The sequence below is a fragment of the Pipistrellus hanaki genome (assembly GCF_964339955.1).
Source record: "Pipistrellus hanaki genome assembly, chromosome: 15".
In the NCBI taxonomy this organism is placed as follows: domain Eukaryota; kingdom Metazoa; phylum Chordata; class Mammalia; order Chiroptera; family Vespertilionidae; genus Pipistrellus; species Pipistrellus hanaki.
Window position 1 is genome coordinate 21,936,714 of NC_140517.1, and position 144,179 is coordinate 22,080,892.

Genomic DNA, 144,179 nt, shown 5'->3' on the forward strand with positions numbered 1-144,179 from the left:
ACCAAGGAGGTAAAAAACTCATACTTGAAAAATTATAGGACATTAAAGAAAGTAATTGAGGAGGATACAAACAAGTGGGGGCATGTATGGTGTTCATCGAAGATTTAGCATCATTAAAATGTCCATACTATTCCAAGTAATCTATAAATTCAGTGCAATTCTTATTAAAATACCTGGGGCATATTTCACATATCTAGAACAAATATTCCAAAAATCTGTGTGGAATCAAAAAAGACCCCAAATAAACTCAGCAATCTGGAGAAAGAAGAACAAAATTGGAGGTATCACAATACCTGATATCAAACTATACTACAAGGCCATAGTAGTCAAAACAGCCTGGTATACTTTGATAGATCAATAAGGACAGGTATATAGATCAATGGAACAGAACAGAGAGCTCAGCAATCAATCCACACCTTTATGGTCAATTAATATTTGACAAAGGGTGCAAGAAAATACAATAGATAAAAGACAGTCTCTTCCATAAATGGTATTGGGAAAATTTGACATACAAAAAAATGAAACCAGACTACCAACTTACATTATACCTAAGAGTAAACTTAAAATGGATAAAAGACTTAAATAAAAATCATGAAACAATAAAAATTCTAAAAGAAAATAGGCAGTAAAGTCTCAGACATCTCTCTTATCAATATTTTTGCTGACATATCTCCAAGGGCAGTGGTCAACAAATTTCAGTTCGCAAGCAACATGTGGCTCTTTGGCCCCTTGAGTTTTTAGCAAAGGTCAGCTTAGGAGTATCCTAATTAAGTTAATAACAATGTACCTGCCTATATAGTTTAAGTTTAAAAAATTTGGCTCTCAAAAGAAATTTCAATCGTTGTATTCTTGATATTTGGCTCTGTTGACTAAGGAGTTTGCTGACCACTGTCCTAGGGCAAAGGAAACAAATAAACAAATGGACTACATCAAACTAAAAAGTTCTTCACAGCAAAAGAAACCACCAACAAAATGAAAAGGAAACCCACTATATGGGATTACATAATTGCCAATGATGCATCTAATAAGGGATTAACTTCAAAAATAGAAGAACTTACAGAACTCAACACTAGTAAGACAAACAATTCAATTTAAAAAAAATGGGCAAAAGCCGAAACCGGTTTGGCTCAGTGGTAGAGCATCGGTCTGAGGACTGAAAGGTCCCAGGTTCGATTCCAGTCAAGGGCATGTACATTGGTTGTGGGCACATCCCCGGTGGGGGGTGTGCAAGAGGCAGTTGGTTGATGTTTCTCTCTCATCAACGTTTCTAGCTCTCTATCTTTCTCCCTTCCTCTCTGTAAAATATCAATAAAATATATTTTTAAAAAAATGGGCAAAAGACCTGAATAGACACTTCTCCAAAGTGGACATATAGTTAATAGACATATGAAAAAATGTTCAATGTCACTAATCATCAGAGATATGCAAATTCAAACTACAATGAGATAATTGCCTCACACCCACCAGGATGGCTACCATCAATAAATCAATAAATAAATGTTGGCAAAGATATGGAGAAAAGGCAACCCTCATGCACAGTTGGGGGAGATGCAAAACTGGAAAAGAGAGATGGCTTCCAGGCTACAAGACATCTCTGCAATTTAGTTGAGTAAATACTAGTAAATATATTTAATTGAAAAACATGATGGTTACAGGGGATTTTATTCTGGCCACAAAGCAGAGAGAAAGAAGAATATTGTTTTTGGCAATAGACAGCCATATCCTGCCCAGGCAAAGGGGGCGTTGCCAACCATCTTTGGGGGGTTTTTGTTTCACTGGCAGGAGCATCCCCCATGGAGATGGTTGAGGGACATAGAGTCAGTTAACTTTAGCCCATTGGCAAGGTCATCTTTAGAGTGCATTGGCTGTATCAGACTATGTCATCGATATTCCTATAAATCTAATGCCTTTTGATTTTATTAAACTTTCAGACAAAATAATTTGCCTGCCCTTGTAAGTGGGCATCTATAAAAAAGATTGGATTAATTGGGAGAACTTTTTAAGGTTCCTATGGCAGTCTTTTATTATTATGCATGAATATGTTGACATTCCAGTTTTTAACAAGTCTCATGAGCTTTAGTAATTCCACATATGAGAGAAGGAAAGCTTCACTGATCTTTCTGTGCTTGAAAAATCAGCTTCCTGAGACACTAAGACAGAGAGGTCAGCCCTTGGAGGCCAGTAAACTCACCAAAGGAATGAATTCCACTTGTGAGGCCTTTTGAGATATACCTGTTTCTTGGTGGTTGATCTGCATCTGCATTTGGGAGCCTGTGCCAGTGTTTCTAGAAGTTTCCCCTGTTTGGAACATCTGATTTCCAACTACTGTTCCACCAGATTCTCTTGCTTGTGAGCTGATGCTCATTTGAGCATTTTAGATTTTAGTCTTCAGTATTTAGGCATGTAAGTACCACTTTTTGTAGATGTGCCTTTTATAGTTGGGAAAGCTATAAAATATTTAGACCTTAGGTCAACTATTTCCCAATGATCTGACCCAGTGATTCCCCTTGGCCCTTGACAAAGCTATATTTATATTTCAAAATTTCTTATCAAATGCAAGTCCACAGTAAAAAAAAGAAAGTCATCTATTAATTATAGTCTAAATTGGAAACTGTGTGATGAAGCTGCCATTTTTAATTAGCAATGTCCATGGGAAATATAGTTCCTGCTTCTATTTCTCTCACTTTCCCTTAAAACCAGCTCCATCCTGGGATTTCCTTTTACTTCACAATTAGGAAATTCTAGGATTTTTTTCTTGCTTTTTGTGTATTTCTTTCTTTTTAAAAAATATATTTTTATTGATTTCAGAGAGGAAGTAGAGGTAGAAAGAGATAGAAACATTAATGATGAGATTATTGATTGACTGCTCCTGCATGCCCCTCACTGGGGATTGAGCCCTCAACCCAGGCACGTGCCTTGACCCAGGGGTCTTCAAACTACGGCCCGCGAGCCACATGCAGCCCGCAGAGGAGTCTGATCCGGCCCGCCAGGTTTTTTGGGCAGTGAGCGCAGCCGAGGTGTTACAGTAGGAATTAGTAGTTCATATAGTCCGGCCCTCCAGCTCTCTGAGGGACCGTGATCTGGCCCCCACTTTAAAAAGTTTGAGGACCCCTGCCTAACCTGGAACCCTTCAGTCCATAGGCCAATAATCTATCCACTGAGCCAAACCAGCTAGGGCACTTTTTATGTATTTCAACTTAGTAAGCTGTGTTCAAAACACTTTGCCACATTATCAAGATGAGGAAAAGAGAGGGAGATAGTTAAAAGTACTACAATATTTGTGTGATGACCAGGAATTGAGCTGGTGACCTCTCGGTTCATGGGTTGATACTCAACCACTGAGCTACCCTGGCCAGGCAAGGCTCTATTTATTTGTTTGTTTGTTTGTTTATTTATTTATTTATTTATTTATTTATTTATTTTTATCAGCAGAGAGAAAGAAACTTCCCAGCAGGCTTCTCATATCTCATTTGGATCTTGCTTACATGTCCATACTGAGGACAATTGCTGGCAAAGAGGGAAGTAATTACCACAATGATTTAGAATCATCAACCTGAAGCTGAGAAGAGAGAGACCAGCTTAATGCCTTCCATTAGATGAAGAGATTTCTGCTATTTACCTCAATAAATAATATAATGTTACTAGATGGGTGGAAATGAAAATGTCTTCCACAAGTATATTTTGATTAATTATATGAAAGAACTTTCTAAAAATTATTCTTAAACAAGTAGGCGTAAATGTCAAAGAAATTCTTCATGGTGGGCAGAGAGACAGTGGAGGAGTTGGATGCTGGATAGGTAGTTGTCCCATTAAAAGTCCAGCATCAATTGACCTGCCTTTTGTTAGCCTGCATCTGGGTTATAGAATACACAGAAACATGAGCCTTCATGAGCCACACTGCATAATGTCACTTATCACAGGTGACTGCCCATTACCAACCTGATGTCCATCAGGCTTGAACAGCTCAGGAAAGTCACCGTCTATTATTCTCTGTTGTATTGTTGAGGCATGGACTACCATTTTCCAAAACACCCCATGCTTCCATCCAGATTGCCATCCGTGTGCACAAAAGCAATGCCCAGAGAGTGCCAGGCTGAAATAATTTCTGCAAAGTTAAAGTAGAGTATTAAGTGGCTAATGGAATTTGACAAAAAGGAGGAGCAATCGTATTTTCTATAAGAATTATAAAAATCACAGTTATTAGATAAGCCAAAAAAAAGAACAAAATTATATAGGTAGGAAGAAGACTGTCTATAGAGTGGTTGAAAAATTACAGGCCTCCCAGATGGGACAGGGTTACTCTGGAGACTTTGATGTTAGCGATAAAAGCAGAATAAAGGAGGAGATGAATGACTAACTTGCAAAAATTTGGTTCATTTGTTCTGTGGAAGTGCTTGACAATAATACCTCAGAGATGAAAAGCATCGCCCCCTCTCCACTTCCCCCCTGTTTCTCTGGCCTTCTCATCTGCTGCTCTCACCCTCATTCACTCCACAACAGCCACCCTGGCCTCCTTGGGATGTTTTTGTCTGTCTGCCCCATCTCCTGTTTCTAGGCAACTTCCTGAAGTCATACAGAGCACCAGCTAGTGAATTAGAAGCTATGGTCAGCAGGCCAAGCTTGGCATGGTCTCTGCCCCCCACAGCTCACACACTAGTCAGGAGAGAGTGGCATGCAAACAGTAGCAATCCAATGTGATAATTACTAAGAGGCGGTATAAACCCCAGGTGCTAAGGGAGCTTGGGAAAGGAGGGGACTTACCACCTGGTGACCCAACACATAAATGCTATTTCATTGTTTAGTTCCATTAAACTGTGTCTAGGTTTACACACAACTTTTCTGAGCACATGCATTCTAAATCCAATATGTTTTCCTGCTCCCAAATTGAGTTCTAACTCCTGGGCTGTTTAGTCCCCACATATTGATGTTTGCTAGTAGAAAATGTGCTGTTTCCTCCCCTGGGTGAAAGAGATGGAAAATATGAGAGGCCTGCTGCCTCTTGATAACAAGTAAAAGGTGCAGAGAGATGGGTTGGGTGCTTCTAACTTCGCTTTCCCCACATGCTGGAATGGCAGGAAACCTCTTTTGGTCTTGGCACTTGTTCTTCCCTGCACCAGGCTTTCTCCAGGGCTATTTAGATGGCCTCATTCTTGCCATTGTTCACATCATCCTAAAATTCTATATGGAAAGGAGCCATTTCTATCTTCTTTGCTGTTGTATCCCCAATATACACAGTAGATAATACATATTTATCAGATAAACAGATAGCATTGTGGAATTTTGAACTTCATAAGGTTAGAAGGAACCAACACTGCTCAGGAAAGGAAGCAGTGCAACTGACGCCACCCAGGAAGCCCTGTACCTTTCATGTCCAGAGCATTTATTCCCCCAAGGTTTATAAATTGTCTTTAAACCCATGTTCTTTCTCAGGAACCTTTCTCTCTGTTCCTCGTGGAATGGAATGCCCTTGCCATCTATGTAACAATGTAGACTAGAAACCTTGACTCTCTCTCCTCATCTCCTGCACACAAAAAGTCACAAAGTCCTATTCCCCTATTTCAGAAATATCTCCTGAATTGTTTATCTCTCTTCATTCTCATTGTGATCACCCCTGTTCAGTTTTATTTTTATTTTTGTCTCTACTAGCAGGAAAACATTGCTCTTCATGTTCTTTTAGCTGATGAATGGGCCCCAACTATCTGAGAAAGTTTCCTCTTTGGCTCAGCATACAACATAACTGGAAACACTGACAATAAAAACAATCCTGGTGACTGCTAACATTTTTAGAAGGTTAGTGTCTTTCAAGGCTTGTAAAGTCTTATAGCACTCCTGTGAAATGGGTCCTCTTGTCACCCCCCAGTTTTGGATGAGGAAAGTTAATTTTAAGGAGGTTTATTTAAGAAAGTTAGGTAACTGAGGTGCAACTGGATTGAACTGTGGTTGGAAACCAGAGTCTGTCTGCAGAGCTGACTACATAACCACTCTATTAGAGTTGCCAATGGTGCTTAATTGAAAGTTACAAGCTCATAATTAGTAAATTTTGCTTTTGTACACAATTGTGGCTTGGAATTTTATAGTAATGCAGCTGGGAATGAGGTGGATTTGACAGCTGCCTTCCTGGCCTTGTAGTCACTCTTGCACTTGGGAATACAGTGCCAATATTCAGGTTGCAGCCTCACAGAGCCAGCCTGGTTCCCATGGAAGACAATCATTGGTGAGAGTTATGAATCACAGGGAACCAGGTCAAGGAGTGTGGATGGGTCCCTGAAAACCTTCTCCACTTGCAGAAACCTGACTCCTACTGGAGGTGCTGCTGTTGATGGGGCCCTCATGCTCCCTTCACACGTGAAGATAGCCTTCATTATATGGCCAAAGAGGTGTGTCACCAGTCCTCTTCCACATGTTCCAAATGGGGCTCGAAGCAGTCAGTAAGCAACAGTAGTAGGTCCCTGGAGTCCAAGGGGAACATTCCCTTAGCATTTTCAGTTCTTACTGGGTTTCATAAAAGATCAAGAGATTTCATTCTCTTTAACTCAGACTTTCTAAATATATATTTTTGCCGGGACTGGTTTGGCTCAGTGGATAGAGCGTTGGCCTGCGGACTGAGAGGTCCCGGGTTTGATTCCGGTCAAGGGCATGTACCTTGGTTGCGGGCACATCCCCAGTGGGGGGTGTGCAAGAGGCAGCTGGTCGATGATTCTCTCTCATCGATGTTTCTAACTCTCTGTCCCTCTCAATTCCTCTCTGTGTAAAATCAATAAAATATATTTTAAATAAATATATATTTTTAATTGATTTTTTACAGAAAGGAAGAGAGAGAGATAGAGTTAGAAACATCGATGAGAGAGAATCATCGACCAGCTGCCTCTTGCACACCCCCCACTGGGGATGTGCCCGCAACCAAGGTACATGCCCTTGACCGGAATCGAACCCGGGACCTTTCAGTCTGCAGGCTGATGCTCTATCCACTGAGCCAAATCGGTTTCGGCAAACTCAGACTTTCTAGATCTAGGCCCTTGTATTTTAACCCACCAGGTATTAAAAACTAAGATGTATTGAGCAATCACAATGTCCCAGGCAGTAGGGTGAACACTTTATTGTCACAAACTTATTAAAAGTTTACAATAACCTTATGGTGGAATTACTTTTATGATACCCATTTTGCAGATCAAATTTCTGAGATCCAGAGTGGTTAGGTATCATGTCATAGGCTAGTGCTTCTTCTTTGATTTTAATGAGTTTATGAATCACTTGGGGGGGCTGGTTGAGATGAATTTTCTGATCTGGTAAGGCTAGGGTAAGGAATGAGATCCTGTATTTCTAATCAGCTTGCAGCAGCTGCTGCTGTTGGTTGGGGGACTGCACTGAGAGCTGAAATTCTTTTACACTCCTGGGCTTTCCCTCTTCATCACCATGTGCTACTGTTTCCTGTTATAGATCTGACAAGTCTAGGATATCCATGTGCCCTTGCTTCCTAATATGAAGACCCACAAGCACTCTTTTTTCTATCTGTGGCCCCTGGTCACTAGCCTACTTGTCATTCTGCTCACCTCCTGCCCTTGCTCTTCCCCAAACATCCACAAGGCTTGTCCTGCCATGTGCCTTCCTGGTCTTTTCTCCTCAGAGAGGATGCTATCTGAAAAAGCTCACCTTGTCCCTATAATCTGCCCCATTTCTTCTCTTATCCTCCTATAAGTGTCTTCATAGCATATAGTACTAACAGATAAAATAGTTCACATATATACAGTTTATTGTTAATTGTCTATCTTCTTCCCTACCATGTAAGTTCTATGAGGACAGAACTTTGTAAAATTTTTTCCACTATTTTATCTTTAGAATCCTGACCAGTGCCTGCAACAGTGAAGCTCAATAATTATTTTTGAAATAAATGAATGAGATTACGAATGAATGAGTGAATATGGTCTAACTTTGTAATATATTATAACAACAGAGGTACCTAACATTTTTTGACCACATATAGTACCATAAAATACGATCTCATTTCATTCTTATAAAAATGCTTAGAGCTGTTATCATTAGTTCATTTTTTTAGATGAGAAAACTGAGACTCAGAGACGTACACTAATTGCTCAAGCTCACACATGACAGAATTAGATTTTTCAACTAGATTTAATTTTAAAGTCACCAAAAAGGCACTGTACTGGGCATATGACCGTACCATTGTTTCCATGGCAAAGGTCACGTTGATAACGCTGTTGCAGATCAGCTGGATGAAGATTGAGTTTAGAGAGTGGGAGCCTATGTTGGAACCACAGATCTGTAAACAAGCCAGGGGGGAAAAATGGAACGACTGGCTTAGTAAATTAATTATTTTCTCCACTTTTCATTTTTATCCTGTAAGCAGCCTCCTGTTCAGGAATAATGATTCCACTTGATGCTTGCTTTTAATTTTACAAAAATGACCTCTGCTACATGAAAAAATATGTTTTGTCATCAAGAATATGCATATTTAACTCCAGTACCTGGGGTTCATGCTACTTGTCACAGCAGGGATGTTATCTCAGAATGGAAGGAGAGAGAATGGGGAGTTAGGATTGTATTTTGTACCTGGTGCTCTGAGCAATTTCTGATGCATTGTAATAGTTAAATAAGAATAACCTCTTCCTAATCTTGAAAGCAGGCTAGTGGGTTTATTTAATCACTCAAAAAAGACTATGTTTTCTAGACAGAAAGGAGAGCAGAGAGGGGCATATGATCAGCTAGAATGGCAGAGGCTCAGGGTTGAAGCTTTGGGCTTTTACATGGTTGACAATGATCCTGAAAGTCCTGCTCTAAAGGGGAGAGCAGGATCCCTTTAACTGCCAGTAATCAGTGACATACTCTTGCCCATGAATCTTTGTTCTCTGGCAGCTGGGTCAGTCCTGGGTCTCCAGAGTTCTACACTTGGCCCATGAAACGAGGGATCACCAAGGCTTTCCATTTATTGAAAATCTTTATTTATTGAAGGTCTCATTTATTGAATATCTTTAAATTCATTTCCTGGCCTAGTGCATTGGTCAGGGTCCCAGCAGGACAGTATATTAAAATTCATTTGAAGAGTGTTCAACAGATGGCTGATTTACTGAAAGTAAATGACAACCAGGATAAAGTCTAGGGTCCCAAGTGTCAGGCTCTGAGGTGCCATCAGTGATCCTAGTGTTCCTTAATAATGCACACAATAGCCATCAGAACATCCCCAGAATCCCAGTGACAAATCTCTGGATAGCTCTGTCATTACAGCAATAATTTGAATCAATAGTGTAGTAAAGCAGCCATACGTTTATTTCACCCAAGAGGTTAAGCAAACAATTATATAAATCATTCTGCAGAAAAAAACAAATGCTCCAGATGCAGAGGGAGACTGTGTGCTCATCTCTAACCAAATTCTCATCCTTTAATACATTTAATTTTTGCTGCATTATCATCAGACCATGAATTCCCACATTCATAAAAAATAAAATTGTAAATTTGCTGCATTTTCTCTCTAGTTGAAGAACTCAAAGCATGCGTGAGTATGTGTGTGTGTGTGTGTGTGTGTGTGTGTGTGTGTGTTTCTTAAACATCCCAGGATGTACAATGCCAACCTCACTACCATGTACATAGCAGAAGCTCACTATCAGTGGAGGTGGCCACATAGTTATTGTTTAAAATAATTACTATGAATGACTGTTGAGCACAATGTGGTTTGTCCTGATGATGAGGTTTCACTTCTTTCTGCCTTTCCTTTACAGTATATTGAACCACAAGCATCACCTTAATGTCTTTGAAACTTTCATTGTAATGGTTTTATTTTCACATTTGTCAGAGGGAGAGGTAGCCTGGAGCATCTCAAGCACTGGAGGCAGCATTAGCTTCCAGAGGCCAAATTTCTCCATGTTATACAGAGGGTTTTCTAATGTACATTCAGTAGTTTGAACTTGGCCATAATTATAGTCTTATTATCCTCACTAGCTTTACTTATCTCATTATTTCCTCCCTCCTGTGTTAGAGGTCAGTAGAACATTCCTTTCATTAGCTACTTATTCCTTCTCTCTATTAGTTTAACCCTAATTGATCCATTTACGACCCTTCTTTGTAGTTAATTTTGCTGACCTTTTTTTTTTTTTAGATTTCACCCTGGGGTTCTTTCATTGGGCACAAGCAGCCCAGTTCTAGATCAGAAGTTCATTATCATTAATTTTATTAGAAGGAGGTTGAGTTTGATCATTGCTCAATGAGCACTACTTTATTTTTATGCTCTCTTTCTCCCTACTTGTGTTGGAGTTTGGCTCTTCTATCTTTGCATACATTTTTTGTACTCTTCTTTCTAAAATGTTTGTAGCAGCTAGAAGGGCTAAGAATGACATATAAAAATGTGCACCTTCATAAGAAAGGACATGACCTCATGCCCAGGCATAGATAGATTGGCAGAGGCTTGTTAAAGTGAATGTGTGTGTGAGATGAGACACAGATTTGTGCTGTGAATGGTCCATTTTATTGATTCATTCAACAAATATTTATTGGGCATCTCTCCAGTGTTCACTGATAAAGGTACTAAATCATTCTAAACCATCATTTCCTGTTACTTTTAACCCTATATGACATTTCCCTGGAGAATATGCTCACATTTGTCTGTACTAACTTCTGTCCTGATGATATATTTACAGTATATATACCATTGGGGAAGAAACCCCATACTTTTCATTTTATCTATTTTATAATTTACAAAGATGCTTTTATAACATTTTGATAGTTCTCTCATATTTCTAACCACTGTTGGAAATCCCTTGTCTGGGAATGCCAGGATGGGGATGGGGAAGACAAGTGTTACTACCCTAAATTACATTTAGAGCTCAAGGGTTATTGCTGGCATCTTTTTAGCATAACCTGGTGTTGGTTGTTGAGGAGTGGTGGGGTGCAGGTGCACTGAGAGAAGTGGAAAGATTAAGATGTCTTTGAATGAACAATTAAATATTTTGGAATTATGGTCAAATATTGCCCTACTAAGAGGCATCCCTATCATTTACTCAAGCCCAGTCTACTCCAGTCCAGGCAGGGTTGGAAAAGGTGAGATTGCAATTTCTCCCAGCTCCCACTATTGTATCTAATAGGGTTAGTAGGGGAAGTGAATTTCTCCATGAAACCCCAGTTCCCCAGGCAATTGCAGTTGACTATCAGAGACATTCAACTGCAGAGGCTATTTTGGGATCTCAGGCCATGTGGTTCTTCATTTGGTCCTCTAACATTCTAGCATCTAATAACATCAGAATCCTCTGGGGGGAACATCAAAATACAGACTGCTGGGCCTTAGCCTCAGAGCTCCCGATTCATTGGATTTTGGGGCAGAATCTGAGATTTGCATTCCTAAATTCCCAGGTGCTGCTGGCCCTAGGACATTTATTTACTCTGTCCTCCTCGATATAACAACAGGAATATGCCTTTGGTTGGGGAAAGTTTTTTTTTTTTTTTTTTTTTTAATATTATTGTTTCAAACCTAAGAACCTTATAATGAAAACCTCTGTGCCACCTCCCGTATTTAACAAATGTTAGTATTTTGCTGTATCCATGTCAATAGCCATTGTTTATGTAAGTGACTTACATGGCACAGCTTATTTACTTCTAAACAACTGTATGAGAGTGATACTTTTATTGTGGTGCTTTTATTTTATATTATGGGAGAAGAGACTGAGGCCCCAATTGATTTAAAGTCACTTCCCCAAGGGCTCTCAGCTAGCAAGTAGGATTCCAGATTTGAGCTCAGAAAGCCTGGCTTCAGGGAACCTATATTCTTCACTACCATATTAAGCTGCTCCTTGAGATTTTAGCTCTTTTTTTCTTCTTTAAAAATTATTGGATTTATGGGGGTGACATTGGTTAATAATATTATATAGATTTCAGGTGTACAATTCTATAATGCATTATCTGTATATTGTATTGTGTGTTCACCACCTAAAGTCAAGTCTTCTCCCATCACTCTTTATCTCCCCCTTATCCTCTTCTCCATATCCTTACCCCCTTTTCCTCTGGTATTCACCATACTGTTGTCTCTGTCTATGCATTTGTATTTTTTTTTCTTAATCCCTTTACTTTTGCACCTAGCTTCTCAAACCCGCCCCTCTGGCAGTTATCAGTCTGTTCTCTGTATCTATGAGTTTATTTCTATTTTGTTTGTTAGTTTATTTTGTTCATTATTTGTTCATTATTTGTGTATAAAATCAATTCAATTCTACCTGGAGTAGCATTGATATTTTTATAGGTACTGCATTGAATCTATAGATTTGCTTTGTGTACATACTTCTATTTATTTGCATCTTCTTCAATTTTCTTTCTTTCGTTTTTTTTTTTTTTTTTTTTTTTTTTTTTTTTTTTTTTTTTTTTTTTTGGTGTTCTTATAATTTTCTTAAGTAGAGGTATTTTACCTTCTTGGTTAAATTTTTTATTCCTACGTATTTTTTTTAATGCAGTTATAAGTGGGATTGTTTTCTTAGTTTCCCTTTATGATAGCTATTATTGATGTATATAAATGCAATTGATTTCTGGATGTTTATTTTGTATCCTGTTATGGTACTGAATTCATTTATCAGTTTTAGTAGTTTTTTGTTAGACTCTTTAGGGTTTTCTATATATAGTATCTAGTCATCTGCAGCTTCTGACAGTTTTACTTCTTCCCTTTCCAATTTGGGTGCCATTTATTTCTTCTTCTTGTATGATTGCTGTGAGTAGGATTTCTAGTACTTTGTTGAATAAGAATGGTATCCCTGTTTTTTCTTAATATAAGAGAAACTCTTAATTTTTGTCCTTTGAGTTTGTTGGCTGTGGGTTTGTCATATATGGTCTTTTTTTTTTCCTTGAGGTATATTTCTTCTATTCCCACTTTTCTGAGAGTTTTTATCATAAGTAGGTGCTAGATTTTGTTGAATGCTTTTTCTGCATCTATTGAAATAATCATGTAAAACATCACAGATTCTGTCAAAGTCCTGTTTGTATCTTGTCTCTGACCTCATTTTTATTTATTATTTACTGTCCTGGAGATGGTTGAATTTTAGGCAGAAAATTTTTAGGGTATTCTAATTGTGGAACTGCCTTACGATTTCCTGCATGTTTGGTCATTTTTTCCCCTCTGGCTTAAAAATGGCCAGACTTTGTTTTTATTTTTTATTTTTCTTAAATATATGCTATTGATTTTTTACAGAAAGGAAGGGAGAGACATAGAGAGCTAGAAATGTCGATGAGATAGAAACATCGACCAGCTGCCTCTTGCACACCCCCTACTGGGGATGTGCCCGCAACCAAGGTACATGCCCTTGACCAGATTTGAACCCGGGACCTTTCAGTCTGCAGACCGATGCTCTACCACTGAGCCAACCTGGTTTTGGCAAAAAATGGCCAGACTTTGGTTTAATGGTCCATGCCTTTAACAGCTCCCTTCTCATATACTGAGGCTCCCTTCTCACCAGGTACTCATTCCTAGAGAATGTGGTAGTCCTTTTCCAAAGTCTTTGTTTCAGTTTCTCAGTTCCAATCATTCCCATCCTTTTCTTCTCACTGGCTGGCTCCATTTAATCATTCCAGTCCCAAAGTGCTGACCTCTGGCTCACCCTTGGATATGGCCTCTTTATTGGTTTCTTCCACTGGATGCCTCATTCATTCATTTATTCACTCATCCTACCTAATTAAAGAGTAATATGCAAATTAACCATCACCCCTCGACACCCAAAAGCCACAACTACCAGCCACACCCACCAACCAATCAGAGCAAGTATGCAAATAAACCGAACCAAGATGGCTACAGCCACAGAGAGCAGGAGGGAGGCTTGGGTTTCCTAGGCAATAGAGGAAGCCAAGCTTTCCACCTGCCCTTGCCGGGCCAATCCTCCACTCAAGGCTACAAAGTTTCAATTATAGAAGGTAAACAAATCCAAACAGAATGGCGGCAGCCACGGAGCTGGAAAGAGCGGGAGGATAGGGTTGCCTCTGGCAATGGAAGAAGCAAAGCTTTCCACACACTCTGGCCAGCCTAGGCCTCCACTCAAACTAGAAAGTTTCAATTATAGAAGATGCATAAGTCCCAAAAGAAATGGCTGCTGCCACCAAGTAAGCAGAAGGCTTGGCTCAGCTCTAGGCTACAAAGTTTCAATTGTAGAAGATAAATAAATTTCAGATACCAGGGCCTCTGCTTGGGTCACTAGGGGGCGTGGCTGGCCTGCAAACCACTACAGGCCTCTAGCTCAGGCCGCCCCACACCCCAAGAAAATCCCTACCCTGATCTGGGACTCCCTACAGGGCAAACCAGCTGGCACTCAGCAGTGCACCAGGCCTCTATTCTAACTAATAAAAGAGTAATATGCAGATTGACCATCACTCCAACACATAAGATGGCTGCCCCCATGTGTTGAAAGATCCTGCCTCTATGTGGACAAAAGATGACCAGCAGGGGAGGGCAGTTGTAAGGCACCAGGCCTGTAAGGGAGAGCAGTTGGAAGTGATCAACCCTGCAGGGGAGGGCAACTAGGGGTGACCAGGCCGGCAGAGGAGGGAAGTTGAGGGCAAACAAGCTGTCAGGGGAGCAGTGAGACATCAATCAGGCTGGTATGGAAGTGGTTAGGGGGTGATCAGGCTGGCAGGCAGAAGAGGTTAGGGGCAATCAGGAAGGCAGGCAGGCAAGCAGTTGAGAGCCAGCAGTCCTAGATTGTGAGCAGTCCAAGATTGTGCCTGGGCAGTTGGACATCCTTTGAGGGGTCCCAGATTGGAGAGGATGCAGACTGAGCTGAGGGTCGCCCACTCACCCCTGTGCACAAATTTTGTGCACTGGGCCTCTAGTTTATTAATAAAAATTCATTGAGCAGTTACTATATGCCAGGTAGTCTCCTAGGTCCTGGGGATGCAGCACTGAGTAAATATTACAGATAAAAATCCATGCCCTTATACTTATACTCCTGCACCCCTAGTTCTTTTATCCTGCTGTCTTCCAGATTTTTCCAACCCCTGTGCTCTTATAGTCTCACCAACAGCCTATTGTCCACCTACATCTAGACCTTGTTCTATGATCTCAGCCTCCATTTATTTCTCTCTGAGCATGAGCATCAGACATTATATAAACCTGAAGTTTTCAAATCAGATATCTGTTTAGAGGCAGTAGGAGGGAAGCAGATAAGAGAGGAGCTGCTGAGGCACAAGTGAGGTAGGAAGCTGGGAACCCCCACCCTAGCCTGGCCTATCATTTTCTATTTCTGGCAGGCAGAAGGTCTTGGGGGTAATCAATGTGATTCTCAAGGTTCTAGCACAGTAACCTGGGGTTCCATAGAACATAGTTAAACAACCACTCCAGCACAAGTCGTATGCTCACTGAATTGGAAAGTTTGGGTTTGGGGTCTGCCTACTGGAATCCAAAGGCTGGGAGGAAACTAGTGAATGCCACTCACTAGTTGCCTGGACCCAGGTCAGTTTCTGAGGCCGCTGTCTGAGCCTGCATTTAGTTATTTGTGTATTCCTCCCATTGACGGACTTCCTGGGCTGCTCATTTTGTCACTGTATTTTTGTTGTTAGTGTTGTTGTTAAGCTTGTCAAGACTTATTTTCTTGAAGCAAAAAAGCTCAACCCACATATTATGAGAAATTGGCCCTGACATATATTTCTATTCCTTTTCCAGAGAAGTTTCCCTATACATTTTCTCCAAGTGTCATTAAGCTCTAATAGGCTTTTTCCAATAACTCCCCCAACACTCAGTTCTGGCTAGCATTTTCTGAAAACAAGGTGACTCTTATTTACAGATTCTGAATGTATTCTAATTCTTGGCAGTCTTAAGCACACAGCTGAATGTGTGCTAAATCTAGCATGGATAATTACACCAGCTGTGACCTTTTAGAAACATGTATTTGGACTAAAGTGGTGTTTAGTCACTTTTGATTGACTTAGGCTTTACTCAGGTTATGTTTGGTAAACTTCAAATATTTGCTTCCACACAAGCTGGTTAAACTCCCAAAGACAATCGTCATGTGTGGCTTTCTATTTAGAAGAGCCATTCTGTGATGTCAGTGACAGAAGAGACTGTGTGTGCTTATGTACATGTGCAAGCACACATATGCACACACAGTCAGAGGCGTGTAGAGAGGCGAATGACACCTGGAAATAAAAGCAGCATGACATTGCCATGCATGGGGCATGAAGTCTGAAAGTGCATTGGCTGTTGGGAGACATACATGAGCTGTTATTGCTTTAAAGACATTTCCCTTGTAACTGCAGACATGGCAGGAGAGAGAGTTAAGAAATGAGCTACTCTCTGTTTGTGCTCTCCAGCCTACGGTGAGCCTTGGACAAGCCTCCTCAAAAAGCTTCTTAAGCTGAAACTGGTTTGGCTCAGTGGATAGAGCGTTGGCCTGCGGACTGAAAGGTCCCGGGTTCGATTCCGGTGAAGGGCATGTACCTTGGTTTCGGGCACATCCCCAGTAGGGGGTGTGCAAGAGGCAGCTGATCGATGATTCTCTCTCATCGATATTTCTAACTCTTTATCCTTCTCTCTTCCTCTCTGTAAAAAAATCAATAAAATATATTTGAAAAAAAAAAGCTTCTTAAAAGCCTCAAGCTCTCTAAGCCACAATGTTTTCCAACCTCAGAATGGGAGTGATGTGACCTTTCTCCCTCCCATTGACCATGCTGTTGAAGAATTAGGGATTCTGCATGTTAACTGTTGGCACAGTTGGAATGCAATAATGATGCAGTACATCCACATTTTGGTTTCTTAACATCTATTGTACTCACCCTCCTGAAAACTCTGAACTGGGCACTCCCCTTTGGTTGTATCCCCCACTCTTAATTGCTTGGTGTAGCCCAAGTTACCAGACCATGCTCACAAGCCCTTGTCCTTATCATCTCAGTGGAAGTTCTGATTTCCAACTGCCAGACCTACATCTTTTCCCCTGACCTCCCTTTTCAACAGAACTCACTCCATCAGACTGGCAGTTTTGAGAAATTAGCATCTTCCTCCTACCCCTCACCCCCCAGTGACTGAAAGAAATTGGTGTATACAGTCCAGCCCTCTCAGCCCCTCAGGTGAGGTGATGCTGAGGTACATATTCTGCACTGAATGCCAGTTTTCTAATGGAAAGAAAGAACTTCAGTAGCCTGAAGTGGTAGCTGGCATGAAAACATACTCTTTCTTGTATTCAAGTGTCTTCACAACATAGCAGCTGGCATTTCTGTAATCCAAGAGAGCATTGTCTTCTATGACCTATGTGCTCTCTGTGGCTGCTGTAACAAACACTTAGTGGCTTAAAACAACACAGATTTTTGTTTTGGTTCTATCTGTCAGAAGTCCCAAATCAGTTCCATTGGGCTAAAATCAAGGGGTCAGCAGAGCCATGTTCCCGCCAAAGAAGACTGTTTCCTTGACGTTTCCAGCTCCTAGAGGCCATCCTCATTCCTTGGCTCATGAATTTTTCTGTGGTCAAATCCTCTCTGCCTTTCTCTGATAAGAGCCCAAGTGGAAAATCCAGGATAATCTACCCATTTCCAGATCCTTAAATCCCATTTGTAAAGTCTCTTCTGTCTTTTAAGAAAACATTCACAGCCGGGACCAGTTTGGCTCAGTGGATGGAGCCTCAGCCTGTGGACTGAAAGGTCCCGGGTTCAATTCCAGTCAAGGGCATGTGCCTTGGTTGCAGGCGCGTCCCCAGTAGGGGGTGTGCAAGAGGCAACTGATGGATGATTCTCTCTCATTGATGTTTCTGACTCTCTATCCCTCTCTCTTCCTCTCTGTGAAAAATCAATAAAATATTAAATAAGGATGAATAAGATTTAATAAAATTCAACAATCATTCCTTACTTTAAAAAAGAAAACATTCACAGATTCTAGGGATTAAAATATGGACATTATTCAGCCAACCACAACCTGCCATCAGAGGTCACATACATGCTGTCATCTCCTCCACATTATCTTGAAATAAGGAGGTCCAACACACATTTGAAGGAGGGGAATTAGGTCCCCTTTTTTGAGGGAAGGACTACAGTCATATTTTAAAATGATCAAAAAGAGCAATCCCAACTAAGACACCTTGCTACTAGTATATATACATCCCCATTTCCAATCTTTTTTCTCCCCAAAAGCTTAGGCGTTAAGAGAGCTGGGGTCTCCCACTGGCCTTCCTGCTCTCTCTGGGCTCAGTGGGTTCTACTCTAACCCAAGACACAGTGCACCTGATTCTCAGCTGCCCTTCCTGGGCCAGAGTGTTTATAAGGACACCAAAGTAAAAATAACACATATAATTCTAAGCTCCACTATTTGTTGCCTCTTTTGCCTTATGTGTGTATATATAGGGGAAAAGGGGGAGGGTGATGTCATAATTCATATGCTTGAAAAATAAATTTCTAGAGGTAACAAGAGATAATAAGGACTAGAATTTTACATTATCTGCTACTCCATATTCTTGTGCTTTAATTAATTAGTATTTATAAGAGCATACTATATGCAAGGTCCTGGGGCAGCTAGGGCAGAGCAATGAGCATGTGGGCAAAGGGCCTTGCCCTCCAGTGACTTTTAATCATGCGTGGCCTCAGACAGGGACAAAACATTCCCTCAGATGTGTTGTGATCACAAATGCCCCCTTTACTCCCTTTTCTCTCCCATTCCTCCTCTTTTCTTCCTTTGTGTTCCAAAAGCATTGGAACTTTCAAAAGTATCCAGAAAGGGGGTCACTAGAATTCCCCTTTCTATTAGTACTATAAGTCCACCCCAATTTCAACAAGGCCTCCATAGCCCCAGATCTTGAATAGCAGAGAAATTGAGAAGCCTATCATAGATGAGGTGTAAAGCTGTATACACCTCATCTATGATAAAGTGTTTCTCCCTCCCTTAACTAATGCAACAGAGTGTATTTGGGCAGTTCCATTTAGCCACCACAGGAACTGACCTCCTCTGGTCTCAGAAGGAGAGCATGCAGCTGAACACCTTTGAGCCATTGACTTCAGTTATGCCAGATGCCTGCTATTAAGAGAAGCAAGGGGTGGCTGCCATCCTGGATAAGAATCTTTAAGTCTGCTGATATTTAATAGAAAGAGTTGTCCCAGACAAATTTTTGTGACATCCCCATTAGCTAGTGCTTGCCATTTTTCAGCCTGGAGCCTGGCTTGGGCATCTTATGCTAGTTCTGGTTATATTTATTAATTTTTGGTAACAGCTTTACTGGGATTTAATTCACATACCATATAATTTACTCATTTAAAGTATACACTTCAATGTTTCTTTTTGATTATTTATAGAGTTGTTCAATCATCCCCACAATTAATTTTAGAATATTTTCTTCACCCACCCACCCTACCACTTACTCATTCTCCCTAATACTCTCATCCCCACCCCTCTATCTCATCCCCCGCACTAGCAGCCTAATCCACTTTGTCTCTATATATTTGCCAATTTGGACATTTTATATAAATTGAATTATATGATACATGGATTTTTATGTTGTCTTCTTTACTTAGCATAATAAAAATTTCCTTGGTTCTCAAGTTCATCATATTGTAGCATTTATCGGTACTTCATTCATTTTTAAAAAGATGTATATTTTTATTGATTTCAGAGAGGAAAGGAGAGGGAGAGGAGAGAGAAAGAGAAACATCAATGATGAGAGAGAATCATTGATTGGCTGCCTCCTGCATGCCCTCTAGTGGGTATTGAGCCGCAACCCGGGTATGTGTCCTTGACTGGAATTGAACCTGGGACCTTTCAGACCCTAGGCTGATGCTCTATCCACTGAGCAAAACTGGTAGGGCTCATTCATTGTTATGACTGAATATTTCTCTATTTTATGGATATACCCAAATGTGAGTTATCCATTCATTGGTTGATGGACATTTGGGTTTTTTTCTACTCCTGTTTACTTGAATAATAATGCTATGAATACTTATGCATAAGTTTTTAAATGGGTATGTTTTCATTTCTCTTGGGTGTATATCTAGGAGTGCAATTGGTGGGTCATATGGTAACTTTATGTTTACCTTTCTGAAGAACTGATAGGCCTTTTTCCAAAGTGGCTGCACCATTTTACAATCCAATCAGAAATGTAAGTGAATTCCAGTTTCTTCACATCCTTACCAACACTTTTTGTTGTCTGTTGTTTGGTTATAGGCATCTTAGTGGTGTGGAGTAGTATTTCTCTGTGGCCTCCTTTGAGTCTAGTATTTCTCGAAGTTTGACTTTCCATGTGGGTGGGAGGGCCCATGTTTCCTTTGGCACCATCTCTGCACATCTCTCCTAGTGCCCTGCTCATGGTAAATTCTCACACACCACATGGGTTAGATGAAGGGGTGCTTTTCCATATTGCTTTATCCAATGATGCTCCATCTCTCCTCCTGCCCCACAAATAAGATTTTTCTTTTTCTCTCTCTGAACTCCTTTTACCATCTCAATACCCCCCTAATTTTTGGCTTTACATTTATGGTCCTCCCTTGAACTCTAAGCAAGCTCAGTTGCCTTGGAGGGAATCTGTGTACCACAAATGCCCAATAAAGTAGCTCATGTTAATTCCCCAGCCCACAGAAACACTTTTTATTCCTTCCTCTTGCCTTGTGTACTAGTTCCCTATTGTTGCTGTCACAAATTACCACAAATTTGGTGGCTTAAAAAATGCAGACTTCTTATGTAGGTCAGAAATTAAATATTGGGTTCCAGCCAATCAGAACTGGGCAAGACAGGCCTGAAAAGCCGAGGAGCCCTCCTGGGGTCCCTCCCCGGCCGGCCCCCATCAGCCATGATGGGGACTGGGCGAGATGGCCCCAATTGGCCCATTCACTGGCCAGGCCAAAGGACCCTACTTGTGTATGAATTCATGCACCAGGTCTCTACTTACATAATCATACTCTCTGTACTGCACACTGAGCAGAGCATGCTGATGTTGTCTGTGGTAGATGATTATCATTCCCTGCAGCCAACTCCTCTGGATTGTATCATACTGGTGGTGACTAGTACCCTGACTCTTACTATGGAAACTACAGAAAGGCAATTCTCTGGAAGTGGACAGTGAACATATGCCCTAGGCTTGGTCAGTCAGGATTAGGTGGGGCCAGATAAAGGGATAGGTAGAATTTATTGAGGGCAGCTACCACAGGTTCTGTAGCATGGCAGTAGCATCCTTGTCTAGCTGGTTTGGCAAAAGATGCTGTCCTCTGAGGTTGGCTTGGTTCATGCCCATTTTTCTAAGTTGGGTTTTCTATCTTCTTATCCATTGTATGAACCCTAATTGCCTTCTTTAAATTACTTCTCTGCTTAATGTAGCAAAATATGGTTCCTGTTGTCTACAACTCAGAACCCTGGTGTATAACACTGCTTATTAGCCTGGAGGAAATAAGCGTAGTGGCTGCTGATTAAAATACACAGGAATTTTGGGCTTAGGATACTTTGCCAGGAATGGTCTTCCTTTGTATCTTTGTGTGTGTTGCTCCTCCTGGACATTCAGGTCATTACTAAAAACTGCTGTCTCAGAGATGACTTTCATAACTAGCCTGCCCAAGTCAGCCACTTGGTCCTCTTTATCATGGAGGTTTGCCGCTCTGGCTATATATTATATTAACCTGGAAGTTTAAAAATACAAATGCTACCTACCATGGATTTTTATTTAATTGACCTGGTAATCAGCCTGGGCATTTGAATTTGAAAGACCAATCCAGGTGATTCTAGTGCACAAGGGAGAGACTCCCTAATCTGTCACATCACCCCATTTTAATTCTCTGCAAAGCATCTAACACCCTTTAATATATAGATTTTCTACTTTTACTGTCTTGAACTCTGGCTATTTTCCTGCACCAGAAGGTAAGATCAGTGAGTATGAACACTGTCTTATTCATGTGCTTATAGTAAATACTAATACAACAGATACTGAATGTATGAATGGAAAGTACAAACATTTTTTTTTTCTTTTCTCATCTGGTTGCCTTTCAGGATAGCAGATTTACTTTGGTTGGTACCTAAGCATCCTGTCTTCATCTTCCTTCTCTCTTGATTTTCTTCTCTATTTTTTTCCTTCCATCTCTGTTCTTTTCCCTGCTATTGCCCCTTGGATGTGGAGACATGGACCCTGAAGCTCATCTTGGGAGGCAACAGTAAGGCTTTAGATTTTTCAGGTAAAGAGGGATAGGGGAGAAGTTTATCTTTTTAGATTCTTCAGAGGATAATTAACAAAACAAGGCACTCTCTTTAGGAATTAAGGATGATTGTGTGTGTGTGTGTGTGTGTGTGTGTGTGTGTGTGTGTGTTCCTGGCCTGAGTAAAGGAGTTAATTGTGTGGTTCTATGAAAATGGCCTGGGTTTAAATTCTGGCTCTTGGTCAAGTTACCTCACCTTTCTGTGCCTCGTTTTCTTCATGGGTAAAATGGGGATGATAATAATAATGAAACTTTTCTCACAAGCTTGTTTGTATGAATTGAGTTTACTGTTTTTATAGCTTTTCTCTTAAAGGTTGTGGGTTATGCTAAAAGAGCCACCAGCTCTGAAGTTCAGAAGGAATGTAGGGGGAGAGAGGGTAAGACAATAAAGGTCATGTGGAGTAACTGTAAAGGTTAATTTACAGAGTGATCCCTAGAAGTAAGCATGATGCTAAATGTTCTTCGTGGATCCTCTTATTAAATGTTCACAGCTAGATATACTAGCCCTTTTATTACCTCCCACTCTGTAGACACATGAACTTGAATCCAAACCCCAGCAAGTGTCCCTGACTTTAGAGCCCATGGTGAGATATTGCTGCTAAAATCTGAACCAAAAGGCATCTATCATAGTAAACACATTTCCTCAACTTTGAGGGACTGAGCTGGAGGAAGGATTTGAGAAGTTGGGATAAAAGGAGAGTGGGCAGTCTTCTTGGAGAGGACATTGTGAATGGGGCCTTCAAGTAAGATTAGAAGCCTGAGAGAAGATTGCAGGCACTGCTAGTGACACCCAAATGAAGCAGAAGATGAAGCTATTGCATGAATAGCCCTGGACCATGATGGGAATGACCCTCATGCAGGCAGATTTTACACAGAACCTCCTCTGTGGATATTTACCTTTCTTCTTGACTTATTCTCTCCCTTCCTTCCTCACCTACTAATTCTCTAGTGTGATGATAGAGCAATCAATGTATTAATACACTTATTCAATAAATATTAAATATCTTGAGGGGCTGTTTTGGGCCAGGCAGTTGCCACAGATAAAATTGAGCATTCCACCATTTCAGTCCGTGCCATTCCCCCCGCCCACCCCCCCTCCCCCCGGGGTTGCAGATGCCTTGGTCACAGTGAGCTCTCAGACTCTCCCAGTCTGTGTGCTCACCTGGATGAGCCTTTTGTTCCACATCAGAAACCCAGCTGGGATCCAGGAAAATGCAAGAAGGAAAGCAATCACAAGCTGCAGATAGACCCGGGTCAGTTTTACTCCCAAGGCCCCCCTCAGACTCATTATTATATAATGCTATGGACCACAGGGTGCCCACATCTCTAAATGCTATCCAATTTCCTCAGAAGTGTGCTGGCAAACCAGGACTAGGTAGGTTGAACTACAGATCAGAAAATAATTGCTTCTCTTGCCTGAAAGCATCATCCCACAGTGTGGTTCTCCCAAGAGAAAGCTCTTGCTTTGCACCTTGAGTGTTTTGGGGCAGGCTGACTCTTTTTGGAAACCACCACTTTCCTTCATTTTCATTGTCATTTCCCCAATCAGCAAGACCACCTGCTAGCATGAATTTTTGCAATAACTTCCATCTGAAGGGCTCCTTCCCATATCCTATAGGTAGCCAGAAAGTTTCCAAAGTGGAAGTCTGCCCACAGAATCCCTGTCTCTACTCTGGCAAATGCTCCCCAAGGCTCCTAGAAGGAGCTAGGAGGTCAGCATCTTTCACCTGCAGGTGAACAGAAGGCTGCAGAGCCTTATGGTTGGCCTACTTTATACTTCCCTGTGCAACTGAAAATTGCTTTTTTCTTTCTCCTTCAGCCCAATATCAACTCCTCACTTCTGCAGTTAGAGTTCACCTCAATTGCCAAATCTCCTTATTACAGATTCATCTAACTTACCCAGCTGTGATTTCACCAGTATTGGTGTGGTTCTTTCATTAATATCTATGTGAATGCATGGAACTCCTGTCTCATTTTTTTTTCTCTTAGCAAAAACTCCTAGATTTTCATCTACTTTTCAATATTCATGAGTCCTTCCTACATTAACAACTGCACCCCAAATTCTCTCAGAGCAGCAATGTGCCCAGCTGAAAGACAACATTTCTTAATCTCTCTTGCAGTTAAATGGGTCCAGGGAGTTCTTGATATAAAGCATTGTCTTGCACACATGGGGAGGGTTTCTGATGGGATATGATACCACTAGAAGAGGCACTTTGATCTTCCCATTGCCTGGGATGTGGATATAATGGCTGGAGCTTGAAAAGCCATCATTAGATCATGAGGTGAACTGCAGATTGGTGGAGGAGTAGGATAAAAAGGAGGTTGCTTTTCTGATAACCACGGGAGTCTCCATGTTAACGCTGGACTACTTCACTTTATACTTTTTTCTTAGAAAGTTATTTTGTTGATCCCTTTTCATACAAAATTTATTCAAATTACATCTATTTGAAATGGTAAGATCGCAGCTAGGGAACAAGTCGACTTGTAAGAAATGTATTTATAAAACTGATCATAAAAGCTTTTATTCCTCTTTTTTTATTGTATTATGTACTTTCCTTTTTAAAGGAGCATACAACCGAAAGCTAAACTTACTCATACTTGGCCTACTCCCAGTTTTCTGAGAAATACATTCTTATGCAAAATTCTGTACCCCATAGGGAAAAAAATTCTCACATCCTGACAACTAATCCCTCACTCTCTCTAAAGCATTTTCCTTCACATTTCTCCTCTCATATAGCTTAGTTGTCATGCACACATTTAGTTCTTGTTTTCTTTTGCCAAGGCAAAGCTTTAACTACTGCAACTTTATGTACTGAAATAAAAACAAGAGCCACAACAAAATATGGAAATAAAATACACTCTCAGAAATCATAAACCAGCCAGAAAATATTCTGGTAGTGTTTAAAAATTAATTGTTATTTTTGTAAAAAAATTTTAGATGCTGAAAATATGAGTAGACTATACACCAATGTAAATAAACCCATCTCTCTATAGGGTCTGTACAGATAAACTCACACCTGACACTGTTGGACAGCTCACATTTTACATTTATTTGCATGGTTGATGTTTTCAAGGTTGCTCTGTCATAATTTCCAGCCTGTAACATTTAACCTTTTTGTGTGTGAGCTGTAATAGTAGCAACACAATCATATAGGAAACTTTAAAGCAACACAAATGCTAAACTACTGACTCACTTTGTATTTATTTATCCAAATAATAGGATAAAAATAAAAAAAATACATGCAAGTAGAATACAGAATGTAGTATCTAATTAAGGGACATTTGTTAAGCCATTTACTAGAGAAATCTTATGTATGTAGGGACTTTTAAGATGTATTAGGATTTCTTTCAGTTTTAAAACTATAATGTGGTATTTCTTTACCAAAAGATTTATGTAAGAAAATAAAAAGCAAAGCACCTGGCAGCTTAGCAAGGTGAACTTATTCATTAGAATTTGGAGAAAGCCTGTTTATGTAGAATCATTAGCAGTTAATCATCATTAACTAGATGAGGTCAGAATGGGAAATGGGGAAAAGCTTGTCAAAGATGCTTCCTATATAGGAAAAAAACCCATAGTGCATTTCCAGAAGGCTCTTCAAACAAAGCTCCCACTCCACCTCACTCCTCAATGCTTCATCTTGGAGGACCACATCAGTATTGGGTATCAAGCCCAGTGTGTGCAAGAGGAGGAGGATGGGATGGAGACTGATGAACAAAAAGGAAGATAATCTGCAATTTATCTTTCTTCCCAAACATCTGCTTGAGGATACCTGCACAATTTAAAACACTGATGTCAGTTTGCTTCTAGTGGAAACAGATCTGTAGCAAATGGATAGGGTTCCTTTTGAGCATCTTCTCTTCCCCCTCCCCTTTCTTCCCCCCCCCCAGTCTTCCTACTCCTCCTCCTCCTCCTCCTCTTCCTCCTCCTCCTCCTCCTCCTCCTACTCCTCCTCCTCCTTCTCCTTCTCCTCCTCCTCCTCCTCCTTCTCCTCCTCCTCCTCCTCCTCCTCCTCCTCCTCCTCCTCCTCCTCCTCCTCTTTCTCCTCCTCCTTCTCCTCTTTCTCCTCCTCCTCCTCCTTCTCCTCCTCTTCCTCCTTCTCCTCCTCCTCCTCCTCTTTCTCCTCCTCCTCCTCCTCTTTCTCCTCCTCCTCCTCCTCCTTCTCCTCCTCCTCCTCCTCCTCCTCCTCCTCCTCCTCCTCCTCCTCCTCCCCCCTTCTCATTCCCACAGTCTTTAGAATCCAGGAAATGGATTCTGAGATAGTATGAAGCCAAACCAGGGACATTCCCAGTGATTGGCAGAATAGCCATCTCCACCTCCCAATGGAAAAGTCATTTTTGGATATTACCTGCAGGATGGCAGTTAGCACAAAGCTTCAAAGTTGAAATGCCTTCCTAAAGAGTAAATTTGGAGATACCCTGGCATGACATCACTTCATTTTCTAGGCACTGACTTCCCTTGGCCCAACAGACTGCACAGATGAAGAGGAAAGTGCTCTAGCCTGGTCTATTGCAGCATCTAACTAGTCAAAGGCCTTCTCCCTAGCAGTTTCTCATCTGCCTCCATCCTGGGAATTGGTCCCCAGAGAGCAATATAACATAATCTTTCCCCCCAGGCACAGGTGACTGAGAAGTTCAAGGATGGGGGGTCCATACCTGATGTTGGGACTGTTACCTCACCTGGCTTGGTTATCATTCTCAATGGGCTGCCTTGGTCAGTGAGTTCTAAGCTGTCCCTCCAGAGAAAGGACCGAAATGGGACAAAGGATCTTGTAAAGGTGGATAAAACTTAGATCACACTGGGTGCGATATTCTGATTAATAGAGGCTTTCTCAACCTTACCATTCACTAACCTCTGCTTAACTACTTTGAACTACCGTAGCAAAACTCTGCAAATAAATTAAAATGGTGAAGGGTATCATAAGAATGCTTACATGAAAGCTATAAAAATGAATGAGGAAGAAAGAAAGAAAGAAAGAAAGAAAGAAAGAAAGAAAGAAAGAAAGAAAGAAAGAAAGAAAGAAAGAAAGAAAGAGAGGGAGGGAGGGAGGGAGGGAGGGAGGGAGGGAGGGAGGGAGGGAGGGAGGGAGGAAGGAAAGAAAGAAAGAAAGAAAGAAAGAAAGAAAGAAAGAAAGAAAGAAAGAAAGAAAGAAAGAGAGGGAGGAAGGAAGGAAGAAAGAGGGAAGAAGGAAGGGAGGGAGGGAGGGTGGAAGGAAGGAAGGAAGAAAGGAAGGAAGGAAGGAAGGAAGGAAGGAAGGAAGGAAGGAAGGAAGGAAGGAAGGAAGGAAATAAAGATGCTTAAATAATTCACAAAGAATTCCTAAGTAGGCATTTGTTTCAAATATACTATAAACCTAGAAATTCATTGGGATCAGGGAGTAGGACGGTTTATGGAGTAAAAAAATCCACAACAGGTTACAGTGATAGAACTCTACATTATTTTCTGGTTTTGCAACAAATATTTTAAAACAGTTCATTCATACAAAGGTCTTTGGGGATTCTTGTGATCTCCTAATGTGACAGACAGTACAGAGCTTAAACTAAATAACGTAACTGAAAGTAACAATACTGTAGAGTCAGTCCTCATAATTCATGAATTCGTATTGCTAATCTGCCTACTTGGTGAAATTTATTTGTAATTCCTCAAATCAGTACTTTTGACACTTTGTGGTTATTTACTGCATGGGCAAAGAAGTGGAAAATTTAAGTCACTTACATGTTTCTAGCTGAGGTGGAACATGAGGACTCTGCCTTCTTGTTTCAGCTCTCATAGTACAAACAACTGTGCTTTTTGCAATCTATTTAATACTAGGTTTTAGCATTTTTGTGCTTTCTGTTGGTGATTTTGCTATTTTAAATGGCCCATCAGTGCTAAAGTGCGGTCCAGTGTTCCTAAGTGCAGGAAGGCACTTTTTCTGCCTTGTACAGAAAATATATGTGTTAGATTACCTTCCTTCAGGTTAAGTTATAGGGCTCTTGTCCATGCATTCAATGCCAATGAATCAACTATATACTAAATAAGGTGTCATTCAATAGAAACACACAAAAACAAGGCTATGAATAGATCTGTTGATTATATTGTTGTGACCAGAGACTTACAGGAACCTAACTCTCTATTTCCCCTGGAGCAGTATTTCAGTATTCAAGTAATTTAGTATTTGTTATAGAACATAAGTACTGTGGATAATGAAAATTGACTGTAATTCCTAACAAGAGTTAAAAAATATATGTTATGTTTTTGCTCCAAATTTATGTTTCCTGAAGTCCCATTCTATATTAGCAGACCACAAAGACATACTTTCTGTGTGGCAATTGGAAAGATTGGTGTCATTCTACAGCCTGACTGTCAGACATAGCAAGGCAGCCCAGGATGAAGGGGAAGGACATGTGTGAGACATGTGATTGTTTCTTTCTTCCTTTCTGAAATATCTATAAGATCTTAGAACCTGGGCAAAGTAAGGCTTTCCAGAGGAAACCTGCAACTGAGCATTTAGATAATTCTTTTTAAAGAAAACATTTATTAAAAGTCTTCTTTGTTTTCAACTATGTAGTTTATGATAATGTTTTGGAGGAAGAAGGGACAGCATTGCATTACAGGTGTTCTGCTTCCATAATTCAAAAAATTATCCTATCTAATAAAGATGGAATATGCTAATTGATCCTCACACCATCACAAAAGATGACGGCACCCACAGCCAATAAAGAGGGGATATGTTAACTGACTGCCACACCCTAAAAAATGGTGGCACCCACAGCCACAAGATGACAATGCCCAGCCTCCTCAGCCCTGCAGGGCTGGCCCTAGGTTCAGGCAAGCCTTGGATGGCAGCTGCCCAGCCGCCCTAGCTGCTCAAGGCTCAGGTAACCAGGGCCAGCCAAGGCTTGCACTGCAGACAGTGGCAGCAGCAGAGGTGTGATGGGGCATCGCCTTCCCCTGATCACTGGTCACCTCCCATCTCTGAAGACTTCAGGACTGTGAGAGGGGGCAGGCCAGGCTTAGGGACCTCCCCTCCAATGCATGAATTTTCATGCACCGGGCCTCTAGTCAGTTTATAAGGATGATTTACACCAAGCATAATCAAGTTTACACCAAGTCTTTCACCAATCAGAGCAATTCTGGATAATAAACATCACATCTCAGGAACATGGATGCTCTTTGTTTTCCACAAACCATTGAAAGGATCTAAATTAGAAAAGAGCTGGATCAGAGAACAAAGCCTTCATTCAGAGATGGTAAAAATGTTCCATCGGTGGTTCATTGATTTGGAGTGAGTATACAGAAAGTATGCTTAGGCTCAGCTTTGTGTCATGACATGATTTATTAGTGACATCTGCTGTAAGTGAGGATGGAGATAGCACACATGCTGTGTATTTGCTTGTGTAAGTTAAAGCAGTAGAGCCTCAGCATAGGAATCCTTCTCACACTAGATCATAATGGAATGATGTCTGGTTTGGTGATCTCTCTTAATGCTGTGCTTAGCATGTTTCCTTGTGTAGAGTAGAAGCTCAATGAACAGTTTCTAAATGTAGGTATATACTGATTGACCAGTAAACGTACAGGGATAGGGAGGGTGGGAAGGAAAGTTTTTTTATGCCTCTCAAGTAGAGTGGGGGCAGCAGTCCAAGGCCACACAGTCTTTCTATTTGATTTGAAATCCTGCCTTAGGTCAAGGCAGCCTCTCTCGTCTAACCTAAGGCCATTTAAGGGTATAAAATGTTGCAGGTATCACCAGCATCAACCTTGAAGAGCAGGCTGTGCTACTGGAGGCCACAGAGACTCAGCAGACCAAGCTTGGGAATGGATTTTCTTTATTTTTTTTGAGTACTTAAAACTATAGCTACCAGCCCTAGCTGGTTTGTCTCAGTGGACAGAGCATCAGCCTGCAGACTAAAGGGTCCCAGGTTTGATTCTGGTCAAGAATATGTACCTTGATTGCAGGCACATCCCCAAAAGGGATTGTGCAGGAGGCAGCTGAACAATGTTTCTCTCTCATTGATGTTTCCAATGCTCTATCCCTCTCCCTTCTTCACTGTAAAAAAAAAAAAAAATCAATAAAGTATATTTTTTTAAAAAAACTAACAAAAACTATAGCTATTCATGTGGCATTACATAAAAAGACTCACCACATAAAGACTTCTGTCATTGATTTGTGTCCTTTCAGAGTCTTGTTTATCAACATAACTTACTTGTCTCCTAGGGAGTACATTAAGCCTAACCAGAGCCAGCCCATCCATTTCTACCTAGGTGCCCTGTAGGGCAGAGGGTCACATACTTAGCTTCTCCTCACATATGCTCAGGAGCCACACAGAAGGTATACATCTGAACAGAAAGGATACAGGTTCCTGAAGGGTATCTGTGGAACACAGCAGGACATAATGGCAGATAGTAAGAGGGAGGCCCTTTTCTCTAATCCTTGAATGGAATCCAAGCAATAGCTTCTAATCTGGTGCATAAGTAATTAATAGAATTTTATTTTAAATTATTTTTTAAAAATTTCATTTTTAAAATGTTGTATGTGTGTTTTATAACATGCATGATATATTACCCTAGCAGTAAAGTGAATACACACACATGTACACTGCATATTCATATATATTTGGGGACCATTTCTACTTACTCCTCTCACTCACTAAGTTTATCACAAACCTCAGAACATTATCCATAACAGAAACATAATAAGATTCTGAAAGGTGAAGAGAAAGAGTAGACTATCGAGGGATCTTGAGCCTGAAGACTCAATGATGTGTTTTTTGGGTTTTCTTTTTTGCCTCATAAATCCTGGACTGGGTTCTAGAGAAGCCAGCAAACCTAGCAATGCTAATAGGTTCAGACAAAAAAAATTCCTAAGAAAAGCATGCTCTGTCTAGTTAAAGGACCAAGAAAGGGGCAGTATAGAAAGACAGGTCATTCAGATACCACACACAAAATATACGACCCCACTCCAACCCTCAAAGATCAAGCAATGAGCCTAGATTTCCATCCTCATCACAGGGGGAGCAGTAAGGAGGTAAGGTGTCCCTCACTAACCAGCCATAGTGGGACCAGTCGAGTCTTAATGAGGAGCCTGGAGCTTCACCCTCCGGCAGGAATAAGGCATCCTTCCACTCCAAATGAGGCTAAGTAGGGAACTTGGACTTTCATCCCCACCTGGCAATAATGAGATGGCATGGATTCAGAGAAGGCCTGCTAAACAAGAAGATTTAAATAAGAAAGAGAGTTTTATAATATAATAGAAAAATGTTCAGAATATAAGTAAAACTCACTTATTTTACCAAAAATTGGGAAAATCTCAACATGAATGAGAACAGACAATTGACAGATGCTGACATCTATATGGCACAGATGTTGGAATCATCCTAACAAGGATTTTAAAGCAGACAACATGAAAATGCTGCAGTGAGCAATTATGAACATGCTTGAAATAAATGAAAAATGGAAATTCTCAGCAAAAAAATTATAAACACGAACCAAGTAGAAATTTCAGCACTGACACATACAATAACCAAACTTAAAAAACAACTCACAATGGATAGACTCAACAGCAGAATGGAGAGAATAGGGTCAAGAATCAGTGAACTTGAAGACAGAATAAAAATTACTTTTATCTGAAAAAAAAGAGACTTTAAAAAATAAACAAAGTCTCAGAGATCTGTTGGTCTATTATATAATAGAATATCATGTTACAGCCACAGAAGACAGGTGAAAAAGGGTGTAGCTGAAAAAGTCTTTGAAAAAATAATAGCTAAAAATCTCTCAAATTTGGCAAAAGACACAAACCTCTGATTTAAGAAGCTGAGAAAGTCCCAAATAATATAATCCCAAGAAATCCATGTTAAAACACGATAGCCAAACTCTGAAAACTAAAGACAAAGAAACATTCTTGAAGAAAGCCAGAGAGAAATCATACTTTACCCACAGGGGGAAACAATTTAGATGACAGCATATTTCTTCTCAGGAACCATGGAGGACAAAAAGAAATGGCATACTATTTTTCAAATGCTGAAAGGAAAGATCTGTCAACCCAGAAAATTTATAACCAGTGAAACTATTTTTCAGGAAATAAGGAGCAATCAAGCCATTTTAAGATGAAAGAAAACTAAGAAATCTTGTTATCAGGAGACCTACCCTGAAAGAATAATTACAGGAAATTCTCTAAAGGGAAGCAATGATATAAGAAGGAATTGGGGAACTTTAGAAAGAAAAAGTGAAAAGACTAAAAATGTGAGTAAATAAAATGGACTTCTACTATTGAGTTTTTTAAGTTATGTCTAATGATTGATGCAAAAATTATAATGCTGTTGTGGTTTTTAAGGTATATAGAAGAAATATTTAATACTATAAGTGAGGGAGGTAAATACCTTAAGAGTAGGAAAGTTTTTTACATGTCATGTGAACAGGGATATGTGGTAAGTTTTATATATATATATATATATATATATATATATATATATATATATATAGTAATATTTAGAGCAACTAGTAAACATTTTATATGAAGGGATACACTCAAAAACACCCTGGATCAAGCATAATGAAATTCAAAAGAAATGTTCAGGTAACCCAGATGAAAGCAGGAAAAAGGAAACAGAAATGAAAAACAGAAGGAATAAACAAAAACAAACAAACAAAAAAAGGCAGACTGAAGCCCTAACACATAAATTAATACGTTTAATTTAACTATCTAATGCACCAATTAAAACACAGAGATTGATAGTAGATAAAAAATATGATAAAACTACATGCCATCTATAAAAAAAAACTTACTTCAACGGTAACATTATAGTAAGAAAAATAAAGGATAAAAGTATAAGGATGGAACCAATTATATATCAATAATCAAAGGAAAGCAGGACAGAAGTGGCTATATTAAGATCAGAAAAAAAAGAGACTTTAGAACAAAGAAAATTTCCAGGGATAGAAAGGGATCTTACATGATAAAAGGGTCAATCTACCAAAAAGACATAGCAATTCTAAATGTCTATGCACCTAACAGCAGAGCTGCAAACTATGCAAAACAAAAACTGATGGAACTGAAAAGAAAAGTTAACAAATCCACAATTTCAGTTGAGCTCTTCAACAATTGATAGAGCAATTAGAAAATCAGCAAGGAGAAATAACTCAGTACCCTCTGTCACCAGGATCCAATAGATAGAGCACTCTGCCCAACGACAGTAGAGTACGCATGCTTTTCAAGTGCTCAGGGGATACTTGCATACTAAGATAGACCATATCCTGGGCCATAAAACACACCTCTACAAATTTAAAAAGATGGAAAACATATAGAGGGTATCCTTTGACCACATGCAATCAAACTAGAAAACAATAACAAAAGATAATGGGAAAATCTCCAAACATATGAAAACTAAACAATGCAGTCATAAATAATCCATGGATAAAAAAGGAAGTCTACAGGGAACTAAAATATATATGTTGAAATGAATTATGTAATAGAGGGATATGCTAATTATCCATTATGCCATGAGGTGTAATGACCAACTGTGTAAGGACCGGATCACTGATCTGCAGGAGGGTGGGACAGTGAACTACAAGTGAGTGGCAGGGAGCTATAGGAAGGGGCAGGGCAGCAGCAAGCTATGAGGGGGAAAGCGGGGAGAGGTACAGGAGGGCAAGGCAGCAGGTGGAGAGCTACGGGAGGGTGGCAGCGAGCTACTAACATGCGGATTCATGCGCAGGGCTACTAGTCTATACTAATAAAAAGGTAATATGCTAATTAGAGAGGACATCTTCCAGATGTCCCTTTGGATGCCCTTCCAGACAAAGCTGCGGCAGCTGCCTGAGGCTCAGGCAAACCTCGGATGGCAGCTGCCACTGTGAGAGCCAAGGCTCAGGAAGCCATGGCTGCAGGCAGTGACAGCAGCAGAGGCATGATGGGGGCATCACCTTCTCCTGATCGACTAGTCGCCTCCTGCAGAGAGAGGCCAGACTTGCAGGGAGCGGGCCTAAGCTGTCAGTAGGACATCCCCTGAGGGCTCTCAAACTGTAAGAGGGGGCAGACTGGGCTGAGGGATCCTCCCCCTCCCGTCCCCCCAGTGCACAAATTTTTGTGCATGGGGCTTCTAATAAGTAAATATAGCAGGATAAAATTTTCATGTGTAAATATAGTGTAAAATAGTGGGGGGAAAGACTTAGGAAGTTGTCCCTACATCTAAACAGTATGCGTTTCTCTGAAAAACAAAAACCCTTAGACGAGGGTGACAGAGAAAAAGCTCAGTGTGCCAAATCCTAGGCCACATCCCTCTTTCTTAGGCACACAGAATACTCTACCTATCATCTCTCTTTCCTGTGTATCAAGTCCTGCTTGCAGCAGGAAATAGAAGACACATTCAAATTAGTATTATTCAATGTATTTAATTAAAATGCTATTTATGAATGCATGGATGAGGTTAGGGAAACCCTGTCACAAAAGGTTAGTAATAGTAGGGCTATTACTAATCTGTGGCCTGAAGGGACAAGTGCATGTGATTAAAGAGCCTGGAGACAGTGAGGGGTGTGATGTATTGAGAACCACTAGGAGAGCTGTGATCTTTGACAAGTTACTCAGCCTTCTCAAGGTGAGTCACTTGACAAACATCAATAGGGGAGAAACTAGAGAAATAAACCTTCCCCTTATTTTCCCTGCCTGGATCCCCATTGGCCAATCTCAACTGGAGGCTAGAAGTGAAAGGGTCCCTGTGATCTGCAATTCAAGATTAGCCTCCCAGGGCTGAAAACAATGCATAGAAAAGTAGATTGAGAATGTTTCAGTGGTGTTAGAGATAAATTGGGAGCCATCTGGGTGATATAGTGACTCAGAGATTGGATGACAGTGTTTAAAATGGCAGCATCACAAGATGAGACTATTTGAAGGCAAGCTGCCAAAAGGAGGCACCCAATTCCAAGTCAACTATCATATGAGTGAGAAATAAAGCTTTATTATATTAAGCCACTGATATTTGGGATTGTTTGTTAAAGCAGCTAGTGTTAATTACCCTGATTAATACACCCAGTAAAAGTCAGGGTCTTAAATTCTATGTGGAGTCACATATTAAACACAAAGTCTAGCACTCAAGAGTAATTAAAACATGATTCCAATTTTACTTGTGTCTCCTGAAAAACACCGTTGTGGATTCAGTTCATAATCTTAGTGACTCCTCTTAAATCCTATTTCATCACAAATACAATCCTCTTTTGTCCAGATACTCTCATCCATCAACCCTCAAAAACTTCATCCAGTTCCTCATCTGTGCAAGGTTTATTCTTATTCATCCCCTCTCTCTCCCAGCCCTTTATAATGTAGGTCTTTTAGCCTCTCCCCCTGTATTCCCCATCATCCCTTTAGTCTTTCTTTTATCACAGAAGATCCCTGAATCTGGTTGCCTAATATGAAGGAATGTGTAGAGCTTAGATAAAATTAAGGTAGGGACATCAGAGGAACCTAGGGATAAGCTTAAAACCCAGGCTGGAAGCAGGCTGGTTGCCCAGGGTATTCATCTCTGAGGCAGAGTTGACATGCAGTGTGTTTATTAGGGAGAATACTTCGGATCAACATTTTTGGAAGGGAGAGGGAGGAAGTAAGATAGACAGAGAGAAAGCCACATTGCCACACAGGAGGCCGAAGCCAATACAGCCTATCAGACTTGCCCTGCTTTGTCTTGGCCTTTATCCTGCTGCCTCCATCTGACATTGATGTGTAAGTTTGGGTTAGACAATTCCTGGGAGGGCTGACAGCTGAAGGTTGCCTGCTGACAGCTCTTCCAGTAGCTGGAGCAATGAAAGCTGCCTTGCAGGGAGACCTGGGCATCTGGTCTTGTGTCCATCACTGTACAGAAGGCTTGGGAATGTGTGTGAGATGGACTGCAGCTGTCTGGCTTTGAGCTGTCTATAGTTTTGTGGTCATCATTCCTTCTGTACAATGTCTCGAGGCCCTTGTACTATGCTATATTTCCCACTTCCATGTGGAAACATAACAAAATATTTTTCTTCTAAGAGACCTTGATGTCTGATGCTCAGCCTCTCCCACTCTGTCCCATCACTACTGGGCCTGTTGCTTGGGAGCTGCAACCGCAGAAGGTTCTCTCTGGAGTCTCTGGTTTATAGGATTATAAAGAAGTGTGTGGCTGGCCTTGCTGTAATTCATTGATTTCTCTTTATTATTAAAGGACAGACTAATCATTTCAAGGACTTATTTATGGCTCTATCCCTCCTGGTTGCTAACCTCAGACAGCACTCTGGTACTGTGGATAACATGCTAGTCCTTGAGCTGACTCTTTTTCTTGATTGTATATAACTAGGGTCTGGGCAGCAATAGCCTTTTAATTTCTCTTTTCCCAATGAGCCTGATTTTTTTAATTCTTGTGGTGGGCTACACCAACCTTGTATAAATTTGAGAGTGGATCCCTGATAAGCAGAGAGCGGAAGATAATTAATGCCATGGGACCCTGAGCAATGACTGCTTTGGTTTAAAACCCAGCTCAAACATGAACTGCCTGTATTAACATAGGTAAGTTTCTTAATCCCTGTACACCCAAATTTCCTCACCTGTAAAATGTGGATAATACTTAATACAGTTATTGTGAGGAGAAAATCTCACATCATGTGCTTGGCACTGTGCCAACACTAGAGCAGTGTCTGTTCTGTGGTTGTCATTGCTGTTCTATTTTTTCCTATGAGAAAAATGAAGTTCAGATTGCAATTAGTGATTCCGATTGGTTAATGCACACCTATTCTTTCACAAACTTTCTTTTGACATCTTCCCTATATCCCTCTCCACCCACCTCTAGTTGTGATAATATAGTAAAACCCTACAGCACAAACTGCAATGCCCTGATGAGCTTGCTGAGTTCTCCTTGGTTCAGGAGTTTGATTGTTTTCACTTCTTGCTGGTGCCAACACTCATTAGCTGTGGCCCTTCCGAGCCCCCAAATAACAGACCTTTGAGGGGCACAACACAGACTCTGGAAAAAGGTGAGAACGTTTTAAAGGGAGTAATTTCTAGAAAGTTGCCAATATTTAATGAATGGCCCTCTGCACATCTCTAGTCTTATTTTCCATTAGCAAGTTTCTTGAAGTCTATGCTTTAACTATTGCATTTCCCTAAATAGTTCATGCTCAAAATCTCTGAGCATATATGGAGGCTGTTTTCCTGTCTGTAAATATCTTCTTTTCATTCCTCTGTCTTCTCTTGGCTTATTTCTACAATCCACCAGACAGTTCAGGTCTTCTTTTGCTTAATGACCTCCTCTAAAATTTCAGGTGTTCAGATTTCTAGGAAAAATAGTCATATCTCTTCATGCTTCATTTAGTTTCTTTATTTTTCGTCCTGCTGCTTTTCAGCATTTACTTCAACATCACAACCTATATAGTAGTTATCCAGGACTCATGGGTGTGAGAAGTAAAGGATTACTGTAAACTCCGGGCTAAAGGTTTGATAACAGAACCTCTGCGCTCCATTGTTTTGTGTGTGAATTCTGTTTATACAGTCAATAAAATGTTAACTTAGTAATAAAACCTGAGTCAGAGCAAAGGTGAGAATCCCTGCCTTCAATGACTTTATAACCCTACATGGGAGATTAAGTATATGTACAAAAATCAGAGATGAAGCAAAAGTCAGTTGGTATTATATGATCAAGGTTTTATGGGAAAACAAAACAAATTTTTTGACAGGAGCAATGGGGGAAAGGAATTTTTGGTTGAGCACATGGTATTTTAGCATTACTTGGAAGGAATGGCAGTATTTCAATAGGCAGCAGTGGAGATGGGTCTTTTCCAGCAAAGGAAGGGATGGGAGCAATGGTACCAGTATAATGTCAACACATGGGAAGTGAGGCTAAGTAGCTGTTTATCATAATGAAAGGCAAAGCTAGGTAAGAGGTGTAGACTATCTTTGGTAGATCATTGAATAGATGTGGAAAGGTTCTGATATCAGAGTAACATTTGCAGAGCTATACATTGGCCAGATTTATTTGGTGGTGTTATGCAGAACTTATTTCAGGGAAAGAACAAAAGTATTAGGAGAGTGAGATGTATGGTTGGATCAACCTGCTGGCCCTGGGCTACCTAGGAAAGAAAGGTATGAGGGTGTTCAAGAAGCCAGATGCATACAACTTGGATGCTGGGATTGAAGGTTTTGAATGCAAATAAACGAGGAGATATAAGACCTTAATATATCAGAACAGCCACATTTGGAGATAGATGTTGAGTTTAACTTTAGAGCAAGGGATTCAAAGTCTCAGCAAGAGCATCTAGATCAGTGGTTCTCAACCTTTCTAATGCCGTGACCCTTTAAAACTGTTATGAATCATAATGTAAATATCTCTGTTTTTTGATGGTCTTAGGCAACCCTTTTAGGTGACCTTAGGCCAGTGTTTTTCAACCTTTTTTGGGCAAAGGCACACTTGTTTCATGAAAAAAATCACGCGGCACACCACCATTAGAAAATGTTAAAAAATTCAACTCTGTGCCTATATTGACTATATATAAAGTAATTCTCTTGAATAGGAATCAAATAAACACAAAGAAAGTATTTTATAATTACTTTATTATGAAATATTAAGTAAACAAAATAGTGAAAAATTATAAAATTCTTGTCTTGTCTGCACCTACGGCACACCAGGCAACATCTCGCGGCACACTGATGTGCTGCTGAACAGCGGTTGAAAAACGCTGCCTTAGGCTATTGCTGCCCAGGCCCTGTCTCGACCCACAGGTTGAGAACTGCTAGCAGGGTCGTTTAAGACCATTGGAAAACACAGATATTTACATTATGATTCATTAACAGTAGCAAAATTACAGTTATGAAGTATCAATGAAAATAATTTTATGGTTGGGGGGTCACCACAACTTGAGGAACTGTATTAAAGGGTCGCGACATTAGAAAGGTTGAGAACCTCTGATGGAGGAGGCCAGCTGCAGTGGGAATTGCGGGGTTAGAGTACAGGGGCGTCATCAGAGTTGGTGCCATAATTTGGATTTATTGTGTTAAGAGTTTGAAGGGGAAAAGAGCAAAAAGATGGAAAGCTGATGATCCTGTTCTTTAGTGTGTAGACTTATTTTATCTTGCAAGGGACCCATTAGTTAACTAAAACCTTTCCTGGCCTCAAGACACAATGAAGCCAATTACCTTGATAGAGTTATTGAGGCATCCAGAAACATCCATTGTGGACTAGCTTCCTTCCACCATGAGGCTAGAACTAGAACTCAAGGTTATTTGCTTTACTAATTAGATTACTTCTGACCATCCAATTAGTGTATCCAGATGATAGCATCCTTTCTGCCTGCGATAGATGATGATGAACCAGTGTGTTATTTCAAAGCACATCTTTATTCTGGAGTCCTGGAAGGGGGAGAAACTGACCAGAGCTGTGGGTGATCCAGAAGGCAGGATATCAGACTAAAGCGAGACCAGGTCTTGAGGTATATAGGAGTCATAGATCACTCCATCTTCTCTGGAGACGAGCTGAGACCATTGTCCCTGAGTCCTTGGGAGTTTACAGTTTTGTATTAAATCTAAAGTGTTTCCTTTTGATGGAGTATTTTATGATGGGCATTGTAAATTACTCTAAGGAAATTTTTTAGTTCAGGAAGAATTTATGACAGTGATAAATTTGGGCAATGTCTTTTTAAGTGTCTCAATGAATGCTTTCAAAATTTCCCCAGGTTCTAGTCAAAGATAGAACCTATTGGTGATTATTTTTGTACTTTTCATGTCTCAAGTGACTTCTTTTATTAGGATTCCCAAGAATAAGACTTATGATTTATCCTGATGACATATTAACAGCCAGTCATACCAAATACATTTTTCTCCCTTATGTACCAGAAAGTATATACTTGCTGTCAGCCTTTGGGATACAATGAATTTCAAAAAGTTCTCTGGTGCTTTTCTTCAACATTAAACATTTCTTAGCTTTGTAAGTTATCAAAATATTTAGAGGATCTAGAGAGAAAAAGAAACAGAAGTAAAGATAGAATGGTGTTGTATTGAGAATACATAAAAAAAAGATGAAAGTCATTCTGTGGCTTTCAGTTGTAAAATGATTGAATTGGATTGATATTATAGTAATCTCATTAATCCTATATGAAAAGAGCTAATATGCTAATTAGACTGGAAGGCAGAACAACCTTCTGGAATGACCTTCTGGACAATCTTCTGAAACCATCAGTGGGCAGGGCCACGAGGTAGCCAGGGCTGCTAGGGTCCAGCCTTTTGCATAAATTTCGTGCATTGGGCCTCTGGTGGAAAATAAGTAACCACCGACCTTATGCATTCAGCTAAAATCAGTTGGTTCAGTGGCCACACTTAAATATTGTCAATATGAAAGAAAGCTTATATTTTGCATTAAAAATCACTTTTAGGTTGGTGTAATTTGGAAAAAAACACAATTATTTGAAATTTTCAGGATTCTTTTTTGTTTATCTTTTACATATCACTTCTTAGATGTGTTTACAGCAGAAGAAGTAATCAAATCACTGGCCACTTCAGATTTTCCCAAAAGTAGATGAGTCATTGATGACTCATTAGAGAAGGGAAGTATCTTAATCTTTGCAAAATAAATAAATAAATAAAAAGCCCCTTTCTTCATTCACAAAGCATAATTTGTCTTCATCTTCTGTATGCAGTACCTCACATTTGAATTCAGAGGTCTTAAAAGCAAGTTAAAAATATACAACATGTCCTTTGGGTATTCATAAGTACTGTCTTCATACTAGTTATGAATTTTCATATCTCTGTTATATATCACTTTGACCTTGAAATTTTAATTTTGGTTCTGATAAATAGAAGCCAACAATGCATGAGGATGAAATGCATAAGGACAAAATGCATGAGGAAAAAATGGGCATGGTACAGAAATGCAAGAGTGTGTAGTAGAATTTGGATTTTCTCTCATGTCTCTTGATTTGCCACAACTAGACTGTTAATCTCTGTAGAGGAAACTGCCTAGATTTGTGCACAGAAAAGAAGCCCTGACACAAGTTTTTGACATATAATTGCTGTTCTGTTGATATTTGTTAGATAAATCATCTCATCAAAATAGGTTGAATGGGTTGGAGTTAAATTATAATTTTGTACTGAATAGAATACATACATAAATAAATAGATGAAGGTGTATATGAGCCATTCTTCTGGGATGTCAGGGAATAGGGATATTGACACTGACTTGGCAGCTTTTTAAAGGAACCAGTTGGATGATGTTGGTCTCCAAAGTTACTGTAGTTGGCTGGAGAACTCATTTGAATGAATTAGAACTGTTTTGAAAGCTGTAGAGTTCATATTGTCTAGCACACTGTTCAATATTTGTTGATTGTTCATTTATTTATTCTTCATTTACTATTTCTACTCATTCAACGGCTTTGGCACTAAGTTGCTGCCCTGCTGGTGTTTCCCCACTCATTCTTTTTTTGTTCATGAAACGTGCATGGTACCTCATTCATTTCAGACTCCTGGCGAGCTGTGTGTGTGTGTGTGTGTGTGTGTGTGTGTGTGTGTGTGTAGAGTGGACTGGGTCCTCCAATAATGACTGAGTGTGGGGCACTGATGTGAGGTAGTGGGTTTTGTGTAAAAGCCAAAATGCAAATCCAAGGCAAGGTGACATTAGGAAACAAAGCAGATAATGGAGTCAAATCCAATTCCAGGTTTAAGGTCTAAAATCAGAACCTGAAACATACATCACATGGAGTTTAAATGACCCTTTGCAATCCTTCCAATGGCTCATAAAGTTCTGCATATGCCACTTTCTTTTAACACAATGGGTACCAAACTGATGTTTCTCAACAAGCTACCCCTGGCCTGTGTTCCTTTAGAGAAATCTCTCTCTCTCTCTCTCTCTCTCTCTCTCTCTCTCTCTCTCTCTCTCTCCAACTCCCCCTCCATTTCTACCTTCTTTTCTCTCTCTCCTTCTTGGTTAAGCGCATAGATTGGCTATGATGCTGGACCCCGGGAACTGGACTATACAGTCCAAAAATAGTTAGAAAAGTGTGGGAAACAATTCATGTGCAGCAGGCCTGAAAATACTGTCAGGGAGATTGAGTTTTTGACTTGATATGGCAGAACATAGAGGGATGGTAGGACCAGGTGGAGCTCTTTGTAACATGTGTGGTCACTGGCCCTCAAGTGTACTCATCTACAGTCCCAAACCGATTGAGCAATGGTGAGGAGAGAAAAGATAGTGGAAGCAATAAGTGAAGGGTTTTACGCACTTCCCAGAATGTCCCTTCCTTGTCTCTGGAACTGCACACTATTCATAGGGTTTCCTCACTTATATTTTTATGAAATTGATTATTGCAAGGTTTTACTATATTTTGATATTCTTATTTACAATTCTTAGTAACACACTCAAATTTAGTCACTATTCTGAAAGCAAAATAAACTTTTACTACCTACAACCTGAGAATGCTAGTAATTTGCTATATAGATATTTTGAAATTAAATTACAATATGATTTTATGATAATAATAGTATAAAAAAATCAGAAATAAAAAGTATAATTCAACCACCCTAATATAATAGCTTTTTAGTTTTTACATATTTCCCTCCCTTTCTCCCTTCCTTCCTTCCTTCCTTTCTTTCTTCCTCCCTTCCTTTCTTCCTTCCATCCATTCGTGTTTATTCTGTGTCTGCTCTTCTCAGGTACTCTTTTAGGCTCTGGAGATACAGTATCACAAAACAAAAATGCCCTCCTGGAGTTTACAGATATTAAACACCGGTATAAAAATAAATTAAATAGTATGTTAGAAGCTTTTAATTTTACTGGATAAAAGAAAAGTCAATCAGGGTAATGGGTATGAAAATGCCTTAGGGGACAGGCATTGAGAAGAATGGTCAGCGCAGGTAAACTGTGAGCCAAGACTTCAAGAAGAGGAAGGTCATTGTATGGATCTATGAAGAGCAGAGAGAGCCACAACCACAAAAGCTTTGAGGTACAAATTTCCAGGAATACAAAAGAGGTCTATATAGCTGAAGTAAAATAAGTAAAGGGGAAAATATAAAAGATTAGGTAAGTTTATGAGATGGGACCCCATCATGTCAGATCTTGAGAGCTATGCCCCTCCATCCAAGTGGAGTTGAGCTGAGACTGTGTATGAAATGACTTACACTTTTAAGGCATTTGTCTGGAGGGCAAGGCTGGCAGCAGGGAGACTAGTTGGGAAGCCTCTGCAGTAATGGAAGCATTGTTGGATTACATCTCAAAAGAGATGATAGTTACTGGGCCATGGTGGAGCACTGGCCCACATCTACCTGTTTTGTGTGATCCTAGAATTCATAGTGAAATTGTTATGTATAGCATTGAAAAATAGCAGGCCAGAAAACCCAGTCCTCTCCTTAGCACTCCAATCAAAGGCCATGCAATTAATTGTGGGATTCAGAGTTTGTGAGGAACTTGCCATGGAGAGATTGAGGGTTATCTGAAAGAGAATATCTATGCATTTATCAAATTTCTTCTAATGAACATATTAATGAATCATTAGTATCATTGTTTGTTCCTTTAAGGATCACATGCTTCATCCATTTACCTTTGTGGAATCTGGAAAACTAAATGTGTTTGAGATTATGAGATTCTTTTCTGCCCAATTTATTTTATAAACTGCAAATATTGATATATATCATACAGCTCTCACATGCAATTTCAGTTGAGAGAGTAACAGCGATGTTGCTATAATTGAGACATTCTAACTTGGGGGTGGGGTGCCTGCAGAACCACTGAGTTGGAATGCCATTTAAATTTTTTAAAAGATGTTTTCAGTTTAAAAAAATAATTTTTAGTGTTCTTTTTGTAATGCTAATTTCAATTTATAGCCTAAGTATTCTAATGAGCTTAGGGGGGTATTGCAGCTTGCTTTGGGTCTTAGTCTGCTAATGTTTCTATTACCACATCCATAGTAAAACAAGAACATTAAAAAAATACTCTGACATAAGCATTTTCTAACTGTGTGCTATTGCGGGCCACCGAACACAATAGGATGCTTGTTTTTGTTCTGGGGAGTGATGTTGTGGGGGCAGTTTTACATTTCCCCCCACTTTTTTCTATGGCAGACAGCACAAGATGAAGGTCTATGGACCCTTGTTGTGAAATGCTAGAACCGGAAGGAATCTTAAAGATGACCTAGCCCAAGCCTTATATTTAGAGAAACTGAGGCTTAGGCTGATTAAGTAACTTAATGAAGCACCAGTACTTGTATTGTGTTTTTCTGATTTATTAAAGCATGGATTATATCACATTTTCTGATGGTCGGAATCTGACCATATACAGTAAGTTGCACCTAGTTTGGCAGAATTCTTGTGAGGTATTATTATGAATTCGTTATTTATTATTATGAATTTTATCTTTGCTATTATATTCTGTCAAAAGACCATTTTTTTTTCAGGTTTGATAGGACACCTTCATCTTGAAAAAGGCAAAACAGAAAGGGTTTAAGTCAACCTTCTCTCCACAGTTAGGATGCTAGACAAATGATGAGGGAAATTATTCTCTCAAACAGAAAATGCTCAGCTTTGTCTTCCAAAAGCTGAAGTGAGATGCCATGTCTTGCTGTGCATTGTCGTTTTGTGGAGATTGAGTGGTCCTTCCTGCTAGGGAGCCACAGACTTACAATTCACAACTAGTGGGGAGAGTCACACCCCTCTGTAATAGACAGTAATGACAGTAATGAAATTAAGCTGCAGCTCAGACTACAGAGAAATATCACCCTTGGCAATGGGGTGTAAACATGACCAAGTCAATGGACATGCCAACAGGCTGAGCCATGCATAATGAATTGAACTCAAAATTGGGGCCCCCATATGGGGTACAATTTCTGGTGCTATGTACCCTCTAGGTGATTTTGGACACCAGGTTGAGCTTCGTATTTCCTTATTTATAAAATGAGAATGATAATGCACACCTTACCAGGTGATTATGCACTTAGGTGCAGGGAGAGAGAGAGAGAGAGAGAGAGAGAGAGAGAGAGAGAGAGAGAGAGAGAGAGGGAGAGAGAGGAGTTAGTGATGTGTGACACCCAGTGGCAAATGTTGTGCCTGCTATGGGAAGTGCTTCCTTGGCCTGACATCTCAAAAATTTCTCATAAACAGGGCAGTGAGCTCAGTGTGGGAGCTGAGATCCCTGCTCTGGAAACCAACACATCATCAGAAACGAGTGATGGGAAGGTTAGCTTTACCAGTCCTTGGTTTTTAGAAATATCAAGTTTTACCCACTATAGATCTGGGAACTAAGCTCTGGTGGCAACAAAAAATGGGCATTCCAGATAAATTTAGTTTTGTGGTCTCTCAAAACGAGGCTATCCTCATTGCCCATACTTCTTGTTGATTATTTTATTAGGCAGTGTTTAAAGTGGCCTGAGCTTTTCTTTCCTTCCCCATCTTCCTTTCTCCTTCTTTTCATTTTAGATGGGTTATCAGCTCGTGAGTGCAAACATTTGGGTTTCTCCATCATGGTGGCCTTTTGCTGACTTCTTCTGACTTCTGAGTGTATCCCCATAGCAATATCTTAAGGAGTCTGGCTACCTGTATGCCTTTTCATTTGGGGGAGAAGGCATTGCTGAGTGAGACACTAGTGTAGTGGATGCTGAGATGAGCCTTTATTTCCTTGGAGGACTGCTGGGAGCACTGCTGATACTCAGTCCTTAGACATCAGGATGCTTTAGGAATTGTCTCTCTGAAGAGCATTACCTTGCTCAGGGCAGCCACATCCAATGACTGGCTGATGAAGCCTGGACGCTCATACCATCTTTGGAGAACTCTGAAGAGCATCTTGGCTTCACAACTCTTCATAAGGTCAGCCTAGGTCTTTGTTAAACATCTCAAATTGGCTTCCCTCTATGCTAAATTCTGTTTCCATCATGTGCAATCCTTACAATTCCATTAAGAACTTTGTAAGGAACCTATTGCATACTCGTCTCCATCACAGAGTCTGCTACTCAGAGACACCAATCCATAACAATGATTATATTTATATGAAGTTGTGTATATATGGATGTGTATCAAGCATGTTTTCATTTTTCTGTCTTTTTAAGTCAGCTCTTGAAAATAACTACTCCCTCTGATAGTCCATTGTGCCTTGTAGTCTCTTCATTCCAATTTCTCATCATTCTCTACATTCCACAGTTTCTCATTATTCTCTACCCTCGTCAGCATTTACTAGCCACTACATTTTAAATTCTATCACTTTATTTTGTGAGTGGTTGGTGTGTCCAGATATGAGAGAGAGGGGTGGGAGAAGGGGAGTGAGTCTGGTGACCAGACTGGGCATCTCAACAGTCTTTGAGTCAGAACTTTGCAATTCAGATAAAGTTTCAAATAACCAAACATTTTATTCCCATTTTTATCTTCAAACACTTGACAACCAATAGAGTGGATTTCTAAAAAATCTATTTTTATTGACTTCAGAGAGGAAGGGAGATGAAGAGAGGGTTAGAAACATCAGTGATGAGAGAGAATCATTGATTGGCTCCCTTCTGCCCACCCCACACTAGGGATAGAGCCCACAACCTGGGCATGTGCTCTGATTGAGAATCGAGTTATGATCTCCTAGTTCATAGGTCGACACTCAAACACTGAGCCATGCCAACCAAGCTAGAGTGAATTTTTAATGATAAAAATTTATTTTCAAGTATTCAATAGCTCAACCAAGTCAAAAGTGAATTTTATTTTTATTTTTTTGTTAATCCTTACCCTAAAATATGATTTTTAGAGACCGTGAAAGGGGTGGGGAAAGACAGAGAGAAACATTGATGTGAGAGAAACACATGGATTGGTTGTCTTCTGCACCCGCTTCCACAGAGGCCGGGGATGGGCCAGGGATTGGGCCTGCAACCAAAGTATGTGTCCTTTACTGGAATTAAACCCAGGAGCCTTCAGTTTGAGGGCCTATGCTCTAGCCCAGTGATTCCCAAAGTGGTCTATATCGACCCCCAGGGGTCTATGACAACCTGCAAGGGGTCTACGTCAGCGAAAAAAAAATTTGGGGGTCCATGAAATGAAAATGGGGGTCCACGATAGTGGATCTCAACATACACTGATAGTACCTATTTACTTACATCATATTATCTTATAATATAAAAACATATAAATTATTTATAAAAGTACCTATGAAGTAAAAAATTTATTATACATGTTTATAAAATTGTGTAAGTTGTAGGATAAAAACCTGCACATAATGATATACCAGTATCATCTTGTTACAAGCATACGCGCAGTAAACATTCTTGCCAATTTTTGTCTCAAAGCTTCGCGAACTTGCACCGACTTGTTCAATTCGTCACTCTATAAATATGAATGTGAGAAAAATACGTTCATTCGTTTCCTGAATCTTGAATAGGAAAGTGCTGAGAAAACATTTAAAAAAATATAAACTGGTAGTTTATCATACAAATTATAGTGAATCAGTGTTATTTTGTTTGAGAATGCCGGAGAAAAGTAGGTACATTATTTTTTATTAAATTTTATGTTACGTATATTTTATATAACAGATACAAAATTTTATTTTGAGTAGTTTTAATTTAAATTCAATAAATAAATGTATAAAACTTAACATGTGTTTTTATTTCAAGTTTTTAACACTAAACTTCACTACAGTTAGAAATTTACAAAAAAATCAATATCAGGTAAGTAGGGGGTCTACCCAAAACCGGAAAACATGGCAAGGGGTCTACGGCACAAACAAGTTTGGGAACCTCTGCTCTAGCCACTGAGCCAAATTAGCTAGAGCTGAATTTTACTTTTAAAAGAATGATCTGATGTTGCATCAAAATGTTGGCTGTGTTGCACTAGCCAAGTAGCTCAGTTGATTATAGAGTTGTCCTGATATACCAAAGTTGTAGGTTCCATCCCTAGTCAGGGCATATACAAGAAGTGACCAATGAACACATACATAAGTGGGACAACAAATGGATGTTTCAATCCCTTCCTCTCTCTCTCTGTCTCTCAAATCAATTTTAAAAAATGTTGGTTGTGTTTTGCTTTGAATGGTGAAGTAATAGGTTACCTTTTTATGCTTATATTTCCCCCCTAATTTCTAAATAAAGAACATGTATTAATTTTGTAAATAAAAATGTCTTAGAAACTAAGAAACTCCCCTCACTACATTGTGTGCACGTTCCTGACAGCTATGGTAAGAAAACCCTAAATGCTTCTGATCTCTGTAAAATGAATGTCCTGATTGAGCCTGATGGTAGGACTTGTGGGCTTTTTGGTCAAGGCAGAAACTACCATTAGAGGACAGGGCATATTTGATGCTTCAGCCCAGAATCTCAGAACACTGACTTTCTTCCAGTTCAAGTTACAGGAAAGATGTGAGCTTTGCAGCCTGGGTTGGGGAATTTCATCACCCTTTTTACAGATGTTCATTAACATAACAAAACATTAGTGAATGTTAAGTCTGTACCCTTGTCTGTTCTAAGCAGTGATTGAATAAAAATATGTCAGACGCAAGCCAACTAGACTAGGAAAGGCATTTTCATCCAGAAAAAAAAAAGTGATGTGAAATATGCGGTCACCAAAGAAGGACCACCATGTTTTATTTTGTAATTATGAAAATTTGTCTCTTTTGACAAGTGAAATGAATTTAGGCACTCAGGCATAGGGAGAAAGTTGAATTGTCTGAAAATTAAATCAAAGTAAAAATGAAAAATATAAATGGGTGTTTCATATTCACTAACATGGGAGTCATCTTTTAGATCTGACATTTTGAAGCAATCCCTGAGAAACTTGATAGCTCATACCTCTGAATAAATTATGGTCCCGAGCAGTGTGGAAATAATTGAGAATGTTTGTTGTTTTTAAATAAATTCAATAAATCTGGAATGGCGTCAGCAGTCTAGAGTATAGAGGGCACCATTTATACCCTGAGATATGTGATATGCTGAGATTTACATCTCAGGGAGACACTATGTGTAGACACAGTGGCTGTGGCAGGACCTGAATGCACACACATGCACATTTAGAGAGCAGCATAGAGTTGACCAAAGTGGGGAGATGTCCAATAACAGATCATGTCTGGCTCTATCATATCCTAGAGGTGTGGCCCAGGAGAAGTCATTTCCTTTAAAAAAGGGAAATGTTGGTGAGACTGTGCCTTCTAGAGGTGTTGGGAAGATGGTAAACACTCATTCAATTGTTGCTATTATGCAAGGTATGAAAACACCTTCAACCCCAGTGTCTGACAATGAGTAGGGCTTCAACGAATGGTAGTTCAATCAATCTGAATACTTTTCATAATCTGTGAGTATTTACTATGTGTTTTGTGTATAGGTGTGTAATTTGTGTGTATACTTATATACATGCAATTTTGTATATAAGTATACACACAAAGTATACACACAAAATACACACACACACACACACACATTCATACACACACTCACACACTAGTAGCCCATGGCACAATATTGTGCACAGTAGGCCAGGAAACACAGTGCACTGCTGGGAGCTGCACTGCTTCCATGGGAGCCACGCTTCTTCTACAGGAGCTGGGAGCCATGCTGCTTCAGTGTGAGGCAGGCCTGACATCTCCTCTCCAGGCCTGGGCTCAGCCACGGAAGCAAGCGTCCCATCCCGTCCCAGCAGCTCTCCGTCACTGTGGTGACGAAACAAGCATTCCTCCAGGCTGCTCATGCTGCCCTCTCTCAGTGGCAGACCCTCAAGGACTGGGGGACTCTGGTGAAGCTGAGGGGACTGGACACCACCATCTTATGGCTGTGGGTGCCACCATATTTGTGACAGAGTGATGGTTAATTTGCATATTACCTTTTTATTAGATAGGATATATACTAATATATATATAAAGGGCCTATGACCATCACACCTTAACACCGGTCACCAGGAGGTGCTAGAACACCTTTCAGTTCCTCCCCCAGACCCATGAACTGCTCAGGGCTGCAGGGCAGGCAGGGCTTGTGGCTCACGTGTTGTGGTGGGACTAGTGCGGGGCTGATAGCTCATACAGCAAGAGGTGGAGCCTATGGCTCACACAGGGCAGGTCTGGGGTGTTGTTGGCTCTGTGGGTCTGGGTCTCATGCGATTTTATATATATATATATATATATATATATATATATATATATATATATATATATATATTAGAGGCCTGGTGCATGAAATTCATGCACTTGGGGGGGAGTCTCTCAGCCCAGCCTGTACCCTCTTGCAGTCTGGGAACCCTCCCTTGGGGGATGTCTAACTGATGGTTTAGGCCCACTTCCTGCAGACAGTTGGACATCCTTAGTGAAGGCGGGAGGGGCTCCTGCCACCACCCCTGTGCTCCTCGGCCATGAGCCTGGCTCAGGGCTTCTGGTTGAGCAGTGCTGCCCCTGTGGGAGCACACTGATCACCAGCGGGCAGCTCCTGCATTGAGTCCTTTGGTGGTCAATCCGTGTAATAGCTACCAGTCATCCCACTGTTCAATTGATTTGCATATTAGCCTTTTATTATATAGGATATTATATATATATATATACACACACACACATATATATACACACACACACACACACACACATTTTGAGTGTGTGTAATGAGTATATACTTTGTATACTTTGTGTATGTATGCACTTTGCATGGGTTCTTTATGTATTTATATGTATGAGCATGGATAGAATTCATGTCGGTGTGTGTTCTGTGTGTGTACTCTGTGTGTGCATTATGCATATATGTTAGTGTGATGTATGTCAGTGTGTACACTTTGATTTGGGCATCTTCAAGAAATGAGGTGCCTACTGAAACTAGTAATGAGTAATCCTTTATGGTATGCTCTGATAGGCTTGTAGCTCCACTGACGAGAGCCCAGGAAATGGACCTGGTGCTTTGGTTTTTAAATGAACAACTGAACTGGCTGCCTCAGCTCCTGTGTTTATATGTATAGAAAGTATAAACATATAAACACACAGTAATATATAAAATATTTACAACAGTGCCTGGCACACACTCATACCCAGTAAAGTTTTGGGTATCTTAACATTGTTTAAAAATGGATGAACTCACAAAATGGTGTCTTATGAGCAACCAATGTGGTAATGAGGTTGGGAGTCTTCAATTTTTAATTAGTTTCATAGTCAAGGGTGGTTTACTCAAGATGAAGACCAAACCTGAGTAAAGAGAATTCATGATAAGAAATTGAGAGTGAGACTAAGAGGAGAAAAACAGCTGTAAGCCCTTTATATCTCTGTCTTTCTCCTCTCTCCTTACTTCTTCTCTCTGGGGAAATATAGTCTGTTGGCTTTGCACATCTGCTCCAACTTTCCAACACACACACACACACACACACACACACACACACTCATCATATAATTCACTGGTTCTTTCTGCTTTGTTATTGCAAATGGGCATCCATATGGTCACTTGGTTTGGCCTTCTCTGACACCATTATTTTCTGTTCTCATCCATGTTTTCTGTCATCTTAGCTGTTACACTCTTCCTACCCAACTCATTTACCTGAGTGCTTTCTGGTGTGTTTATTCATCTGGACCCAGGCTTTATAAGAGCAAGTGCTATATCTCATAACTTTACTCAGCCTCAGAGCCTCCCATGGTGCCTGGCACACATGAGTTGCTAAATAATTATTGACAAAGTGAGTGAATGGATGAACATCAGCCTCAGACCTGCCCTCTACATGACTCTTGTGACCATCTCTTGTTTTTACCCAGCCCATCTTCCTATTGCCTTTTTCTAGCAATGATTCTTTATTTTTCTTTGGATCCTTGGAATAATTGTCATATACCATTCCCTAGCCACAGTAACCAGTTTAGAATTGGGCTTGGGACCCAAATTCATCCAGTGAGGCCTAATTCTTAACTTTTATTGAAACTATTAGGAAAGGGTAGCTAAGCTTTGAGGCTATGTTTCCAGGGCTTCCAGCATTTATTATGCTTGTAAGAATTAAGTCAACTCAGAGGAAAGCACACATCAAGGTAGAAAGAAACCAAGACCTAATAAAATTGAGCTTGTTGAATCCAGCCTTACCAGAAGAACTAGCCTCTGGATTTCTTAGCTGCACGAGCTAAAGCATTCCTCTCTCTTCTCCAGAGTTTTCTTATTAATAAGTTCAACAGATTAGGGGCCTCTGTCCTAAATCCCAACCTTTCCCAACTTGAATTTACATGATGGAAAGGCAAGCACTCCTTGGGGCAGGTGGTTGAGAACAGTTTCCCTTAGGGTGCGCTGGGGCCCAGCCCAAGTCTCTCCTTCTGGGCATTCCTTCTGTCAAGTGCCCACTAGAGAAAACTGGCTGAGAAGGTTTTTTGTTGTTGTTCAAATATTACTAAGAAAATAAAAAAATAAGTTTGAGTTGGGCTTATGTTTCAGCCTAAGCATTTTAAAAAATATGTTTTTGTATTTACTTCAGAGGGGGAGGAAACGGAAAAGAGCGATAGAAACATCAATAATGAGAGAGAATCATTGATAAGCTGCCTCCTGCACACTGCCTACTGGGGACTGAGCCTGCAACCTTGGCATGTGCCTTTGACTGGACCCTTCATTCTGCAGGCCAACACTCTATCCACTGAGCCAAAACGGCTAGCCTAAGCATTTTAACAGCAAATGCCAACTCAGAGCTGAGTTGGTCATGATGTGTGCCAATCCTTCATGAGGTACCCACCCTGGTCCTGGCAGCTGTAGTCAGAGGATCATCATCACATGGCCTGTTCATGCTCAGCAGGAACATAGGGAAAGCGTCTCTCAGCAGGTGTGGGTTCAAGAAGTGTAAAGGGCAGAAGAAACAACAGGCTTTCTAGTATAACCACAGCATCAATTTATCAGACTGAAGGCTGAGCTGGAGGTTCAGAAAGGAGTGGTGAGGTCTGTGGATACATAGAAGGGTTTTTAGTTGAACTCTACAGGGAATTCCTAGAAGAACTCCTGAGCCTTTCTGGGTGTCATGCCCTCTCCTCTCACTCCAGACACAACAAAATAAGTGTTATCCTGCTTTACAGAAAGGTAGTGGAGACTCAGGACAATATGAACTCTGGACATAAGAAGGAATAAAACAGAATGGACCCAGGTAATATACAGCCAGGATTTCTGTCTGTGGAGAGAATCTGGACTCTGGGAGGGGGCTATGCTATAAATTAGATCAGGCCTGAACTTCCTGGACTGAGGGGAGAGGCTAGGCTAGGTATGGTTCAATGAGGTGACAGAGATCTCTTCTGGTTCTATGGTGAATGGTGTGTGTGTGTTTGTGTGTGTGTGTGTGTGTGTGTGTAAGAGAAAGATTGAGAGAGAGAGAGAGAGAGAGAGAGAGAGAGAGAGAGAGAGAGAGAGAGAGAATGAATTCAGAGCTCTGCAGTGAAATGGGTCCCTGAAGAAGAACCTTCTGGGCTGTGCCTGGTTACTAAGGCTGAGGCTTCTCTTGCAAAAGGAGCTGTAAACAAAGGCTAGGTCAGGAAGGAGCTCCAGGACAGCACTGCAGTGCCCAGGTTCCTCAGCAGAGGGCGCTCAACTTGGCTGAGGAAGGCCTGGCTTGCCAAAATGACAGGCCATGAAGCTGCTGAAGCCAACCAACCAGCAGGGGGTAGTACACAGGCTGTGTGGAAGCTGGGCCTGGGTACTGACCATTGGGCACTTTTAGCTTGGCACCCCGAGGTTCTGCAGGGCATTGAAATGAATGACATGGGTTGAGTCACTACTAAGAGGCAATTACTAAGAAGATGAGCTCATCTTACCTCATTTAATCAAAAGGCAAAATTTAATAGTTGTTGCAAGCTCAGGCAGACAGACTGGGGTTTGTACCCTGACTGCTACTTAATAACTGTGTCCTGATGTCCCCTTCCGAAAAACGAGGATAATGGTTTGGCTGCCATTAAAACTAAATGCAGTAGGGCCCATGATTTGCTTAGCACAGAGCCTGGCACAGGACATGGGCTACATGAGGGCTGGCCCTGCCCACGCCCATTGTGTGTGGTAGCAGTGTGATCCCCCCTTTCATAGGAGAAGAAACAGGGTCAGAGGCTTTGATATTTACTACTCTTCTGGGGGGTCTCATAGCTTCTGGGGACCACCAGAATTCAGAGCCTTTTCATCTGACTCCAAAGCCCTCTCCGTGATGGGTTATTGATTTTCCTTCGTCTTTAATAACACTGGCTTCTCATACACAGTAGCCAGAGAGTTTGCAAGTTAGGGAGTCAGTAGCAGCAGCTGGACTGCTCCTAGGCAGAGCCTTTATTTCCTTAGGTTGGGGGAAGGTCTTTCAGACTAATAGTAATGCCCTCTTCCCACCAGGGCCCTGGGCTTGAGGAACACCAATGCCAGACATAGAATGGTACTTTTATTTCATGAAAACATGTTTTAAAATTATACTAACAAAATCTGCATATGATAAACAATAGTCAAATGGAACAAGAGGGTACAAAGTCAAAAAGGAGTATCTCTTCTAGTTCACACTCATGGGTTTCTTTTCCAGGGGCAACCATGGTTGTAACAGTTTCCTGTTTTTCAAATTTCCAAAATTTTCTACCCACTTGCAAGTATTTGTGTGTCTGTATGTGCATATGTATATGTTTACATTAATACCAGTGGGTGATTACTAAATACACCCACACACACACCATACACTTTTGTGCCTTTCAATAAATAATCTGTATTGCTTTTATTAGAGCTAGCTCATTCTTTATTCACCTCATTAGTTGAAGTAGGTCTAGTTTATTCTATTTTTTCATGATTTATAGTATCTTTTCATATGAATATACAAAACTTTTTATTACTTATTGGTGGATAACATTTACTCTCAACCCCAGTTTTTGCTATGATAGACAATACTGCAACTAACATACTTATATTTAGAAAAATAGCATTATATACATTTGAGAACATATCTGTAAGACATTGCCCTAGAAGTGAAATCCCCGACTTAGAAAGTTGATATTAGCAGACTCTCATAGATATTAGCAAAGTGACTGCCTCAGAGATGGCACCAATTATGCTCTCATCCCGAGTGTGGAAAGCTGATCTCCACTGCCTTGCATTCATCTTCTCTTCTTTTTTTTTTTTCACTTTCTTGATATTAACTAATTTGTTGTTATCCATTAATCAAACAAGTGAAAAATGGAATCTCAGTGTTGTTTTGATTTGCATTTCTTTAACATTGAGTGAAGTTGTGTTGCACTTTTATTAAACAACTTATTAATTATTAAATTGTTACATTAATTCATTACAATTATATTTGTGTAATCAGTCAAAATGCTTGTGTGGATTCTCAACCCAGATAACCTAAAGGGGGAGGTAGATAGGACATGGGTAGTTGATAGCTTTCCTATAACTTAATCAATCAACCAGTATAGTTAAAAAGGCTAAACTAGTCTTCTATAGGACAACTGATATAAGCCTTGCTTTTAGGCCAGGAGTTGGTAAATATGCTTCGTAAAGGTCCAGACAGTAATTATTTTAGGTTTTATGGTCCAGATTGTCTCTTTCAGAACTATTCAACTCTATCCCTGCACAATACATAAATGAATGGACATAGCTGTGTTCCAGTACAACTTTATTTACAAAAAAAGTTGTAGGCTGTGTTTGGCCTGTGAGTTCTGTTTTCAAAACTGTGTATATACTTAGTGTGAGTGGGTGTCTAGAGACAAGATCAACTACCTCAATTTGCAGATTCCAAATGACCTAAGTCTTATGTATCTGAAACCTTTCAGTTAATGCAGGTAGCTGAAGAAATGGATAAATACAAATCTATGCCATTATTTGGACATTCAAGATGTTAGGCCTTAGGATCATGTTACCTTGGAGAGTGAATGAGGCTTGATGTTCTCAAGTTTTCTCACTTTCTTGCATAGTTTGCCCTCTTAAATTTTAGTATATTTCCTTAACTTGAATACACACATTAACTGGCCATCCTCATGGCATAAACATGGCTAGAGCAGTATAAAAGAGTAATCCTGCTGCTACTTAAGGAGTCAAATAAAACTGTTTGTGGTCCTTCTCAAGAAGGGAAATTAGGGCCAAGAGAGGCACTTTGTAGCAGCACCAGGGCGGTGAGCATACTTGGACAAAGCATAGCATTCATTTGCTTTGTTCCCTGTAGTACCCTGTGCCTCCAAAGTGTCTAGATAGGGGGCTCAGGTAATGTTAGTTGGATGAATGAATGAGTGGAAATAATACTGAAAAAATGGCTCTTTACAGTCAATGTGGCAATTTTCCATTTATATATCAAGTTGTGTAAACAGTGCCTGGCACAGAATAAGAGCACAAAGTATGGTGGCTATTAATGTTATCAATTATTATCACAGTGAATTGCAAATGCAAATAACAACAATGATTTTGACAAGTGTTTATTAATAATGTATACTATGCAAGTTCCAGTTTTAATACTTTAAGTGAATTCCCTCATTTAATTTTCAGAGTAAATTAAGTAGGAGGTAAGTACTATCATTATTCCATTTTATAGATGAGAAAACCAAGTCACAAAGAGGTTAACTAACTTACAGTTGCTATAAGTAAAACTACACAGCTAGATGTAAAGTAAAAGTCTCTGGTATTTGAAGCAGTGGTTCTCAAACTTTAGTATCAGACTCCCCTGAGGGTATATTAAAACGCAGATTGCTGGCTCTGCCCCTGGAGGTTTTGATTCAGTGAGTCTGGTGAAAGACCTAAGAATCTGTATTTCCAACAAATTCTTGTTTGAGGATATTGATGGCCCTGGAGCCACACTTGGAAAACCGTTGGTTTAGAGAATTTTGTGACTTTTAAGGGGAAAAAAGGTGGTCCCACTGAAGGGCAATTTAATTAATTTCTGGCTGTGTTTTAACCCTTTAATGATGCTGCCCCTCCTTCTCCCTCACCCCTCCCTATCTCTAAGGTTCTGGCCAATTAGCTAGCATAGTCATAAATTGAACCACAAGGGAAGACATATAGTTTCTTGCAGAAGTGATATGTTTTCTCTCTGGGAAGTACTGAAGCATTGAGTTCAAGGTCTAGGCTCCATCTCAGAACTGATGCCCCAAAGTTTCACTGCAGGCACCTGGAATATGCTTGGGCTCTGCCTGAAATGCAAGAACAACTCTTCTGATTTTAGTATCTTACCCTGTACGAGTATTAAATTACCCATAAACAAAATACATCTGGTGTTTGACTCATGGAAAATACTTCTCTATGATTGAAAAGAAGTGTGTGGATAGTATGACTCCATTAATTTCCACTGTAGTGACTTGAAACCATCTGCTCAGGCTCTGCTGCAGGGTGAGAGTAGAGCCCAACCCACTCAAGCAAGTGGCCTGGGAAGTGCAGTGGTGGCTCCATGGAGCTGTGAGTAGGTGCCCACGTCACTGGTGTCTCTGTCAAGCCTTCTAGACACAACTTTTCACACCCTGAAAGTCTCTGAGACCCTCCCTCTTGGACAAATGGGGTGCTCTATGGCCTGGAACCAGTGCCTTCTCCTCCATGAATAGGAGATTGGTTGTTGGACTGCCTTGTCCAGGATACCTGTGCTGTCGGTGTGGGCCTAGTACAATGGATACATTCTGGTCCTTCCAAGCAGATCTTCTGGCACAATTCTGGGCTCTCTCTTCAAGGTTCAAAGGAAATAAGAGGGTCTCGCTTCAGGGACCTCTGGGATCCAGCTATTTGGATGAACAAGACCTTGGGGAAAGTTCAGAAAATTTTGCCACAGGGGACAATGGAGACAGTTTGGGCTTTAAAGTGGCAAAGATTTGGGCTCAAACCTTATTTCTCCTCCCCCTGGTCATGTATCCTTTGCCAAGTTATTATTAACCTCCTTGAGTTTTATATAATCATCTTTAAAATGGAGACATTTTACAATCAATATAATAGTTATCCAGTTGCATGTCAAGTCAGCTGATCAGTGCCTGACAAATAGAAAGTACTGGAAGAATGATGGCTGTTAATATTATAAGTTATGAATTCTAAGCTGTCTCACAATGACTACCCTTTCCCCTTCCCCCACTCCCATCTAGTATACACACCTAGTATAATCTCCTTTTGAGGGAGGGCAGAATCAGTAAATATAATGGGTTATGACTTTGAGTTAATCCAGAAAGAGATTATCCAGATGGGCTTGACTTAATTGTGGGAATCATTAAATGAGACTGAACCCTTCCTGAAACTAGAGTGGTTAGGAATGTCAGAGGGTCAGTGGAGGGAGCCACATGGCAAGGACCTGAAAGCAACCTCTAATTGCCAAGAGTGGTCCACAGCTAATAGCCAGCAAAATAACAGGGACCTCAGTTCTACACCCACAGGAAATGAATTCTGCTCATAATCTGAGGGATCCTGAAAGCAGTCTGTCCCCAGTCAAGCCACCAGATGAGAACACAGTCTATCTGACATCTTGATTTCAGTTTTGTGACTGAATAGAAAACCCAGTTAAAAATTCCCAACTCCTAACCCATGGAAACTATGAGATAGGAAATGTGTAGTAATAAAATTTGTGGTCATAAAAATAGCAGTAGAAAATTAGGTACTTGCCAAAACCGGTTTAGCTCAGTGGCTAGAGCATCAGCCTGCGGACTGAAAGGTCCCAGGTTCGATTCAGGTCAAGGGCATGTACCTGGGTTGTGGGCACATCCCCAGTAGGAGGTGTGCAAGAGGCACCTGATCGATGATTCTCTCTCATCAATGTTTCTAACTCTCTATCCCTCTCCTTTCCTCTCTGTAACAAATCAATAAAATATATTTAAAAAAGAAAAAAGAAAATTAGATACAGAGATAATAACATCTACTTCAGAGAAAGATTATGGAAAACTAGAGGCCCATTGCCTGAAATTTGTGCATGGGGGGTGTCCCCTCAGCCCAGTCTGCACCCTCTCTAATTCGGGACCCCTTGGGGGATATCTGACTGCTGGTTATCCGTCTCACAATCTTGGACCATTGGCTCCTAATCGCTCATCTGCCTGCCTGATTGCCCCTCACTGTCCACCCCCTGCCAGCCTGGTCTCCCCTAATTGTCCCTCCCGCCCCTGCTGGTTGCCCCACGCAGCCTGCTTCTCAGTTGTTTGGTAGCCCTTCACTGACTCTGCTGCCAGCCCAGTTGCCCCACACTGCCTGCTGTTTGGTTGTTTGGTCACCCCTCATTGACTCACCTGCCAGCTTGGTCATAGGCAGCCATCTTGTAAGGGCATGAAGGTCAATATGCATATTACCTCTTTATTAGATAGGATAAGTGTGATATTTGTATGGAGCATGCAAAGTAGGTATCTAATGGTAACAGCTAAGTCGTCCAGCTTTTTCTTCCCATCAGGAAGATGTCTTTGCCTCAAAACTCTAGCCTGCTAGCTGGGATCTTTCTGAGCTCCTACTCATTCTTTTCTTGGGGGTTGGCTTATGTCTTGCCATGTCTGGGTCTTGATGTCCACTGCTGCCAATGTAAGGCCTGAATATTGACCACTGTCTAGATTACCTCTACACCCTATGTTTTTGCTAGAAGCATTTTTTCCATCCATTCTTACAAGACTGACTCATCTGTCAGGTCTCAACTGTCACCACATCCAAGAAGCCTCTGCTGACTACTTATATGAGCTCTTTATCCACCCTTACCACTCTTAGAGTCTGTGCTCATTCCCTTCACAGTACTTTCACAATCTGTAAATTTCTGTTTGATTGTTTAGTTTGTCCAATTTCTCCCAGTAGCCTCCCAGGTCCAGGAAACCAGATACCATGTTGGTTTTGTTTACTGTTGATCACAGTGCTAACATGGTGAGAAGCATGAGCAGTTCAGTCCACACATGTGTGCAGTACATATGTGTGCATGCATGGCTGTGTGAGGAACACTACCACACACAGCCCATGCTGACCCCAGCCCTTCTCAAATTGCCTGAAATCCCTCTGTATTCATTTTTCTGAGCAAATCAGCTCATCCTGAGGGAATTTCTTACATGATTGCCCCATATCCAGGCAGATGGCATTCCTTATGCTCATTGCAGAGGAGATTCTTCCTCCCAGTTCTCCTTTAAGCCACTTCTTTCTCTGAGTCCTGTTCCCCAGACTTCCATCAATCCTCTCCTGAAATATCATGTTTAATCTAAATAGAGTAGGTGCATAGGTACATCTCATGAGTACATCTTATGTATATCTCATATGAATCTAGAATGAATCCTGGGGACTCTGGGGGATGGAGAAGAATGGGTATAGGCTTTGCTGTGATACAGAAAAGCAGTTTAAATGTAAGCTCTGCTGTTGACTAGCTTTCTAACATCAGCAGTAAGTCATTTCCCTGAACCTCAGTTTCCTTGTTGGTGAAATGGGATAATTATATCTCCACAGAAGGGTGGTTGTGACAGTGATATGAATATGAACAGAGCATGTGGTTCAGGCCTGGTACTTGGAAGATGTTCCAAGCATATAGATCTCTTCCCAACTTCCTCTTTCCAGTTTTAAAAGTGGAAACTTACTACAAGAAAATACTAAATGCAGTATACTGTGAGTGACAAATGAAGAAAGAAAATTGATTGTGGGACCAGGATGTGAAGAGCCATGTCGATGTCCTAGAATGTCTGAGCAGTGAGACAGGTCTAGTTTGCACTTCATGTTAGAACTTGCTCAGGCAGGATTCTCTTTCCTGTGGAGCACATTGTCACCAATGGGACCATTTCTGTATTCATTTAAAGCTCTTGATTAGAATCTCATGAATATTCAAATACTTGTCTCCCCTTATTTGCCTGGTTATTAGCATTCTGTCTCTTGGCTTATTTTACTGTTTTTCTCTATTGCACATTTATTCAGTGAGTCACACTTTATTGTTTGATGTGACCAGTTTTGAGACAATCCCAAATATTCCCAGTTCTTGGAAAGAATGGATCTCTCTGCTCTGGCTGCCAGCTATACCTTTCTTTTTCTATTTGCAAAGATGGGTGGGTGGTGGAACAGCCTGCAAAGTGCCACTTTGGGAACTTGCTTCTTCTTTTTTAAAATTCATATTGATAATAATAATTCAGTGCATGTGTCTATCACTTCACATTTTACAAAGAGATTTCATATCATCCTGTTTTACAGTCTTGCTTTCTGCAAATGCAAAATGCTGACATTCTGTTCTGAATGGGGCCATGTCTCTTTTCCTTCTGAATATTTAACAACAAGATTTGAACAAAACCGAATCTGTTTTAAAGCCCAGCTGTACAATAATTTCTCACAATAGCACAGTGTAGAAAGGGATTTGTTCTTTGCTATACTGGTTGGGGCTTTGTTTGAAGTATGTTCAGCTCTGTAGGTGATAGAGACTGTATTAGTTTCCTATTGCTGCTATAACAAATTATTCTAGACCTGGTGGCTTAGAAAAATAAAAATTTATTCTCCTATAGTTCTGGAAGTCAGAAATCTAAAATGGGTAAACTGAACTGTATTCCTTGTGGAAATTCTAGGGGGAAATCCTCTTATCTTTTCAGCTTCTAAGGGCCACCTGTATTCCTTGGCTCATGGCCCCTTTCCTCAAAGCCAACACAGTAGCATCTTCACATTTTCAGCTCTCTCTAACTTCAGCTTTTCTATTATCTAATCTCCTTCTCTGACTCCTGCCTCCCTCTTATAAAGACCTTGTGATTATATTGGCCCATGCAGATAATCCAGTATGACTCCTCCCCCATCTCATGATTCTTAATTTAACCTCATCTGCAAAGTCCCTTTTGCCATTTAAGATAACATGATCATAGGAGGTTGGGACCTGAATATCTTTGGGTGAACATTGTACATTCTACACTATACTTCTGGGTTATTAAGAAAACCATATTGCTTGGGACTGAGACCTGCATGCCTGTTTATGATGTGGATCCTTGGCTTCTTTTCTCCTCGCTGCAGGTGGACTCCTCCTAATAGCTACAGGAGGAGTTTCTCAGCTACAGGATCACATTGTCTCTAAAGGGTGCATGGAGGGCATAGGGTGGTAGGTTTGATAGTCAGATCTTTGAGTGCCCAAAGCATCTTCCTTAAGTGCCATACTCAATTTGATCCCCATAATTACCTCTGAAATGGGAATTATTACCATCAATCAAAACTGAGGTGCGGAGAAGTTATGCCTCCTATCTCTTGTGTAATATGGTGAATGAATTCTGGTGTCCGTTGGGCCTGGATTCGAATCCAGATCCAACTTTGTGCATGTATCTGTACCTTGCTAGTCTCAGTTTCTCCATCGGTAAGTACCCCTTTTTAGTTGTGAACATTAAATGAAGTTAGGTTTGCAAACCACTTAGCATAGAGTCTAGATCAATGTATGTTAGCTGTTTCATCATAATTATTTTTACCATCAGAATTATCATTATTTCTGAGAAATGCATTTTTCATGCTTGCTGGAAGTTGCCATAGTAATAACTATTCATATTGCTGCTATTAATACTACAGGCTGAGGGCATGAACAGAGGTGATTCCCTGAGATGTCTTGGATCCTGGAGATAGGTACAACTATCATTCCATTTTTACATACATATGGGTCCGGAGGGAGTGTAGTGATTTGCCCATCATAATGCTGATGTTAATGGGTGAAATTAATCCCTCCTGAGTCCACCAGAGCTGGACATCTAATCCTATGCTCTCTGTGCATTGCTGAGTGGGTCCCCTCGTAGACATAATAAGCTATGCTGTTCTTGCCCAGCTTTGATGGCAAATGCACTCTGCAACCTGTAGGCCTGAAAGAGCCCTAAGAGGCTGAGAGCTAGCTGTCAATTAGAGCTCATTAGGATGCCACTGTCTCAGGCAGAAATCAGGTACTTCTGACTCAGTCCCTATCTCACCGGGCTCCTGTCTACAGAACAATGGGACCAATGAGCTCCTTGGGGCATTTCCTTACTTCTGTCCAGAGCTATTTCCTCATATACATCAGTCTCCAACATCATAAATGTCCACATTAAATTGAGACTGATATTAATGCTGAAGTGCAGGAAGCAACTGGGGGAGTTTTCTTTAGAACAGAAAATGCCCAATTTTCAAAGCTCTGGTTCAAGTGCAAATAAGTGTTGACTTCAGTCCTTCTGGGAACCGCTGCCTTGAATACTGACAGGGTCTCTGCACTGCTCCTGAGACAACTCAGGCTTCTAACAGGGTGTTTGTCAACAGGAGGATACATGTGGGGCTCGTGGAAGTCTTGAATAATGTATAAAATCCACACATTCAGGTTGATTAAAATCCTAAGTGCATTATCCAGCTAGAGCAAAAGGCTCTTGATTCTCTGATCATTGAAAGTCATTGATCTTCAAGGACATTTTTCTTCTCACCAAACTCAAGACAGTAAATACCAGGCCTATTTGATCTATGGGAGATCAGCATGAACACAAACATGTCCATGTCAATTCATATAGAATGGGTATATTGCATTACTAGTATATATTAATCCTAATAGAGCCACAAGGAAGAAAAACAACCAGAATTGTCTTTTTCTACTTTTTACCCAGATAGAAAGTTAAAAGCAAGGAAGGACTGACATGATAGTTACTAGGGTATCAAGAACAATGTTCTATGCTTCATAGAATGCCATATGTTTGCTTATCAAGATTTCTAATGCCATTAGGACATTAGGGAAACTTTTACTTCTAGTATGGCCTGTGAAAAACAAACCTATGAACATGAGTTTCCTAGAAGAGTGGTGTTTTGTTGGTGGTGTCCCAGGCAGGAGCATAGTTCCATTCGGAAACCACTCACAGGAAGGCCCAATAAAGGATGCTATGTCTTTCCTATGCCTGCCCCACCATTACGTTTTATAAGCTTCAAGAAACTTATTGTTGGTTTCACAGGTTCACAGTTGGAGAGAAATTTTGCTCCAGGATAAATTATACCCCGAGTCTCACCCATACATGACTTAAATTAAATTTAGATGATATTTTGGACTTAGAATTGTTGCTGGAATTGGTCAATAATTTTGAAGATGCTGGGGTAGGGTAAAGTGTATTTTAAATATATATATATATATATATATTTTATTGATTTTTTACAGAGAGGAATAGAGATGGATAGAGAGTCAGAAACATTGATGAGAGAGAAACATCGATTAGCTGCCTCCTGCACACAAACACCGCTCCCCCCAACTGGGGACGTGCCCACAACCAAGGTATATGCCCCTGATCGGAATCGAACCTGGGACCCCTCAGTCCGCAGGCCGATGTTCTATCCACTGAGCCAAACCGGTTTCAGCAAAATGTATTTTGAATGTGAGAAGAACATTTATTTGGGGGACCAGAAGGCAAAGCATTATAGGTTAGATTGTGTCCCACCAAAATTTACATGTTGAAATTATAACCCCTAATATCTCAGACTGTTATTGGACAGGGGCTGGTCCGGAAAAGGTCTGCCTCATATAGGAAAGATTTCACAATATGAGATCAGGTGATTCTGAGAGCATGATTTTTTAAGTTGGGACAGTGAAACACAGGAGGACATAGGGTGAAAGAAGGAGCAGGAGAGAGCCTAAGTGGTACTCTACTTTAGTTCCCTAGAAATGTTATAGGAAAAAAGTGACCCTATGTGGGCTGCTTTTAGCTCATTGGAAAGTCAGCAGAACAGGGGACAGAATCAGGGAGGAGGTAAGCCTGGGATGAACTGTGGCTGCCTGCTGCTCCCCTGGTTGCAAGTCCCCAAGTAACTCTCTAGAAGCCCTGAGAATACAGTTTTAAAATCATTGACTCCTCTAGGAATAGTAAACAATCTTGACATAGCTTGCCAGAAACAACCAAGTAATGGAGGTGCAACAGCTTCTGTGTGTAGATCAGGATTCAGGGACTTTGCTGAAGCTTAAGAGGAAAGTATGCAGTGATTAATTAGTTATGTCTGCCATAGGCATGATAGTTGGCTGGGTGGGGTGGTGGGAGGGTTGTAATAACTATTTTCTATCCCTGGAGCAGTCCAGCTCCCTGATTTGGCAGAGAACAAGGCCTGCAGACTAGAGAGATGAAGTGACTAGCTCAAAGCCACATACCTTTTTTTTTTTTTTAATTAATCTTTATTGTTCAGATTATTACAGTTGTTCCTCTTTTCTCTCCCATAGCTCCCCTCCACCCGGTTCCCACCCCACCCTCTGCCATTATCCCCCGCATCTCCCCCCATACTGTCCTCATCCATAGGTGTATGATTTTTGTCCAGTCTCTTCCTGTACCCCCCACAACCTATTACCCCGAGGATTGTCAGTCTACTCCCTTTCTACACCTCTGGTTCTATTATATTCACCAATTTATTCCATTCATCAGATTTTTTTTATACACTTGATTTTTATTTTTTATTTTATTTTTTGGGGGGAGGGGAAAGCATCCTTACATTTGCTCCTTAAAACTTTATTTTTTATTTTTTTATTTTTATTTATTTATTTTTTATTAAATTATTATCTATGTACATATACCATTGCCCTCCCCCCCATACGTGCCCTCCCTCCCCAGAGTTTTGTGTCCATTGGTTGTACTTATATGCATGTATACAAGTCCTTCGGTTGATCTCTTATCTACCCCAGATCTCCCTACCCTCCCCGCTGTAATTTGACAGTCTGCTTGTTGCTTTACTGTCTCTATATCTAACTTTTGGTTCATCAGTTTATAATGTTCTTTATTATCCATAAATGAGTGAGGTCATGTGGTGTTTCTCTTTCATTGACTGGCTTATTTCACTCAGCATGATGTTCCCAATTCCATCCAGGTTGTTACAAATGATGAGAATTTCTTCTTTTTTATGGCAGCATAATATTCCATTGTATACACTTGATTTTTAGATTCACTTGTTGATAGATATGTATTTGTTGTTCATAATTTTTATCTTTACCTTTTTCTTCTTCTTCCTTTTCTTAAAGAATACCTTTCAGCATTTAATATAATACTGATTTGGCAGTGATGAACTCCTTTAGCTTTTTTTTTTTAATCTGTGAAACTCTCTATCTGACCTTTAATTCTGAATGATAGCTTTGCTGGGTAGAGTCATCTTGGTTGTAGGTTCTTGCTATTCATCATTTTGAATATTTCTTGCCATTCCTTTCTGGCCTGCATAGTTTCTCTTGAGAAATCAGCTGACAATTGTATGGTTACTCCCTTGTAAAACAGCTCAATTAACTGTTTTTCTCTTGCTGCTTTTAATATTCTCTCTTTGTATTTTGCTCTTGGCATCTTAATTATGATGTGTCTTGATGTGGCCCTCTTTGGATTCCTTTTGTTTGGGGTTCTGTGCGCTTCCTGGACTTGTAAGTCTAAAGTTTTCTGTCATTATTTCTTCAAATAGGTTTTCAGTATATTGCTCTCTCTTCTTCTGGCACCCCTGTAATTCAAATGTTGGTACACTTAAAGTTGTCCCAGAGGCTTCTTACACTATATTCATATTTTTGGATTATTTTTTCCTTTTGCTTTTCTGGTTGGGTGCTTTTTACTCCTTTGTATTTCAAATCTTTGACTTGATTCTTGTGTTCCTTTAGTCTGCTGTTGGATCTCTGTATATTATTCTTTATTTCAGTCAATGTATGCTTAATTTCTTGTTGGTCCTTTTTCATATCCTTGAGGGTCTCACTAAATTTGTCAGTGGTTTCTAGAAAATTCTTGAAAAACCTTATAACAGTGGTTTTGAATTCTATATCCTGTTGTTTGCTTTCCCCCATTTCTTTCATTTGTGACCTGTTTCTTTGTCTCCTCATTTTAGCTGCTTCCCTGTGTTGATGGAGTGGCTGTTAGGTGTCCTTTACAGCCCAGGGCTCAGCCTCACCAGTTACCAGGGGTGGACACTCTTGGTACATACTTTTGTGGGCTGTGTGCACAGTCTAGTTGTAGTTAAGCCTTGATTTTTGTTGGTATCATTGGGAGGAATTGACCTCCAGGCCAATCTTTAGAATCAGATGAGTTGGGTGATGTTTCAAGCTTGGTTTCTATATGTGTGATCTTCCATTTGGTCCATAGATTCACAGTGAATCTCAGAAGAGAACATTCATAAATCCCATGTTTTCAAGGTCTCTTGGCCTAGAGCTGGGATTTACATCCTCTTTCATTCTTCTCACACTGTTACTTGTACAGTTAGATTATTCTTTGCTTCCAGATTTCTCTTTATTGAATATTTTCTATAGTTCAGGCAACTCATTCCCAAAGGCATTGGCTCCTGATCAGTGGTTCTCAATCAGGGGTAATTTGATACCTAGGGGACATTTGCCTCAAGGCAATAATGGGCCCCGTTTTTTGATAGTCACAACTAGGAAGGAGGTGCTGTGGCATCTAGTGAGTTGAGGCCAGGGATGCTGCTTAACATCCTACAGTGTTAAGGACAGTTCTCATAGCAAAGAATGGTGTGGCCTCAAATATCAATTGCCAAAGTTAAGACACTTTGCTTTAAAGTTAATATCCTTGTTCCCCATGCTTATAGAAGCTTCCTGAGTGTTACCTTATTTTTCATTTCTCTGTCCCCAAGAGTCCCGCTTGGTAAAGCTTCCTCTCTGGAAACCTTCTCACAGAAATGCCTTGCCCATGTGCACCTGAAGCTGAGGACCCATGCTGAAAATGGCTGAGAAGGTTGTGGTTTTATAGGGTCTTGGCCATGTCTCTCTGGAGAGTATCACTAAAGTTGTAGACCCTTGAAGGAACAGGTTCTGGTAAAGAGAACACTGAGGAGAGTATAAGGATGAGATGCTCTCCTGAAAGTTGTCTGTAGCTTCTCTCCTGCTGTGGAATCATTGCCTAAGTGGTAATATGCATCCATCCCTGAGGGTTGGGTTTAGAATTTCTCTCATTGGGCATAATGCTGCAAGGATAGCATCTAAATTGGGAGTTGGGTAATGGAGGGGGAATTTAGTTATCTCTCCTAACTCTATTCCACAGGGTTTTTTGTTTCTGTTTCTACAAAATAAAAATTACATCATCACAGAATTTTAGAAACAAAGGTTTATGGAAGCTCCAGTTATGGACTGTGACAAGACAGAAATCGAATGATATTTGAAGGGGTCTGTTTACATGTCTGTCATCTGTCTCCCTCACTGGAGAGGAGTTCACTGAAGTCAGGATCCATGACTTGTTTTCTACTCTATCTCAGTATCCAGCACTATACTGTGCAGGTAGCACCAGCCCACATTTGTGGAATTAATGAATGAAGGCATTAATTAGATGGGGGTTGAAGCCCAAACTCTGCTTCTCTCTTTCTCTCTCCCCAACCCCATCTCTCTCTATCTCTCTCTCTCTCTCTCTCTCTCTCTCTCTCTCTCTCTCTCTCTCTCTCTCTCTGGGTGTGTGTGTGTGTGTGTGTGTGTGTGTGTGTGTTAAGTCACAATAACATTATCCAGCATATACTAGGTCTTCAATAAATATTTGTTAAATTAATTGTTGGGTGCTCCTGTTGCCTCAGGCTTTGTGCTAATCATTTAATATATAGTAATTCATTTAATTCTCACTGCAACCACAAAAGGTGGGGATGATTTTCTACATTTTATTACTGGAGATTCAAGGGTAAGAGAGGTTTAATGGCTTGACCGACTTCACATAGCTGTCAGGAGTTGCAAAGCCAAGACTTGAATCTTAGCCTGGCACTAAAAACTAAGCTTGTGTGTTCGACATCCTCACTTGGATGTCAAGCAAGGACATTTGGGGCCTATTTTGTACTCCATGGGATTGTAGGATTTTCTGCCTAAGAAATGGGCCTGGTGAAGTCAGCATTTGGGAAGAGGCATCAGGGAGCAGGAGTGACAGTACCATGGGGAAATTATCCAAACAATAACAAAGGGAAGGCAAGGAGAGGAATGTGTGGCTGGCTTGAAGGAAAAAGAGGTTTCAAGGATATGCAGGGGTCTGAGGGCTAGGGGATACAGAAAATGAAAGTATTTGGGGGATAAAATACACATCAGAGTTAAGAGATATGGATGTAGGGACATAGAGATAGCAAGATGAATTTATTTTAGAGCATGTTGAGTTTGAGGCTACCAAGGAACATCTAGAGGGAAATGCAAAAAAGTTAATGCCACTTTCAATGTCTCGTGGTAAAAGTCCATTAAAAATAACATGTTTAAAGAAGCACATATTGTCTTGTATAACTGAGTCATGGCTACCAGAGGCCCTAAACTCCAGTCATAGCACCTTAGCAACTTGGAGATAGGAGGAGGTAAGGAGAAAGGGAGAAAGAGAGAAAGAGAGAGGAGAGAGAGGGGAGAGAGAGAGAGAAAGAAAGAGAGAGAGAAAGGCTTCCAGACTTCCAGGCCTCTGGCAGTCAATATCCCCCACTGCTATAGGGAAGATAAGGTTTTCTCTATTGACAACCCCTACAGAATCACATAGTACAGTGATTTTCAACCTTTTTCTTCTCATGACACCTCATGGCACACAAATTAATTACCAAAATTCTGTGGCACACCAAAAAATATTTTTTTGCCAATCTGACACACAAAAAAGCCATCTGACACTGGATGGCTATTGTTTTGGCTGTTGTCATTTTTTATTTTATTTTTTTACAATCTAAGGGAAAAGAGGTCAGTGCTCCTGATTAAATAATCGGGTATTGCATGTTTTAAAAATTCTTGTGGCACACCAGTTGGAAATCACTGACATAGAATGATGGGCTAGTACTCCAGTGCTCATTCTAATGAGTAGATTGGTGTTTATCATTTATTCTGCAATAAGCACATTTCAGAAAGAGGACCATTCAGATGGCAGAATTAGAGAACATGCTCTGTCTTGATCACTTTTTAAAAAGCACTTCCCGCCTTTTTTAAAGTCTTTTACTGTGGGCCTCCAGGTGACAGAGTAAGGAGTGCACTTAAGAAGAGGAGCTGCCCTAGCCAGTTTGGTTTAGTGATAGAGCATTGGCCTGTGGACTGAAGGGTCCCAAATTAGATTTAAGGGCACATGCCCCAGTTATGGGCTTGATCCCCAGTGGGGGAGATGCAGGAGGCAGCTGATCAATGATTCTCTCTCATCACTGATGTTTTTAATTCTCTCCCTCTCCCTTCCTCTTTGAAATAAAAATACATTTAAAAAAACCACTTTAAGACAAGGAGCCTATGCTGTTAGCACAGGTAACGGAAAGTCTATGTATGTATAGGAAAAGGCAACAGCCCCTTTGCAGTTTTATTACTTGTTTGTTCACAGTTACCTGCAATATGGCAGAGCTGCAGACGGATAGAAATATGCTGCAGTGTAACACATTTACAGCAGGGGGAAAAACACCCCCCAGAACACAACTGCTCAATGCCAAAAGCTGTCTTTGCATTTCCTAATCTTTGTTGCTTTCTGAATACAAAGAGACAGATGATTATTGCAGTAATTGGCAATTGAGCTGTGGTCAGATGCTCAAGAGGTACTTTAAACAGTTGATCATAAATATAAAATCAGAATATTATGATTCACAGGAGAGGAAGATGAAAGCAGACTCTGGTAACAAAGTCTGAGATGGAGCTTAGAGCTAGGATTCAAGCTGGATGAATGCAGGTCTTGTTTTGTTGTTGTTAGTCCTCACCTGAGGATATTTTTTTCATTGATTTTTAGAGGGAGAGAGAGAAACATTGATGTGAGGGATACAAATTTACTCTCACATTGACTGGTTGCCTCCTGAAGGACCCGGGATAGAGCCTGCAACCAAGTTACATGTCGTTGATCAGAATCAAACATGTGACCCTTCAGTCTGTAATCCATGCTCTATTCATTGAGCCAAAGTTGTCAAGGCCAAATGCAGATCTTTAAAGCAAGAGAAGGGGTGTTCTGGGCTGGGTGGAACCTGAATTTTCTGGAACTGTGTGATGAACATGGAGATACCTCCAGGTCCTTTCTCAGGAAGGACTTTGGCCCCAGCTGTGTGGTCAGCAGACGGTCTTCAGCGGTCAGCCCATTTCTGGGGTTGCCTTTGCTAGAAGACCTACAGACAATTAGTGATTGGGGGGCATGTGGCAGGCTGAGTAATGACCCTCCCCCAAAGTTGTACATATTCAGAACCTGTGAATTGGTTACCTGACACGGCAAAAGGGACTTTACAGATGTGATTTAGTTAAGGAGTTGTCAACCTAGCCTAAATGAATCTGAATGTTTCACTAGAATTAAAAGGCTGTTTATTGAAGAGCCTTAAGATTTGTAAATTAGCAAACACTACCAGAGTATTCTATATAAAAGAGACAAGCTGACAATTCTTACAGTAAAAAGTACATTCTTGAAGAGAATCAGTCCTGCATTCTTCGCCTCTGGATGGCCCATGATGGTAATCTTCCAAATGTCAAGTGGTCTGGATAATGGATGTCGGGTGTTCTGAATACCTAATATTCTTTCCTAAGTTCTTCAGAGAGTGTTAGATATATATCTCTCTAGGCATTTATGTACATAAGAACAGTTCCAAAGTTTAAGTCCTCAGTCTAGTTAAAGTAAAATAAAATCTACTCTTTATGCTTTAGCTCATTCTGATTTAGGTAATTATGTTAGCTTGCCTAAGATGACACCATTTTGTTTCTTTACTCTTTCCTCGGGCCTTAGTTGGGGAGATTATCCTGGTGGGCCCTAAATATAACAATCTCAAGGGTCCTTGAAAGAGTGAGGCAGGAGGGTGAGAATTAGAAGAAATTGTTATGATAGAAGCAGAGAGGGGAGATGTGATGACAGGAACACAGGTTTGAGTAATGAATTTTGAAGATGGAGGAAGAGGTGCAGGCAGTCTCTAGACGCTAAAGAAGGCAAGGAAACAGACCGACCTCCAAAAAAATGCAACTGTGTCAAAACCTTGACTTTATCCCCATAAATTCCATTTCAGCCTTGTGACTTTCAAAACTGTGAATAAATTTGTGTTATTTTTGTATTCTGATCAAGGGCATGTAACTTGGTTTCAGCCTCTTGTAAGCCAGAATTGTGGTAACTTTTTCCCTGTAATTATAGGGAATTCATACAAGGTTTAAAGGCCCAGCCATCCTAGCCCAGGACAGGGCACTGTCACAGGCAGAGCATTCTAGCTCCAGAGCGCCCTGTCATGTGAACCAGGGCTTGGATTAGTCCTACCTCAGAGATCTACTTCTTTCTGCTCACTTCTGCTTCCTTCCACTCTGTCCAACAGGTGTTGATCCCAGGGACACCCCCTCATATACACAATGAACTCCAACCCTATTCTGAGTTGGCTTCCCAGGGAGTGTACGCTCTGTTGATATCAGCTGGTGTCCCATAGTGATTCAGAATCTGAGCATTGGGTCAGTCTGTTGTGACTTTCCGATTTGGTAACCTTCACTGTGTGCCCTTGCCTCTTGGAGACTCAGTTTCCCACACTGTAAAATGAGGATAAAAACTCCTACACTAAGGCTTGTTGTGGGGATTGATTTAGACCACACATGTTCTATGTGGTACAGGGTCTGCCTTGACGTAATTCTCAATAATATTTTTGGTGAGAGTGATGATGGTACTGTCGATGGTGGAATTAACACTGGTGGATATTGGTGGTGATACAAATGATGGTGAAGGTGAGGACAATATCCTGAGAATTCTAGAGCTTTGTGGGACAGGCCCCTGGCTTATAGAAGACAATATTTGTAGAAGGCCATGGATTGTTCACCTATTCATGCACAGGAGGGTCAGACTGATTTTTCCACAGCTCCCCTTCTTTGTCTAACTCTAAAGAGAGACTGATGGATTCTGGGTGAATTCTACCCTTCATCCTGGAATCCAGAAAGGTACATTGAACATCATGTTCCAAACTGGGCATTGGCCTGCCTGAGAACTCTTCCTGGGGTTCATAATGGCCTTAATTTCTAGAAATTGGCTTTACTGTCCCAAGGCCCAGACTCTGGGACTGTCTGTCAGTCCAAGGAGACAGAGGACCTGTGTTGGGTCTAGGGGTATTGAAAATTATGTCTCACCATCTAAGACTAGAAACAGGGGTCACGTGAGGACCATATCAAGAGAGGCGGCAGGAGATAACTTTTAAGTGATCACCTGAGTTCAAGTGACATTTTTCTTTTACTTGAAACATAAATTACATTTATGGATTTCAGTTATAGAATTCCTCCCCCTTCCTCCCAAAATATTGCCCTTTGAAAAGTCTAAAGAGTGGTTGTCCTGCTTTCTTTCCCGGCCTCAGATGTGTTAGCCTGTCAGGAAATCACAGTTTGCAGGTGAGCTACTGAGGATGCTCCAAACAAAAACTGCCACAAAAGTGCCAGAGGACCCAAACTTGTATTTAATTTATAGTTTGTAGGTACTCAGCATCGAGCTGGCCAAACAATTCCAACTAAATTAAGTTCCACACAGTTCTCCTGGGCTGGGCCTGTGGGTGCTAAGCCCTAGTTGTCAGTGCAGCTTCATGGCTGAAGATAAATCACTGCAGAAAATGGACTATAATGAAAACACTGACAGACTCTTCAAAGTAATGGAGTTCAAGAGTCTCCCTTTTGTTACATTCCACATATTATGCAATTACTGCCTTGAAAATGGCCTTTCCTTCATTCCTGAGAGGAATGTCCTGGTTTCAGAATAGGGACTGTAGGAGTTGGTAGGTACCTTCTTACTTGGACTGTAGGCAGGTTAGGTCCAGTCAGGGCCAGACCCATTGTTGACAATTGCAGCAATTTTCTATTTCACAGAGGCTGGAATTGGCCACATCTAATCACTAGAATCACTGCACTAGGGCTGGACCAGGCAAACAGGCCAGCCATCATGCCAGTCTATAGCATAGTTGCTCACGCTCCAAAAAATAGATTTTATGTTGCCTTTCTGTTTTGTAGGAAGTGGTGTGAGTGAATAAGGAACAACTTTATAAGGATGTCTATTGAGGTAGCCATGACTAGTGCCACTAGGGAAAGGGTCTGAGAATAGTGAAGACAGTGTCAAGGTACAGTTGGGATTTTCCTGGAGGGTATATAGTTCCTCAAGAAGTTTTGGGTTGCTTCCTCTCTCTGGTCTGTTTCTGAATTTCTTAACTACTCCTGTCTCTGGAAGTATCGAAATTTGCAAGAGAACTCCTTATTGGCAGCAAGTGAAAATGTGACCTCCAAGAAGTATTGGGAATCTTTCAAAAAACAACCCCCCTCAAGCTAACAAGTTAAATGTATTGAACCACATACATGTGAAGTTCATCTAAGCATAGGTATGATGGGATTCAGAAGGCCAACTGATATTTCAGGGTGTTCCCTTTCCTCCCCTCATGCTGACTTCACACCCTGGGAAATTCTAGGTTTACATACTCTCAATTCCAAGATGAATGATAAAAGAGATGGTGTCCCAATACTTAAAATATGTTTCAGAGCTCAGACCACTAAACCAACAGGGTCATGTTGCCCGGAGGGTGCAGTATTGGCCAGGCCTGTTCTTGAAGCAATTGTTGTGGCAAGGTAATACTGTACTCTAATTGGCTAAGTCTTGACAATACCTCTTCATGGAACAAATGAGGGAGTCCATTCACGTTGGGACACACATAGGGTTAAGAAGGGTTGTTCCCAAAAATAAATAGGATGCAGTTACTTTGATAACTGGGGATTGTATATTAGATAGGCAAAGGCAAAAATTCATCCCTAGAAATGACTTCAGTCTACCAAAGGAGCTAGATAAGTATTTGGATGATTTTCTTCACAATCAGAGTTAGTCACCCTCAGCATTGGATACCATTTTAAACTTTCCAGTTTACCTAAACTACATATCTTCTTTTATTCTCTCTCTTAGTCATCACTTTGCCCACATTGATGAGCATGAATCACTCTGAAGCATTGAATATAGATTCCTAGCAGTTGCCAAGGAATTGAAAGGTGACAACTGGAAAGGTGGGCAGTTAAGTAAACTTTGATGGATAGGAAGTGGGAGATACTTGGAAGCAACTGGGCAGATATATTCTTGTTCCTTTCCCCATCTGTGAGCTCCCTTCCAAAAAATTCTTCTAGAAAAATCTTGTGTTCCAAGTGAACACACCTGAGAGACCTGTATATTAGATTCTTATTGCTGTTACACATTTTCACAACTAGGTGGCTTAAATTTATTCTCTTTCAGATCTCGAGGTTGGAAGTATAAAATGAGTTGCAGGACTGCATCCCCTCTGAGAATAATTCATTTCCTTGCCTTTTTCAACTTCTAGAGGCTGCCTGCATTCTTTGGCTCCTGGCTCCACATTACTCTGTGCTCTGCATCCGTTGCCCCATCTCCTTTTCTGACTCAGGCCTTCCAGTGTCTCTCATATGAAGACTCTTGAGATTCCATCATTCCACTACATAATCCATGGCACAAGATTCTAAACTTAATCCCATTTGCAAAATCACTTTTTCATTGTTAGATAACATATTCACAGATACTCGGGTTTAGATTGTGGGTGGTGGTGGGTTGTTTTTTTGTTTTGTTTTGTTTTGTTTTGTTTTGTTTTTGTTTGGTTTGTTTGTTTGGGTTTTTTTTTTTTTTGCCATTATTTAGCCAACTATAGCTTGTGAAGACTTTTTGAGGCTTCCTGTGAAGCCCTGGGCAGCTTAGGCCTGCATTGCATATTATTATATGTTTTTCTTGCCTCACTTTACTGCCTCACACTGATACCCTGGGCTTACACATACCGAAGAATATTTCACTTTGATCTTTGCCTTCAAGCTCTGGAAAAACTAAGGTGGAGGAAACCTCAGTGAGTTCACATAAGGCCTTATGAGTTTCTCCTCTGAACAATGAGTCACATATACAAAGTAGTGGTATCTTTCTCATCTATATCCTTATTCCACAGATGGAATCTAGAACATGCTCCACAGATGCTTGAATGAGTGAGTGGATGAATTGGCTTTTCAACTATCCTGGAATTCTTGGTTCAAAGCTTACTTGTTCTGAAAAATTATTTACTACAGTTTCCCACCAATGCTTGATGTGTGTATACAAATTTTATGCTTCGTTTTTATTGTACACATTTGTACTCAAGGGAAGAATTTAAAAAGTTATCTAGAAGAATAAATGTTTTTAAAAATATAGGATCAGGCCCTGACTCTTCCCTTCCTGGCTGTATGACCTTGGACTAATAATTTTACCTAGTCTGCGTAGCCCAGTTTCTTTGTTTATGAAATGGTACTAATAATTATATCGATATTTACCCTATATAGTTGATGCAACAATGAAATCTGGTGACATGAAAAGTGTATTCAAAAACAATATAATCCATTTGTAGTTTCCAAGTTTCTGACTTCATGTACTTTTTATATAGTCACTAGAGGCCCAGTGCACAAAATCCATGTTCAGGGGTGGTGGTGGTATGGTGCCCCTCAGCCCATTCTGTAGCCTCTCCAATCTGGGACCCATCGAGGGATTTCTGACTGCCTGTTTAGGGATTGGGCCTAAAATGGGCAGTCGGATATCCCTCTCACAATCCAAGACTGCTGGCTCCCAACTGTTTGTCTGTGTGCCTACCTGCCTGATTGCCCCTAACTTAAGATGACCAAATCATCCCACTTTTGGCGGGACAGTCCCAATTTTTAACAATTTTTCCTGTGTCCCAGGGCATTTTAAAAAAGTCCCGACTTTTGGAAAGAATCTTTCCAATCTTCCCCAAAATTGGGATTTTTTTAAAATGCCACAGGACACGGGAAAAATTGTTAAAAATCAGGACTGTCCCACAAAAAGCGGGAAGATCTGGTTACCTTACCCTAACTGCTTCTGTCTGCCAGCCTGATCACCCCCTAACCACTGCCCTGCCAGACTGATCAACACCTGCTCCCCTGCCAGCCCGATTGCCCCTAACTGTCCTCCCCTACAGTCCCAGTCACCCCCAACTGCCCTCCCCTGCAGGCCCGGTCCCCTCCAACTGCTCTCCCCTGCAGGCCTGGTCGCCCTCAACTGCCCTCTTGTGGCCCAGTCACCCCTAACTGCTCTCTTCTGCAGGCCTGATCCATCCCCAACTGCCCTTCCTTGCAGGCCTGGTACCTCCTAACTGCCTTCCCCTGCTGGCCATCTTGTGTCCACATGGGGGCAGCTTTCTTTGACCACATGAGGGTGGCCATCTTGTGTATTGGAGTGATGGTCAATTTGCATATTACCTCTTTATTAGATAGGACTAGGGGCCCAGTGCACAAATGTATGCATCTTGAAAGGAACTGTGGGCTGCAAGGCTGCAATGGGCACAGACATGGGTCTCGGGTCCATCTTCCACATCCCTGCTCGGTCCCTCCTGCCTGGGCCCCCTGACCCCACTTTGCCTGCAGCCCAGTTCCCACTGCCACTGCTCCCACATGCTGATAGCACTGGCCCTGCTCACACTGGCTGAAGGCACGGAGCAATTAGGGCCAGTCCCAGCAGTGGGTTTGAGCAGGGCTGATACCATCAGAAGGTGCTAGTGGCTGCTGCTGCCCCAATCGTGCCACAGGAGCAGAGGTCAGTGGAGAAGCCCTCCGGGGTGATCGGGGCCAGCAGCTCCTGCTCGCATCTGGTGATGGCACCAAGCAATCAGGACTGGCACCTGATGCTGGCTGCAGGTGCAAGTGGGGCTGGTGCTGGCATTGGGTGTAAACAGCAGCTGCCAGTAGTGGGTGCGAGAAGTGGATGCCAGCCCTGATCACCCCTCAGGAGCAGGGGGAGGTGGAGAAGCCTTGGGGGTGATTGGGGCTGGCACTGGGTGCCAGCAGCAGGTGCGAGTTCCAGGTGGGACTGTAGCACATGGGAACAAAGAATTTTCCGTAACAACCAGATACTCACCCTGATGACAGCAACTGGTACCCTGCCTTGGTCTGGTGCCCCTGCTTACCTGCTCCACCATCCCACTGCAGCTAATGCCTGCCATGTTCCATACTCTGCTACTTGCTGCCGACGCCTGCCATGTTTCACACATGGTGGTTAGTGCACGTTATTGTGACCAGATGTTCAGTTGTTTGATTGTTCTGTTGTCTGGTCTATTTGCATATAAAAAAATATGCATATTTTTTTTTTGCACTGAATTTTCCAAATGAATTGCTCAAGAGACCCTTTTGCATGGCTGAATGACCTCCATCTACAACACATTCCTTTATATCATCTTCCAGTTAGAAATAGCCATGTGTCAGGATCTATTCAACTACATATAACTCAAAACCTATAGTATAGGACTTTCCAGAAAGCTTTCCCATTCTTTATTGAAAGAGTCATATCCAGTAGAAATGGCTAACCAGACTTTGTTTCTCTCATTTTGTGTGTGTGTATGTCTTGTAGATATGATGCTTGGAATTCCTATAGAAATTTTGTAACATGAGGAAATTAGCATAAGAAAAAGAACAAGAAAATCTTACCAAATCCTGATGTTAATTGATAGTGACCCTTGAATCAACATTAGCAGTTTCCTGCTTTCAGATGTTTTTAAATTTTTTTATTTGTTTTTCTTGATTTCAGAGAGGAAGGGAGAGATAGACAGAAACATCAATGATGAGAGATAATCATTGATCAGCTGCCTCCTGCATGCCCCCTACAGGGGATTGAGCCCACAACCCGGTACATGCCCTTAACCAGAATTGAACCTGGGGCCATTCAGTCCGCAGGCTGATGTTCTATCCAGAACCAAACCAACTAGGGCTCAGACTGTTTATTTCATGAATGATACCAGAAATTTGGAGAAGGTGATGGGAAATGTAAAGGCAGCCAAAAAGAGAAGAAAGGAAAGAATAGTCAAATAAGCCTGTATTTCTCTTTGTATTTTAAATGATAGAAAGGAAGAGGGGGCTCAAAACAAAAACAAACCTCTATCTATCTCCCATGGTGGATTGGAAGCAATTGGAAAGCAGTGAATGTGTATGTCATCTGCATTGTACCTGGCATAGTAAGTGTTTGTTGAACAAATAAAGGAAACTTCCTTTTCACCTTTTTAAACTTTGGCCAAGACTATATGGCTCATCAGAGCAGTTGGGATGACAGTGGTTTGGTCTGCTTCTGAACACTATATTATTTAAATACAGCACACAGCCTTAGGGGGCCAGCCAGATAATTAAACATCAGAATCTGACTGTCTAGACCAGTGTTAGTGAAACTCATACATTTATTTATCTATATTTTATGCCCCCCCCCTCCCCACACACACACAAACATATTTAATCTGAATCTTTAGGAGGAAGGGTTTTCCAAACACTTATTCTAGTGTATAATTCTCTCCAGAGGATTTCAAATAAGGAACCAAATTTAAAGTGAGTAGGAGATGTTTGCTTATAAAGTCTTGGTCTCTGCCCCAATGATCATATGATCCAGTGGAAGACATGTAGATATCAGTAGATTTTAGGATCCTACCTGACCTTGCATCCTGGACACCAGATGCAGTTGCCAGTATCTTACCCACACTTTGGAGCCTCTTCTTACTGTGGCCTCTCGAAAGGCAGGGAAATGGTTCTGCTGGCCTCGGCATGTCTCATTCCATAGCACCAGTGCAGTACCTCATTTATAAGTGGGGCACATTCCCAGTCTGTTGTAAAAGAGGCCAACACTTCTGCATTTATCTTCATAATCTCTAATAGGGAGAGGTGAGGGAGGAAGTAAAGGCAAGAGAACATGTTCTTGAGTAATTTATTCTGTTCCCTTCTATTAATGAAAGGCATAAAAATAAATCCATATTTCTATTCAACTCATTTGAAGGACAAGTCAAAATCACACCATTAAAAATTAACATCCCAAACAGATTGTATATTGCTAGGGATGAGTTGAGAACCAAAGTAGAATAATTGGCCAAATGACTCTACAGAATGTTGAGTAAGACAAATTAACTCTCATTTCCAGTGGTTATAATATAAAAGAAGACAGATCATCTTTATTTTAGGCCAGGAAGGTTTGAAGGAACAGCCCAGCATATTTTATCTGAGGTGAATGAGGATCTAGATAAGAGGTTAAGGTCAGAACTGTAGGGATTTCTGGAGCACCAAATCCATCATTAAGCACAGGATTTTATATCCTGTGAAATCCACGGCAAAATTTCTGGATTGTTTTCCTTCTTGGAACCATCTAAGCTCTAGGCTGTAAAGTTAAACCATCTACTAAGTTTATGATGGCCAAATAGCTCAATGCCCAATATATATTTTCTGATACCATCTATAACTGTGAAATCCATTCATCTGTCCAGCCAGCCAGCCAGCCAGCTAGCCAGCATTTATGGATTTTCTGCCTGTGCAGGGGCAGATGATACAGTGATGAATTAGACAGAAATGTTGATGTCAAATAAATTAGCCCAGCGCATGGATATGTGCACTTTATAATTTTTTTCAGTCTCCACACTTAATATTTTGAGCTAAGTAATTCTTTGTTGTAGGGAGTGTTGGGTGAATTATAAAATGCTTAGCAGTATGTGTGGCCTCTACCAATAGATTCTAATAGCACTTTCCCCTCCAATCATGATTATCTAACTGTCTTCAGATCTTGGCAAATGTCCCCTGATTAGGGAGAGCAGAATTGTCCCAAGTTGAGAACCTTTATTTTAAAGTCATATCCTAGCCTTTATTCTCAATGTACCTTCTTATTAGTTGTTTATTTAACTAACTAGCGGCCCAGTGCATGGATATGTGCACTGGTGGGGTCCCTCAGACTAGCCTGTACCCTCTTGCAATTTGGAACCTCTCAGAGTATGCTGGAACTCTGGTTTTGGCCCGATCCCCTCAGGCCAGGTCGAGGGACCCCACTGGTGCAAGAATCAGTGCACCAGGTCAGTTTCAACTTAATCCCCGCAGGTCACAAATCTGTGCCCTGGGCCTCTAGTATGCATATGTGGTTAATCTCTTCCTGCCCTCCTCATCCCCCCTTCCCTCTGAGATTCATCAGTCTGTTCCATGTTTCCATGCCTGTGTATTGAGTGACTTGTGGTCAGTGCGCATCATGGTCACTGGTTGAACAGTTACTTAGGCATATATATATATATATATATATATATATATATATATATATATATACTAGAGGCCTGGTGCATGAACATTCATACACTGAGTGGGGGTCCCTCAGCCCGGCCTGCCCCCCTCTCACAGTCTAGGAACCCTCATGGGTGGGAGGCGACCTGGCAATCAGGTGAAGGCAATGCCTCATCACACCTCTGCTGCTGCCCCTGCTGGCAGCACAAGCCTTGGCTGGTCCTAGTTACCTGAGCCTCAGTCAGCCCTGGGTGGCTGTGCAGCCACCATCCAAGGCTTGCCTGGGCCTCAGGCAAGCCCTGGGTGGTTGGGGGCTGAGGGAACTGGGTGACTCTGAAGGCAGGTGCATAGATTGGCCGGGCCTGCCACATGCATGCTACCCTGGCAGGGCTGAGGGGACTGGGTGCTGCCATCTTTAAGGGTGTGGCAGTCAATTAACATATTCCCTCCTTATTGACTGTAGGCACTACATCTTTGTGAAAGCATGAGGGTCAATTAGCATATTCCCTCTTTATTAGATAGGATTGCTATTTAATTGTGCCTTATTCCCAAAAACTAACACATTTTTCTGCCACAGAGAGAGTATGTGGTAAATACTTGCAGGTTATGTGAGTGAGCGAATGAATTAATGAATGAATGTCTGTATTTGTAAGACTAATATTTTCCTGAGGATTGACAGGCTGATAGAAGGACATTGAGTTTTGGCCATACACAATGCCAAGCAAGCAATATATTCATTCAATCAAAATATGCCTTAGGTAAATAGGAAAAAATGCTTCTGGGTGTTTAACTGTGTGGGCCTGACAGATAATTGAGCGGTTGGATTTTTCAGTTTTAACAGATTGGTTTGCCATCCTGTAGCCACAATAACAGAGCAAAGTAACAATCATGTCTATGTTTCATTTTCTGAAGAGTGTTGCATCAGCTCACAGTCTGGCCAATTAAATGTGACCGATTGGCACTCCCACACAAGTTTGAGAACATTAAAAATAGCTCTCTTTGAAAGAAAAAAATCCAAGTTACAGAAAAAGTTGCAACTCTTCCAAGATTTTATATTTCAAAAACAAGCTTGCAATGGTAAAATTGTCCTAGGTGACAGAATAGACAAACCATCCATTTTGAGTGTATTATATTAGTATCAAACTGAGTGTTGACTCTGTGGCCAGTGGTCATGTCATCTGGTGGAAATTGATACTTTTTTTGTATGCAAGGAAATAATCAAGCTTATACTCCTGTGGGTCTTAGGTTATGAGACCCTTGAGTATAGAAGGAGCCTTGAGTTTCACTCACCAAACTTTCTTTACTTCCTAATGCTTTAATGAGGCATAGCTGATAGTAATGAAGAAAGGCTCACTTATCTCTTTCATTCTCAAGCCTTCCAGACTTAATTCTGGTAGGCTCATGTGGGGGAGGCTGTATCAGTTATCTGTTGCCACAATAATGCTGAGTAACAGATAACTGTAAAGAATTGTCATAACATGGCAATGACACTTGTTTAGTCTAGAAATATAAGGTTTAGCTCATCTTGGCTGGACTTAGCTGATTTTGGGGGTTATGTGATGTGTGTATGAAGTTTGGATAATTAATTCTCTTGATCTTGGCCAGACTTGTTCACCTAGATGGGCTATAGATGGCTATTGTTGATCTAGTAGGATCTAGAAAGCATTACTGGTAATACTTTCATTCTCTAGGAAATGAATTGTGCTAATGGTAGTGGCACAGGTACAAGGGCTTGCATTGTGCTTGTTAATCTCCCATTAGCCAAAGTACATCATGTGGTGGAGCCCAAAATTAAGAAGTCAAACAGAATGCTCTGTCCAGAGTAAGAGTACCCTGCAAAGTTACATGGTCAAAGACATGGGTATCAAGAGGTGTGATTAAATTATAATTGACTAGAGGCCCAGTGCACAAATTCATGCACCAGTGGGTTCCCTCAGCCTGACCTGCAGGATTGGGCCAAAACTGGCTCTCTGATATCCCCCAAAGTGTCCCGGATTATAAAAGGGTGCAGGCCAGGCTGTGGGACCCCACCGGTGCAAGATTGGAGCTGTGGAGGGTCACAGGAGGTTGACCAGCCGGGGAAGGACTACAGGAGGGCTCCAGGACATGGTGTCTGGCCCATCGCTCAGTCCCAATCGACAGGACCCCAGCAGCAAACTAATCTACCAGTAAGAGCGTCTGCCCCTTGGTGGTCAGTGCACATCACAGTGAGCTGTTGAGTAGCCTTAGCATATCATTAGCATATTATGCTTTGATTGGTTGAACAGACACTTAGCACATTAGGCTTTTTATATATATATAGGATTAATACATCAATATACTACAAAGTCTAAATTCCAGGAAGTGTTGGGGCTTGAAAATAAAAATAAATATGAACAAGAAAATCCTTATAGAAATGTTCATAGAAAGATGAAGGGGGAAGAGAAGGATTGATGATTCCAGGATCGTTTAGCCACCCAGCTGTTTGGGTTCTATTTTTTCTAGTTAGGAAGAATGTCTTCACACTGGAAAGGAAAGGATAGCACAAATATGAATAAGAAATAATTCAGAGTGAAAGTAGTTAGCTCCCTATTGAGTTCATATTTGTAGTCCCATGGGGATTACATCCTAACCATTGAAATACTTGACCATAGAAATGCTGATAGTGTTATGAGGCATCATGGATAAATGATAGAGGCTAGAGGCTTCCAAAAAAGATAGGTTGGCTGTAGATGGTTGACCCTTGACATTTGGAAGAAATATCTCCCCAAGACATCTGTAAATTGCTTAAGTCATGAGAACACTGGAGTAACATTATCTCCCCTGAAATGTAGTTAGAATAATTAAAAATGCACATCAATGGTTTTATCTAAATTAATTCCTAAAGTAATTAAAATTAAACTCTCTCATTTCATGACTTTACCTGGTGTCACACTTTTTACTTATGTCCTCTCATAATATTATGTATTGTGGAAGTTAATATTTGTTTATTTGCCTCTCTGTGTCACACATTGTGCTAAGGCATTCACATATGTGGTCGCATTTTATTCTCAAGCAATCTCATGACATGGTATCATTATTACCATGTTATAGATGAGAAAACAGAAGCTCAAAGAATCATACCCGAAGTTTGTACCAAGGCCTGCCTAATGACTACCTATGCCCTCACACTGGCTACCTCTTGAAAAATGAGTTGTAATAGGGTGAAAAGAAGTGAAGTCCTATCCCAAAATATTAGTAGTGCAGGTAGAAGATCAGGAAACCTTTGCTTGCCACAATTTACATGAATAAATAACTTAAAGTTTTTGTTGACCACAAATTCAGCAGAGTTTAGGGTGCTGCCAAGAACTTGTAAGTAAGCTTCAATTCCTTTGTAAGGAGGTATGTGGTTTTTGTCAACAGACTATGTCATTAACTGTGCCTGATTTCATTCAGTTAGTGATTATTAGATTACTTAATTGGTGAACTGTACCTGTAGCCCTTGTCTTAAGATGATACATTTTAATAAGGTCATTGCCAAATTGGAGTGTGTCCAATGAAAGAGAATTAGGAGGGTAAGAGTTTTGTGAATCATAATATTTAGGAAAGGATTAAGCATAGAATATGTGTAACCTACAACCAAGAAGACTTAGGGTGATATAGATAACTTTCTTCAACCATTTTAAGGGATTCCATATGGAAGATGACACAGTCTTATTTAATAGTGATCCAGAAGTCAGGATAACAATTACATGATTTGCATGTCAGTACTTGCAATTTGGGTGGTGAATTGATTTGAGATGTGGAAGCTCCATGAACCGGAGGAGTGCAGACAGAGGTGCCTTAGAGAGGGGTTCTGCCCTGAGGAGTTCCTTTTCCCTATGTTGACTTCTGAAATGACATCAGTCCTTATAACCAGAAGTATTTACTGAATTTTTCTATATGCTCAGCCATTATTAAATGACTTAGTTAGGAAACTGGTACTTCTGTTCATGTATGAAATGATGGATGAAATAGTATTTTAAAGGGGGGATATTTATTCCCCACTCCTGATGTTTCTTGTCATTTGGAGGGAACTCCATTAGTATGACATCCCTGTTGTGATGTATAGCAACAGTTTATTCACTTTCTGTTGCTGAGTAGTATTCCACTATGTAAATATAATGCACTTGGTTATTCATTTACATTGTGGTGGATTTTGAGGTTGTTTCCAGTGACTGTTATACATAAAGCTGTTATGAACATCTTTGTTCAATTCTTTGTGTGCACAAATGCTTTTATTTAATAGCTCCTATTTAATCCTCAGAACAAATGAGTAGTGTAGTATTATTATAATCCACATTTTATACAGCAGGAATCTGAGGTCCCCACAATCAACTACCCTGCCCCAGGCCTGTGGCTGATTGGCAACAGGGCTAGCATTTGAGGCCAGATCTATCTGACAACCTCATGCTCAAAGTCCCTTTGCGCCACTGCATCCCCATGTTGAGAGGAATTCCTTCACTTGGAAAAATGAAGACATTTACTTTTTCGCTCTAAGAATGTATTTCTAAGACTGTCTTTACTCCCTGTCATGTTTATCCAGATTGGCCGCTGCACCCAGACTCTCAGAGAGCAAGATGAGCATTCCCACTGAGTATTTTAGTTTACCCACCAACAAGAATAAAACCTTAACAGAGGCCAGGATCTTTTCCTGTCAAGAATATGAGATTATATCTTCATTTATGGAGTAACTTTTAGACCCTGAAAATGAAAGTAAAAACAAATTTTTTTAAAAAAAACAGATAGAGGAAACAAAGAAAGTGCAAACATCCTGTTTCCTCTATCTGTTTTCAAAATGCAAGAGCTGAGAATTTTGTGGATGAAATGAATCCATAAAGAGCGCTCAGCTAAAGAATCACAATCAAAAGTCTTGGGAGTTCAGTTGCTGCTGATTTTCTAGGGTCCCAAGCAAGCATTATGAGGAAGTCCTTTCTGCCCACATTTCCCCTTATGAATCTAATCTGAGTCTTTTCCCTGTGCTCCTTCTTTATTTTTATTCTCCAATGGTTGATTCATTTCTGTGCTGGGCAGCTACTACTCTGTGTAAAATGGCAGTGTGAGAGAAAAGCCTCCACACAGTCCTGCACTAAGGAACTTACAGGCTAGTGGGGGAAGATTGATAGGAACCAGATGCTTTGCAGGGCAGTGTGACAATTGCTACTGATCAAGGTATACCTGAAAGATACTATGGTAACACTGAGCAGAGAGAAACTGAAAGAATTAGGGAGGGTTTCCCAGAGGAGGTACCTTATTTAATATTTTTCTTTTGTTTTCAGTATGCACATATGCACATCACTTATTATGATAAGTAATGCAAGCATTGGTATGGGGGTAAATGTTTGACAAACAGTTCTTTGGAGGGAAATGTACATACATACATATATACATGCACTTACTATAAATATTACTGATATAAAGGATGTGTAGCATATAATTTACAACTAACAGTAAAATATACAATATCCTTTACTGTAAATTCTATGTATATGGCCAATTGATTTTTACAGAATACTTTAACTGGTATTTGCCAAACTGTTATATCCTTAGCCAAACTATGGTTGTAGTAAAATAAGTATACTTCTGACATGTCAGCTGGTTAGTATTTTTATTTATGTAACAGAGAAATAAAGTAATGTTTTAATGTTATGTAAGACAAAACTGAAACAATAGAAACATGTCACTTATTCGTCAATAATGTGAGGCACGTGTTTACTGAATTAGATACTAATTTTTGATAGTATAGTCTGCATTATTAACATTTCCTCCACCACTTTCTTAAATTTAGACCATCATCAAAGCCATAAATAAACCCCAGGGTTGCAGTGCTTGCCAATTTCTGTGGTGTAAATACTCCCACATTGGCTGATTTCAAGCTACCCACATTATGTCACTGAACATGGAGTTGGGGAGAGATGTGCAGTTGCATCCAATTATATAGAATCTGTATCCTACAAATATAGATATAAATAGCCTCCAAGCTAAGGTATTAGTAAAAATAGTTAAATAATTAAGAAGTGAATATTCTCAATTTATTACTTTTTAAAATATAATTTAGCTATGCATTTACATAATTTATTTTTTTAATAATGGCTCAGTTTAACTATCATCTTTCAAAACTCCTGAATATTAACAATTGAGAGTCAGTTGGGATATATTACTAGATATATCTATATAGGGTGAACATTTCCTCAACCTTTGTCCTCCCATTCTATTTCACTTGCAGTTTGTGCTGGTTTCCACATCCTTCTTTTTATACCTGCAAACAAATGCAAGAAAATGCATAACATCTATATGACTATAATGGGTTGGTGTGTCTACATTGTCCGAGTAATATTATCCTATACCATAAATGTTACTATGTTAGAGATGGAGCACCAAGAAGTAAAGGAGATTAAATGCTACTGTTACAGCAAATTTCCAAATGGCGGGAAGACAGACAACCAGGCACTGGGAAGATTCAGAAAACACATTTTTTATTACAGGAAGCACCAGTGCTGGCTCAAGGGAATCACTACCCAAATCTGAGCACTGAATATGGGCAGGGATTTCCCTTTTATCCCCTTAGTTTCTTTGTCTCTCAAATATGGAGTAGGCTTCTGGAATTTTCATGGGCTTTACAGCCCCTGTGACACTTGCAAGGGGGGAAGTGAGATAGCAGCCAAGATCCTGTCTGGTGCCTGCAGTCAGACCCCCTTATGGGCTGTGTATGGTTTTGTGGTTCCTGTAAGATAAGCATTCAGAAAACAGGTTTTGCAAGGTTATCTAGTACACAAGTGGAGAGGGGGTTGGGCTTAATTACAGGCTAGCAAGCATATACATTGGAATACAGGTTGAGGGGAAGGCACAGAACCAAGCTGCCAGCCCAAGCTGCCTTTATACTATCTTTTTATTTTCCATCTCAAATATACACACACACACACACACACACACACACACACACACACACACACTTAGGAAAATGGAGTCATGTCATAAACACGGATTCGTTGGTGTTATAATTGTATTCTTTTTTTTTTTTTTTAAGGAATAGCTTGTTTCACTCTGCCATCTCTCTCCCCAGCTCCACTTTAGTCAATTGCATCACTCTACCCTAAAAACCCTCTGTTGCATAATATTCAAATGTTTCTTCATCCTTATATAACTATAACTATGCACACATATACATAGGGTTTGTTTAAAAATGTTTGATTTTTTATACATAGCATCATAATATATATGCTTCCTTGCATCCTTTACGCAACATTAGTTCTAATTTAAATAATTGTTCTAAATATCATTCTTCATTTATTTGGTTGCATAGTATCCTATATAATAAAGAGGTAATATGCGTATCGACCATCACTCCAACACACAAGATGGCCACCCCCATGTGGTCAAAGATGGCTGCCCCCATGTGGACCAAGATGGCTTCCACAAGATGGCCAGCAGGGGAGGGCAGTTGTGGGTGATCAGGCCAGGAGGGGAGGGCAGTTCAGGGAGAACAGGCCTGCAGGGGAGGACAATTTGGGGGGGACCAGGCTGGCAAGGGAAGGCAGTTAGAGATGACCAAGCCAAGGCATTGGCAAGCCTTGGATGTCAGCTGCCTAGCCTCCCAGGGCAGGCCCAAGGTGAACACAGCTGGCTGGCCAAGGCTTGCGCTGCCAGCTGTGGCAACAGCAAAGGTGTGACGGGGGTGTTGTTTTCCCATGATCACCAGGTTGTCTCCCACCCCTGAGGACCCCTGGACTGTGAGAGAGGGCAGGCCGGATTGAGGAACCCCTCTTCCTGTGCATGAATTTTCATGCACCAGGCCTCTAGTAATATAATATTTTATGGTGTGAATCTACTATATATAATTTAGTACATATCCCCCTACTGATAAAACTTTATTATTTTTAGCATTTTTCTTCTCTTTGAAGAATGCTGTAAAAAATGTCCTTGAAAATCCTTCCTCCTTTAGGTACTTAAGCTTTTGTTTCTGTAGGGCAGAATTACAGGAATGTGGTTTCTGAGTTGAAAGGTATGTATATTTTTAATTTTAATCAATATATCCAGATGGCTTTTCAGAAACACTTCACATTTCTACCAGCAATAAGTGAGAGAACTTTTCTATCATCCTCACCAGCAATAGGTCTTAACTCTCTTTTAATTTTTGCCTGGGACATGAATAGAGTTACTCTTATGTGAATTGCCTATTCACATCTTTTGTTCATTTTTCCATGGAATTGTTTCCTTGACAATTTGTAAGAGGTGTTTTTTTTAGCATAGTTATAATATTAACCTATTATCTGTCAACTGCATTGCAAATATATTTCCAAGTCTTTGGTTTCTCTGTTAACTAGTAAAATGTTACCTGTAGATATGTTTAGGGAGTTTATAGTTATTTAGTATTTGGTTTTTGATTAATGTTTATGTAGAATAAACATGTATACTCTGTTTTTCCTTTAAAACAATAGGGTTCCTCTTTTGGGTATGAAGATTTTCTATCCCTAGACTAAAAATAGATATACATGTTCTTGTTATATTGTTTGCATAACATTTTTTATTTAGACTGTTTTTTAATTTGGATTCTCTAATTTTTTTCCACTCATCATTTTTCTATTCTTATGCTAATTCTATATTGTTTTGTTTAGAGTGGCTTAGTAGTGTGTTTTGATGTCTGGTAAAAAACCCTCATCTTTAGTCTTTATATATGTGTATATAAATTTTGGTGTTCTTGAGCATTTTTCATCTATATGAACTGAAGATTATTTTACCTTTAAGGAAAAGGAAAGAAAAATGCTACTCTTGTTTTATTTTTTTTTAATATGTTTTATTGATTTTTTTACAGAGAGGAAGGGAGAGGGATAGAGAGTCAGAAAAGTCGATGAGAGAGAATCATCGACCAGCTGCCTCCTGCATACCCCCCACCCCCACTGGGGATGTGCCCGCAACCAATGTGCATGCTCATGACAGGAATTGAACCTGAGACCTTTCAGTCCGCTGACCAATGCTCTATCCACTGAGCCAAACCGGTTTCGGCCTACTCTTATTTTAATAGGAATATCATTAAATTTTATATATTTATATGTATAATTTGACACTTTTATGATATAACTCTCCTTAATGAAAACCTAGTTTCACTTGTTCAGAATCTGTTTTATATTATCCAATAAAATTTTATAGTTTCATTTCTAGAGGTTCTATAGCTTTTTTGTTAAATCTTTTTCACTATTGTAATTTTTTTTCACTATTTCCATTTTTAGGTACCAATTGCTAGTATAGAGAATGTATTTCCCCTCAAATTCCTCTTATATTCTTGAAACTTTTAAAATACTCTTTTTATTTATAGAATTAAAAAATAGCTTATGATATCATTCTAGATATGCAGTCAAATCAGCAGCCATAAAAGAGAGTTTTACTGTTGTTTTGTTTCTTTTTAGGTCTATTTTTTAATATTCTTATCTTATGGCATTGGCCAGACCATTAAGACCATCCTGACCAATTTATTAGTGATTGTGGCATCTCTATTCAGTTTCTGATTAAAAAAAAATTATTCCAAAGTATATGAACTTTTTTTAAAGATACCAGATTCAAATATTTCTATTGATTCCTATTTTATTTAGAGTATATATTAGGTATGGCTACAAAAATTTATTAAATGCCTTTCAGCCTATGTTAATATGATCATAGTTTTTTCCCTTTTATTGTTGATGTAATTACTTGTGGGAATAAACTTTCTAGTACTATGAATTGAATCTTGAACTGTGAAGAGAAGTCCTCTTGGAGAAAAGGGGCAGGCAACTTGCCTTTAAAGTAACAATTACAGGCTGGAAAGCAGTACTTCTCAACTTTTCTCATGCATGTAAGTGACCTGGGAATCCTGATAAAAATGCGAATTCTGATTTAGCAAATCTGAGGTGAGGTTCCAAAATTCTACATTCCTAACAAATTCCCATGTGGTGCTGCTGCTCCTAATGCATGGACCACACTGAAGATTGACAAAATAGTGAGGACACAGTTAGTGAGTGTAGGGGACCAGGATGCATTGCAGACAGGGTGAGTCTCTCTGCAGAAATGCTTGTAGCTGAGTTTTGAGGTAGTTGTTGGGCACTCAGGCCAGGCCAGAAATCAACACTGCAAACTCCTAGAGTGTGTTGGGACCAGTGGAACCTGCTGATGTTATTGACAGAGGGATGAAAATAGAGAGAAAAGACCATGTTTAATCTCATGGGTAGTGATGTTGAGAAGAGATGGGCTTGTTTCTGGGAAGTGATGTGGTGGGGACAGTGGAATATATTGTACAAGTGGAGCTGCTTGGATGGCTAACTGAGAGGTAATGCTCACCAGACAGAGAAGGACAAGGAATGGAAAGTTGTGTCTCAGTCAGACTCAGATGGAAAGGTATTTCACACACACAAACACACACGCATGCACGCAAACACACACATTGCCTACCATGTGTCTACACCAAAGAGTACAATACTGAGTGAAACCAGGCTCAGTCCTTTCTTCATGGGACTAGCAAATTAGCAGTTAATGTGAAACTATTATTGTGATGTTGGTAAGGAGAGAAGCAGTGCAACTGGGAGCCAACTTCAGGAGAAGAAACAGCCTCCACCAGAAGGGAATAATGGCCCTGTGATCTAAGAGCCTGAGGTCGCCAGACCATGCAGATGGGAACTAGTATCCAGGCAGAAGTCCTCATAGAACTAGAGACACTGGCTGGCTGGAGCCCTGAGAATGGAGTGGTTGAGTACCATGCAAGATGAAGCTGATGAGGCTGACAGGGGCCAGTACTCACAGTCAGGCTAGAGTGGGAATCTCTGTAGGAGGCAGACTGAGCTCTGGACCTTGATTACTTGAGTGTGTGGAAATGGTTTTTCTTGGGGGAAGGAGCAGAATCGTCCATCGTTAGCTATAACCATGTGCACACATCTGTCAGCATCTCTGTTGGTACTTTAAAAGACCACAGGGTGGAGTGAGCCAGCCTCACTGTGACTCCTCCACCTCTGTTTTCTCAGCTCTTCCTGCCTGACCTCAAGGCAGTTCCAAGTTCCTTTTTTTTTGGATGCCAGTAGAGCCAAATTGTACCAGCATGTGTACACCATTTCTCCTTGAGTGCCACAATGAGGAAGCCTCTGCTACCAATGATCACTTTACACTAAAGTGAACCTGCCCGATAATAAAGGCATCCTACTTTCATTAAATATTTATCATGTACCAGGTGCAATGCAGTAAGCTTTTCATCCAGAATTAGTTCCTCTAGTCTCCCCAGCAACACTAAGAGATGGAAAAGGGGGAAGAGAAAAGAAAGGTTGAGTCAAAATAAACATGTGTAGCTTTAGTTGATAACAACAAAAATCACTCAACAAATACTATATCTTGACCCCTCCTACCATGTGCTAAGTAAAGTTGACAACACTGGGGAGATGTGAATGGAAAGACAGAGAAGAAGTCCTGTTGTCGTTGAGTTTGAATTTTAGTGAGGAGAGAGATTATAAAACCAAGAAAGAGGCTAGATATAAGCTGCATTAGATGGTGAAAAGTGCTAGCGAAGGTAAAGCTGGAAGAGCGAGTCAAAGAGAAGGGTTTGCAGTTAGTATAGACTCCAAGAGACCGAGGCCTTTGAGCCAAGGTTGAAGGGGAGGAAGAAGGGGTGAGAAAAGGCCAGAAATGAGAGTGCACAGGTGTGTACAAGAATCTACAAGCAGCGGAGTTTGGCTGGTGAAGCAAAGAGCAGGCTGACATCTGAGGGGTGGAGGACACCTTTGGAGGCCTTGGGTGGGCTTTGGCTTTTACACTGAAGATTTTGAACAGAGGGGTGATGGTCCTGGCATCATTTTAACTCACATCTATAACTGCCATATCAGGATGAACATGTTAAAGGAACAGGGTAGAGGATAGATGTGGGAAACACCTCATTTCTTCTTTCCTCCACTATCATGTGTGTTCGAGCTCCATCTGTCAGAATTCTCTGAAGCTCGAGAGAGCAAGTTCATAAATAAAAATGCATATCAGACCTGGAGCTCTCCCAGCCCTCCCCCTCCTGGCACATGCTCCCCTTCAGGCTTCCAGTGCTTGCACACCTGGGGCTTGTTGATAATGCTCTTGATTATCTTTGTTCTCCCAGCCTTCTCTGAGTTTGTAGAGTTTTCTATTTGCATTCCTCTCTGAGATTTTTGCGATTATCTTCCCATCTTTACAGTTTGACTCATTATTTAAATAAACTTGAGGTAGATACAAAAATGCCAGCTGGAGGAGCATACTGCATTGGTACAGTTGGAAGGAAGGTAGTGTGCAGCCTGTGGGACCACAGGCCTGCCGGTCTGCCATAAGGACCTGTGTTCCTACACAGCTTCTTGTTGCCTCCTGTACCAACTCTGCAGCTCTGTGTCTTCAAGTTCATGTTGCATTGGGACTTAACTGGGAACATCAAAGCAATGATAACTCCCCATATGACCTCTGAGGGGGCACTAATTTGTAAATGTACAGATCCCCCCTTCCCGAATCTCCTTCCAATTAGCTTAAAAAAAAAAAAAAACCTCAATGAAATATATGGGTTTCACTTTCTTCTCTCACTTCCAAGTTTGGCCTGCCAGAATTTATTTGTTTTGTTCTAAATGCACATAGATGATGTATTTACCAAATATCTGGCGTGGTATTGGGTACTTTGTCACTGTGTTTAGTTTGCATAACAGCTCTAGACTTAGGAATTATTGTCTCTTTATATCAGATAAAGGAAGCTCAGATGCATGGAGATGAAGAAAATTGCCATTGCCAAAATTTACAATAAAAGTAATGGAGAAAGTGGGTTCAAACTGTGGTCTAGGCTGTTCCCTAGCCCTGGGTTTGTTACCTCCTCCTTTTGGGGAGTGAGAAGTGGAGCGTAGACTCTACCCTGACTTTCCAAGTTTGGTCCACAATGTGAGCAAAGTCAGAAGAGTGAGAGGCTTGCCCACTTGTTTCCACAGCCAACTCTGCTGGGGAATGATGTGGGTGGCAGCTTTATGAAGTTTCTGCAGATAGGCAGGCACAGTACTGTGCTGAGTGACAGAATCAGGACCATGAACATCTCAGTGGACTGGAATGAGGGGTTGAACCTAACATAATGATATTTAATAAATTTAGCAAATGTAAGCTTTGGCCCTGGGGTCAAAATATTAGCTGTCAAAATATAGGTATAAGAAAATCCTGGCTTGCTGGATGGATAGACAACAAAATTTACTGAGCACTTACTCTTTGACATAGTAATAAACAAACCAGGCACAACTTTAGTCTTCTCAGGTTGATATTCATGGAGGTGGACAGAAGCAGAACTAAGGACACAAAAATAGTAAGTCAGGGTTGATGAATGCTGGGATGGGATGGACATAGGTGTTCAGGCGATGAGATGGTGACAAACAGAAGAGGACATTTATTTAGTTCTGGGGACTGTTGTAATCAGAAAGCTCAATGCATGTTAGTGGCTTCTAAAACCTAATCTTCAATAGGGGCCATAGAATGCTCAGAATTTTGCCTAATAATTTGGGGAGGAGTTTGTTCATTCTTTCATTTAATACCTATTTATTATACACTAATTGGCAGGTATTGTTCTAGGCAGTGGTGATAGATTGCCCTCTTGAAGTTTATGTTCTAATGCAAGATAGAAACAGTAAACAAAAGTCAATTTACATGTGACATTTGGGGGGTAAGTAATACGAAGAAGCATTAGATGGGAGATAGAAGGTGATGAGGCCTCCATTAGGGAGCATGGACGGGGAGAGCTCTCTGGGGACCGTGGTTGAGAAGAGACCTGAATGAGAAGACGGAATAATCATGAGAATATATGGAGAATGATATTTCAGCAGCAAGTGCAAAATCCCTGAGGCATGAAATGAGTTAGGGTTGTTCTAAGACAAAGGTTTTGTCACTGATGTGAAGTGAGCATGACAAAGAAAGTTGGGGCATGAATCTAGGGAGAAGACAAGGTGTATCCTGTGAAGTAAATGGGCAGGGGAGAAAGTTTGGATTTTTTTTTTTTAATAATTGAGAGGGAAAAGGATTGGAAAATGTTTGAACAGCGCATTGTGATGGTCTAATTGGAACTTTAAATGGCTCACTCTGCTGCCATTTGGAACATATATTTCTAGGGGCAAGGAGACCAGTTATTAGGAAGTAGTGGAGAGAGGGTTGGATTAGATGGTGGATTGACAGCAGCAACCCTAAAGTCCCACCCTATGTCTCAAGTACCCAGGCAAGCCCTCACTGGAGACTGAAGATGCTGGATCAGGCTCCTTAAAGCTTCTAGGGCCCAAGAAAGCTTGTGCAAGCTGTAACATGCTGGATCAGGTGTCATCTCAGAAAGGATTCCATACAGCTTTGTGAAAATTCTCAATTCTGAATGTATATTGGAGTCACCTGGGGCATAGCCCCACCAACTCTTGGCCAATTAAATTAAATCTCTTGTTTGGGATTGGAATCTGGCATTAATACAGTTTTAAAAGCTCATCAGGTGTCATGCTGCCCTGCTGGGAGCTCAGCATCTTTGTCTCATTTTTGCCCCATACAGAGATCCTATTTTCATCTGCTGCCTAACAGAGCTGTGCCCTGGAGGCTGCTTCTGTCTCTGAGTGAAGGGCAAGAACTTCCTCTTCTTCACACCCGCCTCCCTGCTGGTCTGGACACTGTTCTCCACACAGAGATGGGGTGTCTCTGCCTCACCCCTTTTACTTCTACCTGCACACCCAGCTCTTATGCAGGGACAGAGCTGATTTCAGAGTACCAAAAGGACGGTGGACCATGCCTTTCTCAGTCACCTGACTCCACAGGTGTGTCCCTTCTTCACTTAGGAGACCACCAACCCTCCTGCACATCAGTTCACAAAAAGTAATGCCTGGGGACAGACTGGATTACTTGGCCTCCATGTCCAATCTTCACTGAGCTTCACCTGAAACCCCCCAGTTTAGTATTTCTCAGCTAAGTCATTCATTTGGAGTTAAACTCAGACCATTCAGCATTTTTTATTATGTTTTTATAGGTCCCTAACTAGAGTACAAACACCTAGAGGGCAGGATCTGTGTCTTATCCATCTTTGTTTCCCTTGGAGAGCTCAACAGTGTGACTTATTTATGGTGAGTGTTCCCTCAGTATATGCTGATTAACTGGCTGTTATGCCAGCCACAGAGCTGCAGCCTTCTGTGAGGATCTAGGCAGGGACAGAGTATTTGTCTCTCTGCCTATTCAGTTGTAACAATAGATAAAGGCAAGACTTCAATTATCCTTCAATTTCATTCCCAAACTCTCTTCTCTATTCATTCTATTGAAAATGCCTTGTGACAGAGAGCAAGATGCTGAGAGAGGAGATGCTTTCAGAGCTTCAGGAAAGCTGTGTAGCACGAAGGACATATTTCAATGAAGTTATTTTCCACCAAGGCTAATATTGTGCTTCAATAATTCAGGTTCTAGTGAGCTCATCAACAATGTTTACCTTTAATTTTACCACTTATACCTCGTCATATGTTACTTTCTATGTTTCTGTCTACCTCCATTTCATCAAAAGTGTTTTCATGTCTTTGAAAAGTTGCTTTTAGTTGGACATGCATGCATAGCCATCATGTTTAATTATCTCCTTTGTCACCTTCCCTCAATCACTTATTAAAGGATAAATTGTTCCTTAAATATACTCATTTAAATACTTCTTTTGTGATTGAATGGAGGAAGAAAATTGAATATTGGATTGGGGTGAGGGGAACCTTCTGCCTAAGGTCCCCCTTGGAGGACCCTTGGCCTTTTTGAAAGAGCACATAGTCAAGACCCAAGGAGCTTGTGGGAGCTGTAACTTGTGTTAGAGGAGAACTCTGTTCTCTCAGAAAGGATTCCATACAGCTTTGTGAAAGCTCTCAATTCTGGAATGTATATTAGAGTCACTCACAAAGGGGGGAGAAGCAGAGAGGGATGGGGGGTTAGACTCTGGTGCACCACCCATTCCTGACCATTTAAATAAAAAGCTCTTAGTTTGGGCTTGGAACCTGGTATTGATAGTGGGTTTTATTTCTTTTCCTTTTTTTTTTTTTAAGAAACCAAAGCCAAGTTTATTTGTTCATTTCTTGCATTTGAAGTTTAGTATATGTGCTGCTGAAGAGAGCACAGCACTGAGACAGTTTTAAAAGCTCCCCAGTGAGTCTGATGTGCCACCAGAGGGGAAGACTACTGACCTAGACCAGTGGTTCTCAACAAGAAGCAATTTTGTCCCCAGCAGACATTTGGCAATGTCTGGGACATTTTGATGGGCATTTTGATTTAGGGGGGTGGGACTGCTACTGGTATCTAGTGGGTTGAGGCCAGGAATGCTGTAAACATCCTATAATGCACAGGGCAGCCTGCATCACAAAGAATAATCCCTTGCAAAATATTAACAGTATCAAGGTAGAAAACCCTTCCTTAGAGCATTAGAAAAGCAAACACACACACACACACACACACACACACACACACACACACACACACTGTTATTTGAGTGTAAATATTCTTGCAATTACATTACCTCATGTTTGTATAATGCATTATGGTTCCCAAAGCACTTTTACATAGTTCACTGGATTTGATCTTCACCATGACCCTGCAAGGGAAATATCATCACCATCTTGATTTTATAAATCAAAAAGCCAAGACTGAGAGCAGTGAATGACTTCTCCAAGACCACAGGGTCTTCTGTTCCTCAGTAAGGCCCTTTTCACTAGCAGAAATGGCAAATGCATGCACACAAACATTTGTGTCCTACTCAAGGTAAACATGCTAATTAATCAGTCTTCATTCCCATTGAACCCTAGTTCAGCTTCAGAATCCTTCTCAACACAGCATTCCAGGAAGCCCCTTTGGGGTTGGCATGTGAGATGAAGCTTGTTTGTCACATAGCCTCTCCAACCTAAGCGCAAAACCTCTCCTGCACTAAGACAATCTTGTTGAAAGAGATATGAAGGAGAGTACTTAAAAGTAGAAGGGTTCTTGAACATCGGCAGGTGTTCAGACAATCTGTTTAGGGAATTGCAATGTTAGCAGCATGTGTTCCTGCCTCAGCCTATGAGGAAGTAGCACTCTTCCCTAACCCTTATATTTCTTTATAACTCTATTAGTGCATTTGGCTCTCGCCATATGTCGCTAATTGATGTACAAAGGAAGTGCACACAGTTGTATTCTTCATTCGGTACAAACTAAATATTTCACCATCTTCTTGAGCTCGCTAGTATCTTCCTCTCAAGTCCAAAACATGACATAATTACAAGAACATGAACTATGGTTCATGAAGTGGGCAGGACAGGAATAAGTGCCCGTACAGTTAGCAGAGTGGAGAAGCTAGAGCTGGCAGCCCCTGCTTAAGCCCCAGGCACAATAAATTGTGACATGCACAATTAAATGCCTAATGCCTATGAGAGATATGCAGTGAGAGGAATACAAGCAGGGGAAGAAAAGCAAGCACAATTAGAGAATATCTGCATCTCTCAGCAAGGCAGGTGATAGGTAAGATACAGAAAGCTCGGTGGACCATTTGGCCCCATCATTGGAAAACAGAAGCAAAAAACTAAACAACTGCTCACTGAGGTGGTTTCAAAAAATTGTATGAGTCACTTTAGAATGAACAAGGAGCCCGGCCTGGCTGTGTCACTCACAAGTGTCCATAATATCAGTCTCCAGCATGAAACCTCATCTTATAATTCAGGTGAAGATATGGGTTTGATATGACATGAGGCTACCTGACACATGGGTCCAAAGGCACTTTAAAGTGAGGCTGCACAGATATTCTGCTGCTATGCGCTTTCATCATAGTGGGGAGGAAGAGAGGTTGGGCACCCTTTCCTGTTGGGTATGCTACACCCACAGTGCAGAAGCAGTATTTGGGTGGGTCTCAGTAATGGGACAACTCACAGATTCTTCACCTTTCATCAAGAACATGGCAGCAGACTTTCCATGAATGACACCTGCAGTTGCCCTAGAGCCGTGGTTGGCAAACTCCAGCTCCCGAGCCACATGTGGCTCTTTGGCCCCTTGAATGTGGCTCTTCCACAGAGCACCACGGCCTGGGCGAATCTATGTTGAAGAAGTGGCATTAGAAGAAGTTTAAGTTTAAAAAATTTGGCTCTCAAAAGAAATTTCAGTCGTTGTACTGTTCATATTTGGCTCTGTTGACTAATGATTTTGCCGATCATTACCCTAGAGTTCAGGTCTCTACCCTGAATGCCACTTGAAACTGTGTATGTAGCTGACTCTAGGGGAGTTTCTATCTTCCTTTGCTGGGTTAGCATCTCTGAAAGGCAGGGTCTTTTGTCTTTGTTTATAGCGTTAGCCACACATTCTCTATTAGTGTCTGATACTCCATGAATGAAATATCACCTACATATCAGACCTTGCCATGCCATTTTAAAGACCTCTGCCACCATCAAGGTTACATAGTTCCTCTTCAATGTCATTGGTCTTACTTTCATGGGTGAGAACAGAGAGTGAGAGTTTATTAACCTGAAAAATATTACACATCTAGTAAGTAGCAGAGCTGAGACTTGTACCAAGTCAAGCTCACAGCAAGACCAATATATTTTGCCTGATGCTGCTGGTCTTAAGAGGAGCAGATGGTGTGTGTGTGAATGAGTGTGCACCTTCCTCTGTTATGGTAGACCAGTTATTTCAGCCAACTAAGTGGTTAAGATAACGCAAAAAGCATCTTAATTCGGTATTCTTGAGAATAACATTTCTATAACTGTATTCTTGGAACAGGAAACCTCTGATTGTGAAAAGGTGTTTCATCAAATACCTAAATGTATTTTAATCAATAAAGAATTTGGGGAGTACCACCTTAGGGGAATCACAACTTTACATTAGCAAAACAAAAGCTCTAAGTAATTCTGCATTGAAGAACTATATGTTTAATGCAGAATCTGCAAAATCTGTGTGTATTCAGAACCTTTTCCCCACAGGCAATCAAGCAGTAACTCCCAAGACTCTGTGCCCCATTTATGATAATATCATCATCTGGAAATGGCCCACCATTTATTAGTATGTCAAGCTAATAATAACAGCTCCACAAAATGAAAACACACTCATGTTAGTAAGCAGATGCTCTAATGACAAATCTCACCATGATTGATAAGTTGGAATTGATTCAGCATTCTTAAAAACAGAGGTAAAAAAAACCCTTAGAGATTGAACTAATATAGAATTTTCACTGAAGACATAAAAAGTGTTGAAAATCTGAATTCAAGTTAAGTAAAATCCACAAGGATTTATTGAGCCCTACTAGATGCCAGGCTCTACTGAGCATTGGAAGGCAAGTAAAATGAGACAGGCCTGGTATTGTTTGTCACAGGGCTGGTGGGGGTGGGGCTTTTCCTTTAGGTGTTTCTGAGGGACAATGAGGAAACAACTACTTTTCTGCCTTTGAGACTCACATTCAGTTTACATCTCTATTTTTTTCAACAGCCATGAATTCATTTATTCTTTCATTTATTCACCCATCACCCTGAAATCACACTTGGCATATCCTTAAATGGAAAGTTGGGTCTCTTTCACTTGTCCAGGGTTTTAGACCTCATCCACTGATTCAGACTTTTTCTGTGTGACATCCTGTTATATCCTTGGGCCTCATTGATCTTCATTACATTACTTGTTCTCCATTTCCTGACCCATTAGGCTTCCCATAACCTGGCTGATTCATTAATCCAGGCCTGAAACTTTATGGAAATGATCGAGGCACTGAGTACCAGGCATTGTGCAGGGCTACAGGCATGAGCAGGACAGGGTCTTGGTTCTTCAGAGAAACAGAACCAATGGGATGTCTATGGATATACACAACAGAGATTTATTATGAGTAATTGGCTTAGACAGTTATGGAGGCTGAGAAGTCCCATTATCTGCCATCTGCGAATCTGAGGTTATGGAATGCTGGTGGTGTAGTTCCAGTACAAACGAGGGGAGATTATGTCCAACACAGGAGAAGATGGATGTTCCCATGTAAAAAGAGAGAGTAAATTTGCCATTCCTCTGACTTCGTTCTGATGCCCTCAGTAGAATGGATGATGTCCCTTTGCATTGGTGGGGGCGGATCATTTTCATCAGTCTACTGATTCAAATGTTAATTTCTTCTGGAAACACCCATACAGACACATCCAGAAATAAGCATCTTAGTCCAGTCAAGTTGACATATAAATTTAACCATCACAGTTCTCAAGGAGTATGGTATGGTGAGGATGAGAGAGATACAAGGATGATATGATAAACTCAGTGATTCCTTACAGAAAACAAGCACAGAAGCAGTCTGGGCTTCCCAGAGGAGGTCTCGGTAATCTAAACTTGAAGGCTAGGTAAGATGTGTTGAGAGGGAAATGGAAGACATTGATAGTTGGAGCAGAAAGAGCAAATGCTGAGACACAGCAATGAAATGGGAGGTGGGGGCCAGATTATGGTGTTCATTTTTCAGTCTTCCCATGATACTTTTTTTTTTTTTTTCTCAGCACTTAGCTCAAATCCAAGAAAATGCTGGTGACTAATACATACCAGATACCTCTCAGTCAAATGAAGGATACAGGCAATAAGCCAGGAACAAATCTAAACTTTGTGATGAAACGTATGAACATTATTTAGTAGGAGAGCAAAGCAGGAGTTGACCTTAGGGCTGAGACCCAAAGGTTGAGAAGGTGCCAATGTGGGGAGAGTAGGGGAGGAGTGAGCAGATGCAAGGGCTTTGAGCAGAGAGGGATAGGGGAGGCTGTTTAGGGAACTGGGAGAGGTATGCCTGTGCTTAGAGTGTGGTGTGCAAAGAGGAGAGGGGCAGCAGGGGCAGGTCATTTTGGTCTCAGTTAGGAGTTTGGACATGGCTATGAGGAGGTGGAAATAATGCTGGAGGGATCCAATAATATTTTCATTTTCAAAGTAATGATAATGAAAATAAAATAAAATAATAATAATAATAATAATAATAGCATGCTTCATGTATTAAATAAATTACTGATAATTGTTTTGGGTGTGATAATGGCAAGATGGTTAAACAAAAAGTTCTTATCAGTTAGAGGTTTATAGAAAACTATTTGAAATTGAAATGAAATAGATTTGCTCTAATATAGTCCAGAAAGGTGGGGAAAGAGATAAAACAGGCTTGGCAAAATGGTAATTGTTGAAGCTGGACTATATGGGTTCATAAAACTATTCTCTTTACATTTTGGGTGTTTGAAATTTTCAATATAAAGGAGTTTTAAGACTTGTGAAAAAATAATTGTATGCAGTAAGTTATCAATAAATGGGAAATTGTTAGTAATAGCAGTTGCTTTTAATTCAGTATATACTGCATGGTAGTCTTTGAGTCAATTACTTTATTATATACATCAGTTCAGGGCTCTCCAGATTTTTATTTAATTTCAATTTTTTAAGAGAGAGAGATATGAGAGAAACATTGACCTCCCATATATGCCTAACTAGGGATTGAACTCGTGACATAAGTATGTGCCCTTACCGGGAATTGAACACACAACCTTTTGTACACACAACCAACTAAGCCGCCTGGCCAAGGCATGATTTTTTAATTGTATGCCTCACAAGCAAAAATTATTTTAAGCACTAGTGGTTATAATTCCCCTTTTAAAACTATCTTTTGATAATTTCCTTTGGATGAGTTGGGGAAGCATTTGATCAGCTCACATTATATCATTATTTTCTTTACCTGGTGGGGTGGCTAATGAAGAACCTAATAGAAGGGGAAGAAAGGTGAATTCTGCCATTTTCTGGTTGTTCACTTATATTTATTTTGTTAGTATTTTTAAAATGGGTTCTTAGAGGGAATGTTCTTTTTTTAAAAACTCCTTTATTCTGTGAGCTTGTCAGCTTAAAAAGTAGCTATTGTAATGCTAAAGTCCATCTACCTGGGCATACATAAATTGAGACACAAGGTAATTTGCCAAAAAGAAATGAATGAAATGTGGGGGTGTTACCAGCTATTCTGCATTGAAGAAGAGAGAAATGATTTTACATACAGATCTAAAATGGTGCCAACCATCTATACACACATTAAATATGAGTGAGTCTTAATTTTCTTTTGTATTTTGAGGTGAATTAAATAAGTTAGATATTAAATTCTGATACTTTCTTCCTCCATACCTTGGAGTGTGCACACTCCATTTTGCAGAACTCTGCATTTGTTGTTGAGTTCTCACCACAATCCTATACAGGAGGTATCATTATCCTCCACTTTGCATATGAGAAACCTGAGCCCAGGCAGGTTAAACTATTTATTTGGAGAGACTTATCTACTTATAGGCAGACAAGATTGAAACTTAAGAATGCTAGACTCAGAATTCATTACTCCTTAATAATAGTACTAGTTCCTAGTCCTTAGCATTGGACATGGATCAGGCAGTGAGGTGGGCATCACAACCATGATATTATAGAGGACAGAGAAACAGTCAGCAAAGCAATGTCACTTCCCTATGCTTAGGCTTCTGTATCTGACTATAAACTCTATCTGTCTACATGTCAATCCAAGTTCAGCACCATGCAGCTTGGGCCCAAGACTTTCTCTCTCCCAGTCTCAGTTTCCTCAATCTTAAAATGGGCCAGCAGGAACATCCACCTCATAGAGCTTTTGAAATATCTGGATTAGATAATTGATGAAAAGTAAACATCCTATCTAACTAAAGAGTAATATGCAAATTAATCATCACTCCACTACACCTATAAGTCATGCCCACAAAGTCACACCCACCAGCCAATCAGGAGCAACTATGTAAATTAACCCAACCAAGATGGCTGCGGCCATAGAGAGTAGGAGGGAGGCTTGGGTTTCCCCAGAGATGGAGGAAGCCAAGCTTTCTGCACAGTCTGGCTGGCCCAAGCCTCCACTCCAGGCTACAAAGTTTCAATGATAGAAGATAAATAAATCCCAACAAAAATGGCAGCAGCCATGGAGCTGGAGAAAACAGGAGGCTAGGGTTGCCCCCAGCAATGGAGGAAGCCAAGCTCTTGTAGCCTTGGCCTGCTTTGGCCTCTACTTAAGGCTACAAAGTTTCAATTGTAGAAGATAAATAAATCACTGATACCAGGGCCTCCACTTGGGTCACTGGGGCAGCCTGGACAAACCATCACAGACCCCTTGCCCAGGCTGCCCCGCCACCAATGAAACCCCCACCCTGATCTGGGACACCCTTCAGGGCAAACCAGCTGGTTCCCACCCATGCACCAGGCCTCTATCCTATCTAATAAAAGAGTAATATGCAGATTAACCATCACTCCAACACAAGATGGCTGCCCCCATGTGGTCAAATATCCTCCCCCATGTGAACACAAGATGGCCAACAGGGGAGGACAGTTTGGAGGGACAAGGCCTGCAAGGGAGGGCAATTGGAAGTGATCAAGCCTGCAGGGGAGGGCAGTTAGGGGTGGCCAGGCCAGCAGAGGAGGGAAGTTGAGGGCAAACAGGCTGGCAGGGGAGCAGTTAGACATCAATCAGGATGGCAGGGGAGTGGTTAGAGGGTGACCAGGCTGGCGGGCAGAAGCAGTTAGGGGCAATCAGGAAGGCAGGCAGGCAAGCAGTTGGGAACCAGCTGTCCTGGATTGTGAGAGAGATGTCCAACTGCCAGATCCTGGTGGGATTGGGCCTAAACGGGCAGTCAGACATCCCTCCGGGGTTTCCAGATTGAAGAGGGTGAAGGCTGGGCTGAAGGACACCCTTCCCGCGCCCTCCCCCTCCCCCCTTTGTGCAAGAATTTTGTGTACTGGGCCTCTAATTACTTATAATTATTATCATCCTATGTACTGGAGGAGCCTTACTGAAAAAAATCACAATTTCTCTCAAATATCAATATATATTGGAATGAATGAATGCATTACCCCAGTATTCATTGCCCCAATGAATGCATTATCCTATAGATCCTCAAACTCACTCTATGGCTGGACTGTGGTCTTGTGTTTTACCCACAGTGAAGCTGCCCAAGGTCTCTTGCTGTCTTGGGAAGGAGCATGGCATTTCCCTTGTCTTGTTTGAATCTCATCCAACCATTTCTGCAGAGTCTGTACTTCAACCTTTCTCCTCCTGCCACCCGGAATAAAAATTTTGCTCATCCATTCTTACTACTGAGTCAGGAAGCCTGGAGAGACAAAGGCCAGCATGGACATTGCTTTCAAATTTATGTGTCAGGGACACACATCTGTCTTCAATTCTGAGAGTAGAGATAGGCCTGGAATTTCTACAAAGGTTTTGTGTGTGTGTGTGTGTGTGTGTGTGTGTGTGTGTGTGTGTGTGTGTTTTAACTCAACACATATTTTAACACCATATTTGAGCTCTGCAGCAAAACAGCAATCTCTAGACACTGGAAGATAGCTGTAAGAAAATTGATCTACTCTTAAGATCCAAATATGCTGCAAATTAAAAAGGGAGAAAAATTTCAGGGATCTCATGTGAAGAAAGGGTCATCTGTTCATAGTACCCAGAGTAACAGCAATGCACAAAGTGGAACGTAAAAAAGCTGTGATATATTGAACATTCACAAGATGCCTGGCACTGTGCCAAATGTTTCTATTATCTTTTTGAAACCTTGTAACAGTCTAAAGTTGTTACTGATATCACTCAGAATCCCAAAAGAAAATAGATAATCAAATTAGGATAATTTGAAGAAGGTTTATTTGAAAGGGTACTATTTACAAAAGGTGCAGTAAGATACACAGGAGCCTCAAAAGGAAGCGTGGCACCCTGGGACAAGTAGCAGCAGAGTTGTTATCACCCTGAGGCCAAAGAGCTTAGCTTAGGCAGCAGTTGTTTAATCCCAGAAGGAGAAAAGCCTACCTTGAGCAGAACCGGGGCTTACAGGAGAGGGACACAGCCAGCTTAAGGCACCCCTTGGTGTCAAGCAAAGGTAATGAATAGCCTAACCTCCGACTCTTTCCTTTCCTGATTCCTGCTAGGGCTCCCCATTGGCAGACAGCAACCAGAAACCAGAAGGTCAGGGAGCCTGTTAGTATAGTCTAGGATTTCACAACCTCTCTACTATTGATACTTGGGGTTGTATAGTTCTTTGTTGTTAGTAATCCTCCTATTCACGGTAGGATGTTTAATAGCATTTCTGGCCAGGAATGCTATTAAGCAGTAGCTTCTTCAGCCATGATACCAAATAGTCTTCGTATTTTCAAATGTCTCTTGTGGGGGCAAAATCATCCCTGTTGAGAACCACTGGTATAATTCACATAGGTAGGTCCACCAGGCAGAGAGCAGAGTGCATTTGCATAGAGAGTGGATCTAGAGAAAATACCCAAGAGCAAATTTACATTAGTCTTATTTCACTGTCAGGGAAACTGAGGTTCAAACAAACTAAGTTTGAGTTTATTTTTAAAAATAGGGAAGAGTTGGTGCCTCATAATCCTTATAGTAATAGTAATAATAGCAAATGTTTGCTTAGGGCTTACTATATACCAGGTATTATGCAAAGTACTGTATGTCTACTCATGCTATACTCACAACAACCAAGCAGATTTTATTAGTCTCATTTTACAAATGAGGTGATGGAGGCCCAGAGATGTTAAATAAACTCTCTAAGGTCACACAGCTGGTGAGTGAGTGACCTTGAATTTAAACCTAGGACATCGGTCCCCAAGATCTGTGTCCTTATCACAAAGCTATGAAATGTCCCACATACACAAACATTTTTATATCCTTCAATCAAATATTTGTACAATAAATCGAAATCATACTTGTTTCTTTCCAAGCAATTAAGAAAGAAGAAGCAAGACAAGTGTTTATCAGTCAGTAATTCCAAAAATATTAAAGCAGATTATGTTCAAAGTTCAGGCAGGACATATCAACACTGATGGTCATGAATAATGGCCAAATAGAAGGGGGTTCAAACCCAATATTCCAAAATGATTCATTAGCCCAAAATCCCTGCGCCGCATGCTAAGTACACAGATCCAGTTGCTCAACTCATATGTGATAAAACCAGCGTCCCTGGTGGTCTAGTGGTTAGGATTCGGCGCTCTCATATGTGATAAAACCTCAAGGAACTGAGAGATTATACCAAAATAGAAACAGAAGTTTGTACAGTTTTAATAATTCTGACAGACAAGATCAGTAAATTAAAATGAGAGCATATGAGGCAAAGAGGTATAATGTTGGTTAAATAAGATTTTAATGTTGTTAAAAATAAAACCTATGCAAAATTGTGAATCTGAAAAGCTATATCTTTATGATGTATTGAATACACATTACTCAGCCTATGAGCAGGCTCATGTTACCTTAAGATATTTAACTTCAGTTGGTCTGAGAATTTACCTTTTACTTTGGGCATGGTGTAATAACTACAACCAGGAAAGCTGTTTGAATGTTACAGTGAAAACCCTAGAATAATAAAAAGCTGCACAGCAATGGCCCCAAAATGTTAGAAGTTCAAGAACAAAAGTAATGAATCAATGAATGGGATGTTTGGTATTGCTACCTTCAGTACATTTGTAAGCATTTTATGTCTCTGTGTTTTGTCTGCTCTTGAAAGTGTCTCAAATTTTCAAGATTCATACATTGTGTATGTAGCAACTGCTGCTGGTGTTTCATCCATGTGCTATGAGAGCCCCCTCTCCATGAGCTCCAGCTCAATGCCAGACAGCCTGCACTACATCTTTGCCAAGGGGCTGTTCACAGGCCTCCAGAACCCACTTGCACACGTGCACAGCATAGACATCGAAGGCAGACTGGAAGTGCCTTGGATTAACTACCTCCATCACTACTCTGTGGTAGCCCCTACCCAATGATTGACAGGTGTGGGAATATAGATACATCAGTTCCTTTCCCCTTGGCCTGGATAATATTGAGGCATGGTTTTACATCACTAACCTGAGCTTTCTTGCAAAAATAAGTTTCAGTTACCCATAGTGGTAGCTGGTTGATAACATACCTTTCTGAGCTGATTCTCCTTACCTGGACTTATTCTCCATCCACCCCCACCCCCACCACATCCCTAAAGCTTTCAAACATTTGCATACTCAAACATTGATCATGGAATGTGTCTGCAGAAAACTTACCTAAGAGTCTACAATTGTAATTGCAGTTTAATTCCTTTAAAGGATGTTAGTCAAATTTGTAAGCAACATTTACATTATCAAAAGAGTTGTTTTGAAAATTTTGCTTTATGATCTAATAGATGTTAGTAAATGGAACATTAATTAAAGTACACATATTTGTGGTTGTTTGTAACCAGGCACAAAAGTCCCTCAGACATTAAAGAATATATATTCACATCTGATGGAAAACTCCTTATCCACTTTTTAGAAACAGCTCACGTGTTAAGGTTTCATGGAATCCTAAAGGGTGAATTAGCTGTTTAATTCTCTCTGCTTATATTTATGAAATGGCATAAACAATGTTGTATTATAATTAATCTGTTTACATAATATGTCTCCAAAATTATTCAGAGTTCCTCAAAGGCAAAGATTAAGTCTCATTTGCCTTTGTCATCCTCAAACCCCGACCTGGCCTTGCTACATTGTTGGCTGCAATATTTAGTTGTTGAAAAACAAAGGAATAAATGAAAGAATGAATAAGTAGATAAAAGAATATTTTTTGTTCAATATATTACATTATGTGTTTTTAAGGACTGAGACTTATATTTATCATCAAACCCACTTCAGCCCTATGCATAGACCTTAGCAAACAGTTGGAGCTTGTTGCTGAAAACTAAACAAGTGAGTAAGTGAGGGAATCAAACAATAAATAAATGAATGATGAGTGAAGCATATGGTCAACCCCAGATTGTTTTGGAGCAATGACTGCCAAACACAGTTTTCCTTTTATTGTGTTGGTAGAATGTAGCTAGTTTCATTCTTGATGATGTTTTGTTAATCAAAGAGCAATATCCTTTTAGGCATTAACTTATATTACATTAGGGCTTATCATTTAGCTTCTCAGCCTAATTTTAGGTCTTTAAAAAAACTATTGAGGGTAGGCAGGATAAACTCTGGGAGAACAGACAGGAGTCGAGTTGAGAAGGTGGGTGGGAGGGAGGCTGGAGTGTGAGGAAGGCTAATTTCATGTTCTGAGTTTGTCCTTTATTATGTTAGAGATTTATCCTATCTTTGTATTACTCATAAATGTAGTCAACCTATTCTTATATTACTGCAATAGAGACTTTTTGCCAGTTCAGTCCATAGCACACTTAAGGGTACAGTCACTCAACCATCTAGGTCAGTGGTTGGCAAACTATAGCCTATGGGCCAAATCCAACCTACAGAGTGTTTTCATAAATAAATATTTTATTTATTTTTTTATATATCTTTTATTGACTTCAGAGAGGAAGGGGGAGGGAAAGATATAAACATCAATAATGAGGGATAATTATTGGTCAGTTGCCTCCTGCATGCCCCCTACTGGGGATCAAGCCTGCAACCCAAGTACAGTATGTGCCCTGACTGTGACCTCCTGGTACATAGGTTGAGGCTCAACCACTGAGCAACACAGGCTAGACAATAAAGATTTTAAAAATCCTTGAGGATATGTTTTTATTGATATTTAGAGAGAGAGGGAGAGAGGGAGACAGAGAGAAACATCAATCAATTGCCTCCTACATGTGCCCCATAACCTAGGTATGTGCTCTTACTGGAAATTGAGCCCAAACCTTTTGGAGTACAAGTGATGTTTCAACCAACTGAGCCACCTGGTCAGGGCTCAATAAAGTTTTATTGGAACACAGGAACACTCATTTGTCTATGTGTTGTCTATGGCTGCTTTCACACTACAAAGGTGAAAATGAGTAGTTATAACAGAGACTATTTGGCTTTCAAAGTTTAAAATATTTATTATCTGACCATTTACAGGAAAAGTTTGCTGATCTTTGGTATAGGTGATAAATCAACAAGTGAACCTACATTTCACTATATTATGCATGAGGCCTAAAAGGATGTCTTGTATGTTCCCTATTGGGGGAATTGTGACGCATTCTGCTTTGCCTAGCTTTTCTCTATTGTCATAGTAACATCATCAAGGCAGGAAATGCAGTTATGTTGTACAAATACCTCCTCGTGAACCAAGATAATTTCTATTGGTCACACATTAGAAGTAAAATGTTGACTGAACATATATCTGAGCACTGTTTTTGGAATTCTATCCCTGAGGTAGTGAGTCTGAGCTAACCATCCTTGGCTGAAAAAGGCTTGAATGAATCCCTTTGCCTGTCTAGCCTTCTCTTTATACAATTCCCACAGATGATACCTCTGTGATTCTAGATTAAGCTAACAACTGGCTTTATCTCTATGAATCACATTTTTTAAATCTGCAAGGTATTTTTCAGAGTTAATGTGAGGATCAAATGAGAAAAAATTAATGGATATAAAAAACACTATGATTGCCTACATACATTGGAGAGTTTTGCCGGGCATCATGCTGGGTGTTTTTTGCTGCATCATCACATTTTAATCTTCATAAAACTCAGTGAACATTGTCTCCATCTTACAGATGAGACAGAGAGATTAAAGAACGTGATTTATTCAATAAGTACTTATTAAACACTACAGTGTGGGATACATCTTTGTATAAAATTAACAAATATTCTTGTCCCAGTGGATGTGAGTTGGGATGCTCAGTAACTAATACATTGCACATAATTATAACAGACTTGTTTAGTATGATAAAAGATGGTAAGTCCTACAAAAAAAGAAAGACTAGAACAGGGAAAAAGAGATTGGTGGAGAAATGGTATTGATTTAAATAGAGTGGTTAAGAGTAGCCTCATTGATAAGGTTATAGTGTAAACCAAGACTTGAAGGAAAGAAGAACCTTAGCTCCATGGACATGTTGGGCATGCCTAAAGTCACCAGGTTAGTTTACTGAATCAGGATTCCAACTTAACTCCATCAGACTTTAGAACCCAAACTCATAACTACCAAGGTTAAGGAATGCTAGCTAGTTCTGCTCTTGGTGCTACCAGAAAATGTGCATCCCTGGCCTTTACTCTTCAGCTGGGATTTACCCACTTCCCCAAAGTGTTCCTCTAGGATCAGTGTTTCCCAAACTTTTGACATATGTGTACCCCTTCTATAATTTTCGTAATGCTGAGTACTTCTCCTACTCATGAGAACATAGAATTAGGCGCAGCTAAGCACGGTGCAGTGCATATCCCCACCAAACTCCGGTGCAATGCATACCCCCCACCAAACTCTTCCTGTATCCTTGGGGGTATGTGTACCACACTTTGGGAAACACTGCTCTAGGTCGATGTGGCTGTACCATCTTTGCATCTCTCTGATTACATGCTCTGCCTTTGTTTCTGGGCCTTTTAAGATTCAATGCTTTCTGAGGGCCACAGTGCCATTTTGCTAGCTTTACCCCCCCTTTTTTTTCTTACTGGAGAAATTTGGGATGCTCTCTTTACAGTCTTATTTGAATCTTCCATGCTTTATAAGTCATGTAGCTATTTAGCATATAAAACTCATGCCCACGTTTTCTCTGTTAAAGCAGATAGCTATACCTTTATCTTCTTTGCAGTTATTGTTGTTTACTTATGTAGTCAGAGTGACTTCTGTCACAACCACAGAACTCTGATTAGCAAGTTTCCAAAAATCTGTTTTCCAGGAATTCAGGGTTTATACCTGCCAGTACTGGTTTTTCTCTTTCTGTATGATTAAGAACCTCAGGAAAACAAATTTTACTTTCCTGTGACCTCTGCCACCTCATCATCACTAACTCATCTTTCTTCTTTAACCCAGAATACACCCTCAGTCACGGTCAGCTCACTGCTTCACCAGCACTGAAAGGATAAAACAGTCCCCAGTGTAGAAAACCTCCAGACCCTCTATTTTTAGCTGGATTCCGAGCAGATATCTGGGTAGTACAAGTCTCCTTTAATTACTACCACTTGTCTGGATGCCATTTTTGAGTCCTGCATAAGAAAGGTTGAAAATAGAACCTATCTCACAGGGTTATTGTGAAGATCAAATGCAAAAAGTGCACACAAAAATAGAGCAATGGCCTGGCCTACGAGGAGGACTTCCCACACATCTGCTCTCACCTCTGGGGGAGGCACTTTACTTGCAGTGGAGCCTGGCGTGCCTGCATTTTAGCCTGGATCCAGCTCTTACCAGTTTCGTGGTTCTGAGTGGATAATTCCCACACTCCCTGTGCTGTAAAGCTAGAATGATAATATCCATTTCTGTATTAAATTATATTAAAGATATAAATGTGCATAAAATAATGAATATATGAAAATGCTAAAATAATATCTGAGTATTAAATCAGACTAAATGTATATAATGTATATAGTAATATGTATAAACATGCTTGAATAATATCAACTTAAGTATTGATTGAGCTAAAATTTATAAAATAAAAATTCTATAATATCAATTTGATTATTAAATGATTTCTATAAAATGATTATCAGATCAATAGAATATTGTATGAGATTAATATGTATAAGGGCTGAGTATAGTGTCACTAAGATATTAAGGGTGAATTACATAGTAGGCACCTAAAAAATGTTATGTACCAGTGTTACTATTTTTGTTTATATTGACATCATATTGCCCACAATATCCTCCTCAGTTAGTATTAGGCTGAATTGCTTTTAAGGTCATTTTTGTTATAAAACTCTTTTCTTTGGTGGTGTCCAGTAAGTATCTAATAGTAACAATTCTGATTATACATTATATCCTTTAGGCATATATTTACCATTTTCAGATGGCCTTCAGTAATCTCAAGAGCTCTCATTTGAAAGTGGCTCTGAACAGAAATTGGCAGTTAAATTGGGATTTTACAGGTTTTATCTGCATCAATATTTTTATACCAGAAGGCTAAATATGATCTTTTAGAAATTCCAGAGTTCTCAATTTGCTTCAAAGAAAGAAGTCACATAAAAAGAGAAGGGGAGTGAGCATTACATTTAAAGGCTATACAGCAAGACAAAGACTTCCTACATGGAAAGATAAGAACCAGTCATATAGAGTAAGTTATTTGATTTAGAATGAAATAGAAGAAAAAATATGACGGGTGACACCATGAGAGTATTCTAGAGGCTCTGTGGGGCCAGCCAGAGGGGAGTGGTAAGCTGAGATAAATTATTGATCATCCCTGGGTCATGACTGTGCACTGAGTACATTTTGTTGTCCCTCCAGGTCCACTCTGCTCCCCTTTCTTGATCGGTGTCCCGAGTGGCTCATCTGTATAGACTCAGCAATAGTGCTGCTTGGCCTTTTGGCTTCTAGTTAGATTGGCCAATGGAGAGCTCTAGGAGGGAGGACAGAGGGTGAAAGTGCCTCATTCAGGCTGGGCCCCTTGACTGAAGGTCACAAGTCCTATCAGGGTCACCTTCTCTCAATGACTGTCTCTTGCTGGGCCAGGAATTTTTGAAGTGGAGTTAGACCTTAAGCTGTGTGAGGATAGACATGATATCTTTCTTACCATTTATGCCCTAATGCCATTGCTGGCCACAAAGAGACACTAAATTAATATATTTCAATTGAATGAATGCATTGTAGTTGCCTCACTAAACTGCATTCTAAGAAAAACTACCACCTAAACTTGCCTTTTGTACCAACTGGGAAAAGAAGCCCCATTCTCTTAGCCGTAGTTCTTAGAAATAAAGGCTCTTAAAAACCCCATCCACAAGCTGTGACTGCATCATATTAGTGTTTCTACTGACTGGGCTTGAGGTCCCAGATGTTTGAGTCTTTTATTTTACAGCATTTGCTTTTCTGTAAAATTCCAATTAATTGAATTGGGAAAAGCTATAATCCTGTGACAGAGAAACTCTCTCTTTGACAAAACCTACATGTTATAAAGTCTAAGATTCTTCAGTCTCTTCTTTGCTTAGGTCCCTAAGGCTAAATAACCAGTTTGACTGATTTTCTGTTTTAATCTGTTTGGCTGAATAGCTAGAAATGTTGATATCATACATAGGCCAGAGGAACATTTGAGGAAGCTATGTCATAACTTCATAGAGCAATAAGGGACAAGATGGGAATTTCAGGGATGCATGCTCTTACATCACATGTTATTTTTTTCCTGGAATTTGAAAATTTATTTTCTTTCTGTCATTGTCTTTCCTCAGAGCATCAATCAAGTTTTTTTTCTTTTTCTTTTTCTTTTTTTTAACAATAACCACTCAATTCCAGAGTCCTTCAAATTATATCTCCCTTCAACCACTTACATCTCAAATGTTAGAGATTCTGTATGAGGTTGTGTCTCCCCTTCTACCTGTAGCCTGCTCCAGTTAATCCCAGGTAAAACTCTTTGCAGTTGCATCGTGCCCACACCTCAGGGATCATCTAATGAGGGGAATCTCCATTGCCCACCAGCCTGCAAAAGATTTAACACAGACTCTCATTTCCCCCAGGACCACTCCTATGTGCCAGCTGCCTTAGGTTTGGTTTCCTGAGGTCAAGTGTGATTATGGATTCGTGTACATGTGGTTCACTGAGGGGCTGCTCTGAGGAAAAACCTGAGAGGGTGTAAAGAGCAGTAGGATAAGGAATGGGGAAAAGGCTGAGCAAGGACACAGCATTAGATAAAGTTTGGTATTAGCATGATCCATGGAGTCCTCTGGGGCACAAAATGCCCCAAGAAGTTGTCATATCATCCTTTATTGACTGTGGGATGCCCCTGTGGAATGGTATATTCTGTGGGTGATGTAGATATTTGACTCTCAAGGAAGTGGAGTATAATCCCCCACCTCTAAGCAGTGACTTTTTTCCAAGGACTATAGCATGGGGGAGGGGAGAGTAACCTGACACACATTACCTCAGCCAGGTGATCTAGGTGAACAACAATGACAAATCATGTTGATAGTATGTTCTCTGGATATGATGAAGTGGAAATAACACTACTTCTGTGACTTTCCTCCTCAAACCCATAACCCCGGTGTAATCATGAGGAAAAAAAATCAGACAAATATCAATTGAGGGACATTCTACAAAACATCAGCTAGCACTCCTCAAAACTGGTGAAGATACATAAACAAAATCTGAAACATTGTCACACCCCATAGTAGCCTGAGGAGACATGATGACTAAGTGTAATGTGGATCCTAGATGGGATCCTGAAACAGATAAAGGACAATAGGTAAAAACTAAGTAAATCTGAATAAAGAAGGCACTTTCACCAGGCCATGATATTAGGAAATAACATTTACATTTTCCTGTATCCTAAGGGCCAGGGAGAGAGCTGTAGACATCTAGAAAATGCCCTGACATCCCTAGACAGAAGACCTGAGATGTTCTTTTTAAAAAATATATATTTTATTGATTTTTTTACAGAGAGGAAGGGAGAAGGACAGAGAGTTAGAAACATCCATGAGAGAGAATCATCTATCAGCTGCCTCTTGCACACCCCCCACTGGGGATGTGCCCGCAACCAAGGTTCATGCCCTTGATCAGAATCGAACCTGGGACCTTTCAGTCCTCAGGCTGACGCTCTATCCACTGAGCCAAACCGGTTTTGGCAAGACCTGAGATGTTCTTGCAAAGAAATCTCTGAATGGCTTACATATCTGGAAGGATATGCATTCTGTAATTTTTTTTTTTCAAGAATGCACCTTTTTAGCAAAAGACTCAGTGCGTCTTAGCTAATGGTGTTCAACTAGCCACTATTATTTTTTTAAGCTGGGGAAGAACAGAGAACTGGTGGGATTTAGCAGTCATCACAATAAAGAATTACCTATAGCAAAAGGAAGTCTGATAAGCTGTGGCCATAAATGTTTCTTTCCCGTATTACCACCAATATCAAAGGTACACATTTGTCCTGTTAATTAGTTGCCAAGTGACAACTACTAGGCCATGAGGCTGCCAGAGGAATCATTGCTAATGCAGGTTTTATACTCTCCACTTATAAAACGCAATTGGTTTAAGACTATTTTTAAAGGGAAGAAGCAAGGTGGTATTTAGTATGGGGAAACTTTTATTTACAAGCAAACTGTAGGATAACAGAATGGAGATTACCATTCCTAATTATCTGCTATTATGAACTTGAATGACAATTATTATAAAAATGCCTCCTCTCTCCAACAGGGTAAAGGGCAAAAATTAGTGCTCCTGTTAATGGAATTTATTGTTTCTGGTTCTTCACCTCTCTAAATCTTGCTTCTCCTGCTGCTTTCTTATTCTTATTTTGCCAAGAATTTTGAGTGTTCTCTTTGTTACTATTTATTAGTCAGCTTAGGCAACACAATGCTGTTATAACAACTCTGGAATCTCAGAGGCTTAAGATAATAAAAATTTATTTCTCTCCTGTGATATGTCTTCTCATATCTTTCTAGTTATGTTGTCTGGCACATGGGGCCCCCAGAGGAGAAAGGGATATTAAGATACATTAACTCTTAATTGCTTAAACCTTAGAGCCATGTGTCTCTTCCACTCTGAGGTCTTTGGCTAGATCTAGTCATAGAGTCTCAATTTAACTGTAGGAGAATTAGGAAAAAATAAGGGATCCCATGGCAATTTGGAGAACATTTTCTGCCAGAAATTGGATTTTTATTCTGAATCTATTGTGTGTTTTTAAGATTTTAGGTTTGCAGCAAAATTAAGAGGAATGTACAGACCTTTCCCATGTAACCTCTGCCCCAACTCATGCATTGCCTCCCACATTATCAGTATCTCACACCAGAGTGGTATATTTATTATAATTGATAAACCTAAAGTCAATAATTTACATTACAATAATCACCCAAAGTCCATAGTTTACATTATGCTTCACTCTATTGTTATAGCCCATATTCTATGGCTTTGGATAACTGTGTAATGACATGTATCTGTCATTATGGCATCATACTGAGTATTTTCAGTACCCTAAAAATCCTCTGTGCTCAGCCTATTCATCCCTCTCCCACGGTAAGCCCTGGCAAGCAGTTATCTTTTTACTGTCTTCATAGTGTTCCCTTTTCCTGAATGTCATGTAGTTGGAATCATACAGTACATAGCCTTTTCAGATTGACTTCTTTCACTTAGTAGTAATAGGCACTTAAGTTTCCCCCATGTCTTTTCATGACTATAGTATTTTGAAGATGGTAAAGAAGTATGAGGCCAACTTAATTTGTGTGGCTACTTCATGTAAGTGTAAATTAATTTAATTTAAAAAATTCAGTATTTAGTTACACTAGCTACATTTTTAGTGTTCAATAGCACACATGGCAAGTGACTATTACCGTATTTTTCGGACCATAAGATGCACCGGACCATAAGACGCACCAGTTTTTAGAGAAGGGAAATGAAGAAAAAAAGATTCTGAAACAAATAGTGTCCTAAAATATTTTATGTGCATTAAAACCCAACATCACAGTCATAAACACATGTAATCAACCCTGTAAAGTAAACAGCAGCATTTAGAACCATTTAGAACCATTATTAACAAATACAGTCAGCAAAAGACAAAATGTACTATAAAACACAATAACGAGAGACTTCAGTAATAAATTAGAATAAAGTTGAAGATTTATGGTAAAGATTCTGCTGAGATCTACAGCACGCCTACCCAGTAGTCAAGCACGGCAACAGAAGGTGGAGAGGAATGATTGGGAGAATAGACGCGGCGTTCTTCCGGGCACGGAGTACGGGCCAGCAAGGGGTACAGGCGATGATTACGGTTTGGATTACGCAGTTACCGTACACAGCACCTGGGCTGACATGGAGATATGGCTGCAGCGATGGCATGGAGGCTGACTACCAAACATGGGAACTCCTCTACCACTCGGGGTTTACAGAGCGGGGCAGACACTCTGGGCACGGAGGAATGGACAGTGACTGCAGCAAGCACACAGAGCCGGGCAAGCACACAGAGACTGCACAGAGCAGGGCAAGTAAAAAAACTTTTTTTTAAAAAGTATATGTGTAGGCTATATTTGGACCATAAGACGCAGGGACTTTCCCCCCCCACTTCTGGGGGGGAAAAAGTGCGTCTTATGGTCCGAAAAATACGGGTATATTGGGTAGCGCATAATAAAGCAGTACCAGTATTATATACTGTCCTAGAGTATTCTAAAATGTTTGAGAACATTCTGGTATATTCTAGAACAAGTGATCGATAAATATACGGTGAGTCTAACAAGTTTCTAGGGTTTCCCAGTCCTCTAACTTAGGCCTTCTTTGGTGAAAATTAGCCCAGTGTACTATAGCGACTTTGAAGTAGTTTTAGGCAGACATCTGTTCTGAATTAAGCTGTGTTGCAGGCTTTTGTGTAAGATTTGCTGAAACAGTAGACTACATGGCTAAAGAAAATTTGAGATTTTGTAATTTTTATTGAAGAAATTGGATAATTTTTGTTTATTTGGACATTTGCATTTTTTTTGTAGTTTGGCTTTTTGTGACTTGAAATTTTAAAAGGGTGGCTTACGAAATTTTAATACAGATTTATAAACACTGTCAATTTATTGAGGCATTATTAATTTGTTATAGTTTTGAAACTTGTATGGAAGTATAATTAATATATACATAAACACATGAACTTGCACACTTTGTGGGGGTATTTAAGTAATTTTCTCTGTATTTTGTTACTTTTTAAAGTTAAAAAATACTTTAATTTTGTTGAGACAAATATGTTTTTTTCCTTGTGAGCTTTTCATTGCTTTGATGCTTGGATGCTTTGAGCAAAATCAGCTCATTTTCACTTTTGGGAAACTTAAAAGTGTCCTGTGTATACATTTAACTTTAGTGAGTTTTTGGAAAAAATTTAAATTTATTTTTTATTTATTTTAGAGAGAGGGGGAAGGGGAGGGTTAGAGAGATAGAAACATCCATGAGAGGAACATTGATTGGCAGCCTCCTGCATGCCCCCTACTGGGGTTCTAGCCCACAGCCTGGGCATGTGCCCTGACCAGGAATCAAACCAGTGACCTCTTCATTCTTGGGTTGATTGAACTACCAAGCCAGGCTACATTTAACCGTTTATTCTATATAGAACTTATTAAATGAATTAGAACCCATAAAATTTTTGAAATAATTTTGGATATTATGTACTCTTATCTAATTTCCAATTTTGGGAGGAATGTTACTAGTGTCTCATTATTAAGTATGACAGTTGATTTTACTTAGTTTTTGTGTCACATTAAGTCAGTTTAATTTTATCCCTAATATACCAGAATTTGTTTTGCTTTTTATTATGGTTAGGTATTACATTTTATTGATTTATTTTCAATGTACCTTAAAATTTACCTATTGATATGATGTATTACATTGTAGATTTCCTATTGTTAAACTACCCTTGCTCTAAAAGACTAAATTAGGTTTGGTTGTAGTAAATTTGTTTTCCCTTGACTTATTCATACATTCTTATAATAAATATCTAGTAAATGTCTCCTACATGCCAGCACTTTTTTAGGGGGTAAGAGTTCAGCAGTAGGCAAATAAGAACTCTGTTCCCAGGAGGGGGGGGCTCCCATCAGGGAGGACACACACACACACACACACACACACACACACACACACGTAAATACGAAGAAAAATACAACACAGTGAGTGAAGAGTGGAAGCAGAGGAGGCTGTATTTTATATTGTCAGGGAAGGCATCTCCAATGAGTTAAATGAAGTGGTGAGAGAGAGATGACTCTGGAGAAATAATCCCAATTTCCTTGTCCATCTGGGAGTTTCTCAGCTCTCAAAGATGCCTACCTGATTTAATTTCCACATTGTCTCTTCTGCTCTTCTTTGTCTTCAATGAGGGCCTAGGTTCTGCTACTGACTATCTGGATAACTTTTAGAGATCCATGCTCTTCTTTTCCCCTTATGCCCACTATTCCTTTAAGTTTGTTCATTTTGTCATCCATTCATTTAGTCTTTCTTTTATTCATTTGTTCAACACATTATTTCATTAGTGGCCTCTTTGTTCTGGTCATGGTATCGTTGCAATTTTATTAGCACTTCCTTAGAGGGTAAGAGATGTCTTGTCAGCAGGCTGGGCAGAATTCTCTTAGGCCCACTTCAGGCCTTTTTGGGTATTGACTTTTCTCTCTGACCAGATCTCAGTGCTGCACAAATGCACAAGCTCATGCTTCAGACTCAGCAAGCGGGTAACTATTTAGTGCAGGCCTACTGCAGTGGGGGCGGACCATTTTTATTCCAGCTTGGCTTCTCTGTTTGTTGTTCTTCATTGTATAATGTGGGCATGGGAAACCACATTGCTAGCAACAGGGTTTTTCCTTTGATCTCTGAAACAAAGCTAATCCATTGCACAGGCCAATGTTACTGTATTTTAATGAATGGAGATAAAGAGGAGCCATTAATGGACCCACCTATGACCCTACTTCTGGGTATCTAAGAAGGATGTTATTGGGAATGCCTTCTATTTCTTTCATGGGCACTGTAGAAATAAGGGCATTAAGAGAGTAAGGGGCTTACGTGTTTCCTACTTTGGGGGCATTTCTGCTGTTATAAATTAAAGGATTGGACATATGGTGTTTATTCCAAAAATGTGCTTTTCCATAAATCCTTATCAATGCAATGAGAGAAAATTCCCCTTGGATTTTTGTCATCCCCCCCCCCCCCCGAAAGGCCAGCTGCAGTCCATTGTTTGTATCTTCAAGCATACTTTAATAAAAATTTGGAAAGAGGCAGATATAGCAACCACAGGTGTTCTGTCCCTATGTTCACCCAGAAGTCCCTAAGCAAGGTTTTCTAATAGGATTCTGAAGATGGAATGTGCTGTCTTTATGAGAATGTGTTTCCAGTCTATGGAGATGTTCAGACATGAGCTGGGTCATCACTTGGCTGTGCTGCTGAAATGGTAATTCCAAATGTCTTGAGTCAGGAAAATAAGTAGGTTTTACCTTGTGCACTCAGCCTGATGGATAGCTTACTGGCCATCTGGGCTCAATAGGAAAAGTGTCATCATCCATTAATAAGGTCTCTTCTAGGCAAGGAGAGTGGAAGGATAGAGGCACACAACTTCATGTATTTGTCGCTGGAAAAGGAATTGAATTAGATCTGTAGTGCACTTCAAACACTGAAAATTCCAAGAACAACCTCTGTATTCCTGTCACATTAGTTTATAGAAACATGTATTAGCTAGAGCAGTGCTTCAGGAAGGATCCAGAAATTAAGTATCCTAGGACTTCCCAAGTGGACTATTTTAGAGATGATAAAATATATACACATGGTGTTATCTCTAGGAAGTCAACTACTGATACAGTCTGTTGATTTTCTTGATTTCATTTGTTTATACTGAATCACTGGTTTATACTGGATGATTAATGTATGTATTCATCACTAATTGAGCATTTACTTTATGTTATGCCCTGTGCTTGATTTTCTACATAGAAATGGGTCAAAGAATGAACAAATCTTAATTTTATGGGTTCCCAAGATATTGGATTCACTTGAGGGTTGATGTTGAGGTTAAAATCCATAGGTTGCATGAAGATTTTCAGTATTTAAATCTAGCAGAGCCATCTGCTTTTTAACCCAGGATTTTTAGTGTGTGTTTCTACTGCAGATTCTAAAAAATTGAAGTCCCATGCAGGAATCAGCTTCACTCTATAGCCACTCTTTAAAATTAATCTGTAAATTGAGAATAGGAAGCAATACAGATGATAACAATAATCCCATAACCTTCCCCTGCTCAAATGCCACACTTAAACTTGTTCTAAACCTATTTATTCAAGCGTGCTGCTCATTTCCAAATGTATTAATAGTGCCCTCTACTGCCCGCAGCAGGACAGCTTGATGGAGCCCCTGGGACAGCCAGTGGGATGTGGGTCTGAGCATCTGGCTTTTTAGTTTCTCCCTCTCATACTTAGACACATTTTCCTTCCAGTTCACAGCTCCATTTATCGCCTGCATTTCCAGCTAAGTTCTGAGTCATCAATTTCAACCTTTAATGCAAGTTTGTGCCTGGACCTGAACCAAACCATAGATAGATACCCATAAAAGTTGTGCAGATGAGAACATACGATTTTCTCACCTTTGATTGGCTGCAGGCCAAGATTTGTTCTGGGGGTGGGGGGGCGGGGAGAGGGCAGAATCCAAGTCTATTTGCTTTTGTTAAACATCAAACTGAAGTCATGCCCATGCCTGGCTGAGTGATTACCTAAATCTGACTGTGAGCAGTATGGCTAGCTCTGTTTATCCATTGTGTTCACTTTAGTCCCGTTTTTTACAGCCATGTAAAGTCATAACTTCCACAGGATGGTGCTCTAAATCTGCTCACTCTGTTCTTTGTGGTGGTCCAGGGGTGTGGAGAAACTACAATGGAAATAAGAGTAAGGCCTTCTAATAAATTTAAGCTCCATTTGAACTTCACCTCACTTAGAACTTTTAGTGTAATTGTATCTTCTCTCACAGAAATAAGATGGGAAGAGATTGGTGATGAAATGACTAGAAAATTCTTGTACCTCATGTTTAGTAGAATGCAGACTAGACACAGGAAGATATTGGGGAAATGTGAGCCAATGCATTTTTCTGCAATTGAGTGAGTTTTTGAGTAATGAGGCAACAGTTTCAGATGGATTTTCCCTGTATACCACACTCTCTCTGTACTTCCGTTGTGGCCTGTGTCAGAATGGCACAGCCTGAGTCCCTAGGGTAAAAATTCTAACTTCTGACATGTCAGAACCAGAGATCTTGGCATCTTCAGATCATAGATCCTGGACACTGAAGCCAATCATCCATGTTAAAGAGAAATGAGGCGCAGCTGTTGTGCTCAGTGGTTAAGGGTTGAACTATGAACCAGGAGGTCACAGTTCAATTCCCAGTCAGGACACATGCCCCAGTTGAGGGATTGATGTCCAGTGAGGCACATGCAGGAGGTAGCTGATCAATGATTCTCTCTCATCATTAATGTTTCTATCTCTCTCTTTTCCTCTCTGAAATAAAAAAATAGATATATATTTTAAAAAGAGAAATGCAAAATCCAAAATAATGTATATATTTTTTATACCCAAGTGTTCCACTTGCTTCCACATAGCTATACAATACACTATATCACAGTAGTATGAATAAAAGCTTTGGAATCAGACTGATCTGGATTTGAATCCCAGCCATTCTATTTACTAACTCAGCAACTTTGATGCCTCTTGATGTTCTTACTTTTACTCAGGAATACTTATTCATGTCCAACAGAATTAAAGTTGGTATTGCATACAGATGCTTTGTAGAATGACTGACACAATTCATGCTAGCTGCTATTTCGCTGATGGTGTTATAATGGAAAGCAGCTGGTCCACCCATTTCAAAAAAAGAAAGCAAATGATGAACCCAAGGAAATGGCAGAGCTGAGTTACTCTCCTCTCTTACTGCCTCTCACACAGTTTGTTGATCTGTATACTTCTTGTTAGTCTTCAAGGGTTTCCAGATCTCATGTTGTTGGCTAGTATAATTTCTGTAGTTCCCAGACAGAAATTTTATAGATCTACATGATATTTATATTGCAGAATAGTTTTAAGGATTAAATACAATACTGTGTGTAAGCACTTACATATACACTGAGTGGTCAGATTATTATGATCTCTGAATGCACAAAAATCTGGCCACTCAGTGTATATCCTATATAATAAAAGGCTAATATGCAAATTGTCCCCTCGACCAGGAGTTCAACCAGCAGGCAAACCGGCCAACTGTCCATGTCCTCTCCCCCTGGCCAGGCTGACCAGACCCACCCATGCACGAATTCATGCATTGGACCTCTACTATTTATATTAAATTTGTGCAGGGGTAGGGTGGAGTGAGGGAGTGGTAGTGTCCCTCAGCCCAGCCTGCACCCTCTCCAATTTGGGATCCTTCTCATAATCCAGGACTGCTGGCTCCCAATTGCTCTCCTGCCTGCCTTCTTGATTGCCCCTAACCGCTTCTGCCTGCCAGCCTGATCATCCCCTAACCACTCCCATGCCTGCCTGATTGATGTCTAACTGCTCCCCTGCCAGTATGTTTGTCCCCAACTTCCCTCCTCTGCTGGCATGGTCACTCCTAACTTCCCTCCCCTGCAGGGTTGATCACCCCCAACTGCCCTTCCTTGCAGCCCTGGTCCCTCCCAACTACCCTCCCTTGCTTGCCTAATCACCCACAACTGCCCTCCCTTGCAGGCCTGGTCCCTCCCAACTACCCTCCCCTGCTGGTGGCCATCTTGTGTCCACATGGGGGCAGGATCTTTGAACACATGGGGGCAGCTATTTTGATCTTGTGTGTTGGAGTGATGGTCAAACTGCATATTACTCTTTTATTAGATAGGATAGAGGCCTAATGCATGGGTAGGGGCTGGCTGGTTTGCCCTGAAGGGTGTCCCGGTTCAAGGTTAGGGTTCTCTTGGGGCCTGGGGTGGCCTGGGCAAGGGGCCTGTGGTGGTTTGCAGGCCAGCCATGCCCCCTGGTGACCCAAGCGGAGGTTCTGGTATCTAGAATTTATTTACCTTCTACAATTGAAACTTTGTAGCCTGGAGCAGAGCCAAGCCTTGTTGCTCTGTGACTGCGCCATTTCTGTTTGGATTTGTTTACCTTCTATAATTGAAACTTTGTATCTTTGAGTGGAGGCTTAGGCCAGCAAGAGCAGGAGGAAAGCTTGGCTTCTTCCATTGCCTGGGAAACCCAAGCCTTCCTCCTGCTCTCTGTGGCTGCAGCCATCTTGGTTGGGGTTAATTTGCATACTAGCTCTGATTGGCTAGTGGGCGTGGCTTATGGGTGTGATTTATGGGTGTAGCAAAGGTATGGTCATATTACTCTTTTATTAGAATATATATATATATATATATATATATATATATATATATATATATATTTTTTTTTTTTTTTTTTTTTTTTTTTTTTTTCCCACTGAGTGGGCAGATTATTATGCATTCAGAGATCATAATAATCTGGCCACTCTGCATATATAATAACTCTAGGGAACTCAAATGGGATTGTCAACTTCTTATCATGCCAAGTAAGGAAATGTACACCACCATCTACTTTCAATATTTCAGAGGAAATTAAAATTATATATAATGTGAATTTTAACTTCTCTTTAGCTTAGATGGTTAGTTCCAGTGTTTGATGCATACTTCTGTGACTCCAGTATCCCCAGTCCTGGTGTGTAGAAGTTAGAATTTTTACTCAAGGGATATAATCTGTGCCATCTGGGGTATCCACCCCTAACCAGTATTGGTCACAATGGTTATAGAGTTTGGCAGGAACAATAAAATTAAATACCTATATTGACTAAATCTATGGCAGAACTTAAAATGTTCATTTGTGGAGAACAGGTGAAAATTTGATCTCCAACCAGCTCATGGAAATTGTTGGTATGGAGAGCAGGGAGCACTCACCTTTCAGAACAATTTGGGGCTCCCCAGTGACCATCTCCAAGAGAGTAGAATAGGAGGATAAAGAGAGACCATCAGTACTACTGCTTTAAAGGTCACCTCTAAAGCATAATGAAACCCTAATATTCAAACACTGATTTAAGTCCTAGTAAAGAAGTAATGCATGTTTGTGGCCTTTTAAAAAATATAAATGCAGTAACTTTATGTTTTTTTCATTTCTGTGACAGTGTTTTTCATTTCTGTGACAGAAGCCAATAGAGGTACTTTCTGAAAATGGAACATGTAATAATTCTTCATGTACAAGGAAGCACTGTTTCTCCCTAAATCTTAGTTACCTGAATTGTTCTAAGATTATTTGTAAAAACTGAAATTTGGTGATTTAAATTTGGTGATTTGGAGAAGTAGGGATTAAAAAAATAAATAAAGGTCACCTCAGGCAGATACACTTTCCAAAATGGCTCAAGGATTAGAGAGCCTTAGGGGCATGATAGAGATGCATGGAGTTTAGCCAAGCAATTCAAAGTGATTGGCAGAGATTACTGAGACTTATATGTTCTTCACTTTGGTGAATAACCAAGTCCCCAGAGACCAGCACCAATTAGTCATCTTACTCCCTGAGTGTGTCTCAGACTTACCAAGGTCTGGTCTTAAGTAGAAAGGACACACCAACTTATGGAAAAAAAGGTTACCTCTGGCAGTGAAGGGAGATAAGGAGCTCAGCTATATCTATTTCTTAATAGAATAAAATTCTCTCTTCAGGAAAGCACATACACAGGTGTGACAACCTGCTACCCTAAAGGGATGGGTTTCCAATCACCCTCACAGCATGAAAATCATTCCATATGGAGACCTAAAAGAAAAAAAGAAAAACAACAACAAAAACCTAGGCCCTTGAACTGCTATCTGATTACTCCTATGACAAAGTCATCATAGCTTAGGAGTAGAGAGATATGGTTGGAATCCTGGTTGTACCATTTCTGAGCTGTGTGGGCTGGGACAGATGATTCACCCTCGCTGACCTATGTCCATCTTCTTTGTCTATCAGTCTCCTGTTCAGTATTTCAGCCACAAGGCACATGTTGCTCCTGAGCCCTGACATGTGGCTGGTGTGACCGACAATGTGCTGCAAATGTCACGTCTCCATAGGATGAGAAACACAGTATTAAAAAAAGAACAAACTATTTCATTAATTAATGATTTGTACATTGATTACATGCTGACATGTTGAACTGATAATATTTTGTACATATTGGATTAGATAAAACTTATTAGAGTTAATTTCATGGTTTCTTTATGTGTTTCTGTTTTTTCCCCAGCACTTTATTTTTCCAATTATAGTTTACATTCAATATTATTTTGTTTTAGTTTCAGGTGCACAGCATAGTGGTTAGACAATTATATAATTTACAAAGTGGTGCTCCTGATATTTCCAGTACCCACCTGGCACCATATATCATTATTACATTATTGATTATTTCCTTTGTTGTACTTTATATCCCATGTGTTTTTGTTTTTTTCAAAATGTGGTCACTAGAAAATTTAGTTGCTTCTGTGGTTTGCATATAAAATCTGAGGTGTCTGTTGTTCTATTGGACAGCTTTATTCTACAGAATTAGGAAGAGGATAAGAGGATGAGGAGAGAAGGCAACTATAAGGAGAGCCCTACTATGTGCCAGATACTATACCCTGACATAAATCTCTTGGCAGCCCGATAGTAGTTATTATATTTATTTTATCATTTTTCAGATGAGATTATTTACTCATAGCTCAACAGTTAATAAGTGTCAGGAGGTTATTTGAACCCAGGTGTTAAGCCAAATGTCTTACTATTAATTATTGCCTTTGCTGCAGTCAGAGGTGCTTAATAATAACTATCTTACTGAAAATTGTTTTAAGGATTAAATGCAGTGTTGTGGCTGAACCTTAGCTTAGGAGACCTGATATAGTAAAAACCCAAGAAACAATAATTGCAATTATTGTTTAAAATAACAAAACAAAACAAAAAAAGGAGAAAGAGGAGGAAGAATGGGGAATGGGGTGGCCAGGAGGAGAAAAAGGAGGCGGGAACAGGAAGGAGAGAGGTGGGGTCATATCATCCTTACCACCTCCCTAGATGCCAGGTGCTATCTTGGGCAGTTTAAGTACACTCTGTAATTTAGCACTCACAGCAAGCCTGGCCAATATTCACTAACCATTTTAGTCTCAAATTTTTGCTGGTGTAAATGCAGCAATGTTTACCTGTCTGTCAGTTGAATGCTCTATTCCACTCAAAGACCTTACCCCATGGTCTGTTGGGTGGGTAGGAAGCTTGGTGGCAAATGAGGGTGGTGGTAGGGACTGACAGCAATTGAGCACATGATAGAGATGAGGGGTAGTAAGGGTTTGAGTTTCATAAGAGAAAGTAGATGCTCCATTTTTAGCATCTGATTCACTCAGGAAATTTGGAGCACTATTCTAAGCAATTAGAAACTGTGAATACTTAGGAAAGTATGACCAGTTGTTGAAGATGTCATTAAGGGTGGGGGAAGGAAAAAAGAAAGATGATGGAGCCTTACTAATAAGGATCATAATTCTAAACTATTCAAATACCAATGGGAATGGAAGAGTGGTATTTTCCTTCAAAGGAATTCTAGAAACTTATTTCATGCAATTGGCCTTATCCCAAAAATAAGAGAAAAGAAAGTATACTTTAATTGGACTAAATAAAGAATTAAGCTTGTGAGGCATTTGCACTAACACAAAAGTTTTAAAAGGAGAAAAATATGAAGAAAGTGTGTGTTTATTAGGGGGTTGGAAAGTTCTGGGACAGAATTTATATCCGACCCCTAGCCCTGATCCAGTTACATAAGACACAAAGTCTGTAGGTAAACCATTCTGCTGCTCTCTGCTTCAACTCAAACCACAGAGCCTCTCTCACCCATGAGAGACCAAGGCAAAATCACCCAAACCTCAAAGGGTCTGAATTGGCTCAGTTATTTTCCACACCTGCCCAGTTCTGGCTGGAGATTTGCTATATGTTACCTCCTAAGAACCCTTCCTCTAGCCCTCTGAAGTATTTATTTTTACCCCTCATTTTACAGGTGAGATAAAATGATTCTGCCAGGCAGAATAATTTAATTACAAGTTGGCAGAGGCAGAATTCTAAACTGAGTTGATTGGACTCCCAAAGCCTTGCTGACTCCACAATGTCCTGTGGTCTTTCCTTTCAATCTCATGGTCATGACTAGAGATTTCTCTACTTACACTAATTACTCAAGAGAGGTCTTGCTGCTTTCACCTGTCAGAGTACAGGGCTGGCTCACTTCAGTCCATATCCAGGACTAACCCTGTAGAGTCAGGGTGGAAGGGGGAGTAGGAGATTGTGCTTTTTAAAAATGCACTTGACCTTGTTTGGAAGGAAAAAAAAAGCGGGAAGAAAAAGAAGGTTCAGAAAAGAGTCACAAGTTGCTCAATATTGTCCGTAAATAAAATTAGTTGTTAATAAATTCATACCACATATATATGGCTTTGTATCTATATTAGAGGCTCAATACTTGAAATTCGTGCAAGAGTAGGCCTTCCTTACCCTGGTTTCTGGCACTGGCTTCCCTCTGGCACCCAGGACCCGGGCTTCCCTCTGGGACCCGGGCTTCCCTCCAGCTGCTGACAGGCACCTGGGACCCAGGCTTCCCTTGCAGCCCTAGCTTCTTCCAGGAGGTCATTCAGAAGGAGGTCTGGAAAGATGCCTAGTCTAATTAACATATTATGCTTTTATTATTATAGGTTATTATAGACTAGAGGCTCAATGCATGAAATTCCTACAAAGGGCTTGGCCCCCACCTCTGGCGCAGCTGCCACCATGGCTACCTCTGCCTCAGTCCCTGCCCCCTAACGCAGCTGGCTCAACCCTGGTAGCCCCAGCTTCATCTGGAAGATCCTCAGGTCTAATTAGCATATTACTTTTTTATCATTATAGATTATTATAGACTAGTAGCCTGGTGCACAGATTCATGCACATTGAAAGGAAATTAATTTGAAGGAATGTTTTAATATTGCTATTAACCTTTTCCCTATAATAGAAGTGTCAACCAAATTCACAATGGACAATGACAGATCAAAACACACATATGCAATTGGCACCACTGAGCGCTTTAAATGTATCACGCATGTGTGAGTCAACTTAGTCTTCTATATATAGAGAATAAACTTGCTTAATTGTACCTGCTTTCTGATGTAGCTAAAGTTTTTTTCCAACCCAGTGAAGCACCCCAACTTCTCTTTAAGGTAATTGTCAGCAACACAGCAGTAAATTTCAACATGAAGCAGATTATTATTGTAGATCACACAGGGAGAACAAAGCGTACACCATTTAACTACATCAGTGTTTGACTATATTCTGCACAGTGGGAAAGCCTGAAGTCATTTTTAAGGCCCACCATTTCTTACTTCTTTTTAGTTGGGTCAAGTTTCTAAGCTTTCTAAATCTTCGTTTTCAGGCTAATGAAAAGAAAATAGGATTCCACCAAGTTTCCTATCTGTATACTCCAGGACTTCTGTGAGGATCAAATGAGATGAGGTATGGGAAAACACTTTACAGACATTAGGTTAATGTGTGAAATGTTTGCACCTGGCTATAAAGCAAGACATGTTCCTGGACTGAAGAAATTGCAAGGAAACTAGTCATCACTAGGGAGAGGAAGCCGGGTGTTGCTATGTGATGTCGTTACCTGAAGCCCACAGGGACCATTTCTGGACTGGGCTTAGCTGTGAGCAACATTTTGTGCTACAGGATTTTGGCAGCATTGGCTGGGATTTGGTGGGCTATTGCTCCGGGATGGTGACGGAGCCTATATTCCACTTGGGGGAAGCGAGTGTTGCTTTGTGGGCACCAGGTCATTGGTGCCAATGTGCCTCATGCAGCTCCTATATTGAGTGTCTGCCCCCTGGTGGTCATTGTAAGTCACAGCATCTGGTAGAACAGTTTGACACTTAGCATATTAGCCTTTTATAGGTATAGATATTGTACATATACATATGTGTGTGAATGGTTGGTTATTAAATTTTTTCAGTCTATTATTTTTTATAAAACCTAACTGTCCCTTTACAGTCTCTAAAAATCCAGCATTTGTCACTTGCCTTTTAAAAAAACAAAATGATTAATTGATATGGTTATTTAAATTGTTCAAGTAGCAACAAAATACATGCTAATCATCAAAAATTTAAAAAAAACAAATATGGAAACTTCATTCACTTGGGCACTGCCTTCAAGCTGTTCCCCTTCCCAGAAGTAACTACTATTATCAGCTCAGTATAAATCTTTGTAGGCTTTTTTGCAAGCATTTTCATGTATAAGTACAGATAGAAATATGATTTTTTTCTTATATCAAAATGGGGTTCCATACTATGTATTTTGCAACTTCTACTTTTATGTGCCTTCTTTTTCTTGGCGTCTACATACTGCCCTAGTACAGAGTTACCAAAATTCATTTAACCATCCTCTACTGTTATGTGTTTAGGTGATTTCTAGTTTTTCAGCATTATGAGGGTAATTTTTTATTTTTTCTTTCTAGGGAATGCTTGATGTTTTACAGTCAACATATGGCTAAGTAAATAAGATTTTTGTTGACATTTTGCTGTCAAGTTCAGAACTTTTATTATGAAATTTATCTCTTGAATAATATAATATGTATTATCACTTTCTAAGTTTCAGTTTACAAGGCCACAGTCATAAATGTTGATTGTCTTTTCTACACAATACATTTCTAGTTTCCAAAGCTAAGAGTCAGTAACCAGTAGTGATGACCCTGCCTTGGATATTACAGCAATGGATAGGAATGCATAAGTTGGAGAAAAATAGAAAAATGACATGTTGGAGATTAAAGGGCTGTAATTCAGCCTACTCCCTCCCTGTGGACCCTTATCCAATTGGAAATAGGCATAAAAGACAGGTTATTATCAAGTGAAACCTCAGATGTATTAATGAGGAAGGCCAGGACCAAACCTTTCAAATTCAGGGGCTTTGATTAGTTGTGCTAGAGAATACAACTAGGACCTGAGGTCAAAATGAATGTTTCTGCAGATAACTCTTAAATCTGAAGTGAAGCTAGTTTTTCAATAATTATTCCTAGCAAGTTTCCAGCCAGCAGAGGGTTTCATTTATGGGGGAATAGCATTATGCTGTCTGCTTATTGATCATTGGTAAGCCCAAATGATGTCAAGTTTTCCCCAGTCTCCACAGAAAAATTAGTCTGTGACCCTCCACAGGAATGAGTGAGTGAAGATGTACAATACCAAAGGGGGCAGGCAGAAGAATTCTAGCCTCACTCTGTCCTAGGGAATGGAATAGAGGTGCCCTCGAGGAAGCATGTAAGGAGGAGAATTAGTCTTTCCAACATAGCACATAATCTGGCCTGCTAGGTTATTTTACTTTAAAATTACATATATATATAATATATAATGTAATTTTAAAGTAAAATTACAAAAATATATGCCCAGCAATGACCGAAGTGACCAGAATGACCAGTGGACCAGTTGCTATATTACACACTGACCACCAGGGGGCAGACAGTCAATGCAGGAGCTGCCCCCTGCTGGTCAATGCTCTCTTACAGGGGAAGCACCACTCAGCCAGAAACTGGGCTTCTGGTTGGTGAAAGCAGCTGCAGCAGCAGGAACCTCTCCAACTCCACAGCAGTACTACATGGGGATCAGGCCTAAACCAGCAGTCGGACACCCCCCCAGGAGTCTGGGATTGCGAGGGTCTCAAGGATTTGGGTGCTATGGGTGCTTCTGTAGAGCAAGCAGTTACCATGGATAGGCTCCATGTAAGTCCAATTTCAGCCAATTTTTTTCTTAACTACTCAAACATCTGAACTTAGAGCACAGCCCTCTTGGTGCCAGCAGAAGCAGCCAGGACATTGGAGGGCTGGTGTCCCGCAGAAGGGGCATGGGAAGGAGTTTTGGGCGTATGGAGACATGGGGGTTTGGGGAAGGATTGGAATCTCTTTTTCTGTAAGCAAAGGAGAAAAATAGGAACCACTGTTTTGGTGGCTGCACATGTCTCCCCCTTGAGCCCTGCGGGCTTGCATGCTGTTTGCAAACATGACATTCTGTGCACAAGTGCAGAGAAGGTGTGCCCTCGCTTCCTTCAGCGTCTCTTCAGTTGGTCTCTTTGATCTCTTCCTAGGGGGAGCGGGGTTTCTTTGGTGCGAATTGCGTGAGATCTGAATTTAGAGGTGGAAGGCTGTGCCCAGGACTGAGTTCCCAGAGGGGGACTGTGCCCCTGTTGCTTTCGGGGAATGGCACTGGATTGGGTATGTGTTTGCTAAACTGTGTGGCCCACGGAGCTGTGCCAGTAACTGGGCATAGAGAGTGGAGGGAAAGGAGGGTAGACCCTAGGGCCGCTCACCTAGAGGGTCTGAGTGTTGACTGCATGTCAGAGGTTACCTGGAGCAGTGGGCAAGCCTTGGGATTGAGGGAGAGACTCCAAGGGTGTCCCAAGTTGAGCCCTGGGGTTTGGGAATGTGGGATAGTACAGAGGGCAAAGGAGTACATTTAAGCAGTCCCTGCGCAGTGGCATCCTGTCCAGAGGTGTGCCCCAAAGGAGGTGGGAGAGTGGATTTGGGAGGGACCCTGTACTGCCCGCTGCCATGGCACAGAAGGGCAGGAGCAAGTGGGAAGTTGGTTTGGCTTTCAGTGAGCCCAATTGCTCCTGTTTAACTGTTGGTGGTTTCCTGAAGGCTTTTGAAAAACGTCTTTCTGAGGAGGTTTTTCTCCACCCTCTCCTGTGCTCCCCGCCAGTGGCAAGCAATTAAAATACGCTAGCCAATCTCTCCAGCACCCACAGTCTTATGGAGTCTGGTTTGTGGCTTCCCCGAAGGTGGGAAGCTGGGGAGGTGGGGGAAGGCGTGGTCGCAGGGATCTCAGAGCTGAACCACCTGGCCCAAGAGCTCTATCCTCCTGTAGGCATCCAGCTGCAGACCTCCACTGACTGGATCAGTGGTGGGGTGGAAAGCCACCTGGGAGGGGAAAGAAATGAAACTTGGGGCGAGTACCAAGGGTGGAGTCCAGGTGACCTTCCCCTCCCAGGATGATGCTGTGCTCCCTATCTTCCCAGGCTCCAAGAGAGAAATGTGGATTCCCAAAGAGGCAGGCTGGGGGAAGGGAGGAGTTACTTCTGACATCCCCACCCTTTGCTTTAAGGCTGCATTCTCCTTCCCTAATACTGCTTGAAGTACAAGATGGTTTGTGTTTAGACATGGGATAAATGTGGAGAAAGCAAAGTCCTGTGCTGTAGAATAAAAGAGTCTGGAGTCTTTGGGGGGGTCTCCCTTTCTCCTGGCTAGCGAATCTTCAAGCAGGAAGTTAACCCTAGCTCCTCAGAACCCACCCTCACTGGATTGTTCTTTGTTTTGTTTTGTTTTTTCTTTCACAAGTTTTTTTTCTAACCTCTAAACCAGCAGTTGGACATCTGAGGGGTTCCGGACTGTGAGTGACTATCATAGCTTATACACTGCTACATCCCATACACAGTTAAGGAAGGTAGCTTCTGCAGTATTTGAAAAAGAGATCTGTGGCTGCTTAATCCTAATTCATCAGAGGCATCTCCAAACTGTTCACATCCTGTTTATTCTACATGGGAATGAGCTTGCATTCCTATATATTGGGAACAGTCTCTTAGATTTAAAAATGCAAACTTGGCAAGGCTACTCTAACACTGAAAAAACAAAAACAAAAACAGGATGATGCAGCAATGACATGCATTGACTCTGGCTTGCATGTTTTGTGGTCAGCCTTGATTCTTACACTTATAACTGTGAGACAAAATCAATTACTTAACTTCTCTCTGCTACAGTCTTTCTACTACTGCCTCAGAAGGATCATATAATGTACTACTTTTTGTAACCAGGGCAAAAAAAACATGTAGCTGCCCATACAACAGCAAGATATCTTTCACCTGTATGAAAAGTATGATCACTGGTTCATGCAGGTTCCCAGATTGCAAGAAGGATGTCCGATTGCCAATTTAGGCCTGATCCCTGGTATCGGGCCTAAGCCATCAATCAGACATCCCCTGAGGGGTCCTGGATTGCGAGAGGGCACAGGCCAGGCTGAAGGATCCTCCATGCATGAATTTCATGCACCAGGCCAATAATATATATATTTGTTTATTGTCATAGGAAAATTTTATGGTGTTGAATTTTTCCTCCCCCAAAAGATAAAAACATATCATAATACTCATTTTTGTGTGAATGTTATCTTATTTGAGAAAAGGTCTTTGCAGATATAGTTAACCACATGGTCCTAAATCCAAAGACAAGTGTCCTTGTAACAGACAGAAGACAAAGGGGAGAATGCCAGGTGAAATTGGAGGCAGAGATTGGAGGGAAGCTGCCACAAGTTAAGGAATACCAGGATCCATGAAAGCTGGAAGAGATGAGGAAGGATTCTCCCCTTGTGCTATCAGATAGTGCATGGGCATGCTGACACCTTGATTTCAGATTTTTGGCCTCCAGAGCTAGGAGGAAATAAATGTCTATCATTTGTTACAGTAGCTATATGAAACATAAATATACCATAAGAATGAAATGGGAAGTGGTATTCTAGTCTATGGTAGAAATATGAGAATATTTAGACAAGGCCAGTTGTCTGTGCTCAAAACTTAGCTGTTTTCTATCACTATTTTGAGCGATTTTTCTCTTTCCCTTCCCCCCACCATTTATATCCTATTTATGATTTTTTTTTTTCACCCAAGCTCATTCATGGCTGCCATTGCTAGTGGATTGTTTTCACTTGTGCCAGAAGGCAGGCAGGCCTTTTGTAAGCCATGCTTACCACAGCTCTCTTCTGCTTACCAGCCCTTTTGAGGATCTGACTTTTCTGCATCATCATTTTGGTTGCCTATTAGTCTTACTCCCAGATTTAACTCTATACATCTTGGTTAAAGCAAAGTGAGAAGAAGATCACAAAGGCTCTCTACTTTCACTGGAAGCCTGAGTCCTCCAAGACAAGCTCCTTCTATTTAGGAAAAAATTACGAGGGAATCTTACCACTATATGTCCAATAACTCAGTTTTCAGTTCACCCGCATTGGTCTGTCATTCTACCAGATAGATTTATTAAAAGTAGACTTTTTAGCATCTTGGTCTTCTTTGGTCCTTTGTTACCCATCTGTACTTAAAACAAAACAAAACACCTTTTAATTGAATTTATTGGGAGACATTGATTAATGAAATTATATATATTTCAGGTATAAAATTCCATAGTACATCATTTATATACTGTAGTGTGTGTTCACCACTCCAAGTAAGTTTCCTTCCATCAGTATTTATTCCTCCTTTACCCTCTTCTATATCCTCTATCCCCCTTTCCTTTGGTAATCACCGTACTGCTGTCTGTGTCTATGAGTGGTTTTTTGTTTGTTTCTTGTTTTTTGCTCATTCCTTTCACCTTTATCACCTAGCCCCCAAACTCCCTCTCCTCTGACAGCTGTCATTCTACTGTCAGTCTACTCTCTGTATCTAGGAGTCTGTTTCTATTGTTTCTTAGTTTATTTTGTTCATTAGATTCCACATATAAGTGAAATCATATGGTACTTGTATTTCTCTAACTGGCTCATTGCTCTTAGGGATCTAGTCATTCTCCTTCTTGATGAGAAATTTATTGAACAACAGATTGAGCAAACTTATCTTTGGGAAAAGTTGTTCTTCCAATGTTCAGTTCATTAAACCTGCACCAGGCCGTTGGTGATCCTAACACTAAGAGAAAAATAACAGGCAGAGAATTCTTTAGGAGAGATATTCCTAACCAGCATGGAGTCCTTTAGTAAGTATTCTCAGAGTGCCAGCTTCAAGGATGTATCACTGGTTTATTCACATAGTGCTTAGTTTAGTCTTAAAATTGTTAATAATTTCTGAATGGGGGCCCCACATTTTAATTTTAAAAAATATATATTTTATTGATATTTTACAGAGGAAGGGAGAGAGATAGAGAGTTAGAAACATCGAACAACTGCCTCCTGCACTCTCCCAATGGGGATGTGCCCACAACCTACGTACGTGCCCTTGACTGGAATCGAACCTGGGACCTTTCAGTCACGGTACTTGCCCTTGACCAGAATCGAACTTGGGTCCTTTTAATCTGCAGGCTGATGCTCTATCCACTGAGCTAAACTGCTTTTGGGCCACATTTTCATTTTGGATTGGACCCTAAAATTGTGTAGCTGGTCCTGGTGGCTAGCATGGGCCTGCGAAAGCTTCTATAGCAAACTACCTTCTCCATTGTCTGGCACACCTTGGGTTCATTATTGGTTTATTTTCCTTTTGTTATGATGTGCCTGAAGGACTTTGGGAAGCAATGCTATAAAGTCAAGCATATAGGCTCAAGTAGTGGTTGTCAACTGCAGAGATTTTTGCATACCCCCTACTCTTGGAGATACTTTGCAATATCTGAATACAGTTGACACAACTGGAGGATGCTACTGGCATTTGTAAGTTGAGGTGAGTGATGCTGTTAAACATTCTATAATACTCAGGCCATCCCCCACCACAAAAATTATTTGGCCCCAAATGTCAATATTGCTGAAGTTGGGAAACTCTGGCTTTGGATCCAGCCACTCAAAGGCTATCCTTTTAGAAACACTGAGGACCTTGTTGGAAATGCAGAATTTTAGGCAACATCTAGACTACTGGTGTCATAATTAGCCTTTTAACAAGATCCCCAGGTAACTTTTATAAACATCAACACTTGAGTAGCACTAGGCCTAATCTTTTCTTACAAGGACATCAGTCATATTGGATTAGGGCCCACCAATATAACCTCATTCTAACTTAGCTATTTTAAGGTATTATCGCCAAATACTCATATTTTGAGATACTGGGAATTAGGACTTCAACATATGGAGTGGTGGTGGGCACAATTGAGTCCACTGCCCTCTGCTCCCAGGTATCTTAAACATTAAATCCTCCCACTCATCTTCACTGGGCTCTCTTAGTCACAAATTTTGGGCCTTTTCCCATATGATTCTCCCCATTTAGCCATGAGGTTCATTAGTTCCTGGGAGCCTAGAATTCTATTGAGTATTAAGCGTATGGGTGCTGAGCTCCTGGAAAACAAAGTTAGTTGCAAGTCAATACTCTACTCTTCCCTCCAGAAAGCATTCCCTTCTCTCTGTGGATACACCATACTATATCAAGGGTCCCCAGGTGAACCAGGGCAATCACTAGTAAATGATTAGAGCATGGTTGCCTCAAGGTTTTGGTAGATAGGTCAAAGGAAGATGAATGCAAATACATTTTTGAAAGCACACTGCAGCTATTGTTGGGTATAATGAAAACTCATTAAGCATATTAGCTGCTGATTTTATAATTAAGTGCTAACATTTTCTGGATGATAACCTAAGTGACAGAAGTTATTGGCCATTTGCAAAACATGTTTAAACAAAAAAGATTCAGAGACAAGAAGTGTCTCTCGTTTTAATTATGCTTTTGGATCATAAAAACCTCATGAACAGTGCTTTTGCAAAGCATAATAGATGTGGAGTAGCTGTAGAAAACATCTCACTTCCTTTGTTTGGAAACAACATTTTACATTTAGAAAGAAAAATTCTGTCCAGTTGATTTTATTCCAAGGAGAGGGTGAATCTGAGAGAGCAATCTCTGCCATCTGGGAATAGCTATTCATGTCCATCAAACATTGGTAAAACTAGAGGGAATGGTTTGAAATTGTGCTTGTTTTTTTAGCAGGTGCTGCTTCTTCCAGGTCTCTGGGTGGCTACTGAGTCTACATGGGAAATTGAATTACTGGGCATAACATCTTGCCCTTCATTACCTAGGAGCATACTTTCATGTTTCATGAGTGGAGGGAGAACTTCTTTTCTTCTCTTTTCCTGAGACTTTCATAGACAATCAGCATTAGCCAAATTTATTGTTGTTGTTTTTTTCAGATGACTAAAAGAAAATTATTGATCAGTCCAAACATTACACTGGCAGCAGAACTATCCCAGCTGATTGTACTTAGACTTTTCAAAATTCTTAGATATGACTCTATGGCCAATGAACTCTGTGTCCAGTGGACCTAGTAATGGCCAACTTGATAATGGAACTTCTGAACCACATTGTTCCCTACCTCTTTGTGTTCACCACCGTTAGAGGACAAGCCATCTGTCTTTATCCTGTATCAGTTAGCTATTGCCATGTAACAAACCATCCCAAATTTAGTGGATTAGACAATGACCATACACTACTTTCCATGAGTAACTGGTGACTAGGTTATTGTACTGATCAGGTTCAGATGTGGTTGATATCTAGTGGGTTAACTAAAGCTTAAACTAATACTAATACCTCTACAGTCCGTTAGCAAGTCTATTTTGAGACTACTTAGTCTATAATGACCTTTGTTGAGATAAGTCAATTCCCCCCCCCCCCCCGCCCCAAATATCTCTCCCAACTCTCCTAAAGGTGAGCCTGCACCTATTCTCATGGCAGTTGCATGGATTCCAGAGAGGATACAGAATTGCCTAATTACCTTAACAGGCCTATGGTCCCATTAGCCACAGCAAGTTACCAGATAATTAGAGATTCTATCAAAAACCTCTATTAAGGAGGCATAGAAAATTAGTATATCAGTACAATCAGTTTAGGCATAATCCCCTATTCTTTTTTTTTTAAGATTTATTTGTTGACTTGAGAGACAAACATAAATAAGTTGACCTACTTATTTATGCATTCATTGTTGCTTATTGTATGTACCCTGACTGGGTTCCCTCACAATTTTGATGTATGAAGAGGACACTTTAACCAACTAGACCACCTGGCCAGTGCCCTTCATTATTCTCTAGACTGTCCATGGATCACATTCAGTTACCAAGTCTAACTGAGGTTCCACTGGCCTGAGTCAGAGTAACCAACATTGCTCTGTTCATCTTCCCTCCCTTCCTGAAGGGATGATATTTTACCCTTTGTTGCCTCTTTGTTGCTATGTGGGGAGGAACAGGCATGCTTAGAGTCATGAGATCATGGGCACTTCAGGGTAACAGGCCAAAATTGCATCTTCCATGCCTGGAACATGTTGGGAACTGAAACAATGGGAAAAATTAAATTCTATATTTCCAAGGTACAGCATAATTAAACTCAGATTTATCATTGACCAAATATCTCACCTGAAAGGCCCTTGTTTCTCGCTTCACGTGGATACTTGCCTCATTCACACCTGAGTTATTTTGCCTTCCTTGCTTGGCACTGACAAACCATCTTTGAGGAACTGGTGAAAATTTGAATTGTCAACCAATGTGTTGGTTAACAAATATCAGAGCAGTAGACATTGTTCAAAATAAGGAGCCCTTTGATTACCTTTCTTGAGGTGAAAGAATTTTCAGACTTCTTAGTACACAAATTCAATGTACTTCATTCACCCATAGAGTATTGGATCTAGGATGGCTTATTAGGTGTTTTGTCTACTTGCTCAATGTCTATTTATTTCTCCAAATTGTGCCTAATTGTTCCCTTCTTTTTAAAATATTCCTTGAATAGTTATAATTAAACAATCCCCATTTATATGACCTAATGCACTTGTATATAGACTTTTAATTATTTTTTTTTATTTATTTGTTCACTAAATATATATTGAATTCTTTCTCTGTGCCAGGTACTCTTTTTTATTGTTTAAAGTATTACATATGTCTCCTTTTCCCCCAGTTGACCCCCGACTGCCACTTTTGCCACTCCTTGGACAAGACCCCATTGCCCCAGTGTCCATATCCATTGAATATGCTAATATGCTAATATGCATGCATACAAATCCTTTGGTTGATCTCTTACCCAGCCCTACTACCCCTGCCTTTTCTCTGAGGTTGGACCGGTCTGTTCAGTGTTTCTTTGTCTCTGGATCTATTAAGACCTTTGAACAAAAGCAATGTATCCATTCTCATGGAGCTTATATCTGAAAGGGATGTTCCATAATGAATAAATAATCAAATAGATATGTACTATATCAGATGCTAAGGAAAAAAATAAGATTGGGTAAGGGGCAATGATGGTATATGTGTGGGGGGGGGGCATATTAGACAGTTGATTAAGAAAGGCTTTTCTATAAGTTGGGCAGAGACCTAAACTTCATAAACTTCATGAAGGAGTGAGCTACATGGACATTTATACCTCCTAGGGAAAAGGTATAGCACATGGAGCATCAGGCTTGGCTTTTTTGAACAGCAAGGAAGCCAGTGTGTTTTGATTTAACAGGGAGAGAGTGGTGGGACATGAGAACAGGTAGATAGCAGGGCTTTTGAATGTGTGGAGCATTGTAGGCTAAAGAAATAACTTTTAATGTTGTTCTATGTGGTATCCCATAGAACAAAACACAAATGTGGTAGACAGGATAATGGCCTCCAAAGATAGCCCCATCCTAATTTCTAGAAACTAAACTGTGAGTATGTTTCTTTATATGGCAAAATAAACTTTGTAGATTTGATTAAAATATGAATCTTGAGAGGAGGTGGGCCCATTGTAATCACCAGGTCCTTACAAGAAGGGTCAGAGATGGAGATTGAGATCAAGGTCAGGAGCAGAAGCTGAGGTGGTGCAGGGCCTTGAACCAGGGAATGAAGGCAGCCTTTAGAAGCTAGAAAAGTTATAGAATAGATCCCCTTCTGGAGCCTCCTATCTATGCTTATACTTCATTTTAGTTAGTGAGACTTATTTCAAACTTCTGCCCTCCAGAATTATAAAATATAATCAGTTTGTGTTGCTTTTAGCCACTAAGTTTTGTGGTAATTTTTTACAGTGGAAGTCACTAGAGGGTTTCAAGAGAACTGTGATATGGACTGACTTACATTTAAAAGAAAATTCACTGGACACCTATGTGGATAATATAACGAGGAAGGCCAAATATAAGTGTTTTCAAGAGTTCAGAGAAGAGATAATGGTGCTTGACCGTAGGTGGTAATGGTGGAGAGAAGTGAGGAATCGCTACGTGTTTTAAAAACGGACTCCATATGACTGAGTATATAAAAGATTGGTTGCAGGGGCTTGGAGAGACTGAGAGGTAAGGATGAGTCCCAGATCTTGAATTAAGACCCTGAAAAAAGGACTTTTATTTATTGAGAATGATTGGGGGATAAATCAGTTTTGGAGGTGTGGAGTCTGTGGAGAAAGAAAGTGGGTCAAGAATTCCATTTGGACATATGTTTGAAGTGTTTCTAGACCATCAAAGTAGAAGTGTCAAGTAGATGACTTTTTAAATGAATTTGGAGAACACAGGAGTGTTCTGGGCTAGAGATCTAAAGGTAAGAGTTGTCAGTGTAAACCAATGATCTTTAAGCTAATGGGAATGGATGCAATTACCTAGGAAAGAAATGCAGGTTGAGGAGAGCACAGATTGGGGAGGGCATGTGGGGGCATTCCATGTAGTTGCCTGGGTTATCAGTACTCCCTCTTGTCTGTAACTCGGGCTGGAAAAGAGAGTTCTGCTAGAACGTTGGTGTGAGGAATAAATAACTAAGGAGAGTTCTTAGTTACCCATTTCCCTCAATCAACACTTATTCATAATGGAAAGCCGTGGTACTTTCTTAAATAGATGAATAAAATTACATATTTAAGAAAGGCAGCAATCATATCAACATGTATACTATGATACCCTATGGCTGAGTATATCTGTGAAAGTGCTTTAATATAGGTTCATCGTATAAATAATGATTGTAAGAAAAGGGTAAATACTTGGGGGGAGCAGAAGGAAGTGCACTATATGGAGGGAAAGATGACTGTCAGATTGATTCATTTGCTCTTATTGACTATCTCTGCACTATAAATCTCAGTTGAAGAGTCTCAGTGTATCAAAAATGTGTGCCTAGAAACCCCGAACAAGAGTACAATGGCTCACCAGGGAAGACATTAACCAACCTAAATGCTGCTTTCCTTCCCTGAAGAAATCTCCTCCATCTGTGCCAGAGTCATTATCTCTGCCTTCCTTGGAAAGGAGCAAATTTGCACTATCAAAAACAGGATTTGTGTGACCAACCTGACTTCAGAGGAATTAATTGATAAACTTTCCAAATGAAGAACAGAATTAGTCCAAAGTTCTCTCTCAATTTGCTGGGTAAATGATGATGGAGCTATGTGTAAAACTTTTTGCAGAAAGGTGAGCAAATTTCTTGGAACCTTGACCCATAGACATGTTCCAACAAGAGCTCTATTTCAAGATCTGGGTCAAATATTGAGGCTTCTAAGATCTCCTGTACATTCAGGTTGTTCCAAAATAAATGTATGCACACTTTAACAGCTGATAGTTAAATTCTGAATATGAAATATTATATATAAAAATGTGTGCCTGGAAACCCCAAACAAGAGTACAATGGCTCACTAGGGAAAACATTAACCCAGCTAAATGCACTGTACTATAATAAACAGTGCCTTTATAATTATTCTAAGTGTGTGTATACATTTTTGGGGACACACTATATATCTGTGGACAGCTAGGATTGACATAAGGGGCTCTGCTCAACATATTTTTATTGTTGGGTCCAGGATGAAGGAGTAGTAGCTGTCTGGGATGAGATATCATGTAGAGGTTGGAAATGCTCAGAGGGATGAGTGGAATGACACAATTAAAGCCTCAATTCAGAAGTGGTGCACTGTGGCTTTCATCCACAATTCAACGGCCAAAGTGAATCATGAGACCAAGTCCAGTATCCATGGAGCAGGGAGTATACTGTTTCCAAGAAGGTTGGGGAAAGGGAATGAATATTTACCAAATGATTAGCTAATCTTTACAGAAAGGGATACTCATATTTCTGTTTTATAGATGGGAAAACTGAAACACAGTAAAATCAATGTCATGCCTGTGCAATATTTTTCAGTTGGAACTTAGAGAAAGCATTTTGTATTGATTACTGAAATTGTTATTCACTAGGCTATTTTTTTTGCATCTCCATTTACTTGGTCACAGATATAGTTATTTTCTAGAAGGTACCAGAGTGACTCTCCTGCTATCCATGGAATGCCCAGATGGCAGTGACCAGGTCATGTAGTTACAAGTTGATCAGAATGACCCTCAGATAATTTGGATGGTTGCTTATAATTGGATTGTGTGACACAGTTTTGAATATTTTCTTTTTCCAAAATCAATGAGCTGTTAGTTAAAACCCTTGTTCCCAAGAGATCAGACCATTACCATTTAATGGCTTGAAGCTATGACAATGTGGCAAACATAATTAATTGTTCAAGGATCAATCCAAATTTTCCCAGCTGTCAAGATAGCTGAGAGCCCGGTAGCAGTATGGTCTCAAAGACAGTCTGGTTTGGTCAGTTTGCCCAAAATAATTCAGCCGTGAATCACATTATGGTCCCATAGTGAAGACTAAGGATTCTTTGTACCTACTAGATTTTCTCAAAGCCCAGTCTCTGACACTGTATCCCTTTCTTCCTTCATCCTTAAGAAAAAACAGTGACAGCTTCTTCACCTATCTTTGATGTCATGCCTTGGTTGTACTACTCTTTCAGGAAGGGACATGACCCACATTGTTTTTCCTGCCATGTGCATGGACTTGAAAAACAGACCAAAAGAGAAGAAATTGGCTGGCAGTCACATAACTGTGATGAATTCCAAGACACAAGGGCTCAACAGTACCTTTCTACACAGAATCCTTCCAGAACCCTAAAGACCAAACTCTGCGAATGGCCTGGCTACTTGAGAAAAGGCGCTTTAATTATTCACCAAAACTCAATTTCTTTTTCTTCTGAGTACACAGATATTTCCTTGTTCAATTATGTCAAAATTACGGCCGGCAGGCTGCATGCGGCCCAACGGCCATGAGTTTGACATGCTTGTCAGCTGAATGGGTTCATATGACTGAGTTATAGCTAGTGAAATATGGGCTGATATGATTGGTACAACTCCTAAGTCCACTAGATGTAAACCTCTGACATGAACTCCCCACACTTTCTCCCGTTCCATCAGTCGTATGTCCTCAAGAAGGATAACATTGGGACCACAGGTTAAAGGTGGCAGATTTGCCCTCCAACCAGTAAATCCTACTGTGGCCTATTACATGAAAGGTTAAAAACAAAAACAAAAATGAAAATGTCCATTTTGTTAAGCCACTGATATTTTGGGGTTTAATTGTTAGTAGTTAGTATTATACTAATTAATATGATTTATAATTTTTATTCACATAATGAAAAGCTCTCACTTTCCCATGTCTCTAAGACCTTGGTTGGACATGTTGAACTATTTATTTTAGGACCCAAATATGTCCTTCCCATCCTTAAGGCCAAAGGAAGGTCCCCATTATCAAGTCTCATATTTGTCAATGATGAAACTGGTGTTGACAGCTAACATTTATCGAAAACTTACTTTTTGCCA